This window comes from Sycon ciliatum, chromosome 12 (genome assembly GCF_964019385.1).
Source record: "Sycon ciliatum chromosome 12, ocSycCili1.1, whole genome shotgun sequence".
Lineage (NCBI taxonomy): Eukaryota > Metazoa > Porifera > Calcarea > Leucosolenida > Sycettidae > Sycon > Sycon ciliatum.
Window position 1 is genome coordinate 4409197 of NC_088654.1, and position 144179 is coordinate 4553375.

The 144179-nt window shown below is 45.9% G+C and overlaps 12 protein-coding genes and 1 long non-coding RNA gene across 13 annotated transcripts; 10 read left to right on the forward strand and 3 right to left on the reverse strand.

The window, feature by feature from the left end:
- Nucleotides 1-1156: 1156 nt before the first annotated feature.
- Nucleotides 1157-2480, forward strand: LOC135827866 (involucrin-like). Its single transcript, XM_065340300.1, has 2 exons — nucleotides 1157-1870; nucleotides 2412-2480. The coding sequence occupies exons 1-2, from the start codon at nucleotides 1157-1159 to the stop codon at nucleotides 2478-2480; spliced, it is 783 nt and encodes a 260-aa protein (XP_065196372.1).
- A 25197-nt stretch (nucleotides 2481-27677) lies between these two features.
- Nucleotides 27678-30114, forward strand: LOC135827867 (sarcoplasmic reticulum histidine-rich calcium-binding protein-like). The gene has a single exon (XM_065340302.1). The coding sequence runs from the start codon at nucleotides 27748-27750 to the stop codon at nucleotides 30112-30114; it is 2367 nt and encodes a 788-aa protein (XP_065196374.1). The 5' UTR covers nucleotides 27678-27747.
- A 1796-nt stretch (nucleotides 30115-31910) lies between these two features.
- LOC135828478 (uncharacterized) lies at nucleotides 31911-46263 on the reverse strand. Its single transcript, XM_065340925.1, has 4 exons — nucleotides 45053-46263; nucleotides 43666-43858; nucleotides 33965-34005; nucleotides 31911-32909 (listed from the first exon to the last, which is right to left on the reverse strand). Exons 1-4 carry the CDS (start codon nucleotides 46098-46100, stop codon nucleotides 32584-32586), a joined length of 1608 nt encoding a protein of 535 aa, XP_065196997.1. The 5' UTR covers nucleotides 46101-46263; the 3' UTR covers nucleotides 31911-32583.
- On the forward strand, nucleotides 35597-37925 carry LOC135828356 (uncharacterized). Its single transcript, XM_065340808.1, has 2 exons — nucleotides 35597-37292; nucleotides 37437-37925. The coding sequence occupies exons 1-2, from the start codon at nucleotides 35704-35706 to the stop codon at nucleotides 37678-37680; spliced, it is 1833 nt and encodes a 610-aa protein (XP_065196880.1). The 5' UTR covers nucleotides 35597-35703; the 3' UTR covers nucleotides 37681-37925.
- LOC135828357 (uncharacterized) lies at nucleotides 38016-40350 on the reverse strand. Its single transcript, XM_065340809.1, has 2 exons — nucleotides 40131-40350; nucleotides 38016-40039 (listed from the first exon to the last, which is right to left on the reverse strand). Exons 1-2 carry the CDS (start codon nucleotides 40235-40237, stop codon nucleotides 38362-38364), a joined length of 1785 nt encoding a protein of 594 aa, XP_065196881.1. The 5' UTR covers nucleotides 40238-40350; the 3' UTR covers nucleotides 38016-38361.
- Nucleotides 46264-50890: 4627 nt separating the features above from the next.
- On the forward strand, nucleotides 50891-52343 carry LOC135827868 (involucrin-like). Its single transcript, XM_065340303.1, has one exon. It carries the CDS (start codon nucleotides 50985-50987, stop codon nucleotides 52341-52343), a length of 1359 nt encoding a protein of 452 aa, XP_065196375.1. The 5' UTR covers nucleotides 50891-50984.
- An 11070-nt stretch (nucleotides 52344-63413) lies between these two features.
- LOC135827869 (involucrin-like) lies at nucleotides 63414-64208 on the forward strand. Its single transcript, XM_065340304.1, has one exon. The coding sequence runs from the start codon at nucleotides 63414-63416 to the stop codon at nucleotides 64206-64208; it is 795 nt and encodes a 264-aa protein (XP_065196376.1).
- A 2100-nt stretch (nucleotides 64209-66308) lies between these two features.
- LOC135828385 (uncharacterized) lies at nucleotides 66309-67614 on the forward strand. The gene is made up of 2 exons (XR_010555652.1): nucleotides 66309-66945; nucleotides 67342-67614. It is a non-coding gene; the product is annotated as an uncharacterized LOC135828385 (long non-coding RNA).
- Nucleotides 67615-77523: 9909 nt separating this feature from the next.
- Nucleotides 77524-79552, forward strand: LOC135828316 (involucrin-like). Its single transcript, XM_065340763.1, has one exon. It carries the CDS (start codon nucleotides 77545-77547, stop codon nucleotides 79030-79032), a length of 1488 nt encoding a protein of 495 aa, XP_065196835.1. The 5' UTR covers nucleotides 77524-77544; the 3' UTR covers nucleotides 79033-79552.
- Nucleotides 79553-88230: 8678 nt separating this feature from the next.
- LOC135827870 (uncharacterized) lies at nucleotides 88231-88794 on the reverse strand. Its single transcript, XM_065340305.1, has one exon. The coding sequence runs from the start codon at nucleotides 88792-88794 to the stop codon at nucleotides 88231-88233; it is 564 nt and encodes a 187-aa protein (XP_065196377.1).
- A 3848-nt stretch (nucleotides 88795-92642) lies between these two features.
- Nucleotides 92643-93518, forward strand: LOC135827871 (involucrin-like). Its single transcript, XM_065340306.1, has one exon. It carries the CDS (start codon nucleotides 92643-92645, stop codon nucleotides 93516-93518), a length of 876 nt encoding a protein of 291 aa, XP_065196378.1.
- An 18072-nt stretch (nucleotides 93519-111590) lies between these two features.
- On the forward strand, nucleotides 111591-112370 carry LOC135827872 (trichohyalin-like). Its single transcript, XM_065340307.1, has one exon. The coding sequence runs from the start codon at nucleotides 111591-111593 to the stop codon at nucleotides 112368-112370; it is 780 nt and encodes a 259-aa protein (XP_065196379.1).
- Nucleotides 112371-129295: 16925 nt separating this feature from the next.
- Nucleotides 129296-131478, forward strand: LOC135828387 (neurofilament medium polypeptide-like). The gene has a single exon (XM_065340835.1). The coding sequence runs from the start codon at nucleotides 129304-129306 to the stop codon at nucleotides 130897-130899; it is 1596 nt and encodes a 531-aa protein (XP_065196907.1). The 5' UTR covers nucleotides 129296-129303; the 3' UTR covers nucleotides 130900-131478.
- The last annotated feature ends 12701 nt before the right edge of the window (nucleotides 131479-144179 follow it).

Sequence of the window (144179 nt, forward strand, 5' to 3'; positions counted from 1 at the left end):
CCCGAAAGGCAGCTGTCGCCAGTTGCTTCCTCCTCAGCACATCCTCGTCATCACCAATCAGGCTTGCAAGTTTTTGTGTTAATCTCCATTCTTCTTTGTTGTGATCATTGAGTCTAGTGATTGCTGTGTACTCCGTTTTGTCATGATTCATGTTGAGCGACCATTGCACCAGGGTAGAACTCGTCGTAGCTTCTAACTGAGAGAGCCACGGCCGACTGGTGCTCACACAATCTGTGTCGTCAGCATAGATTAGCTCAAGCGGCAGGTGAAGATCAGCATGGGGTCTGTGAGCTGCTTCCATTCTCAGTTGCCGTAACGCTGCTTCCAGATATACCGTAAACAGGACCGGTGACAAGGAGTCACCCTGCGGTGTGCCAATAGTTGTCGGAAATGTTGGTGATGACGTTTTACCTAGGCGGACATGGAGCATTGTTCCCGAGAGTAGGTATTGTATCAGACGCAGCCCATCCTCGTTCACGACTTCCTTTAGTACACTCATCAGTTGGTCACGTCTGATAGTGTCAAATGCCTTTGATAGGTCAATCACGAGGATGTGAATGTCCCAGTGAAAGCGTTGGGCTTTGGCAAGAGAAGTGGAGATGACAATGTCTTTGCGATGCATTGCGAAGCATTGCGAACAGGCAATTGTGTGATAGGGAGTTGTATATGGGGGGAGTGTGACCCTAAAAATAGCACTGGGGTTTCAAGTCTAGATAGTTGACAAATTACACTTGGTTTCAAGGCAACGTTTTCGTACCAACTGCGGCTTGGTGGTTAGCAATGGCCAAATTGTCAACACCGGCCACACCACGATACCTAACAAGTAATCCATCATCAAGACGCACCACAACAACAAGATCTTCAGCAGCGACCATACTCTGTGGTCTACACCGCAAGCTGCTTAAATCACATTCAGTATGGCCATTAAATAACCTCCTCCCCCCCCCTCCAAGGTGCAACTCCTCGCTTAAAAATTGCCTGTTTGCTCCGCGATGACACTGTCACCCGTGCTTCGCATGGTGGCATCCGTCTCACAGTAGGCTGAATCAAGGCCCTTTATTAGTTGACGCAGTCAGACTGTCAGAACATTGTCTACCTGTGATTGAAGCATTCCCAACTCCTGTTTCGACGGACAGATAGATTTCAGTGTATAAAGATGTCGTGCATTGGAGAGCGGGATTCCAAAGAGCGGGATGCCGAAGACCGCGATGTCCAAGAGCGAGATGCCAAAGAGTGGGATGCGGAAGAGCGGAATGCCAAGGAGCCGAACTGCCAAGGGCAAGAGGACCAAGAGCTGGTCTCAAAAGCTAAAACCCGTCCCATCTGTGAGTCACAGCATTGCAAAGTGCATCACATCAAGGAGCGGGACACTGTAGAACGGGACTGTTACCAAACGCTAAAGCGGGACCTCTTAGTCCGTTTGTTGGATCGTGAGCTGCATATACTGCATCAGGAGCGGGAACTAGAAGCCCAACTGCGGGATTGGGAGCTGCAGGTCCACCAGCATGACCAGGAGGTGGACATGTTTAATCGGGAAGTTGACGCCAATGTGCGGTGGTATGGAGCCCTAGAGAGGGAGGAGTATGTCGAAGAGAGGGAGAAGGATACCCTGAAGTGGGAGCGGGAGCTGGAGAAGGAAATGCGAATGCTAAGGCTGGCAGACCAGCAGCTGGAGCTGCAGTTCCAACAACGCGTGCGAGAGCTGGCAAACGAAGAGTATGAGGTTGATATGGGTTTAGAAGGGTGGCTGCAGTGGCAGGAACTCCAGCAAGAGCGGTGGCTGCAGGTTCCAGCGCGGAGCTCTGGATTAGATTGCTTTTTCTCACCATCCAACGCTCCACTATTGCTCATCCTGCCTTTTGCTGCTTTAGTATTATGGCAAGTTTGGCAACCACCTCTATAGGGGGAAAGCCCTTGGGGAATCCCTAAACGAGAAAATTACAAAATAGAACAGCGAGATCGGGAGGTTCAACAGCGGGAGCAGAATGTCCAATAGCCAGAGGTCCAAAAGCGGGAGCCAAAGGCCCAACAGTGATACGTGGAAGAACGTGGCGCTGTAAACTTCCACAACCACAGCCACTACTGATTCTACTTCAGATGGCCAACAGCGGGACTAAGAGTGGTACGGTAGAGTGCAGGACGCTGAAATACACGACGCAGAAAGACGGCAATGCTTAGATTCGAATTCTCAATCACAAACATTGTACATGTTCTGTGCACCAGCCATTGCTACATGATGGTCAGTGACATAAAATATACTAGCGCGGGAATATATCACGTACTCACGTATGAATTTCCTGCATTGTTGCATAGCTTTTTTCTCATATCCATCACACATCTCGATTGTATGTTGTCTAGAAACAGACGCTGTGTACTACCTGTGTGATGTCTTGCTATATAAACCTCGTTAGGAGTTCTCTGCCAGGTCCAAGAGGAACAGTGGCGCAACAGATCTTCTCGAGGCTGTTGGTAATCTGTAAGAGTCGTCTGACTTTCTATGCAATAATTATAAGTTACTTGAAGCAATTGTGTGTCATTCCATTCTGATGTACTATTCTGCACAAGACCCAGACTTAAACACTCGACACGATATGCGTTCACAGCTACAAGTACATTGTACGACAATTCCTCATGCTGAACATGAGTAATGGGTGCATTTGTGCTCATGTGCGCACGCCTTCGAGCACGCATGTGTGTGGGGGGGAGGAGAGAGATTTTTTTGTTCCTTCTTTAGCATGGATAGATGCACCTGTGTCCTGTGGTTTTCAAAGGCCAACTCATCATATTTATGTTCTGGCACCACTTGACTGCGGGAACATGCGATTACATGCAATTACATGTGCGGGGTAACCAATGTCGAGAGAGGATCTTGTACACCATTTTAAAATGTTTTCTACATGTTATGCCCTACAGCATCGCTTTTTATGAAGAATTTGGTTGCTATCATATTGGAGAAGAATCTTGATTTACAGTATTCTGTTCTTATGGGCCAGGTACTGTTTATTTTGTGATTGTGTCTGCTTGGTCCGTCAATCATATGTATCAGAGATTCCCGGGCATCATACAGGCGTAGAAATAGGCCTTTGTAGATACTTTGCATATGTAGTTAAGACTGTTGAGCCCACACGCTCTCTTCCGTTAACACTGCAATAGTTTAACTCATTTCACAATAATTATTCCAACGTTTCGGTGAATTGCCTTCGTCAGGTTCACAATGATGTGCAAGCTCCCAAACCAGACATAATAACGGCCAACTTCCCTGTCAACGGAACAGAGTGTGTGGGCTCCACAATCTTTTAACTGTTTATGAAATTGCAGAAGGCCTCCCCATTTTTACTTAATTGTATAATTTGTATATGTAGTTGCCGTTCTAACCCAGTACGGTAATGCTGTTGTTGGCTCTTTTACCTTCCTCTTATGTTTTTTCTCTGTTGTTTCCTTTTTATTAATTTGTCTTCCAATAGAGATTAACTCGAATAATGAGCCAGTAACGAGAGAGCTTGGAAGCTTAGGGCCCTACGCTATGCTTTTTTGCCTAGCTCATAATACTATCGGCCTACATGCACTGTCCCTTCTAACAATTCGCACTACATTACATAACATAAAAATACTTGCCGCTCGCCTTGTGCAACGCTCACTGCTCTTGGAGCATTTCGAGCACTATTGGCGGGGTTTGCAGCTCTTTATAAAAATGCTTTGCTTTACGGAAACGTATATCATTGCGAAGAGCTGCGCTTCGGTCCTCTGAGCTGTGCTGATGAGCTCTAACAGAGCGAAACAGTTGCTGTCCACAGACTTGAGTACAATGTAATATAAAAATATATAAATTCGACGGGGTTCGCGTACCGGGCAGGTCAAGAACAAAGAGTCGTACAACTCCCTGGTCAAGAACCGCCTTTCCGCTTCCGTGGGACGCCACCACCCCATGATCAGGCGTCAGATGCGGCTCCTAAACGGTGGGGCAGGATAGATCAGATCCACTAACCAGAGGCCAAAGGCCTCGATCCCATTTGCCACATCCATGTATTACTCATGCCAGGCCACGAGTTTCCAATTAACTGTGGCTCGCAGCAGGTTGGAAAAATCCTTTTACATTACATGACACAAATATACGGAATGCGTCACGTAAACTAGCGCCAGACATATTTTTCTCTGTACCTTTTCTTTCCCGTCTTTCCGCTTTCTACGCTTCGCTCACTCTTTCTTTTCGCTTCCAATCTTTTCCGTTTGCCATTCCTCGGCGATAGTGTTTTACATCGACCATCGACATCGACCATGACGGCCACAATGCCCAACCATACCACAACGAACTGATCGGCTACATCATGGTATTGCAAAAAAAATCCATCTGTTTGAATAACATGCATGATGAGCTAGGCAAAAAAGCATAGCGTAGGGCTCTGAGCAGAAGAAAGAAACTTTCTCTTTGCATTCGAGAGTAATACGACACCCATCTACGACCGTGATAAACTAGGCAAAAAAGCATAGGGATGTTATAATTTTTTCATTTCTCCTATTTTTTTAAGAGAGCATGTCTGAGAAAACCAGAAACGTTGTGCAAGTCGATCTCTCAGATTTCGCGTAAATTTTGCAGGTAGGTTTGCTTTGGGGTGTAGATCGACATTCCAAAGCCCGAGCAAAACCTTTTAGAGGGAACCATGAAATTGGCATACTCCTCTATTATTGGCCCAATATTGACACGATTTATGGGTCTACAAACGAGCCACGGCCCAGCGTACAGGAATACGCTACGAAGAAAACTCCATCCAGCAAACACTTCCTCACCTTAGAAGCATTCTTGGCCCAGCACCACTTAACCACGCCAGCCTCCCAGAAGACGAGGGCAATCATCCCTTGACGCCACAAATGATTGTCTTGAAAATAGCCAAATTAAGACCGCTGATAAAACAGCGAGCTACGTTCTCAATTAGCAAACACTATACAACTCTTCCGCCAAGAAGAACTTGAGGAGGCAACAGTAACCTGCTTATCGTCCCTGCAGCTGCTTCTGCACATTCTACCAAATTGGTGACACATGCTGGCGCAGTTCTCTGGAATTCACTCCATGCGGATATTCGAGGCGTCACCAAACTGGCCGCCTTCACGTCAAGCGCTTTGCAACACATTCTCGCCTGCTTTTAGCTTTACGCCCATGTTTCTGTAGCTGTGCTGGAACTGCTCTATTTCGCCGCCACTATTTACTATTAGCCATGTCTCCTCCTTGGTGCATCTGCGCCTTTGATCCTAGAGGGTGGTGGCGATCCCAGGGCGGATGCGGAAAACTCGGCGAACCGTGAAATTTTTTATTTTTTATTTTATGTCCCCTGCGATCTCCTTGTTTTGGTTTCTCCACTATAAATCAAAGAACACTACTACTACTACTACACCGGCAGATATTAGAACATCTCTTCTAGCACTGAGGACATGTCCACCATCCTCCTTTTAGGGTTTTCTTGAAATAAACAATTTTGAATTTTTCCACTCCACCATTCTGAAATCCGTCCAAACTCAAACCTGCGCAGGAAAGCTCGCCCCTCCGCGACGTCTAGTCAGCAAATTCTACTCGAACACCACACTCCCAACGCTGCAGAACAAGGTGTATTTTTGACCCTGACAAGGAAAAGCAGCGGCGACCACTTGTCACTCCAAACGACAAGCTTCTCCTTGTGCCACCAACATTTTTCGGTGCAACAGTGGATGCAAAAGTGACTGAATTTTTGCGTGTAGTTTTTGGATTTTACTGCAAGAGGAATGATGAAATCACGTCGGGAGCAGTAACCCCTGCTTGATGTCGGCGAAACTGTCAAAGTCCTCCATACAGACGGATCCTGCCAGCTTGGTGTTGATCACAGCCGCTCGCAGTCGCAGCGGCCAGGTTTTTTCGGCCACTCGGTCTTGAATCATGACAACCTCGAACAGATCGAGATACGAGGCCATCCTGCCTGCTCCGCCGGGCCTGTCGCCGTCGTCGTCGTCGAACCGAGACTCGCCGCCCCGCTCGCCTTTAAACGTGCGACCGTCACACTCTTGCCCACTCCGCTCCTGTTCGGCGCTCTTCAATTCTAGCTCCCGCTGCACCTGGTGGCGTTGTTCCTGAACGCGAGCTTCGCGCTCTGGGCCTCCTGACGTTCCCATTGCTCCAGACGCCCTTCCACAAACGCAGCAAATCGTCGGCCGATTTACCATAGACTTTGCCCATGGCGATAAAATCCGGCTCGCGGATCGCAACAGCAGACTGGACAACTTCCAATTCTGCTGCGACTGGCTCCAATTTGGAGTTCCCTCCGGATCCCCCATCCCAGGCTGTACGCTGGCGTGGTCGCCAAATGTTTGGGAACGGCTACAGCAACTTCACAACGCCATCGACCATTATCTTTCCCAAACCAAAAGTTTATTTATTTATTTCCGAAACACAAATTTATGTAAATGGTAAAACATGGAAAAACCTCCAGTCAAGTACGCGCTGGTACACCAGTACATGTACAGAACTGCCTTGCGTACCGCGTACATTATTATGCATGACAAAATGCAATGCATGACATTTAGAAAAGCGATCCTGTCAGCTTTTCTATGGGGCTGTAAAGTGATGACGTCATAGTTCCTTCGATATGCATAGCAACGATCCCACTGGGGACAAACAAAAGTAGCGTCGTCTCCACCGAACCAGTTGTCAGTGGCAACGTATAGGAATCGTGTACATTTCTTCGTTTCTTCTTTGCTGTTTTCAGTGAGTGTTTTGTTTTCTCTTTGTCCTTGATCTCGACGGCGGTGTCGTGCTCATTACCTTACTGAGACGTCTCTTGTGACTGTAGCCAGTGTCACGGAGGATTTTATTGGCGTGACGAGGTAGATCGCCGAGATCGAGCGTCAAAAACGCTCTGCATTAGTAGCTCCTGTAGAATGTCTTCTGGGATGGCGTATCCATGGTCAACAAAGCCAAGGTGCAAGACAGCATAAGAGATCGTGTAAACGATGTGAACTCCAAAAGGTAAGCTCCTGAACAAGTGGAAAGATTTGTGCATTTACAAACTCTCTCTTCATCCATCGATTACCGCAATGCATTGCATTTTGTCTTCACAGATAATCTGGACAAATGCAATCAATCGTGCTTGGGACCCATCCCAATGTCATCGCATGGTTGTGGTGACTAGTGTATACCTGGGAGAGTTTTTCCTCAACTGAGACGGAGTGTAGGTGGATGGATTATGAGAAATGCGAAGATGTGGAGTAAGTTGTGTCGAAGAAATGTGTAATATAATAAAAGTTACTTTACACTCAAACATACACTGTACATGTAACATCATGATAATGATTCCATCTTCATATCTCCGCAACAGGTACGCCATACGCACGGAATACATGATGTGTGTGCACGCGCGCGCTTTTGCGCGCGCGTACATGCACACACTCTCATGCGTGGCCGAGTTGGCCGGATGAACAGACCACGCATTTGCACGAAGTGTCCGTCATATCATTGGAGTGCTGTACTTTATGACTTTATTCCAAAATAGTATGTCTTGCCCCTGTCAAATGGAGTTTGTGTCTATGCTCAGCGGGTATCGGGCCATGACGCCACACTGCAGTCAGCGCTGGAATTAAAATAGCATTTCATGGATTATTTTAACTAATTTCCTTCGCGTTTACTTTGTTGAGCTCGTGGTTTCATTTGTTGAGCTCGTGGTTTCATTTCTGTGTTCTGTTATGATTGGCCTCTGGAAATAATCGAAGTGGATGTCATTTTTGTCATATGTGTGTGCCTTGTGCAACCGGTTCAAGGCTAGATGCACTTCACAATCAGCATGCAATCTCGGCGTCTGGGACATGATAGCGTCTTGGTTGGATGGGTAATCAAGGATGATACTACTCAGCACACCAATGTACATGTCAATGTAATTTTTACTTTTTCAGAGCTGCACTATTTACGTCTTGATGCTTACTTCGGTGCTAGTGTGTTTCCCCCGGAATATTTCTATCATCATGCGTGTTCTTGGGCTGAGCGAGCACATGAACGATTGTGCAGCTAAAACCCTGTGTATCTTTGGTGACACTTTGTTCTGCAATGCATGTACCTTGTAACAGTATGCGCTTGCACTGCTTTGTGTGGCCTGCGTATTTCAGGACTATTCAGTGCATTAGACCCAGTTTGGTTTGGTTGACGGATGATCTCTTGTTGCGTCGCTCTGTGTTTTGTATTCATCAATTTTTGGGCTTGAGAATTGAGCTGGTGTATGGCTCCCAATAAGAAAACATCATTCTGGTGCTCTGTGTTTCGATTATCGACTGTCCGAGCAGTCACGATTCATCACCAGAACGTTCAATACTTTAGTCTCTTCACGTGTTTGTCTTTTTGTGTTTTCGCCGGGGGAATTAGCGGTGATGTTGCACATAGAATGGCAGTGTTGCATCACTGGACGACCCTGCCTCTGCATCTGACTTCATTTCCCCAGGATCTGGTGCAGATACACCAGACAGTCACTTCCTGTAAACACGCAAACAGGAAAAGAAGAGATCCCGCAAATCAGGAAAAACCATTGTGGAAAATATCGAGTAGATCATACACCATTCAATAATCTGGAGTAATTACAGTGAGACAAACACTTCAAATAGTGCTCTCTCTTTCTCCCTCTCTCTCTCTCTCTCCATCCTTCCAAAATACCCTGTAACAATTCCCTAAAATTATTGTATTTTAGATTCTCAGGACATCATTCTGAACAACTTCTTCCATGGGTCTTCAATCACCACGGAGGGCGAGAATATATCTAAGTCATACAGTCTACGGGAGGTGCGAGCTGTCATGGATATATAGGCTGATATTGTGCCAGTGTGAGTGCAGAGACAGAAAGAAGACACTGATTTCTTGAACAACTCACCTACATATAATCGAATCCACAGGGAGTGCTCGTACTTTGATCCACCAGGATGCGAAGAATCTTCAAAGCACTCTCAAACACGGAGTTGTACAGGGGGCAGCCAATTTCACAGCCATTATGAAGGCCCTCGACGACTACAGGAGATTTGTAGAGGAAAGAACAAGGAGTAAAGAGCGACAACAATCGCTTGAAGAAAAAGCAAAGAAAAACTGCTCTCTCTCCTGTCATTTAGATGCTGTTGCCCTTGACAACTGGTTCCATCCAGAGGACGCGACTTTTGTTTGTCTTCAGTGCTCTCCGTTGCTAAGCGTATCGAAGGGGCCTTGACGTCACACTTAACAGCCCCATTATTGTGTTCACATGGCAAGAAAAATGACACCGCTATGCTACGTAAGCTTCTACGTAATGTGCTCGGTATTTCACTTAGGCTACGCAAGTCTCTACGCAAGGTGCTCGGTATTAGATCTACCAACGTGTGGTAGCCGGGTGCTGTGCACGTGCATGGCAGACATTGTGTTGCAGTGCAGTCCGTTTTCCGATATGCATGCGCGAGGAACTTCCTTCTCTAACTGCTTCTTGCATGAGCTGTTTCGGATATTTCGTCTCCTGGCCTGGCTTATTTCGTTTCGGTGCTTCTGAGACCTCCTTTCGCGGAATATTACCAATGACAGGTGAGTTGACCAGTTCCCTTTGATTCATTTGCTTGTGTTGACTCTTTCAGTTACGAAAAGTGTGCTGATTTTGGGTGGAATGCAATAAATATGGAAAACCTGACAGGATCTCTTTTCTAAATTTAGCTTTTCCGCTGCCGAGGCCTCCTTTTATAGAATACTTGATGACAGGTGATCTCTGAGTTGACCGGTTTCCTTTGATTCACTTGCTTATGCTCACCCTTTCATTTACGGAAACGTGTGCCGATTTTATTAGGATTTAGATCCAGTCATTTCTCTTTGCCCTTGCCCACAGTGTGCGAAGAAGGTGAGTTCACCTTCTTGACGGTAAGGGCGTTTTCACACTAGGTAAAAGAACATGATTGCACGCGACATCATGTACCAGGTTTGTTTGGGCTGATTTTCAAACTGCTTGACTTTGAGAACGTCATGAAACATTTTCATGGGATTCCCCATGGTGACAGCCTACGTCACTGACGGCGGGAAAAGTTTGAAGTTACACCCGCACAACAATTTCAAGAAATTTTGGATTCATGATCGCTCGAGAAGGCGAAGGAGAAACAAAAAAATCCCTTTTCACTTCTTTGTTGAAGAATGCCTCGTGTTCGTGATGATAGGCGGCGAAGAAGACTTTTGGCGTTGATCTCACGGACGAACACTGGAACAGGTGATGCAGGAACAGACAGCACCTGCGTTGAGCTCAATGAGCTAATGGGCCCATAGCCTGGTACTTCCGAAAACGTTTTGTGCCACAGCTTGAAGTTGCCCCACTTGGCACCTGCAGCTGCGAGATCTAAATTCCCTGCATTGCCACCACAACCATCACCTACAGCTGCTCCGGTTTGGGTTGAAGCTGTGTACTTCTTGTAGAAATCTCTCGCCTTCGACTTGAGGTTGTCGAGTTTATTGCTGGCAACCATGAGCGAGAACTCATGCTTGTTCTTCTCCCCAAATAGTTGCACAGCATACTTGTTGAGAGCCTGCACCACCTCCATCTCCCTCACTTTTCTTTTGATCATCTGACCGCCTTTCCTCCGCTGCTGCTCGCCCCACAGCTCGATCATTTTTGTTCTAACTCATCGTTGAAGTGAACCAAAGGCATTGTCCAGGAAAGTTGAGGAAACGCTCGACCAACACGACAGCCACAACAAAAAAACCCTTCACGAATGTGAAAACGGAAAAATGGCACTTTCTACAGGGTCCTCGCTTGTCGTAAAAGGCACGTGCGCCGTTTTCATTTTAGCGCCATTTTCCACCCATTGTCATGACGATTTTCATGAAAATGTCACTTATACGGCGTTTTTTACCTAGTGTGAAAAGGCCCTTATGGCTTATATTTCTGCTGAGGCTTACCGTATTTTTCGGAGTATAGTGCGCACTTTAGACGTGCTATTTTAGGCCCTAAATCGCAGGTGAGCACTATGCTCCGAATATGAAATGCATGTACTTCAATGAAGATTGAAGTGCGCACTCTCAATGAAGATTGGGGGTGCGCGTTATACAAAGGTGCGCACTATACTCCGAAAAATACGGTAGATGTGTTGTCGAAATTCTCATGTTCATTGTACATTGGCACGTTACAAGTAAGGCACTGGTATTGCTTCCGGCACTCCGTGCCCCGATCATAGGGTAGAATCTGAATTTTGCAGTGGCATAATATTATCGTTGGCAGTTCCCAATCTGGAGGGAAAGGTTCAAGGACGCATTGACCGAGTAAGCAGAATATATTCGCAAACATGTATCAGGAGAAATCTCCATTATAGAGAGGTTCAGTGACTTGTTTGCTTCATACGAAACAAGCCAATGGGTGCAGTCTCGTCTCGTGAAAATCTCAAATTTTGGTTGCCTGACGAAAAAAGAACAGCGTCCAGAATTTGAATCGCGATCACACTACACATGTGGGGAGAATGAAAATTCAAACTTCATTTCGAGCGTCAAGTGGTAATCTCCATGAACGACGTCAAATTCCTTCACCTTGGGGATCGCCAACACCTTCAGTGCAATCCTTGCAACCATCCTTATGAGTTTTGTTGTTGATCGTGGCCAATTAGCTCCTCGATATCGAGACGAAAAGATCAGTGATTATCAGCGTCAATGGCGTATCAGCGTCAAATTCTGTTTGGAGCGGAAAAGCGTGGTCCGTTCTTGCTTTTTTTGGAGCGTCAACTCTCGCTTTTGCCGCTCTGGCGGCAAGTTACTATGGAGATTCGCATTATAATCCCAGGATTATTTCGATTTTGCCGCAGTCTGACCAGGCCTTTACTCGAGTCTGGGCTGTTTGATTTGTGAGTAGCGCCGAGATTGCACTGCCCCAAATAAGGCTGGGTTTACATGAGACGTTTCAACCCGGGTTGAGTTCGAGGGTCAAATTTCAACCCGCCGTGTACACAAATTGAATTGCGCGTTTACGTGACGCATTGCGCTTGACCCGGGTTGAAAATCGTACAAACGTACTTCTGTGCGTATGTCGCGCCAGGTTTGAACAGCACTGCACATGCAAATTTCGTGCGAACAGATTTACAGGACTATACGGCCTACTGTAGATTCGTGAGAAATTTCAACCCGGGTCGAGTTCAGCCCGGGTTGAAAGTCTGTACGATAGACAAAAGAGGTGAGCGTTTACATGAAGACAGTTGACCCGGGTCCAATACTGATATGCCGCCAAAAGTCCACTTCTACAGTCCTGTATGGTCACGTGAATCCGTTCGCGCGAAATTTGCATCTGCAGTGCTGTTCAAACCTGGCGCGAGATACGCACAGAAGTACGTTTGTACGATTTTCTTGACCCGGGTTGATTTCAACCCTCCCCTTGGGGGGAGGGTTGAAATCAACCCGGGGCGAAATTTCAACCCGGGTCAAGCGCAATGCGTCATGTAAACGCGCCATTCACTTTGTGCACATGGCGGGTTGAAATCTGACCCGGGTCGAACTCAACCCGGGTTGAAACGCTTCATGTAAACACAGCCTGATAAAGCTAATAGAGAGGTTCTGCAAAACGAAAATGCGAAGGAAGGCTGTGTTTACATGAGAAATTTCAACCCGGGTCGAGTTCAGCCCGGGTTGAAAGTCTGTACGATAGACAAAAGAGGTGAGCGTTTACATGAAGACAGTTGACCCGGGTCAAATACTGATATGCCGCCAAAAGTCCACTTCTACAGTCCTGTATGGTCATGTGAATCCGTTTGCGCGAAATTTGCACCTGCAGTGCCGTTCAAACCTGGCGCGAGATACGCACAGAGGTACATTTGTACGATTTTCTTGACCCGGGTTGATTTCAACCCTCCCATTGAGGGTGGGTTGAAATCAACCCGAGGCGAAATTTCAACCCGGGTCAAGCGCAATGCGTCATGTAAACGCGCCATTCACTTTGTGCACATGGCGGGTTGAAATCTGACCCAGGTCGAACTCAACCCGGGTTGAAACGCTTCATGTAAACACAGCCGAAGTTTCGCGACAGTCCTTACTCCACGGACCGTCAACATCTAGCGTGCGCACTAACAGAGGCAGAGGTAGTGTTCAAAGAGTGGAACATCAACATCAACCCTACCAAGACCGAGTGGACCCATCTATACCAAGAAGAGGATGTTGCAAGAAGAGGTGAGGAACGATGGAGGTCCACCCGGTTGCTTGGTTCACTGTACGGAGTCACAGAAGACCTCAAGCGCCGGCGCCAGCAAGCCGCAGCTGCCTTCAACACACTTGTCAACCTGTGGATGCGGAGACAAGTTATCTCTGAAGCAACCCGCCTGAGGTTGTTTGATGCATTTGTGCTATCTATTTTGACCTACAACTGTGGCGTGTGGGTGCTTTCATCCCGGGATGCTACAGCAATGGATGCGTTCCACAGAAAGCAGCTCCGCCGTCTATTAGGGATATCTTACCCGGAAATTATCTCCAACACAGACCTATATACCCGCTGCCATGCCGAGCCAATATCCGTACTAAGCAGAAGAGCATGGTGGAAACTGTTTGGTCATATTCTACGCCTCCCTGAAGCAACTCCTGCGCAGGTGAGCATGACAGCGTATTTCCAGCGACAGAATCGGGGCTGGCTCGGACGCCCGCGCATCACCCTACCAGTGGTGATAGACAACGAATTAGCCAAGGCAACGTCCATGCGTCTCCGGAGTCTGAAAGACCTGGAGACACTGCGTTTGGTGGCTCGGAACAGGCAATCATTCAACGATAAAATCGCACAGGTCACATTGTAGAGTGCAGATCACCTAGTGCTTTCAACAATAATAATAACGTACTTCCACATTATGGGAATTTGGTATAACCCCACACCCGTCATTGTTGAATATTCGATAATAGCGTGGATTTCCCCAACAATATATTTTCATTTTTTGTTATCTTCTCCCATGCCGTTGTACATGTATATTATAGAAATAAAAACTGCTTTATGGCAGTTTTCTAAAAAAAGTTATTGTGTTCTAGTCCATGGACCCCGTCTAAAAAGTAAGAAATTAACGAAATGTGATAGCGGAAAATTAAAATTTCACACAAAACCTCACAATAATCACAACAGTTGAAATGCGGCTTTCAACACTTAACTTGTAGTGCACCAACAATTGGCAACATGCATGTCATGCATGCATAGGAAAAAGGATCACGAGGGGGAAAGGTCTTCTACATGTAGCCTTTCATTCTGTGTGTGATTATTGTGAGGTTTGGTGTGAAATTTTAATTTTCGGCTATCACATTTCGTTAATTTCTTACTTTTTAGACGGGGTCCATGGACCAGAACACAATAACTTTTTTTAGAAAACTACCATAAAGCAGTTTTTATTGCTATCATTTCTTTTGTTTTTTCTGTCACCAATCAATGGAATGCCCTATATTTTGATTGATTTTTTTGATTGATTTTTATTTCACGGATCCTCCAGAGGCAAATAGATGCCTATCGAAGGGAGTCTCCTAAGTAAGTATGGAAAATGAGAAAGTATGTTCGTAAGGGAGAAGAGTTAGAAGAAACATTAGAATATAGAGTACAGAAGAAGTAAATTCAGTACTTCGGGTAGTACATTGCATGCTAATCATAATGAGAATTAGAAAAGCCGCATTGCGGACTACTATAACTGACATATACACAAACTATTGAAACTATCATAGATGTGGTTAGCCTAGACACAAAAGTCAGGAATACCTTTCAAAGAAAACATAGATTGCGAATGACACCGACGAACAGCAATACTAAATTGCGCCGTTGTAGAGAGTTGTAGTTGTAGAGTTTATTCCAGGCAACACTCAAAGAAAAAGGGTTGATTTACGAAAGAAGGTGCCAGCTTTAGGAAGAATTATGGATGAAGGGTGACATCAATATGTAAATGATGGCCTTCACATCATACCGTATTATACGCATTGAGGTGCAAGCCTTTTCTTGCAGAAAATGTCACTAGGCTAGCATGTTCTTCTGCGGGGAAACATGTGAGTAGTGATGGACCGTGGTGATACTTTTTTCTATACGGAGGTCATTCTGTGCATGTTGCTGTAGCAGAATTTCATGACATAAAATTGTCTTGCCTTTCAGATGTTTCAGATTTCCCCACCCTGGATCAGATATTTTGAGAAATGTAACCAGGTGCGTGTCGCAGATGTTTTTGTTGATGCTGTGTTTATAATGGTTTATAATCATGGGTTATCGTGGTAAGGTCATCCTGCATTATATTGCACTGAAATCGTAATCCTGTTGATGTCGATACAACTTTTGGAAGTAGTTCAATGACTTCAAACTGTTAGTCCAAGATTTTCTAAAACAACACAGCAAAGGAGGAACAATAAACATGTATTAAAATGTAAACAAATACATTGCTGAGTCCGACACCTCGTTCCAACAACTACACTGATCCTGAGGATAAAAGGGGCAAGGCTATGCTTGGAGGTACTGAGAGATAAACAAGGCACTCCATAAAATTTATTAAAATCTTACACCTCTTCTGGTGAGTAGGAATGATATCCAGTCGAACCTCTTTAGGACGAACACCAAGGGACCGATGGTATTTATTCTGTGAGTTTGTCTTAACCTATTTTATATATATAACCAGTGAATACAATTATTTCTCCAATAGACAGACGAATAGATTTCTTCTACAGCGAAAGATTCTAACCCACACCAACTCATTGACTCGTCTCGTATGAAACAAATGAGTCACTAGAGAGGTTCTGCAAAAACGAAAATGCGTACAAAATTTCGTTCTACGTCATGAAGTGCGAAACTTCGCACGAACTTTCGCAACTTTGGACGTGAAACTTGCAGGGAACACGAAATGAACTGTCGTAGGAAATTTCGTGAGATCGGGTCATGGCGTACGTGTACTTGGCCCGCGCAAACTACGAAAATGTGCAGAACGCAAAGATCGTGCAAAAATTCGTACACACTTTCGCAAGGACTGTCGCGAAACTTCTTTAGAATTTTCGTTTTGCAGAACCTCTCTACTGAACGTTTCTTTAGCAACATGACGGCAACTGAAACAGCAATAGAGAAAGTACGATACATGTACAGCACAATCTTGCAGGTACTACAAACAGATTGCAGATTGTAATTCTTGCTTTGGCGGCACGAAACTTTATTTGGGGCAGTGCAATCAAACAGCCCAGACTCGAGTAAACAAATCCAATCACACAAGTACGAGATCTTCACGAGACGAGACTGCACCCATTGGCTTGTTTCGTATGATGCAAACAAGTTTACTGAACCTCTCCACAATGGAGATTTTCCCTGATACCGTATGCGAATTTATTTTGCAAACTCGTTCAATGGGTCCTTGAACCTTTCCCTCCAGATTGGGAACTGCCAACAATAGTATGCCACTGACCAGTGCCTTACTTGTAACGTACCAATGTACAATGAATTATGAGTATTTCGACAACACATCTAACATGAGCCTTACCGTCAAGAAGGTGAACTCGCGTTTTTCGCACACTGTAGACAAGGGCACAGAGATAAAAATGGATCTAAATCCGAATAAAATCAGCACACGTTTCCGTAAATAAAAGGGTGAGCATAAGCAAATGAATCGAAGGAAACAGGTCAACTCAGAGATCACCTGTCATCGAGTATTCCGTAAAAGGAGGCCTCGGCAGCGGAAAAGCTAAATTTAGAAAAGAGATCCTGTCAGCTTTTCCATTATATATTGCATTCCGCCCAAAATCAGCACACTTTTCGTAAATGAAAGAGTCAACACAAGCAAATGAATCAAGGGGAACTGGTCAACTCACCTGTCATTGAGTAATATTCCGCGAAAGGAGGTCTCAGCAGCGCCGAAACGAAATAAGCCAGGCCAGGAGACGAAATATCCGAAACAGCTCATACAAGAAGCAGTTCCAAAGAAGGAAGTTCCTCGCGCATGCACATCCGAACGGACTGCACTGCAACACAATGATTATGTCTCCCGGTTGCCGTGCACGTGCACAGCACGCGGCTACCACCCGTTGGTAGATCTAATACCGAGCACCTTACGTAGAGACTTACGTAGCCTAAGTGAAATACCGAGCACCTTACGTAGAAACTTACGTAGCATAGCGATGTCATTTTTCTTGCCATGTGAACACAATAGGGAGGTTCTGCTCTACGTTTTGGGAACGCGACGCAAAGAATCACGCGAACTTTCTTCGCGTTCCCGTAACGTAAAGAAACGCTGTTCTGCTCCACGTTTCACCTAGAGAAGTCACGTGGAATGTGTACTGGGAATTTCCCCTTCCATATTTGGCAGTTTTCTGCATGCAGTTGATCGATACCCAGCAAATCCGTACGCATTTTCTCTGCGTGTGCCACAACGTAGAGAACCCCATCTCGGCGTAGAAATCTGGAGCCAAAACACGCGAAGCCGTAGACTCTAACCCAGGCACCTGCTCTCTACGTGATTTCTCTACGTTTCACGTATATCAGAACCTCCCTTATAATAGAAAAGCTGACAGGATCGCTTTTCTAAATAAGCGGCTTGCCGCGGATATGTCAATACTACTACTACTACCTTGCGAAAGTGTGTACGAATTTTCGCACGAACTTTGCGTTCTGCACATTTTCGTGGTTTGCACTGGCCAAGTGCACGTGCGCCATGACCCCCGATCTCACGAAATTTCCTACGAAAGTTCATTTCGCGTTCCCTGCAAGTTTCGCGTCCAAAGTTGAGAAAGTTCATGCGAAGTTTCGCACGTCATTACGTAGAGGAAAGTTTGTACGCATTTTCGTTTTGCAAAACCTCTCTATTATTATTATTATTATTTAAAAATTCGACGAGGAGACAATAATTTTAATATGGCAATAAGTAGGACGAGCTGAAGCGACATGTGGACTACTTTATTAACAATGTAAGCGATGGAGACGATGCAAGAAACAACCTAAAGGGTAAGGAAAAATACATATAAGAAGAAAAAGGTCAATGGAAAAAAAAGATGATTCGAACAAGTTTTCGTACAACACTCTACAGGAATCACCGTTGTACTAAAGAACAAAATGAGAACAAAGACAGCACTGGAATATCGAGGTGCGATTTCTCACAAAAGTATGCAGAAACAAGGGTATACAAGTAAGAACTAAGCGTGACAAGTGTGTATCAGCAACAAAAACAAAAAAGTGAGAACGAATGATAATAATAACAATAATAATCAAGAAGGTGACAAAACACATTTAGGCACAAGTGGCAACAACGTTGCCACACTACACAACAGGACATTATTTGAACAATTTTAGGGTAATAACACTATCTTTCTGGACACACAAATTCGGCTTATGAATGCGCTGACAAACAGCTTCCAAAACTTGTAACTACAAAAGATAACCATGACGAGCACGGCACAAAACAGAAAAACAGGAATCAGAATAAGTACCACAACAGTCAGTACTAGAAACCAAATGATTGTATACTGAAGACTTGTTATTACGAGACGGACGCACACAATCTCGACTCACGCGCACACCCTCACACTCACTCTCACCCTCACTCAGCTCACCTTCTCCCTCACTGTCCGAATCAGAACCTGCTCCGTCATCCACCGCGGTTTGACTCTCCTCCTCGCTTGCATCGTCCTGCGTCTCACCTTCACCACCCACGCCAACCGTGAATGCCGTTGCCTTCACGTCAGTCGTCGTCCTTTCCGATTGTTTCCTTTGTATTTTTACCGTGAATTCATAGGTCCGGTTGTAATCTACTGTAGATCTCCGTGGTCTGTCATTTGCTGCTTTGTTTTGTGGATTAGTTGTTGTTGTTGTTGTTGGATGTGAACCTGGTGTTGTTGTTGGATGTGAAGCTGGTGTTGTTGCAGCCATGGTTGTTGGTCTTTCTGTTGAATCCAGCTCTGGTTCCGGTGGGACAAATCGACCGCCGTGGGTGCTCCCCACCAACACAGACCTCGAAGGAAGAGGGTCAGGGGGAGGCAGAGGTGCTGTCACCTCTCGAGGCAGTGCTGAACATTTTGTTCTTTAGTACAACGGTGATTCCTGAAGAGTGTTGTACGAAAACTTGTTCGAATCATCTTTTTTTTTCATTGCCCTTTTTCTTCTTATATGTATTTTTCCTTTCCCTTTGGGTTGTTTCTTGCATCTTCTCCATCGCTTTCATTGTTAATAAAGTAGTCCACATGTCGCTTCAGCTCGTCCTACTTATTGCCATATTATAATTATTATTATTAACTGGTTTGAGGGAAAGAGACAAACGGGAAAAGTCTGAAGAAAAAATTGACTGTCTGCACCAGGACGCGAACCACGGACCTTCGCTTGTAGCCAGCGATGCTCTAACCACTGAGCTATGGTGTAGTCGTCATCCCAGCAGAGGCCGTTCAACATTTTCTTCAGACTTCGTAACTCACACTTCCTGTGAATCCACACAGGCGGGTGGGACGCAGCCCTCACTGTAACCCACACACTTCACGTACAAACTAGCACGCGGGGAGCCCCAAGTCATAAAATATTAACTGGTTTGAGGGAAAGAGACTAACGGGAAAAGTCTGAAGAAAAAATTGACTGTCACCACCAGGACTCGAACCAGGGACCTTCGCTTGTAGCCAGCGATGCTCTAACCACTGAGCTATGGTGTAGTCGTCATCCCAGCAGAGGCCGTTCAACATTTTCTTCAGACTTCGTAACTCACACTTCCTGTGAATCCACACAGGCGGGTGGGACGCAGCCCTCACTGTTACCCACACACTTCAAGTACAAACTTTATTATTATTATTATTATTATTATTATTATTAAAAAATTGGTTGTGAGCAACACTGGCTCACACTCAAATAACTGCTTTTCACCAGAAAAAATATTATATTTCAACGTTTCGGTCATGAAATAACCATCATCAGGAATGAAGTGGGCACACCGGTTAGGATGGGTTAATATACGAGGAGCGCTGCAAACTGATAACAAATCACACCTGCATACACTATGACGAGAGAGAGAACAAAAGGACAAAACATCACCAAAAAAACCCAGGTATGGAAATAACGCAATACGCGACAACTCTAAAAATGGCACAGGTACAAGCAACAAACAGAATGTACATGTGCACTAGGTGCGTGCAGACATGTAATTGCAGGCGCTAGCAACAACAGTAGTAGTAACAGTGCACTAGTTCAAGGGGTGCTAAACCACCACCATCCAGGAAGAGCGAGTAGCGAGTAGCGAGTAGCGAGTCGGCATTCACAGAGGTTCGCGTCCTTGCCACTGAGTCGGATCGGGCCAGGAGGAGAATACGCGAAGCAATACAAATTCGCGACACGAGCCCCAGCATAAACAATAACGCAGGGTGGGACCTCCTGTGATTTCTCTGGTGAAGCCTTGTACATATTTCTGGCCCTGATACTCGCTCTTCCTGGATGGTGGTGGTTTAGCACCCCTTGAACTAGTGCACTGTTACTACTACTGTTGTTGCTAGCGCCTGCAATTACATGTCTGCACGCACCTAGTGCACATGTACATTCTGTTTGTTGCTTGTACCTGTGCCATTTTTAGAGTTGTCGCGTATTGCGTTATTTCCATACCTGGGTTTTTTTGGTGATGTTTTGTCCTTTTGTTCTCTCTCTCGTCATAGTGTATGCAGGTGTGATTTGTTATCAGTTTGCAGCGCTCCTCGTATATTAACCCATCCTAACCGGTGTGCCCACTTCATTCCTGATGATGGTTATTTCATGACCGAAACGTTGAAATATAATATTTTTTCTGGTGAAAAGCAGTTATTTGAGTGTGAGCCAGTGTTGCTCACAACCAATTTTTTACTTATGAAGCTGCGTGATGCGTCCTACAAGATTTTATATTATTATTATTATTATTATTATTATTCAAACAGTAGTTTGGAGGCGGTGGGAAAAACAGTTTCGTAATACGTATTCGCATGCAACGACGCAAATCCACACAATTCAGTAGACACTTTTTCTATCAAACGTTTTCTTTCCCTTCTCTTCAGGATAGTACAGGGAATGTTGGAAATTAGAAAAACACATAACTATATAGAGAATGAAAGAAAGAAAAAAAAAAGTCAACACTTCAACATAGGTGTTAAAAATGATTAAAGTGTTAAAAACTCAAAAACAAACAGCTGCAAGTTGTAGACAAACACGTTGAACACATCAGGGAACACTTGTCACACTTTCACGAGGTGTGACACCAAACAACTGCAACGATAACACATTCTCCTTCTGTACACATACATGTAGTTCTGGATCTAGTTTACGAATATACAGAGCTTCTAACACAGCAAGATGTAACTTAGACCTTCCACGAGTCAAAATCGAAAAGATATCATCACTATACAACTTACGACAACTAGCACTGCCCGACAAATGACGCTTGATGGACGATGTCCGATCACTTAGCTCTGTCACCTTCGACGCCTGCCGTTGTTCTCTTCCGTTAGGCTTGTTTGGTTGGTTGCTCCGGTCCACACCTCCAACGTCCGTTGATTTCATGTCCGTTTTTGTTGATTTCATGGCCGTTTTCGTGTCACTTCTTGGTCTTCCTCGTTTCCTCTTGTTGATCGTTGTTGTCACTTCCATTATCGACGTATTCAGATCCCCAGTACTCCGTCTCTTCACCTTGCTTCTGGTAACTCTTCCGGTGTCTATGAGCTCCAGTGTCACATTGGGTGGTTTTCGAGACGGTCTCCCTCGCTTCCTCACGCTTGTCTGAGATCAACATGATCAACGATCAACAAGAGGAAACGAGGAAGACCAAGAAGTGACACGAAAACGGCCATGAAATCAACAAAAACGGACATGAAATCAACGGACGTTGGAGGTGTGGACCGGAGCAACCAACCAAACAAGCCTAACGGAAGAGAACAACGGCAGGCGTCGAAGGTGACAGAGCTAAGTGATCGGACATCGTCCATCAAGCGTCATTTGTCGGGCAGTGCTAGTTGTCGTAAGTTGTATAGTGATGATATCTTTTCGATTTTGACTCGTGGAAGGTCTAAGTTACATCTTGCTGTGTTAGAAGCTCTGTATATTCGTAAACTAGATCCAGAACTATGTGTACAGAAGGAGAATGTGTTATCGTTGCAGTTGTTTGGTGTCACACCTCGTGAAAGTGTGACAAGTGTTCCCTGATGTGTTCAACGTGTTTGTCTACAACTTGCAGCTGTTTGTTTTTGAGTTTTTAACACTTTAATCATTTTTAACACCTATGTTGAAGTGTTGACTTTTTTTTTTCTTTCTTTCATTCTCTATATGAGCCCCGGCCAGCGAAAACCAGCACTTGTGTACTTGATATCAATCATCAAAATGTGACGTCAAAGTTTGGGACGCGCAGTGAGCTGGCTTTTGAAGATTCTTTTCGATCGAGTGGGTGTCTTTGTTGTCAAAGGAGTTTCAAGTGTCTTCAAATGTCTCTGGTCAATTGATTTTAGCGCTAGGTGAGAGCTCGTCACACGGAGGTTGAGTTTAGACACAGCGATGGCGACAGGTGTCGCGACAAAGACTTAGGTCCAGAGTTGTCAGCGTGAGACTCCCTGTACGAAGCGGCGCTGAAAGTTAGTTCGCGATCGGAATTATTTCTTTGTTGGCGATCTCGCTGAGTTTGTCCAGCAGTGGCGAGTGTCATATGCATAGCAACGAAGAGCCCTCATAAAATCGACACTGGATACTGGTGGCGACGATAGTCAGTGCTGAAGAAATAGCGACTGCGAGGAGAAGCTGAATGTCGACCCGCTGAGCGATCCGTATTTCTACATCGACAACAATGATGTTGCAGACACTGATGGAGGGCTTCTCACGGCGCAAAACAGAGCGTAGTATTCTCAGTACTCTACCTTGCCAGACGACACCAAGCTGGCTGCTGCCTGTGTTGAGAAAGGGGATCCCTAAAAACTCAAACCGGCTGAACGCTTTGGGGCAACATGTTCACGTGCTACAAAACGCGAGCATTCGCTCATATCATTGAAATACATGTACAATTATGCTGAAATCATGGTCTGAGTGAAAGTGTGCAAGGGAGTGGATGTCAGTAGTATTGATCAGTACATCTATCAGTATGGCAAGCTTTGGGACAACGCCCAAACTGCCAGCGCAGAGGTCCCTGAACACAATTTGGAAGGCCAGCCACCAATCATCGTTTTGCACTCTGGTGTTGTAAAGAAGGTAGTGATGTATACGGAATATCGTCACTGTGACTTCTGAACTACTCATGCCTGCACAGGCTGCAGCACCAAGAGGGCAAGCCTGACTTGCATTCTATTTACTTACATGTACCTGTTCCACATCACAATCAGAAACTGTAGGATCAACTTGCATGGAGTCACTAGGCATGGATGCTGCGCCAACTGTACGGAATCTTGACCTCTCTGACTTCAAACTCTATTTTCCATGCTTTCGCTTATCAGATTGTCACCAAACTTGATAACTTGAATGATTAATAGTGTAGAAACAATTTCGAGGGAAAAAATAATTTTTGAAAAAATTACACATGTTCAGGTTTCTGCTGGCTGGGGCTCATATAGTTATGTGTTTTTCTAATTTCCAACATTCCCTGTACTATCCTGAAGAGAAGGGAAAGAAAACGTTTGATAGAAAAAGTGTCTACTGAATTGTGTGGATTTGCGTCGTTGCATGCGAATACGTATTACGAAATTATTATTATTATTATTAACACAATGTATTAAAATGCAATACAACATACACTAGAGAAGAAATCAGGAAAATAAAATATGAGCTCAAAAATGGAACGAAAAATAGAATCAAAACTCACGATGGAATCAAACTCACGATGGAATCAAACTCATGATGGAAACTACAACCCAATGAGTTGGAAACTTTATTATTATTATTATTATTATTATTTTATTATTATTATTATTATTATTAAGCTTACGTTGAGATAAAAATGTAATCAACGCAATAAATAGAGTAAGCTGCGCACTCAGTACAAACACCATTAGCAAAACTTGTTTTCATGTAAATAACTAAGCTTGTTCCTAACCGTTTTCGTCGCCATCTCATCAGAGGATTACTGGCAAATCAAAACTAGCTCTAAACTCAATAATACGCAAAATGCAAGTAATAATTTAGACCCTAACTAGCGCGATAAATTGAGAGCTGAAAGAAACATTACATCAATCAACGATATCAGGTGACAATAGATGCGATAAATTCACCACTAGAAAGTAACCACAAACGAGAACTACTGATCTAAATTCACAAACAATTTCAACGTAAACAAATTATTTTTCTGCATACACAAAATCGGCTTGGTGGTAAAAATGTAGATAGACTCCAATACACGCAGATACCTTTGACTACGTGAACGAGACCAAACAGAAAAGCAATCATCAGTATAACTAGAACGAAAATCACTATTCTGAACAAGATGGTTTGCAACAGAAGATTCAATTTGTTTCAATTTGTTTGATGTAATGTTTCTTTCAGCTCTCATTTTCTCGCGCTAGTTAGGGTCTAAATTATTACTTGCATTGTGCGTATATATATTGAGTTTAGGGCTAGTTTTGATTTGCCAGTAATCCTCTGATGAGATGGCGACGAAAACGTTTAGGAACAAGCTTAGTTATTTACATGAAAACAAGTTTTGCTAATGGTGTTTGTACTGAGTGCGCAGCTTACTCTATTTATTGCGTTGATTATTATATTTTTATTATGTGGCTAAAGAAAGGTTCAGCGACTCACTTGTTTCATACGAGATGAATCAATGAGTCGGTGGTGCTTAGAATCTTTCGCTGTAGAAGAAATCTATTCGTATATCCATTGGAGAAATATTTGTATGTAATGGATATAATATAGGGTTAAGACAAACTCACAGAACAAATACCATCACTGCATCAGTCCCTTGGTGTTCGTCCTCAAGAGGTTTGACTGGATATCATTCATACTCACCAAAAGATGTGTAACATTTTATTATTATGGAGTGCCTTGTTTATCTCTCAGTACCTCCAACCATAGCCTGGCCCCTTATACTCTCAGGATCAGTGTAGTTGTTGGAACGAGGTGTCGGACTCAACAATGTATTTGTTTACATTTTAATACATGTTTATTGTTCCTCCTTTGCTGTGTTGTTTTAGACATTCGTGGACTAACACTTTGAAGTCATTAAACTACATGTACTTCCAAAAGTTGTATCGACATCAACAGGATTACGGTTTCCGTGCAATATGATGCAAGATGACCATATCACGACAACCCATGACTACAATTATAAACACAGAATCAACAAAATCATCTGCGACACGCACCTGGTTACATTTCTCAAGTAAATGTGATTGAGGGTGTGGAAATCTGAAATATCGGAAAGGCAAGACAATTTTATGACAGTCATGAAATTCTGCAACATCCACAGAATGACCTGCGTATAAAAAACGTATCGCCACCACTACTCACATGGTTCCCCCTCAGCTCAGAAGAACATGATCATGCAAGTGCCATTTTCTGCAAGAAAAGGCTTGCATATCAATGCGTATACCGGTAGTACGGTATTGATATGATGGAGACTCGAGAGGCGCTGGGCCTGTAGGCTAGGCCATCATTTAGGGCATTCCATTGCATGATTTGTGACATAAAAAAACAAAATAAATTATAGCAATAAAAACTGCTTTATGGCAGTTTTCTAAAAAATGTTATTGGGTTCTATTCCATGGAACCCGTCTAAAAAGTAAGAAATTAACGAATTGTGAAACTGTAAAAGCCCTTATATAACGATTTCCCAAAATCGACTGGCTTACGTGTACCAAAAAGGTAACGGTTCCCACTTATTTTCAACGCTCAATGGCCTATTGAACGGTTTATGTGTTGATTTATGTATAACGATTTCTATTTTAACGACAGATTTCTCCTCGTTAACTCGTTAGAGTTAGCACTTTGTTATAAATATGGCTTTTACAGTAGCCAAAAATTAAAATTTCACGCAAAACCTCATAATAATCACAACACTTCGTGTTTTGTATAATAGAGAGGTTAAGTTTCACAACACTTGTCTTGAAATGCTGCTTTCAACACTAAACATACATGCATGAGAAAGAGTATCACGAGGGGAAAAGGTCTTCTGGCTTTTCATTCTGTTTGTGATTATTGTGAGGTTTGTGTGAAATTTTAATTTTCGGCTTTCATATTTCGTTAATTTCTTACTTTTTAGACGGGGTCCAACACAATAACGTTTTTTAGAAAACTGCCATAAAGCAGTTTGTATTGCTATAATATGCATGGCTCGATCCAAACGTGACAACTGAACACCATGCACACATCGAATAAATGCACAACATAGAAACAGAAATCTTCGAACAGAACAAATAGGGAGGTTTCGCTCTACGGAATGACGTATGAAAATAACGAGGAACTGCACGGAATTTTCATACGTAAATATCAGAGCTGTTGGGTTTCGCTCTACGTGATTTCTCCACGACTGCTAAACATGCCTTGTTGCTTTGGAGACGCGTTGGCTTCATGCGACCGCCGCATGCACCATGAACCGAAACCGCGTTTCCCTTTGTACATGTTTTTTGCACGTGGTGTACGGTGTGTGTACCTTGTGTTTCGCGCGGCTCGAACGTTGCCATGGACAAATTCGGAAAATGCGAAAAAAGTATTTCAAAAAGACCTACGGAGGACCCAACGTAGGAAGCAGCTTTCCTACGGAAACCCGTAGAGAGACTTACGTATGAAAGTTGCCATCGCTCCCCGGCGAGTACGACATACGGATTTTCATACGTAATTACGTAGAGCGAAACCTCCCTATTAACAAAGTAAGGGGCCGGTCACATTGAGGGAACAATCCTCAGATTATAAACCGGGAACAATTTTTTCTGCTTTTCATCACGGCCACACTGCATACGCACAATGAAAAAATCTCACTCACACGAGCAATTTTGTTGTCACCATTCGCTTCTGGCAGTCTGTCAGCCCCGCTCCTGGGCCAGAGCTGCATCAGCACAGTCTCTATAGTATCGCTCCACTTCATATCGCAATAAAAAAACAAGGAAACTCAAAGAAATCCCGTAGAATCCGCGGATGATTATAATCTTCGGCGGAAAAGCGAGGCCTCGAGCTGATTTTCATCGAGTGGATTAAATCTCTCAAATCTCCCGCTCAGCGGCAAATGTCCATGGTAACCACGGAATTTTTTCAATTTTTCCCTCAGTGTGACCGGCACCTAACAGGAATGTAAGATTGTTCATAACTATACAGGTATTCAACGACTTTCACACTCAATAGTGGTTGCGCGACAGCGAGCAAACAGACGATCGTGGGATAGGAAGTCGTACGTGGGGAGTAGTATGACCATAATTCTAGTGATGGGGTCACAGGTCAAGCTCAGTGAAAAGTAACACTTGGTTACATGGTCACGTTTTGTCACCAGGTGCGACCTCTTGTTTAGAGACGTCAGTCAAAAATGTCAAAACCAGCTTGCAGTCACGCCACACTGCTAACGTGCAATCCATCACCACGGCTAACGTGTCATCCATCACCACGGCTAATATGTCATCCATCATCACTGCGCGCCAAAACAAATGACATCAGCAGTGTACAGACCCTGTGTCCTACACCTCTAGCTACATGCGTCACGATTACGGCCATGTTATGCCCCCCCCCCCCCCCGTACCTGACAAAATATCTGTTTGCCCCGCGATGACACTGCCACCTGCACTTCCCTTTGTGCTATCAATCTCACACCACGATGAATCTAGGCCCTTTATCAGTTGAACGGGTCACATTGTAACAGCATTGTTTTTTATGATTGCTGCCCATTTGGAGACTCTTCGTCTAAAGTCATTGTACAGAGATGCCGTCCAGCCGGGAGCGGGATGCCAAAAAGCGGGATGCCAAAAAGCAGGAGGCCAAAAAGCGGGATGCTGAAGAGAGAGATGACCAAGAGCCGAGCTGCCAAGAGCAGGGCGACCAAGAGCTTGTCTCAAAAGCCCAAACCAGTCCATGGTCTGATTCCCAGCATTGTAAAGTTCATCACGTCAAAGAACTGGACGCCCAAGAGCGGGATACTCAAGAACTGGACGCCCAGGATCGGGATACTCAAGAAATGGACGCCCAAGAGCGGAATACTCAAGATGCCCAAGAGGGGAATACTCGACATCCCCAAAACCCAAAACGGCCATGCTTGGATCCGAGAGAGGAACGCGATCAAATAAGTGACACTGAAGAGAGTGATTCCAAAGAGAGTGACGTCCGAATAAGTGATGCCCACAAGAGCGACGCCCAAGAGAGTGACGCCCCCGGGAGTGACGCGCCGACCACTGCCCCAGAGAGTGACGCCCAGGAGAGTGATTTTCAAGATGCCCAAGAGGGGAATACTCAACATCGCCAAACCCCGAAACGGCCATGCTTGGATCCGAGAGAGGAACGCGATCAAATAAGTGACACCGAAGACAGTGACTCCAAAGAGAGTGACGGCCAAAAGAGTGATGCCCACGAGAGCGACGCCCAAGAGAGTGACGCCACAGAGAGTGACGCCCCGGCCAGTGCACCAGAGAGTGACGCCCAGGAGAGTGATTCTCAAGATGCCCAAGAGGGGAATACTCAACATCGCCAAACCCCAAAACGGCCATGCTTGGATCCGAGAGAGGAACGCGATCAAATAAGTGACACTGAAGAGAGTGATTCCAAAGAGAGTGACGTCCAAAGGAGTGATGCCCATGAAAGCTACGCCCAAGAGAGTGACGCCACAGGGAGTGACGCGCCGGCCAGTGCACCAGAGAATGACGCCCAGGAGAGTGATTCTCAAGATGCCCAAGAGGGGAATACTCAACATCGCCAAACCCCAAAACGGCCATGCTTGGATCCGAGAGAGGAACGCGATCAAATAAGTGACACCGAAGACAGTGACTCCAAAGAGAGTGACGGCCAAAGGAGTGATGCCCACGAGAGCGACGCCCAAGAGAGTGACGCCACAGAGAGTGACGCCCCGGCCAGTGCACCAGAGAGTGACGCCCAGGAGAGTGATTCTCAAGATGCCCAAAAGGGGAATACTCAACATCGCCAAACCCCAAAACGGCCACGCTTGGATCCGAGAGAGGAACGCGATCAAATAAGTGACACTGAAGAGAGTGATTCCAAAGAGAGTGACGTCCAAAGGAGTGATGCCCATGAAAGCTACGCCCAAGAGAGTGACGCCACAGGGAGTGACGCGCCGGCCAGTACACCAGAGAGTGACGCCCAGGAGAGTGATTCTCAAGATGCCCAAGAGGGGAATACTCAACATCGCCAAACCCCAAAACGGCCATGCTTGGATCCGAGAGAGGAACGCGATCAAATAAGTGACACCGAAGACAGTGATTCCAAAGAGAGTGACGTCCAAAGGAGTGATGCCCACGAAAGCTACGCCCAAGAGAGTGACGCCACATGGAGTGACGCCCCGGCCAGTGCCCCAGAGAGTGACGCCCAGGAGACTGATTCTCAAGACAAGAATGACTGGTACCAACTTTTCCTGAGATTTCCCCCGGAGCCGCGCTGTGATCTTGAAGACCAGTGCTCACAACAGCAGGAGTTGAACATCCCACGCCAGGAGCAGGACGTCGCACAGGGGGAGGTCGAACATTGGGAGCGGGAAGAGCTGCCGTATGAGCTGTTGCAACAGATGAAGCAGCATGACGAACAGCAAAAGCGGGATGTACAACAGCGAGACGACCAACAGTGGAAAATGGCGGACGAACAGTGGAAGGGGAATTCCCAACAGCAGGAGGTGGATATATCAAAGTGGAAGCGGGCGGTCCAAAAATGGGAGCGGCACGCCCTAAGGCGGAGGCGGGATTGTGACCAACCTCTGGAGAGTGATGTCCAACAGCGAGAGCGGGAGCTGCAGTATCAACAGCGAGAGGGGGAGCTGCAGGTCCAACAGCGAGAATGGGAGCGCCATGTCCAACAGTGGGAGTGGGAGCTCCATGTCCAACAGCGGAAATGGGAGCTGCAGGTCGAACAGCGGGAGTGGGAGCTGCACATCCAGCAGCAGGAGTGGGAGCTGCACATGCAACAGTGGGAAAGGGAGCTGCACGTCCAACAGCAGGAGTGGGAGATGCACGTTGAACACCAGGAGTGGGAGCGGAAGGTCCAACAGCAGGATTGGGAGGTTCAAGGCCATGAGTTCAACAGCGTGAGTGGGACGTCCAACCGGAGCCTTAGTTCCAAAAGCGGAGCGTAGAGACTAAGAAGAACGGGGTGATGTAGAACTGCCACAACCACAGCTATCCTGGGACACTGATTCTGATTCTGATGTGGCGCAGGACAACCGCCACAATCACACTCATTCTGGGATACTGATTCTGTTTCTAACGGCCAACAGCGAGAGCAGGACTAAGGGTGGCACGCCAACGTGCAGGACGCGGAAAATGCAGGGCACAGAATGACAGCAATACTTAGATACTATTTCTGAATCATTGCATTGAATATGTTCTATCCACCAACCATTGCTAGATGATGGTCTTTGACATAAAATACAAAAGTGGCAGTATGTCATGTACTCATGTATGAATTTCCAGCAATGTTGCATGGCTTGTTCAGATATCCATCTCACATCATGATTTGCTCGTCTTTTCTTGTCTAAATACGTACGCTGTGTACTTTGTATGTTATGTCTTGCCATCTGATCCTCGTTCGGAATTCTCTGCCAAGTCCGAGACGAATAATGGCACACCAGATGTTTCCGAGGCTGTTGTTAATTCATCTGTAATGTTCGTCCGACTTTCTATGTATTATACAGGAAGCACTCGTGTGCCATACCATTTCAGTACACCATTCTGCACAAGACCGAACACTCGACAAAATAAGCTATCACAACTGAATGTACGACAATGTGTCATGCTGAACATGTGTACTGGTGTGTTTATGTGCATGTGTGCGCGTGCGTGCGTGTGTTCGTGTGGTGGGGGGATTGTTCTTTTATTCCCGTTCTTTAGTAGTAGTAGTAGTAGTAGTAGTACCCCCCCCCCCCCACCCCGCCACACAGCATCAGGATGACGGTTATTTTATGACCAAAACGGCGAATTGAATGTTTTCGGAAATGAGTTTGTAAAAAGCAGTGATTGAGTGTGAGCCAGTGTTGCTCACAAACCAATTTTTACTAACGAAGCTGCGTAATGCGTCCTACAAGATTTTATCTTGCAATTGTATTCTAAAATTGATTTCACTTCGTAACTTCGTCTTGCTATCTACTACGCCCACCAAAGTACAACAGCATGTCCTCTCCATTGCTGGGCTATTGCAAAGAATGGCGTCTAGCGATATCAGTGGGCATTTTACGGCAGCCTTGTGCGGCAGAGCGTTTCGTGTGATTCATGGCTTTGGTCGTTTAAAATACCCCACCAACGAATTCAACAAAAGCAAAACATTCTTTACGCACTTGGAAGTAGCGACTTCGGCGATACTAGCGGTGACGTTGTGGTCAGGTGGGTTGCTGTATTACATTTTCGGCGAATTAAGGGTGAAATTGGTAAATTCGGTGCAAAAAATACTAGCGGTGACATTAGTGCTGTCTGTCTCGTACGGCTTGTAAGTTCAAGCATGGCCCCAACTTTGGCTGCTGGATGCTAGCCCAGTGGGCGCCCATCTCTGGCCTTCGGCCGAGTGCTGGTGGATAATTATTTCTGACGTGACGCGAAAGTTCAGCTCATGTTATTTGGCTCGCGCGTCAAAATAATGGGAGTGACAAGCAGCCCACGTCGAAATTTGTAGTTTTACGCAAATTTGACGTAAAATTGCGCGTCACGTCGGAAATAACGCGCATCTTAACCTGTCCATTTACGCCGAGAAACTTGTGTTCGTGTCAGACAAACATGTTTTAGCAGGCCTTTCCTAGGTGCACTATAGCAGCGTATGGGGGAGGGGCGGGGGTGAGAATAAAGATTCACACAAACATGCATTGCTTCTCCGCAGTAAAAATAACAAGATTATGCAGGGAGAAATGTTCCTGCAGAGTACCAACTGACAACAAACTATAACCTAGAATGTATGTGACGTTTAACTGAAAAGCCTTGAAGCCAGAACAATAGTAATAATTATGGACGACTATAGAAGATTGCATATTCCATAGTGCATCAGGAAAAATAAAGGCAGTTCCCAGATTCCTGGAATGCTAAGCACCACAAGTATAGAGCAATAGCACAAAGGCAGAAGACAACAGTAACAAGCGATCAATTACAGTTCTAACACTGTGTTTCATGCACAAGCACATACAGCAAAGCTAAGGTACACCTCAGACAACTGTTCATCATCTGGCTATAGGCATATTTTTATTTATTTTTATTACCCAATGCTGTAGACTGCAAGCTGTTTCGGTCATAAAGGCCTGAATACTGAATAGTGAATACCGAATAACACAGAACCATCAGATGCTGCACAGCAGCGGCGTTGGCATTACACGTCTAGCCAGAGCAGAGGCAAGACGTGAAGTGCATTATGTAGCAAAGTGCTGGCACATAAATTAATAATCCTATTACACTGTATGTGGATATTCGGTTAAGACAACACACAAAGAATAATGTGCTCATGTAATCAAGTAGCGTGCTCCACTTTCTGTGGACATGCAATGTAAGTTATATCCATGGCGGTGCAACAAAATTTTGATTGATGTTTTTTGGATTCAGAGCAACAATGGACACGGCGAGAAATCTTGTCATGCCCTTTGCTCAGGTGGCAAGAGGGTGTTCATCTGTGCAAGACGCTGAGAGTACTTACCCATATCCTTGATCATTAGGCAGAGCTTGCGATACCCATCTTGTTCTTGGGACATGATGTACTCCAGTACTCTGTTGTTGTGCTCGTGTGGGCCCTCGTTCTTTTCGACGCGAAGCAAAGTGCTGACTTGCGCTGCTGTCAGAATGTGCTTTCTCATGGCCTCCTTGCGGAACGCCCCTGCTGGAAGTTTGCACAGCCACTCATGTAACTCTGTCTCGTATAGCGCATGCTCGAACGGGTTGCTCCATGCGCCAGCACTTGCTTCTGCATGATCGGGAAAGAGAGATTTACCAGTAGGATAAGAAGAAGAAGTCAACATTGGCAATTAGGCCAAGGCCGTTTGAGTTCTCAGATGGCACGTGTTCATCATTCCTCTTACAGTATTATGCAAAAACTACACGCAAAAATCAGTCACTTTTGCATCAACTGTTGCACCGAAACATGTTGGTGGTGCAAGGAGAAGCTTGTCGTTTGGAGCGACAAGTGATCGCGGCTGCTTTTCCTTGTCAGAGTCAACAATACACTACTCCTTGTTTTGCAGCGTTGGGAGTGGTGTTGGAGTAGAAATTGCTGACTAGACGTCGCGGAGGGGCGAGCTTTCCTACGCAGGTATGAGTTCGGGCGTATTTCAGCAGGGTCGAGTGGAAAAATTCAAAATTATTTATTTCAAGAAAACCCAAAAAGGATGATGGGGGACATGTACTCAGTGCTAGAAGAGGTGTTGTACTATCTGCCGGTGTATAGTGTTTGCTGATTGAGGACGTAGCTCGCTGTTTTATCAGCGCTTGCAATTTGGCTATTTTCAAGACGATCATTTGTGGCGTCAAGGGATGATGACCCTCGTCTTCTGGGATGCTGGCGTGGCTAAGGGGTGCTACCTCAAGAACTCCTCTGACGTGAGGTAATGTTGTCTTGATGGAGTTTTTTTCGTAGCTTCTTCTTGTATGCTGTACCGTGGCTCGTTGTAGACCCATAAATCGTGCCAACATTCGGCCCATATTGAGGGTATGCCAATTTCATGGTTCCCTTCAAACGATTTTGCGTGTTTCTTTGGAATGTCGATCTACATCCCACAGCAAACCTACCTGCAAAATTTGAGCGAAATCTGAGATCAACTTGCACAAAATTTTTTGCCCTGTCGACGTGTTCGCGAAAATGCATAAAAGTCTATCCGTACTATCATTTCAATATTCTACCTGCACTAGTATTGTGGTCTCGGACCATTGATTTCTTCCAATGAGAGTGAACGCCGCAAGACCAGAGAATGTTACAAACAACAATAACTGAAACTTACGAAGATAACAGTAAGATAAACTAACCTCCAATGTCCAACGGTAATGCGGTAGCAGCTCCACTTGACCTGCACAGGACCAAAAGTGAAAAATAGACGGCTCTCAATAAAATATCTGCGACCTCACACACACTTCCCTATGCATAAAATAGAAGACCCAAAACAACAATCTAAAATTTCTGGCGATTTGTTTTCTTTTCAGGTAGTTCACTTCACAGAGTGATCCTTTGCCGGAATTTGAAGTTCTCCCTATCCTTTCAAAAATGATGATGATTATTATGTCCCCTTTCTTCACATCTTTCGAAGGCGATAAGCCAGACCCAGCGGGAAGATATTTCCATGGGTGGGACTGCAAAAAGAAAGTGAACAAATATAAAGCTAAAAACCAAAGGGACAAGAAATAGGGGAAGGAAGAGGAAGAACGGAAAGAACCTCAATCCGAACTCCAATAGCAAAACAATAACTTTTGCAGCGACAGGTATTCTACAAGTGATAAAATAATAAGGACGTCCAGATCGGTGGTCAAAACTTGAAACTTGGTGAGCCGAATGATGTTGTTATGGGGATTATTAAGACATTGGAATTCGGAATTGGTACCAGGCTATTACTGACGCACCTAGAGTCCGCTCTGAAATAGCACAAGGGACAAAAGGGACAAAAGCTGACACCAGGACTCAAGTATGGCCTATGCAAATTGTAGCCAAGTGCAACTGGCAAGCGTTAGAGTGCTAAACTTGCCAGCGTCAGAGTGCTAAATCAAAGTTTACATCAACCAATGAAGGGAGTAACAAAGGAAATATCTTTATCAGTCGTTATTCAAGTCTCTTGGCTATTGAACGAGGAAACGAAGCAGATGTGCATCCACATGTTAACACTTTGTAGCCTGCAAAGTCAAATATCGACGGTATACCGTCGGGGGACTAAAACGTTCGAAACTCACTCGAAACTTGACGTAATTCCACAACATATCTAAGAAGAAGCCGAAGAGCTCAGCTTTCTAATGCAACAATCGCCTCAGAGCTACAATGTCGCGTTGCAGAGTTATCGCGCTGATAATTTCAGCAAAGTCGAACATTTTCTCAGTGACTGGCCTTGAGACTTGCGTGAGGGATTTCCCCTTTGGATGAGATGCTGATTCACTCAGGCAGGCTTCCTGCACTTGGCCAGCTTAAAACAAAACTCACCGCAAAACAATTGAGTGTACCGCGATAAATGAGAGTGAAATGGCTGGCGTCGAGGGAATTTGCTCCTTTATCCAGCTCTGTGGACTGTTCGAGGCGCCGTGGCGTTGGATATGTGACTGCCGTGGTGTTGAATTTGAGCTCTAGTTACCCTGCTGGCGGAGTGCTTTCCAGTAAGCCCAATATTATGGAAATCCAAAAACGAACACCAAAGTTATGGCCAAAATAAGGTGAAGAATATGTCGCAATTGCAGTTGCATACAATGGCACCTATGCATAATTTTCCCGCGGTTTTTTGTGCGGGGCAACTTCACGACCTCGACACTGTACTTGCACCACGCAGCGCAGCATGCAGTCTCATGCATGCACGCGTGGAAACTCTGATGATCGTAGAGCCCTACGTACGTACCTGCTTCGCGTTTGCTGAGGCTGAAGTACAATGTACAATTTTTTTTCCATTGTGTTGGTGAAGAATCAAACTCAAAGCAAGACATTTATTTCCTTCTTGGAAGGCAAGGGTTGTCACAGTTTGCTGTTGTGTATAAGTAGCAAGTTAGTTAGAGATCAGTAAGCAGCTGACACAATCATGCCAAGCAACGCTCATTGTATCGTCCCTGGCTGCTCAAATCGTAAAAGCAGCTGCAAGTTTGGTTTGTTTGAAACTGATGATGCGAACTCGCAAGGACGAAAAGTGTTTGTGAAGCGTCGTCTATGTGGATCAGACCTGGCTCGTGTTGGCTGCGGAGGAACAGCAGAGGTCTGTAAAGCTGTATCTTTTCATCGTTTGCCTAAAGATTCGGATCGACGCCGGCATATCAGGGCCGAGTGGCTTGCCAAAATACCAAGAGTCAACACTCCTCTTTCTGGAAACTCGTATGTCTGTGGGGTGCACTTTCCTGGTGGTCGACCTGTGACGGAGGACGAGCCACCTTCCCGTTTCTTGGACAAAGCCGTCGTAGTGAAGAGGAAGAGCCGTGTTTCGACAGGCGAAGTCAGTCGACCCGTTGAAGCGATTGATATTGATGACGATGTTGATTTACCAGTCACAGATGAATCGGTGCCTGAGGCTGCAACACTTTTAGCTGACCATGATTATGGTGAAGTTCCCGTTCTCCAAGAGAACAAAATAAAGACTTTGGAAGCACAAGTGGCTAAGTTGCGGTCCCAGTTGGAGCAGGCCTTGTACAATTTGGATGAATCGGAAGAAGCTTTGCGGAAATGCCAACTCCATTACTCGAACATCCGACATGACAACAAGATTGTACTGTTTTACACGGGCCTGAGTTCTCTGGCGTTTGACTTGTTGCTGGATCAGTTGCGGTGTGGATGTCAAGACATGTGCTTTGCTACTAAAGTGCCAGCTGATTTCCTTGGCCAGGACAGCCGTGGCAGACGAAGAGCATTGGTGTATGAAGACGAGTTGCTATTGACCCTTGTCAAACTTCGGCATACTTTCCCTGAGTCAGATTTAGCACTGCGATTCGGAATAGATCAATCCACGGTGTCCCGAATATTTTCAACGTACATTCGTTGCATGTACTTCTCTATGAAAGAAGTGGACATTTGGCCGAGCGGGGCTCTGATTGATCGCTACATGCCCGACGTCTTCAAAGACAAGTACCCACGCACCCGGGTAATTATTGACGCAACAGAGTTTCCCATTGAGAAGCCAGCCAACCCAACTGTACAAGCAGCCACCTGGTCGAATTACAAAAACAGGAACACTTTCAAACTGTTAGTTGGTGTGACACCTACCGGTGCAATATCGTTTCTGTCTCCTCTTTATGGCGGGCGCATTTCTGATAAGAAACTGACAAAGCGAAGTGGGCTAATGAAGTTGATGGAGAAGGGTGATGCCATCATGGCCGACCGTGGTTTCGACATTGCCGATCTGCTACCGGAGGGTGTCGATCTCAACATACCCCCGTTTCTTGGTTCTCGAGATCAGCTTGATGAAGAAGAGGTGATCGAAACTCGGCGTATTGCTAGCGTGCGTATTCATGTGGAGAGAGCAATGGAAAGGATCAAGAACTTCAGGATAACTCACTTCTTATCTTCCGTGTTGTGCCCTTTGGCTGAGCAGATCATATTTGTGTGTGCATTCCTCACTAACTACATGGAGCCCCTGGTACCTCCGCCTGTTAGTAAGCCATCGACACAGTCTGCACACTTTTCCTCTGCTGCAGAAGTTGCCCAGATATCACCAGATGCAAACATTTCTGCAGCGGCTGTTTCAGCTGGCACATTTCTTTCACCTGCCATTACTGCTTCTGCTGCTGCTTCCGCTGCTACCAAGTTGTCATCTGCTGTAGCTGCTACTTCTGCTGCTACGAACGTGCCATCTCCTGTAGCTGCTACTGCTGCTGCTATCAGCGTGCCATCTTCTTCTGTAGCCGCTGCTGCCTATGTGACCACTCCCGTATGTTTGTTTTGCAAGCGCTCAGATGGCCCACTTCTTAGAGTTTGTAGGTCTTGTAACTCACGCTACCACCATATGTGTCAGAATGATGATGAAGATGGGCGTCTATGTAATTCTTGCTTTATGACCAGGCCGCTCTGTTGAAAGCTTTTTGCGCATGCCGATATTCCTACGTGGCCTCGGTATTTTCTTCCCCTCTTTTCTTTGTGTTATGTTGTGAGTAATGGTGCCCCTACACAATGATGCTTATTTCACTCAGGACTTCGTACTTCGAAGTAGAAGTAGTGATGCTCCTATTTGTCTGTTTGTGCTGTTCACCAGGTAGGAAATGTGGCCTGTGACTGCTGCAAGTGCCGCTTACTTTGAAGTAAATACGAATACTCATGTAACGTTCATGCCTTTTTGAACTCCGTTGTAACACGGAATGGCGAGCTATTGTAAACCAGTTGTACGTGCCGTTTTTTGTAGTGGTTACCAGTAATGGCAGTATAATTTACTATAACGCACTGTTTACAGCAGAGTTCCACCGTCTTGGGTACATGTATACAACACTACCTAATCATGTACAAATGCAGGAAGCCGGTAGCTGATGGAACTATCCACCATCTAATCACGGCGTTTATATCAAGAAGGAGCTACAGAACAGAAAAAGCTATAATAAAGAACATAGAGTGCAGCGTATAGAACAGTTCAGACACACTTACAGAAGAAAAGATTGCCACAAATCAGGTAAGAATGTAAACAGTCAAGACTACAGGAACTGGAGCAAAGTGAGCAATGGTCATCTCAGATGACGAGGAATATATCTATTACCAAGAAACTTGATCACAGAGCCAGTTTCGGGAGAACATGATCAAAATAAAATGTTCGGCAAGCTGCGAGAGTTTTCTTGACATGCACTTCACAAAATGAAATGCGCTCAACAAAAAGATCATTGCAGGGAGACCACACTACAAAGTCACAAAATTGAAGGCCTGCAGCAAAGAGCTGCATTTGCACTTGTGTATAGTAGGCATGTGTTGTTTTGAGAGAAAGCACACCATCCTTGTTGGACAAACAAAATGATGCAGTAGACCCAGCTACCTCTGCTAGACTTTGGTCTCTAGCAACAAACGGGCATTTAATCTCGAGCAAAAGTGATGTATCACCATCCCTAACAATGCCATCGGGACTGGCACCAAACCAGCATTCATCAGCATGCACAAATAAGCCACATGCAACAACATCTATCAGCTTGCCAGACTTGGCTTGGTGGGCTACGTAGGCACATCGTGCCTCTTCTTCATGATCAATCCCCCATCTGGTTGCAGGAGTGGTGAACGCCGGCCGATCAATGATAGTTTTTATGAGGGATGACGGGTCAGTCTGAGGTCGTCGATGAGCTACAGTATGGGCAATGGAAGCTGTAATACGCTTCTTTCGTTCATTCCTCCAGAGTTCACTTGTTGTTTGGGATGCAGTGGCTTCTTGCAGGGCATTGGCTTCTTCACAAGTAAGAATGACATTGGACTCGTACCACAGCATCTGCTTGTCCTCAGTTAGCCACTCGCAGTCAGATGGCACAGGTGTCACATCACCTGATCTGCTGTGCTCAACCTGCCACTTTTCCTTCTGTTCCCCTGCCCTAGCCAGTCTCTCCTTTTTCTGCGCTTGGGCTCTGTGCAACCTGTCCTCCTTCTGCTTAGCAGCAAATCCTGAGCTACCAGCAACAAGAGGCAATGCTAGGTGGATGGAGTTGGAGTGAATGGTTGAGTTGGCGTATTCCTCCACACGCCGGGCAAAGTCCATCCGCTTTGCAACAGCACGAGGGTCAAGTACTTCTGCAGCAGAATGCTTACGTTTCTTTGGCGCAGATTTGTCAGTGGTACTGCCACCTCTACGCCACTCCATGTCTTGAACCAGCATGGGCTCACTCTTTTTACCTGCACCTGCAGGAGGCTGGTTCCACTTTTGCAGCATGTCCGTGCACGTCGGAGCGTCACTAAACCCAAGCAGAGTGAACTCGGACAAGCCATACATCAGTGCAGCTATATGCTTGCAACTGGCAGTAACACCCTTGCCAGCAGGACAAGTGCACTGAGCACCAACAACACTGGTGGCAGATCCTGAGTCACACTGAGCAACGAGCCGAAGTTTGTAGTCAGCTTTGGTCTTCATTTCAGGCTGACAGCGGGCACGGTAGTACACACGGCTGTTGGCCTTCATCAGTTCGATTTTCTGGACATAACCTGCTCGATACAGACGAATTGACTTGCTATCAGTGGCAGCAAGCGCTTTGAAATTCTTGGCAGGTCCATCGCTGGTCATAGTGTCCACGAAATAAGAAACCATAGTTTGCATGGAGAACGACAGGGAGAGTAGCCTTCCACTCGCAGATTTAATCGGCTGCCACCCAGTAACAGGAAAATCCAGAGGGTCGTGGGGAATAACAGCAAGCGCTGCAGCTGGCGGAGGTGGCCCTTCCTTGCCATCACCGTCGCCTTCAGAGAAATGCTGAGCAAGTCTGTAAACGACACGAGCAGATAAATAACAAACTCAGATTCACAAATAATTTCAAAAAAATAAGATTTTGTTGTGGGAAGAAAACAACTCACCTCGCAACTAGATCGGCTTTCTTTCCCGACTTCTTGAGACCATACTCTCCACACTTCACCTTCAGAAGGTTCAAGGTGAGCTGGGAAAAATCCTGACTGACTGCCATCTTCCTGTCAACTAATATCGAAACTGTCTTCCACTGCAACGACTGAAAACAAAGGAGAGCCTCGCGTCGAGCAAGTTGCCCCGCACAAAGGTGCGAAGTCGCGATGGCGACCTGGCCGCCATGTTTTATGCATAGGTGCCATTATGAGAAGATACGAAACCGCTTAGCACTAGGGAAGCAACAGATCATTGAGCTTCAATTCATTTGGAAATCGCCATCACTTTCTTTGCCTACTAAATTTCGTTTTGTTAGGTCTATTGTGCTAGCGACTGTTTTATACGGATGCCAATCTTGGACATTATCTGCCTCATCAATGAGAAGAATTTCATCCTTCGAGATGAAATGCTTCCGCCGACTCTTAGGAGTAACATACCACGACCGGCGTACCAACCAATCTATCCTGGAAGAAATCAATGACATCATCGGAGCAAGCATGCGGCTAGCGAGCGAAGTCAAGAAATTTAAGTTGATGTGGTTTGGCCATGTTACGGGACGTGACGTTTTCTCCAAGCCCTTCCTGGAAGGATCAACTCCTGGATCTCGACCGAGAGGAAGGCCCGCGACATCATGGATTTCTAACATTAAAAGTTGGACGGATCTTCCCTTGCATGCTCACTCTAATGCAGCACACGATAGAGTTGGATTCAGAGACATCATTCACAATTCTCTCGCTGATTAATGCCTCTACGATCACCTTGTGATTATGAGTTATACATACATACATACATACATACATACATACATACAATTATCAGGATTATTTGGGGCTCCAAAGGGACACATGTTAAGGACAGTGCTTGGAATTTTCACCGAACTTTGGATAGCCTCCTGTTGCACAATAGCCAGGTTTCCTCCCTTGTTATTGTTATTATTATTATTATTATTATTATCCAAGTCGTAGTTTGGAGGCGGTGAAACAGGGTTTCGCAATCTGTACCTTCGCATGCAAAGACGCAAATCCACGCAATCACGTAGAAACTTCTATCAAACGTTTTCTTTCTCTTATCTTCAGGATAGTACAGGGAAGAAAAGGGAAAGAAAACGTTTGATAGAAGGAAGTGTCTACTTGTTTGTTTGGATTTGCGTCTTTGAATGCGAAGGTACAGATTGCGAAATTATTATTATCAAGAGCACATGAGATGATATACATGTGTAGTATCCCTGCCCGACCAATACGGAAGCAGTACGGAACTAATACGGAGCTTTGCCTGATGTATATTTAGTGTATCTCCGTATGTAAGCGTACGGCAGCTGCTGCATAAAAGCGGCTGCGCATTTCTGTTTTGATGAATATTAGATTAGATTAGATAGCAATGAAAGCTAACTCGAAGAAGAAGGATTCAACCTCTAGGTGAGCACCGGAGAGAAAGTCAGTTATTTTGCCGCTTCTTCTTTCACGAACGATTATATCTCAGGTGTGTACCTGAAAGTAGAATAAAAGTAATTCTTGTTGATTTCACCGCGCCTACCACTCGGCTACCCATTACATTGGTGGCAGCGGTGTAGTTTTAAATAAAACAACGTGATTCGACCCCAGACCCCCATGGCTCAACCCGCTGCAGCTCCGTGCGACGAATCAAGATGAGAATCATGGTTCTTGCTTTCCTGGGCCTGGCCATGCTTATTAGCCTGCAGCACAGTCAGGGTGCTAACGTGGATCACCATTCTTTCCGCACGGCACACACTGGAGACTCCGATGGCGATTCCAAGCGACCCGCCACCTACATGTTAACTACTGGTGGTGATGGCGAAGCTGATGAGGACGACAACAGGCAGGCTGCTGCCCAAGACAAGGAGGGTATTCCCCAAGACCAGCAGCGTTTGATTTTCGCCGGCACGCAGTCGGAAGCAGGAGCCCACTCTTCACTTGGTACTTCGCCTCCGTGGTGGGATGCAGATTTTCGTCAACACTCTTCCTTCCTGGCTAGACCATCACTCTTTACGTCGTGCAAAGCGATGCTATCGACAATGTGAAGACCACGATTCAAGACGAGGAGGGAGGTCATTTGTCTGACGCCGAGCTAGCCGCTCTGAGTGACCAGCTCAACCAAGATGAAGATAAAACCTGGCTTGCCCTCGGCCGTAGCTTCAGCCTCCGCCGTGGTTACTAACGCTGATTCTAGGTATGGCATTTTCTTTCCTCTCTTCCTTCAGTCTCCCTGTTCTTTTCAGTCTTCCTTTATGCGAGTGTGTGAATCCAGTTTAGTTTGGTAGGCGTCTGATCATGGTGAGCCACGGCTTACCCAGCTAACGTGGGACAATGTGTGTGACAACGCCCCTTATAGTTATAGTGTATTCAGTTCGGTTTTTGAACTGCGATGTTCCTGGCGGGTTGTGCCAGCGTTGTGCAGCAAGAGTGCTGTGGCTTCAGGTCCTATTTTGAGGACAGTTCTTTCCCCTTTTGACCCCGTGAGACCGTGTGAACCTGGTGTGCTTCTACTTTATGATTTGTTATTAGTTCATTTCTTCTGTCTACTCTAAACGTTATCATTTCCGATATAAATTGCCATCTTCCGGTTGACGCTGTGTTCGTAACTCCTCACTAATTTTTTGAAAATCACGAGGGCGTGATTATCTGTAGGAAGGGAGGGTGTAGTATCCCTGCCCGACCAATACGGAAGCAGTACGGAACTAATACGGAGCTTTGCCTGATGTATATTTAGTGTATCTCCGTATGTAAGCGTACGGCAGCTGCTGCATAAAAGCGGCTGCGCATTTCTGTTTTGATGAATATTAGATTAGATTAGATAGCAATGAAAGCTAACTCGAAGAAGAAGGATTCAACCTCTATGTGAGCACCGGAGAGAAAGTCAGTTATTTTGCCGCTTCTTCTTTCACGAACGATTATATCTCAGGTGTGTACCTGAAAGTAGAATAAAAGTAATTCTTGTTGATTTCACCGCGCCTACCACTCGGCTACCCATTACACATGTACTCTTGTTAGTACTAGTAGTGGGAACAGCTGACACAAACAACACACCTGTGGCTGCAGAAGTGCAAATTTGTATTTGTTCGAATACTGCAGTTCGCGCTGTGCAATTCTCTTGCAAGAAGAAAACCAAAGGTCCAGCTCAGAACATCCAACTTTGGCCAAATTAAGGTTCTAAAAATTAATTAAATTTGCACTGCGTAACATGCTGCCCTACTAGTACCTTGCTTCACCGCTAACATTGGCAACGGTTAATTCCGGCCTCTTCAACTTTCGATAAACACCTTCTAACGTTATAATAAGATTATAAAGAACTTTACTTTATTATTGTTTGCAAGCAACCTGCCTACACTCAAGAGAGCACTGCATTTCCCACAAATCCATTCGAGTTATCGTTTCAACGTTTCGGTCTTCATGACCATCATCATGAATGAAGTGGACATGGAAAAAACAGCAGTATAACTTCACTTTAATTTAGGTTATGATTAAGCTGACCAACCCATATCCTGTTTGAACAGGCTGCACAGGCATAGGATATGCGCTGCCTGCTCCACTGTCTGCATCAGAGGCCACAGCATGAGCTCCATGACTTGCTAGCGTGCTACTTGTAAGCGTTGGAGGCGCTGGCGGCAGGACGACGCTCTCAATCCCTGTTCCAAAGAGATACGACGCTGATGATTTCTCCCTGAACGCTGTAGGCAAGTGACGGATATAGAGTGACAATGGTTTGACTTAATGCAAAATAAGTATCAGGAAGCAAAAAATTCAACCCGGCAATGACTGTGAACCATTCAGCATTTATCAATATGATTACTGGAGTCACCAAGTATTACTTCAGTAGTTGCTTTACACGTGTCAACCCAGTGGTCTGCGAGCGGATGCGGAGGATTTTTATGACAGCCGCTAAAGGATTTTCTAGATCTCTATCAAAATAATATATTACACTACAATGTAGGCTAGAAGAAGGAAGACTAGCTAGAGCTGGGACACCCTTGTGAAGTACGCTGGTGAAAACATGGCCTTCCCACTATACACGCTCCAGGCAACACCACCCAGAATTTGGCTGCTGATTCGGCGTTCATGCTTTCATAACAACATGAATGTATTGAAACAAGTACAGTGTAGCTCGTGGTGGATCTGATCTATCCTCCCTCACCGTTTAGGAGCCGCATCTGACGCCTGATCGTGGGGTGGTGGCGTCCCACGGAAGCGGAAAGGTGGTTCGTGACCAGGGAGTTGTACAACTCCTTGTTCTTGACCTGCCCGGTAAGCGAACCCGTCGATTTTTTTTCTTTTTTTACAGTGTAGTTTTTGCCTCAGGCACTGAGCACTCTTTTGGACAATCTGAAAATTCTATGTCTTTATCGCATAGTATTGCATGTTTGTTGCGCTCAATTTGTTTTGCATTTTGTTGCCCTCTACTTGGACAGTCACAATAATTGTACTACAAAGGTGTTCCATACCTACCAACCTATCCAAACCTGAGCCTCGGGATGAGGCCGGGACAATGACATACGAGTACCTAGGTATGAAATGTATTCACGTAAGCTGTGAGGCATGCGACAAAATACACTTTTCGTGCCTATTCCCACCATCGAAATCCGGGAAACTCGGGATGATTGCAGGGACATGTATGGTGTTCGCACGGGGATAGAATCGGAGAACTGGTAATAAACATAGTGAGTGCACTCGATTATGTCCGCGAATCGATGTTGAATCCATTCATGAATCGCCCTGGCTATTCACATCACCCATGTGAAAAGGGTGAATGAATTCCGAACCAATTCCAGGGCTCATGACATGAAATCGAACTACGGGATTCCAGACATGAATCGATTCATGGCAGTAATCGAACGCACCCAGTGCATTCTCCATGGCTTCCTTACATTCAACGCTCAACTGGCCCAACTCGCTTGCAGCCTTCTGAGAGTTCTCCTGTATCCATGAGCGCATCTCACGGAACGTTTCCGAAATGCGCACTGCCACATTGCACCACAGTGACTCACGAACACCACTAAACTGCCAGAAGCCCACGTGAATAGCAACGGCCACGAACTCGTCATCATCTGTGATTGTATAGATTGGCGAACCGCTCTGGCCACCGCTTGCGTCGATGTAGTGTCGATACAGGTTCTTCACCGCCAATGCAGCATTGCTATCCCACTTCTTGACGCCATCAGGTGCCGTGTTGCTATGGTGACGCTGAGGCATCGAGAAAAGAGAGGAGGTGGATCTTTCCTTGCCACTTCGGACAGAACGCTCCAACGGCTGGTCTTGGAGATCTTCTCCTTTCTTGCTCTCGCTTTCACCCACCCAGTAAAGGTTACCTCGCACATTCTTGCCCTTTACTTCCCCTGCGTATCCACACAGATATGCCTTGTCAATAAATTCATGGCGTGTGTTGGGCTTTCGAAACATAGCGCCGTTTTGGATTAGTTTGTCGAGCTGTGCACAGACGTCATCATTGATAAATTCCTTTCGCAGAGCGATCACTCCAAAGTCGTACGGGTAGCGATCGTAGACTTGATGTTTCTCACTGCAGTGTTCGCTATAACCTGGAGAAACGGCTAGCCACCCAGCCTCGCTGTCACGCCAAATGAACGTCTTCTTACCCGACGGGTAGGCTTCCACGGGCGATTCATCCTCGGGCTTCCAGTTCCACGCGATCTTGATATAGCTGTACTCGGCATGAGTTGCACAATAGATCACGTGCGCTGCCGTTGTGAAATAATAAGCAGTGTCTGCGTTACGCACCCGGTTCAACTCCTCCAGCAGAAAGCATGTGCCCGGTGCGATCATGTTGCATCCGCGACATGCGGAGAAGACTTGGAAAATGGACGAGTGAGCGACATGCTTGCTTTGTGTGCGGTCAGAAATCGCTGTTCGACGGTCGAGTGAACTGAAGACTTTCTCTTCACCGCGCACTTGGTCCATCGCTTTGCTCTAGACGACGGACTGCTTTGTGACAGCAGCACACTAGATCACAATCACTGCATGAACTAGCGTTCCTGAAATGCTGAGAGTCGATCAAAGGCACAGCAAGAACATGAGCAGTTTACCAGGTAGAGGCTTCGCACACCCCCACCAGGCTTTGAAATCAGAATTTGGAGCAACACGGTCAACAAAAATGATCAGCCTTTTGTTTCTTGTCAGGGATTTTCTCCTTCCGACCTGCACATGGGGTTTTCAAAATTATTAGAATTTCCTGACCAGCCTGCAGACGGCCATGATGTCGCCGAGAATGGATTTCTAGTCGTGCCGGATGTGTGACAAACACAGAAACTGAACAGTGTTTGTTTCACGGCGTGGCGGATGTGTTGGAACTAACTTGGTCTAAAGTCTTTAAAAAAGACTTGAGATCATGTTAGTGCGAGTCATGTCATCGGCAGGCCTCGAGCGATTTCAGTTCCTCTTCTCGAGTTTTGGAGCATATTCTCCACGTTCTGCTTTGCCATTGTCGAAGTCTGGCAGCGTTTCATCTCTAAAGAGATAAGCGCACATTTCAGTGGCGCGGAGGAAGCAAAAACAAATATTAAATTTGTATCACCGTGTCGCCAGGGCGACGGACATCTCGTAACCCCACTTTTCAAGTAGCTGAGCCTTGCTTTTATTGACGAAAATTACAAGATGAAGGGGTTGGTGCGACTTTGGCGATAGTTTCGGAAGTATGTGTTGCTTTCTACATGGGAGCTCGCTCAAGTTTCCTGCCGACTTTAATTCTCCCTTAACTGATTCACGACAGCCAACAAGAGCACACCAGAAGTCCATCGAACCGTCGATTCGGCAAACCTGCAAGAAAGCACCACTCCCTGCTCAATACACAGTGTTTCGGGGAATTCACCCTTCATCAGTTGTTCCTGGCTCGTCAAACGACTGCCAATGACAAAATGAATGTGAAATGAAGCGTGATAATCAACCACGGCGAATATCCGAAATTTTGCAAATACAACGACATGTTCAGCGCTTCTCCATCATTAGCAAATCGTGTTCTCAGCTTACGTTTTTGAAAGGTTTTAACCTGACAAAAAGGCGTCAAAACAACTGAATGTCCTCACAAGGACAAGGGATCGCCCTGCGTTTTTCCTCAAGGGATACAACGCTGCTAGCTACAGACCAAGTTTCAGGACATCGGTACCTGTTGGACGTTCTCTCATCTATTGGAGAGCACACTCTGTTTACCTCTATGTACTAACTTTTCTGGCTGTTATTTTCTAGACGAAGAAGGCTGGTCCAAAATGTACGTCGAACATGGACGCTACACAGAAGCGCTAAGTTCATTTTGTGTTGATTCCAAAGAGATGAGCGCGAGAATAAATAATTTTTGCGTGTGTTTGTGTATGTTCATTGTGTGTGTGAGTGTGTGTGTGCGTGTGTTTGCTGTTTGTGTGTATATGTGTATATGTGTATGTACGTCTGTTTGTGTTTTCTGTTTGTGTTTGTGGGTGCTTGCGTGCACGTATGCACGCTTGTGTTTATGTTCTGCCTGGAAGCTACTCAAGGTCAACTGGGAACTCATGGCCACGTACAAGGGGTACATGGATGCGGCGGATTATGCTCGCGACATCAAGGAATTGTGCTTTCATGGATTCTCGCATTATGCTCGCACAGTCTTCATATTACATGTATGCTTTGGCATGCTGGGATACATATTCACTTTGTTGTACTTATAGGGAGCCTCAAAGTTCTGAAGATTGTGCCTTTTTCGTACTTGCCAGTGGCCATAACTACACCAAAAGGTTACATGAGTACCCCCATACCAAGATGTCCATGTATGCTAGAGATCAACATGGAAAAGAGAAAACCTTACTTCTTCTATCGATTAGTTTACTTCTTTTGTACTTGTAAAAAGACTTTTTCATTGCCAAATCAGTTTGAGGTACCTTAGAAAATTATCATGTCCAACTGTCTTGATAATCGTCACACTCGTCCAATCGATGTCACCTTCATCCTGCGATTTATCAGCTCATCTCTCCCGTAACTCAACCTCTCCTTCCATGATGACCGAACATCAACTATACCTCGATATTTTTTACAAAACAAAAACAACAAGGACAATTAAGGCTTGTTTACTGCTACTTCAAGTTTCATGCTCTCGCAATCATCAGACAACATGAGGATGGGGTGATCGAGCATGAAACTTCTTGCTGTTTTGTGTTACGCTCTGCCTCCGCGGTGTTGAGCACTGTCGGCATACTGTGTACATCCTCCGGTCAATTTTTTTAGATAAATATATGAGCATTATCCATAGCCTGCGCAGTCATGGCTGCTAAAACCACGACTTCGTATCATGCATAATGTACATGAACGCGGAGTTTTGCGGACTACCCATCACTATCTCGTCCACCCCAGGATACCTGATAAAGGCTGATTTACTCACATCTACTACATGTACTGTATCAGCGTGAGATAGGACTTTGAAGAAGACCAGTTCGAGCATACAATAATGTACTGCCATGATTTTTTCCCTGCTTTTCATTGACAACACTATCTGCATGACCTCTGAACCCTTTACCATGCTGACCACCAGCACAGACCCGGTGCATTGTACACAATAGTGTAGCCTACAAACTAGAGCTGTGGCACAATCATGCTCTCTCTCTCTCTCTCCCTCCCTCTCTCTCTCTCTCCCTCTCCCTCTCCCCTCTCTCTTTCTCTCTCTCTCGCTCTCTCTCTCTCTTTCTCACTTCATCTCCCTCCCTCCCTAGCTGCATTCCTATCGATGCCTGGTCGTAGGGTATGATTCCGAGACCTCCGGTCGGATGAGCCTCGCCAACCACATCGGCACATCACCCATACTTCCCTTTGTCTTGTTGTCCAGTGTCATTTCAGTTGTCCTCTTCCCCTGACTATTAGTTGGGCTGTGTTTTTAGTAAAAAAAATGTAGTTATGCTCCTACTTCCGAAAGGATGCCAAATTATGCTTCAAATTTTCAACCACCAAATTAAGCCAAAAGTTATGCCGGCATTATCCGCCGGTGCCTAACGGCTAATGGGGTTTCTCGACAATTGTGCCAGTGGCTGTGAGACCTAACGACTAATCCCCACCGTTAGGCGCTGCATCTGCCGCTAGGATTTGTCGGGTGTTAGCGGCCGTTGTGAGTTACCTTCGGGAACGGACACGATAATTTACAAAATTTACTTTCACAGAACAGTTGTTATGTACAAGTACATGAAAAATGTCCTCTTGAAAATATTTTCCAAAAAAGAACTTAAAAGACAACATGTCACAGTGCTCAATAGCGCAATACGCCGATCACAAGATCACGTGATAACAAGACGGAGAGTGAATTGTAACGTTAACTCTCGGCTCCAGGTTCGTACCGAGTACATGTATATGCACATGCATAGCATTGGTCAGTAGATTATTTTCATACAATGTACACTACCGCACATCCGTGACGCCGAGACCTCAGGTCGGCAGAGTCATCAATGCCCCACCATCACTGCTGCGTCTCGGTGCAGCGCCTGCTCATTAGTTGTCACGTTTGTCCTAGTCTCTGTACCATTGTCTTTCCTCATTCATTTCGAACTGGTTATGTGAACATAGTAAAACGTCCATTGTATTGTGTTGCACTGATCTCAGTCTCACTAAGGCGGACACGCTGACTGGGGTGCCGGGGTACCTGCACTCTGCGCAATGTATTATGTAATAATGATACATGGTACATTGTCCACGTACTTGTACACATGTACTCCATGTGGCAACGTGAATATACATGTACATTGGAGAAGGGTAGGTGTATAAATGTAGCATTCATTTCAACTAAGAGACTGACATGCTAACTGGTTTGAGGGAAAGAGACAAACGGGAAAAGTCTGAAGAAAAAATTCACTGCCACCACCAGGACTCGAACCAGGGACCCTCGCTTGTAGCCAGCGATGCTCTAACCACTGAGCTATGGTGTAGTCGTCATCCCAGCAGAGCCCGTTCAACATTTTCTTCAGACTTCGTAACTCACACTTCCTGTGAATCCACACAGGCGGGTGGGACGCAGCCCTCACTGTAACCCACACACTTCATGTACAAACTAGCACGCGGGGAGCCCCAAGTCATAAAATATTAACTGGTTTGAGGGAAAGAGACAAACGGACATGCATGTACATTTTGTATAGTGGTGGTGCATCTGAGAATAGAGGACACCTGTTAATCAAGGACATTTGCGCTCAGTCTCATGAGTGTCCGTTATTGTCAGGTTTGACTGTAGTAACGATTCATGGTAGTGTGAGATGTACATTGTACAGTTCCAACAGAAGTGCAGGTGATCATGCTATCGCCAAGCAAACAGACGATCGTGGGATAGGAAGTTGTACGTTGGGAGTAGTATGGTCCTAAGTCTAGTGATGGAGTTTCTAGGTTATTGAAAAGTAACACTTGGTTTCATGGTGACGTTTTGACACCAGGTGCGACCTCTTGTTTAGAGACGTCAAAAATGTCAAAACCAACTAGCAGTTACACCACAATGCTAACATGTTATCCATCATCACGGCGCGCCAAAACAAACATCATCAGCAGAGAATAGACACTGCGGCCGACACCTCAAGCTACACGCATCCCAATGATGGCCATACCCCTCCCCCCCCCCCTCGCCCCTCTACCCCTGGTGTAAATCCAAACCTGACAAATGTATGTTTGCTCCGCGATGACACTATCACCTGCACTTTTCTTTGTGCTATCAATATCACACCACCATGAATCTAGGCCCATTATTAGTTGAACGGGTCACATTGTAAGAACATTGTCTATTGATGCTTGCTGTATTCACAAGGCCTGTTTGGAGACTCATCGTCAAAAGTCATCGTCAAAAGTCATTGTACAGAGATGTCGTGCATTGGGGAGCGGGATGCCAATGAGCTGGATGCCAAAGAGCTGGATGCCAAAGAGCAGAACGACCAAGAGCCGAACTGGCAAAAGCACGACGACCAAGAGCTAGTGTCAAAAGCTGAAAACCTGCCATGCTGCGATTCCCATCATGCTAAAGTTCATCACATCAAAGAGCCCGACGCCCAAGATCGGGATACTGAAGAGCTGGACGCCCAAGAGCGGGATACACAAGAAATGGACGCCCAAGAGCGGAGTACTCAACACGACCAAACCCAAAAGCGGCCATGCTTGGATCCTAGAGACCGAAGGAGTGAGGCCGAAGAGATTGAGGCCGAAGAAATTGAGGCCGAAGACAGTGAGGCCAAAGGGAGTGACGCGCAGATGAGTGACGTCCAAAAGAGTGATGCCCCAGAGAGTGATGACGGGGAGCATCTTCCCCAAGTCCTGCGATTTGTCAAATCGTATGAGCTGTTCCAACAGATGAAGCAGCATGACGAGCAGGAACAAGAGAGTGACGCGCGAAAGAGTGACGTCCAAAAGAGTGACGTCCCAGAGAGGGATGCCCAAGAGAGTGACGCACCAGGGAGTGACGCCGAAGAGAGTGACGTCGAAGAGAATGACACCGAAGAGAGTGATGTCGAAGTAAGTGACGCGCAAAAGAGTGACGCGCAAAAGAGTGACGCTCAAAAGAGTGACGTCCAAGAGAGTGACATGGAAGAGAGTGACGCCCCAGACAGTGATGACCGGGAGCATCTTGCCCAAGTCCAACAGTATGAGCTGTTCCAACAGATGAACCAGCATGACGAACCGGAAAAGCGGGATTACCAACAGGGAGACGTTCAAGAGTGGGAGAAATTGAAAGAAAGGTGGGAGAGATTGAAAAACCAATGCGAGCGGGAGGTCCAACAGGTGGAACAGGGGAAGCTACGTTTCCAACAGCAAGAGGCGAACATATCGAAGTGGAAGCGGGCGGCCCAAAAATGTGAGCGGGACGCTCAACCGCGGAAGCGGGATTGTGACCCACAGTTGGAGAGGGATGTCCAACTGCCGGAGCGGGAGCTCCAGGCCCAACAGCGGGAGTGGGAGCTGCAGATCCAAAAGCGGGAGTGGGAGCTGCAGGTCCAAAAGCGGGAGTGGGAGCTGGAGGTCCAACAGCGGGATCGGGATCTCCGTGTCCAAAAGCGGGAACTGCACGTCCAACGTCGGGAATGGGAGCTGAAAGTCCAACAGCTGGAGTCGCAGATGAAGGCCCAACAGCGGGATTGGGAGCTGAAGGTCGTACAGCGGGAGCAGGCGGTTCACCAGCGTGAGCGGGCGGTTCAGCAGCGTGAGTTCAGCAGCCATAAGCAGCGTTAGTCGGACGTCCAAAAACCGGAGTTCCAAAAATGGAGCGGAAGGTCCGACAAATGGACGTCCCAAAAGGAGATTAGGAAGTAGCGTGCGCAGTGAGACTGCCACAAGCACAGCCATTCTGGGATACTGATTCTGATTCTGATGGCCAACAGCGGGAGCGGGACTGAGAGGCCGTACACCAAAGTGAAGGACGCGGAAATGCTGGACACAGAAAAGACGGCAATGCTTAGATACCGTACCAATTTTCAAGCATGACATTGTACATGTCCCTGTCCACCAACCATCGCTGGATGATGGTCAGTGACATAGAATACTATCGTGTACTCATGTATGAATTTCCAGCAATGTTGCATAGCTTGTTCACATACTGTATCCATCACACATCTTGATTACTAGCATTTTCTTTTCTTGTCTAGATACGTACGCCGTATACTTCCTGTGTCATGTCTTGTCAGCTGAACTTCGTTCTCAATTCTCTGCCAAGTGCAAGACGAACATGTATTATGCTGGAACCACTCGTGTGCCATACTTTTTTAGTACACTTTTCCGCACAAGAACTAACACTCGCCAAAATAAGTTATAAAAACTGAATATACGGCAATGTGTCATGTTTAAAGGGGAAGTTAAGGCAAAAATATGAATTTCACCAGTTGTAGTCTTCGGGGTGCTGAGTCGAATGGTCTTGGCCCGAGAAAGCTGAGACGCTCCGTTCCTACTTGAATCCCAATCGAACTCGCGCACTTCCACCGAAACTGGGTGACTGCGCCCTACTAGATGGGGATTTGTATGCAAAATGTCACTTAAAGCGCCATTTCGTTACTATAAAAGCACGGATGACCGCGATTGGCCCATATGTTGCAGTCTTTTGGACGCTGAGTCGATTGGTTTTGGTCCGAAAAGGCTGCGATGCAGCGTTCCTCCTTTATTCCCAATCGCACATGGTTGAAGAAGCGGTCACGTGCTCCTGGGTGCCCAAATCACCTGGTCACCACGCCAGCAGGCGACAATTTTCACACCAAGGTTCAACTCGAGTTCAACTCGAGTGACAGGACTGCACCCAAAAAAGGTCAAACAGGCTAGTAAGTTGTACGCTGCAGGCACGGTGACCAGGTGACTGGTGTACGCAGGAGCACGTGACCGCTTGTTCAACCACACGCTGCCTCCACCCTATTCACTAGATCCCCGATCTTTGCTGGCTATGTGTTTTGGGCAACATTACCAACGCAGGCCAAGACCAGCACGTCCATGGATAATTTTGTTGCTAAAATCTCTCCTCAATTATAGGTTTCATGTATATCCTGCTGGTTTGTCTCCTCCTTTGCCTTCTTTGCCTCTTATTTGTATTCTTTCATCTGTTTTACTGCTGTGGTTGGCTTTCACCCTTGTCTCAGTTTTACTGGCCGTCATCATGATGTGCCATGAGATAATGATGATAAATACAAATACAAATAACCATGTTCGATTGGGAATAAACGAGGAACGCTGCATCGCAGCCTTTTCCGACCAAAACCAATCGACTCAGCGTCGAAAACACAACAACATAGGGGCCAATCGCGGTCATCCGTGCTTTTATAAGAACGAAATGGCACTTTTAGTGACATTTTGCATACAAATCCCCATCTCGTAGGGCGCAGTCACCCAGTTTCGGTGGAAGTGCGCGAGTTCGATTGGGATTCAAGTAGGAAGGGAGCGTCTCAGCTTTCTCGGACCAAGACCATTCGACTCAGCACCCCGACGACTACAACTGGTGAAATTTTAATTTTTGTCTTAACTTCCCCTTTAAACATGTGTACTGGTGTGTTTATGTGCATGTGTGTGTGTGTGTGGACGAGAGGGGGGGGGGGTGTCCTGTTTTTTCTTCTTTAGTACGCATATTTGTACGTACATGTATGTCCTGTGTTTTACTAGGCAAATTCACCTTCATGTAACATATTCACACCGATATGTTAACTTTCTCAGTGTCATTAGTTAACTGTTTTCATACACTAAGGTGAAAAGGCATAGTGGTGGCCTGCGGGAGCGAAGGCTATACCTTGTGCGTTTCTGAACATTCAAGTGATGCTAACGCTTCAATAAAATAAATACCGGTATGCAGTGGATATTTTGTCGTTCATAACCCTGATGATAGGCCAGGCTCGAAATGTTGGTGTAATGAAAATTTCAATTTGAATCGCTGTGAAGAGACAGGTTTTGGAGTTGAGAAGTGAAGTTTCCTATAATTCATGTATAAAACTAATAGTATCTCCTGAAAATGATGCGACGGACTGTGAGGCTGAGATCTTAGTAGGGGGTAAATGAGTTTAATATCATTCGGGCAATTGGTTTCTTTACTGCATAAGGAATTGTGATGCAGTTTACTTCAGGCGGCAGACAGTTCCAGCGCACACTACTCAAAGTTCTGAAGATTGTGCCTTTTTCGTAATTGCCCGTGGCCATAAGTACACCAAAAGGTTACACGAGTACCCCCATACCAAGATGTCCATGCATGCTAGAGATCAACATGGAAAAGAGAAAACATTACTTCTTCTATTCATTAGTTTACTACTTTTGTACTTGTAAAAAAACTTTCATTGCCAAATTAGTTTGAGTTACCTTAGAAAATTATAATGTTCAACTGTCTTCGTAATCGTCACACTCGTCCAATCGATGTCACCTTTATCCTGAGATTAATCAGCTCATCTCTCCCGTAGCTCAACCTCTCCTTTCATGATGACCGAACATCAACTATACCTCGATATTTTTTACAAAACAAAAACAACAAGGACAATCAATGCTTGTTTACTGCTACTTCCAGTTTCATGCTCTCGCAATCACCAGACAACATGAGGATGGGGTGATCGAGCATGAAACTTGAAGTAACCGCAAACACGCCATGATTGTCCTTGCTGTTTTGTAATACGCTCTGCCTCCGCGGTGTTGAGCACTGTCAGCACAATGTGTACATCCTCGGTCAATTTTTTTAGATAAATATATGGGCATTATCCATAGCCTGCCCAGTCATGGCTGCTAAAACCACGACTTCGTATCATGCATAATGTACATGAACGCGGAGTATTGCGGACTACCCATCACTATCTCGTCCACCCCAGAATACCTGATAAAGGCTGATTCACTCACATCTTCTACTACATGTACTGTATCAGTGTGAGAAAGGACTTTGAAGAAGACCAGTTCGAGCATACAATAATGTACTGCCATGATTTCTTCCCAGCTTTTCCTTGACAACACTATCTGCATGACCTCTGAACCCTTTACCATGCTGACCACCAGCACAGACCCGGTGCATTGTACACAATAGTGTAGCCTACAAACTAGAGCTGTGGCACAATCATGCTCTCTCTCTCTTTCCCTCCCTCTCTCTATCTCTCTCTCTCCCTCTCCCTCTCCCCTCTCTCTCTCTCTTTCTCACTTGATCTCCCTCCCTCCCTAGCTGCATTCCTATCGATGCCTGGTCGTAGGGTATGATTCCGAGACCTCCGGTCGGATGAGCCTCGCCAACCACATCGGCACATCGCCCCTACTCCCCTTTGTCTTGTTGTCCAGTGTCATTTCAGTTGTCCTCTTCCCCTGACTATTAGTAGGGCTGTGGTTTTAGTAAAAAAAAGAATGTAGTTATGCTCCTACTTCCGAAAGGATGCAAAATTATGCTTCAAATTTTCAACCACCAAATTAAGCCAAACGTTATGCCGGCATAATCCGCCGGTGCCTAACGGCTAATGGAGTTTCTCGACAATTTTGCCAGTGGCTGTGAGACCTAACCACAAATCCCCACCGTTAGGCGCTGCATCTGCCGCTAGGATTTGTCAGGTGTTAGCGGCCGTTGTGAGTTACCTTCGGGAACGGTCACGATAATTTACAAAATTTACTTTCACAGAACAGTTGTTATGTACAAGTACATGAAAAATGTCCTCTTGAAAATATTTTCCAAAAAAGAACTTAAAAGACAACATGTCATAGTACTCAATAGCGCAATACGCCGATCGTGATAACAAGACAGTCAGTGAATTGTAACGTTAACTCTCGGCTCCAGGTTTATACCATATACATGCACATGCATATCATTGGTCAGTAGATTATTATCGTACAATGTACACTACCGCACATCCACTGTACTGTGTTGCACTGACCTTAGTCTGACTAAGGCGGACACGCTGACTGGGGTACCGGGGTACCTGCACTCTGTACAATGTAATAATGATACATGGTACATTGTCCACGTACTTGTACACATGTACTCCATGTGGCAACGTGAATGGAATCATGTACATCAACATGTACCAAATATACGTTCGAGAAGGGTAGGTGTATGAATGTAGCATTCATTTCAAATAACAGAATGACATGCATGTACATTTTGTATAGTGGTGGTGCATCTGAGAATGGAGGACACCTGTTAATCAAGGACATTTGCCCTCAGTCTCATGAGTGTCCGTTATTGTCAGGTTTGACTGTAGTAACGATTCATGGTAGTGTGAGATGTACATTGTATAGTTCCAAGAGAAGTGCAGGTGATCATGCTATCGCCGAGCAAACAGACGATCGTGGGATAGGAAGTTGTACGTTGGGAGTAGTATGGTCCTAAGTCTAGTGATGGGGTCACAGGTCTAGGTTATTGAAACGTAACACTTGGTTTCATGGTCACGATTTGACACCAGGTGCGGCCTCTTGTTTAGAGACGTCAAAAATGTCAAAACCACCTAGCAGCTACACCACAATGCTAACATGTTATCCATCATCACGGCGCTCCAAAACAAACATCATCAGCAGAGAACAGACACTGCGGCCTACACCTCAAGCTACACGCCTCCCAATGATGGCCATACCCCTCCCCCCCCCCCCCCCTGGCCCTCTACCCTATGTGCAAATCCAAATCTGACAAATGTATGTTTGCTCCGCGATGACACTATCACCTGCACTTTTCTTTGTGCTATCAATATCGCACCACCATGAATCTAGGCCCTCTATTAGTTAAACGGGTCGCATTGTAAGAACATTGTCTATTGATGCTTGCTGCATTCACAAGGCCTGTTTGGATACTCATCGTCAAAAGTCATTGTACAGAGATGTCGTGCATTGGGGAGCGGGAGCTCCAGGTCCAACAGCGAGAGTGGGAGCTGCAGGTTCAAAAGCGGGAGTGGAAACTGCAGGTCCAAAAGCAGGAGTGGGAGCTGCAGGTCCAACAGCGGGATCGGGAGCTCCGTCTCCAACAGCGGGAACTGCACGTCCAACGTCGGGAATGGGAGCTGCAAGTCCAACAGCGGGAGTGGCAGATGAAGGCCCAACAGCAGGATTGGCAGGTCGTACAGCGTGAGCGGGCGGTCCACCAGCGTGAGCGGGCGGTTCAGCAGCGTGAGTTCAGCAGCCATAAGCAGCGTTAGTCGGACGTCCAAAAACCGGAGTTTCAAAAGTGGAGCGAAGGTCCGACAAATGGACGCCCCAAAAGGAGACTAGGAAGTAGCGGGCGCAGTGAGACTGCCACAAGCACAGCCATTCTGGGATACTGATTCTGATTCTGATGGCCAACAGCGGGAGCGGGACTGAGAGGCCGTACACCAAAGTGAAGGACGCGGAAATTCAGGACACAGAAAGGCAGCAATGCTAAATACCAATTTTCAAGCATGACATTGTACATGTCCCTGTCCACCAACCATCGCTGGATGATGGTCAGTGACATAGAATACTATCGTGTACTCATGTATGAATTTCCAGCAATGTTGCATAGCTTGTTCACATATCCATCGCACGTCTGATTTTTTTCTTTTCTTGTCTAGATAAGTATGCTGTGTACTTCCTATGTCATGTCTTGCCACGCCAACCTCGTTCGGAATTCTCTGCCAAGTCCGAGACGAACATGTATTATGCTGGAAGCACTCGTGTGCTATACCATTTTCGTACACTATTCTGGGCAAGAACTAATACTCGACAAAATAAGCTGTCGCAACTGAGTGTACGGCAATGTGTCATGTTTAACATGTGTACTGGTGTGTTTATGTGTGTGTATGTGTGTGTGTGTGTGTGTGTGTGGACGAGAGGGGGGGGGAGTGTCCTGTTTTTTCTTCTTTAGTACGCATATTTGTACGTACATGTATGTCCTGTGTTTTCCTAGGCAAATTCACCTTCATGTAACATATTCACACCGATATGTTAACTTTCTCAGTGTCATTAGTTAACTGTCTTCATACACTAAGGTGAAAAGGTATAGTGGTGGCCTGCGGAAGCGAAGGCTATACCTTGTGTGTTTCTGAACATTCACGTGATGCTAACGCGGATCCCGCGAATATTACATGTAGTTCAAGAAATACCTATGCAATGGATATTTTGTCGTTCATTGCCTTTACAACTTACAAAACTTCACATATTAAAAGGGCAAAAAGGCAAAACTACCATTACTTGAAGTACAACTTCTGGTTATAGTAAATAATCTCCCAGGAGCTGGTAAACTCTTGCTTATAATAATAATAAATAATAATAATAATGCATCGCGCGTAATAAGACATATCAATGAAAATTGTATATCTGTTCTGCTTCTGTCACACATTGAGTACCTCGGAAAATAGGGTGGGTGTTACTCAAATTGTCAAGTCCATTTGATCTTATCCATTGCGAGACATCTGGACTGACGTAGGCTATTGGCGGATTTCATCATGACGCCTGCTTGGGCAGTGTCCTTGATGGATACTGTTGGCAGTATTGTCTTTGGCCTTCCACGATGCGCGATGGCGTCCGCAGGAAAGTACCAGGACATGGCTTTGCTTGCGGGGTTGTCTTCTGGCATGCGCAACACATGACGCAGCATCCTTCTGCATCTGCGCTGGATCGTCTCTGACATTGGCTCAGCTTGGCACCTTGCATACAAGTTCTCATTCTATTTCTGGTGTGAAGAAATAGAACCAGGTGATAGAGGAAGCAAGACAATGGATGGTGGTAGCTTCACAAACAAGATAGTAGCAGAGTGCTGCCAATTTTCTGTTGGTAGAAACCACAAGAACTGTCCGAGGTGTTCAAAGGCAGGACGAAGCGGAGCCCCTCAAATGGGGGAGGGTAAGGGGCAGCGACCCCTTTAGAAGCCGTAGCTTTTTTAGGATTTCAAGGGTCCGAAACAACAGATTGCAGAAGTCCACTTTTGTTAACAGTCTTTTTCTGTCGGTCTGTTGGAACTACTGATCGGAGTGTTCCTAAAAATCGGAATGGAACAAGTCGAGGCCCTGACAATACTGATAACTCTCTGTCCTGGCACATGAAAGGACAATGTACATGCAACACGGTGAACTACATGTACATGTATGATCAACTAGTGACAGCGAGTCGAAAGCAAAAAATCAGTTAGAAACATCTGATAATTTTGAAACCAAAATCGCGTTTCAAAGTCATGTTTATGGACATCGCCATTTCTTCCTTCAGAGTTGTGGCCCAATAGTTTCTAAATACCAAATTCAAATTCGATTATTCTCGCCAAATCATGGAAATGTGCTTTCTTGGATTCTCGCATTATGCTCGAAAAGTCTTCATATTTTGCTTTGGCATGCTGGGATACATATTCACTTTGTTGTACTTATCGGGAGCCTCAAAGTTCTGAAGATTGTGCCTTTTTCGTACTTGCCAGTGGCCATAACTACACCAAAAGATCACATGAGTACCCCCATGCTAGAGATCAACATGGAAAAGAGAAAACATTACTTCTTTTATTCATTAGTTGACTTCTTTTGTACTTGGAAAAAAAACTTTTTCATTGCCAAATTAGTTTGAGTTACCTTAGAAAATTATCATGTCTTGGTAATCGTCTCACTCGTCCGATCGATGTCACCTTCATCCTGCGATTAATCAGCTCATCTCTCCCGTACCTCAACCTCTACTTCCATGACGACCGAACATCAACTATACTTCGTTTTTTTACAACAAAAAACAGCAAGGACAATCAAGGCTTGTTTACTGCTACTTCAAGTTTCATGCTCTCGCAATCATCAGACAACATGAGGATGGGGTGATCGAGCATGAAACTTGAAGTAGCAGCAAACACGCCTTGATTGTCCTTGCTGTTTTGTATTACGCTCTGCCTCCGCGGTGTTGAGCACTGTCAGCACACTGTGTACATCCCCCGGTCAATTTTGTTAGAGCATATCAGAGCATTATCCATAGCCTGCACAGTCATGGCTGCTAAAACCATGACTTCGTAACATGCATAATGTACATGAACGCGGAGTTTTGCGGACTATCCATCACTATCTCGTCCACCCCAGGATACCTGATAAAGGCTGATTTACTCACATCTTCTACTACATGTACTGTATCAGCGTGAGATAGGACTTTGAACAAGACCAGTTCGAGCATACAATAATGTACTGCCATGATTTCTTCCCTACTTTTCATTGACAACACTATCGGCATGACCTCCGAACCCTTTACCATGCTGACCGCCAGCACAGACCCAGTGCATTGTACACAATAGTGTAGCCTACAAACTAGAGCTGTAGCACAATCATGCTCTCTCTCTCTCTCTTTCCCTCCCTCTTTCTCTCTCGCTCTCTCTCCCTCTCCCTCTCCCCTCTCTCTCTCTCTCTTTCTCACTTGATCTCCCTCCCTCCCTAGCTGCATTCCTATCGATGCCTGGTCGTAGGCTTTGATTCCGAGACCTCCGGTCGGATGAGCCTCGCCAACCACATCGGCACATCGCCCCTACTCCCCTCTGTCTTGTTATCCAGTGTCATTTCAGCTGTCCTCTTCCCCTGACTATTAGTAGGGCTGTGTTTTTAGTAAAAAAAATAATGTAGTTATGTCAACTTCCTACTTCCGAAAGGATGCCAAATTACGCTTCAAATTTTCAACCACCAAATTAAGCCAAAAGTTATGCCGGCATAATCCGCCGGTGCCTAACGGCTAATGGGGTTTCTCGACAATTGTGCCAGTGGCTGTGAGACCTAACCACTAATCCCCACCGTTAGGCGCTGCATCTGCCGCTAGGATTTGTCGGGTGTTAGGGCCGTTGTGAGTTTCCTTCGGGAACGGTCACGATAATTTACAAAAATTACTTTCACAGAACAGTTGTTATGTACAAGTACATGCAATTGTCCTCTTTAAAATATTTTTCAAAAAAGAACTTAAAAGACGACATGTGTCAGTTCTCAATAGCGCAATACACCGATCGTGATAACAAGACGGTCAGTGAATTGTAACGTTAACTCTCGGCTCCAGGTTTGTATCATACACATGTTAGCATTGGTCAGTAGATTATTATCGTGCAATGGACACTCCCGCACATCCACTGTACTGTGTTGTACTGGTCTCAGCCTGACAAAGGCGGACACAATGACTGGGGAGTAGGGTACCGGTGTTCCTGCACTCTGTACAATGTATTATGTATTATCACTCTCTTATTATTGACCCCCACAGAAACTTGTGATCTCTAAGCGGTCAAATATCAGCATATATTGACCGCTTATATCAAGAGTACATAACCCCCCAGAGTGTGCAACGCCTGGATCCAGCTCTGCATAGGGTCTTGGTCGAGCGGAATCGGATCTTTGCGTCATAATACCGTACACATCTGAGGGGAACCCGGGGAGTCGCGGGTACTCTTGGATCAAAAACAATGGTGCCCTGCCTCGAGACCGGCCTTGCGCTGGTGTGAAGTGTACGCATGACATCAGAAGATCCGATTCCGCTCGACCAAGACCCTACACAGAGCTGGATCGGCGTTGCACACTCTGGGGGGTTATGTACTCTTGCTTATATTGACCACTTATTATTGACCACTTAGCCTGAGGACTTAGAACTTTTTCCTCAACTTAGAAAAAAATAAGAACTGAAAGAAGAAAAATCTGAAGCCAAATGCTGGGATTCGAACCCAAACTGTCAGATTCTCAGTCAAAGGACTTGGGGAACATACTACAAGAGACAACTGAAAACTTTGGTTTACACAGAAGTAATGTCCAATGTAAACGGCATATGTACATACTATTATACTATTACAATAGTATTCCTTTCTTCCTATAGCAAAGCACAAACAGTTTTAGGTATGCTATGTCGTGATAAATCTATTATTGCCCTCATAATCGGTCTTTTACTCGTTCTATATTTCATATATTGACCTCTTTAATCGTGCAATAATAGATACATAATGATACATGGTACATTGTCCACGTACTTGTACACATGTACTCCATGTGGCAACGTGAAAGGAATCATGTGCATCAACATGTACCAAATATACGTTCGAGAAGGGTAGGTGTATGAATGTAGCATTCATTTCAAATAACAGAATGACATGCATGTACATTTTGTATAGTGGTGGTGCATCTGAGAATAGAGGACACCTGTTAATCAAGGACATTTGCGCTCAGTCTCATGAGTGTCCGTTATTGTCAGGTTTGACTGTAGTAACGATTCATGGTAGTGTGAGATGTACATTTAAAAAAAAGGAAATTATCGTGTCCGTTCCCGAAGGGAACTCACGACGGCCGCTGACACCCGATAAACCCTACATTGTATAGTTCCAAGAAAAGTGCAGGTGATAATGCTATCACCGAGCAAACAGACGATCGTGGGATAGGAAGTTGTACGTTGGGAGTAGTATGGCCATAAGTCTAGTGATGGAGTTTCAAGTCTAGGTTATTGAATGGTACCAATTGGTTTATTGGGCACGATTTGACACCAGGTGCGACCTCTTGTTTAGAGACGTCAAAAATGTCAAAACCACCTAGCAGTTACACCACAATGCTAACATGTTATCCATCATCACAGCGCGCCAAAACAAACATCATCGGCAGAGAACAGACACTGCGGCCTACACCTCAAACTACACGCGTCCCAGTGATGGCCATACCCCTCCCCCCCCCCCCGCCCTCTTCCTCTACCACAGGTGCAAATCCAAATCTGACATATGTATGTTTCCTCCGCGATGACACTATCACCTGCACTTTTCTTTGTGCTATCAATATCGCACCACCATGAATCTAGCCCCAATATTAGTTGAACGGGTCACATTGTAAGAACATTGTCTATTGATGCTTGCGGCATTCACTAGGCCTGTTTGGAGACTCATCGTCAAAAGTCATCGTCAAAAGCCATTGAACGGAGATGTCGTGCATTGGGGAGCGGGATGCCAAAGAGCTGGATGCCAAAGAGCTGGATGCCAAAGAGCAGAACGACCAAGAGCCGAACTGGCAAAAGCAGGACGACCAAGAGCTAGTGTCAAAAGCTGAAAACCTGCCATGCTGCGATTCCCATCATGCTAAAGTTCATCACATCAAAGAGCCCGACGCCCAAGATCGGTATACTGAAGAGCTGGACGCCCAAGAGCGGGATACACAAGAAATGGACGCCCAAGAGCGGAGTACTCAACACGACCAAACCCAAAAGCGGCCATGCTTGGATCCTAGATACCGAAGGAGTGAGGCCGAAGAGCGGGAGGTCCAACAGGTGAAACTGGGGAAGCTACGTTGCCAACTTCGAGAGGCGAAAATATCAGAGTGGAAGCGGGCGGCCCGAAAATGTGAGCGGGACGCCCAACCGTGGAAGCGGAAGCGGGATTGTGACCAACAGTTGGAGAGGGATGTCCAACCGCCGGAGCGGGAGCTCCAGGTCCAACAGCGCGAGTGGGAGCTGAAGGTCCAAAAGCGGGAGTGGGAGCTGCAGGTCCAAAAGCGGGATTTGGAGCTGCAGGTCCAACAGCTGGATCGGGAGCTCCGTGTCCAACAGCGGGAACTGCACGTCCAACGTCGGGAATGGGAGCTGCAAGTCCAACAGCTGAAGTCGCAGATGAAGGCCCAACAGCGGGATTGGGAGCTGCAGGTCGTACAGCGTGAGCAGGCGGTTCACCGGCGTGAGCGGTCGGTTCAGCAGCGTGAGTTCAGCAGCCATAAGCAGCTTTAGTCGGACGTCCAAAAACCGGAGTTCCAAAAGTGGAGCGGAAGGTCCGACAAATGGACGTCCCAAAAGGAGACTAGGAAGTAGCGGGCGCAGTGAGACTGCTACAAGCACAGCCATTCTGGGATATTGATTCTGATTCTGATGGCCAACAGCGGGAGCGGGACTGAGAGGCCGTACACCAAAGTGAAGGACGCGGAAATGCTGGACACAGATATAGACGGCAATCCTTAGATACCGTACCAATTTGCAAGCATGACATTGTACATGTCCCTGTCCACCAACCAGCGCTGGATGATGGCCCGTGACGTGACATAGAATACTACGATGTACTCATGTATGATTTTCAAGCAATGTTGCATAGGTTGTTCACATACTGTATCCATCGCACATCTTGATTACTAGTATTTTCTTTTCTTGTCTAGATACGTACGCCTTATACTTCCTGTGTCATGTCTTGCCATCTGAACCTCGTTCGGAATTCTCTGCCAAGTGCGAGACGAACATATATTATGCTGGAACCACTCGTGTGCCATACCATTATAGTACACTTTTCTGCACAAGAACTAAACACTCGACAAAATAAGCCATAACAACTGAATATACGGCAATGTGTCATGCTAAACACGTGCAATGGTGTGTTTATGTGCATGTGTGTGTGTGTGTAGAGGAAGGGGGGAGTGTCCTGTTTTTCTTCTTTAGTACGCATATTTGTACGTACATGTATGTCCTGTGTTTTCCTAGACAAATTCACCTTCATGTAACATATTCACACCGATAATATGTTAAAGGGGAAGTTAAGGTAAAAATTTAAATTTCACCAGTTCTAGTCTTCGGGGTGCTGAGTCGAATGGTCTTGGTCCGAGAAAGCTGAGACGCTCCCTTCCTACTTGAATCCCTATCGAACTCGCGCACTTCCACCGAAACTGGGTGACTGCGCCCTTCTAGATGGGGATTTGTATGCAAAATGTCACTAAAAGCGCCATTTCGTTCTTATAAAATGACGGATGAACGCGATTGGCCCATATGTTGTAGTCTTTTGAACGCTGAGTCGATTGGTTTTGGTCCGAAAAGGCTGCGATGCAGCGTTCCTCCTTTATTCCCAATCGAACATGGTTGAACAAGTGGTCACGTGCTCCTGGGTGCCCAAATCACCTGGTCACCACGCCAGCAGGTGACAACTTTCACACCAAGGTTCAACTCGAGTGGCAGGACTGCACCCAAAAAAGGTCAAACAGGCTAGCAAGTTGTACCCTGCAGGCACGGTGACCAGGTGTCTGGTGTACGCAGGAGCACGTGACTTCTTGTTCAACCATGTTCGATTGGAAATAAAGGAGGAACGCTGCATCGCAGCCTTTTCGGACCAACACCAATCGACTCAGCGTCCAAAAGACTACAACATATGTGCCAATCGTGGTTATCCGTGCTTTTATAAGAACGAAATGGCGCTTTTAGTGACATTTCGCATACAAATCCCCATCTAGTAGGGCGCAGTCACCCAGTTTCGGTGGAAGTGCGCGAGTTCGATTGGGATTCAAGTAGGAAGGGAGCGTCTCACTCTCAGCTTTCTCGGACCAAGACCATTCTTCTCAGCACCCCGAAGACTACAACTGGTGAAACTCTATTTTTTGCCTTAAAGGGGCACTCCGGCTTCATTTTCGACGCCGAGTTTTTGATGCCAAGACGAAGGTAGGTGAAAGAGAAGACACCTCGAACAAGAACGAGTCTTCAGAAGCGATCGAGTCGAGCTGGAAGATGACTTTTGAATTTCGCCGGGCGAGCGCTGATGACGTAATGAGGGATTAGCTTGCCAGTGGAAATACACCTGCGCACATACATTTCACACACTTTTTGGCCAATTTTCAATCGAAGAAGAGGTTGTTTGCTATGTTCTCTCAACGTCGTGAGCGATCCCGTCTTCTATACCCTGAAGGTCCTCCAGAGGGAAATTTATCTCCAGCAGAGCGTTGTTGATCCGCTAAATTCGTCTCGAGACATATTCACCCAGTGCAGTGCTGATATTAAAGGGGAACTCCAGTGCAAAATCACCCCCATTTTTTATTGCGGAATCCATTAGAGTATGTCGTAAGTGGTAGAATGGCGAAAACCGGAAGCTTCTACGACAAGGATAACATACCTAAATTACCAATTGCAATTTTCCATATTTGGCACGAGGGGGCCCCCGCCCACCCTGTGACGTAAAACGTTCTCAGTGACCTCCAAATTTTTTTATTCAAATGGTAGACCTGCAGAAATTTTGAAAAAGGTATTCACTGTTTTTTCTTCAATCAATAACCCTTGTACTAGTATTCATTCGATCATCATGTTGGAGGAAGAGGAGACCACGGGAGGTGTGGAGGTGGACGCCACTTCGGATTCAACAACACCGAGGCCTTTTAGGTTCGAGCCGAAGCGCGCATCAGCGTCTGCGAAACTGTCTACAAGTAATATTTCTGAGACTACAAAACAGATGAACGTGAAGAGAACGCTTTGGTTGCAAGTGCTCGCGTGAGAAGCACTGCTTGATGCCGTTGCGGACAAGCAGCATGATGTGGAGCGAGGTCGAGTCGACTTGTTGCTGGGAGGTTCCTGCAGCTTTCAGTAAACGCGGCGAGCAGGAAGGGCTGCAGTGCGTCACGCAGCACTCAGAGTTTGCTGTTGTTTGCCTGCAAAAATCAGTGCTCGAGGTGGCATTGCTTTCCTTCGAAGAATTTCGGGCAAGGTGTGGACCGTGGTCAAACAGGTGAGGATTCACTGAATCGGTTTCATTATTTCCTTTCTTTCCATGTTTCATGTACCGGTACAAAGTAGATGGGAAGTGTTGTGCAATGATTTTGTGTACAGTATTCAAATTCACCAACTTCCATCACACAATCATGAAGTTCTATTGCACCCATGCCAATATAATTATACTGGTACAACGATGTCTTTCATTCATACTATTCCTAGCACTGTAAGTGTTTCAACTGTGTGTAAAAGTGATGTAAATTTGAAAAAAGGCCAAAGTGTCTTTAGTATAGTAGCCCATAGAAATATTAACTCGAATCCGAAACTATTTACACTGAAGCTATTTACTTTTACACAATCATGAAGACACTCGTGGTATGTGTATCTACATCTCTCCAACTGTTTTGTGCAGGATTTGGAGACATGTGGCGTATAGACAATACACATGGTTCACCCATGGATAATTTGGACGCAAGCAGCGGCGTGTGATACCGTCTTGCGTGGTATCGAAGATAAAGCAGCTGTACCAGAAGCCAATGCAGATGCGCACTGGGGCTTTGAGGAAGCAGTTGGACATGATGATGATGATGATAATGCTTCTTGGCCTGGTTGACGTTCACATAATCATTGGTACATGTGCATGCAGAATGTAGAAAACAGTTGACAGACACGATTTATAACTATTCTTGACTCGGGCAATATTTGTGTTTTCGGGTGGGCGCATGCTTTGCACCAATGCAGCTGCACGAACAATCTGGTAAAGTTGACAGATACAATGGCACAAGACTGTACTGTGTTCGGGAGCATGGGGTTGTGCCGGTGCCGTTGCGAATGCCGAGAATGGTTGTATGCACATCGTTCAACAGGTCCTTCAAGAAGTTGCAGGACATTGTCGTGCAGCTTCTTGGCCACTTTGTTCTTTTGGTGTATTCCAGCCTGTACCTGAGCACACCCTCCTTGGTTTTGGCGTGCGCTCTCCCAATATTGGCATTGTGGGACAGACATGCCGACTGTACCCGTGCTCTCATGCCATTGTACGAAAAGTGGACACGTTTTGGTGCCCACTTCAGTATGACAGCATGGAAAATTTCCAGACTACAAATCATACTGTACCTTGTATTTGTGGCAGTGTAGCTGCAACCGGAAAGTAACGCAATGGAAACTTACAGATAAAGAGAACCGAGATAATACACATGATAACGTTCCATGTACATTACATCAATTCTCGACTTCACTGACTAGGATTTTGAGTAGAGGACTTTGAGTAGGACTGTAGTCGTTTAGAGCTACGTTCTGGACGGCACAAAATCATGCCGTTCACTTACCTCATCGTGCTCACGTTCCTGGAAGTAAATCGAAGATGGTCTGCTTTTGCTGGCAGCAGAGGTAGAGGAGCTACTAACTATTAGTATGACATGCACCGCCAAGTTTCAGGATGGCAGAGACCCTGGCTTCAAGCGTCGCTGCTGCTTCTGCTTATAGCCACCAATGCTTTGTGCAAACTCTTGTTGGAAATCTCTTTCATAGCACATCTCAGTGAAATGCTCAGTGCAGACACGATTACTTTTCGTCGGAGAAAAATCCTTCCAACATACTCTCCATAGCCAAGCTGTCGTCAGGTTCGCGTCAGCCAGAGGAAAGCCATGCTACGACAGCCCGCAGGCGCCTCTTTCTTCGTGACATTGTTGCATCCAGAGACGCAGCAGCGAGTCGTGACAATAAATCGGGCATGGCACAGAACAACAAGCACTTCAACAATCGCCAAGGACTTTTCATTCTTGCTTCAATTATTTGAAAATTTCATCTGAGTGGACCGGGCTGAGAACGTTTTACGTCACAGGGTGGGAGGGGGCCCCCTCGTGCCAAATATGGAAAATTGCAATTGGTAATTTAGGTATGTTATCCTTGTCGTAGAAGCTCCCGGTTTTCGCCATTCTACCACTTACGACATACTCTAATGGATTCCGCAATAAAAAATGGGGGTGATTTTGGACCGGAGTTCCCCTTTAATGTAGAATATTGAATCTGTGATAATTGTCGACAATGGAGAGAGAGGATGACAGTCGCTGTCGCAGGGAGAGTGAAGCTGCTGGAAGTAACAACGGGGAGCCCGTTTGTACCACCTGAACAACCAGACTTCAAAGCCGCTTGACCAAATCGGAGGGTGCGTCGGCGCTTATCGTGAATATTACACCGACATGAATTACTACAATTACAAGTATACTGGTGAGTTTTTATCTTGTTTTGTTCGTATGCTAGTACCCTGGCCTGGAGTTATCGTTAACAAATTCCTATTCCCTGGCGTTTTCTAAACATTCCGTGTAGTACTGAATACGTGTTCAAGTATTCCCATGTGGTTACTACCGTAGATGTGGAATTTGGATATGCATTTTATACAAAAATTCTATTTTCCAAATAGAGCGTTTGTAGAGAAATGGTTACCCAAAATACAACAATATTGATTCTGCAGTTCTACAACTTGTACTGAAATCCAGTCAAAGTAAAAATGATTCTTCCTGACAGTTGGGGTCAATGAAATCTGATCGTGCATAACGAATGGTGACGCCTGTCACCCCGGGAACGAATGCCCATTTGGTGGGCGATACCAAAGTACTCGAAAGTGGTGCGTGTTTCAATGTGGCATTTGGAAGTTTTATATTATCTGTGGTCAATGCAACATACGATAGCCATCATGAATTGGAGGCCTCGAACGCAACTCAGACCAGAATTGGCAGTTCCCTAAGTTAGATGCTTTATAATTCCATGGCCCCAGCTGTAGTTATAGAGTTTTTTGGCACATTATTCTTATAGTCGATAGGTTTATACTGACGGCCAAAAACAACGGCAGTTCAAACTTCACTGATGTGTTCATGAGCTGAGAGATTTCTGTCCACTATTTCTGTTGTGCACACAGGTCTGTCCAATATGCATTGACCGTATTGGGTATGGTATCTGCTCTGAGAAGGGAATCGCTGGAGCCACAGTCCAACTAGACAGGCTTTCAAGAAACAGAGAGGAGCCATCTTTGCAAGCTGATACCTGATGTGTACCGACAGAATTCTCACGAGATACCTTACGGACTACGTCTGGTGTATACTTCATAGTACTCCTTCGATAACTGTCTAGAATCAAGTCGACTGAACTAAGTTCAAACAACTCTGGCTTCAAACGAGCCGTCGATTAGACAAACAAAACATTCTCCCATAATACTAGAGCACTCTGACAACTCCCGACCTATTCCTAACGATTGCTACCGCTTATAAATATGTAGAGTGCTGATTGGAATGTGCTCATATTAAATCTCAACAATTCAGTGCTATAATTTTGAACAATGTGTCAGAAATTATTCCACTTTCCTTCCATAAATGTTGTATCCACATATAATCCACAGTGCTGCAAAGTTTCAGAGTTCTCAGGGTATCAAACAAAATTATTTCAAATACAGTGAAATTGTTCGTGGACATTATAGCGCAACTTGTAGTTCCCTGGTCCTTTTCTTTGCTATAAATTAATCCTTTGCTCTCTAGCCGCTGGCGAGTCCAACAGTGAAATTGTTAGTTCATATTAGTTAATAAATGTGGGAATGTAGGAGGGGGGGGGGTGAAAATATTTCTATATAAGGGACCTGCAACTGTAATACCACAGTACAGTAGCCGGCGAATATGTAGAAAACAGAAATGCATGTTACCATCATTGTACATGGACGGGCGCAGCAGGCCGAAGCTATCAGCCAGAACAGGATTTACAATCACCTAGAGATACTTGAGCTATTCCAGTATTCTCCGTGAGCTGTCCCATTCCACAATGGTTCATGCCACCATTATTTGTGGTAGTATCCATGTGGATAATTCCGAGACCATCTCGGATTCTTCAGCAATTTGTGCCACGGCAAAAAACTACGCTTGACTCGGTCACTGGGGCTGTCAAACTTCCCATCACAAATAAACTTCAATTTACCATCTGCTTCAAGTATATGTACTGCCATGACTTGACCATGCTTCATCCACAGCTGGGCGAAGATTGTGGCGTTGAATTCCATAGCGCACCTTCTTGCTGCCATGCAGGAGTATGTTGAGAGAAGTGAACATACTTTTTACTAAAAAAACAACAGCCACTGAAGAGGATAGCAATAGCTGTTGGTAGGTCTACCGGTCCGTCTCCATATCGTCAAGTTCAGAAATCACCTGTACTACACTTTATACCTCACTCCATATACACCCACACTCATATACCAAATCTCCCATGAAGTTTATAAATTTCCATATACAGTTGAACATCGATTATCCGACCACCTCTGGGCAGACAACTGTCAGGCGGTGTTCAGATAAGGCAAATGTTCTGGATAAGAAAAAAACTGCCACTCACACACTTTCAGTGGTTATTACTAGCCGCACGACCTTTTTACTTTTTACTTTTCAAAATTTTCGTATTTTTTGAACGGCTCACTAGTGCGTACTCTGCGGCACGTGCGCCCAAAAAACTGTTACGGATAATCGAATGGTCGGATAGTCGATGTGCGGATAATGGATGTTCAACTGTACACTGTTCAATATACACCACTAAGGAGGTATACACACCACTAAGGAGGTATATACACCACTGAGGAAAACCATCGGAAAAAAAACTCACTGAAATATCGACCAGTTATAAAAACCTCGGCTTCGCCTCGGTTTTTATACTGGTCTATATTTCTCGATAAACACTCGGTCCCTTGTTATAATATATACATACATCTTGTAGAGGGGATCCTGATCGAATAATTTCTGGTCATAAAATTCACTAAACTGAGAGCGAGACAAATAGTCAGTACTCCCCGATTCCGTCAAGCTGCTTTGAAGTCTGGATGCTCATGTGATGCTAACAAGCTCCCCATCGTTACTTCCAGCAGCTTCACTTTCCCTGCGACAGCGGCTATCAACCTCTCTCTCCATCGTCGACATTTATCACAGATTCAATATTCTACATTTAGCAGCACTGCACTGGTTGAATATGTCTCGAGACGAATTTTGTGGATCAACAACGCTTTGCTGGAGATAAATTCTCCTCTGGAGGACCTTCAGGGTACCTGGAAGGGTATAGAAGACGGGATCGGTCACGACGTTGAGAGAACATAGAAAACAACCTCCTCTTCGATTGAAAATTGGCCAAAAAGTATGTGAAATGTATGAGCGCAGATGCATTTCCACTGGCAAGCTAATCCCTCATTACGTCATCAGCGCTCGCTCGGCGAAATTCAAAAAGTCGTCTTCCTGCTCGACTGGATCACTTCTGGAGACTCGTTCTTGTTCGAGGGGTCTTCTCTTTCACCAACCTTCGTCTTGGCATCGAAAACTCGGCGTCGAAAATGAAGCCGGAGTGCCCCTTTAACTTCCCCTTTGATTTTCTCAGTGTCATTAGTTAACTGTCTTCATACACTAAGGTGAAAAGGCATAGTGGTGGCCTGCGGGAGCGAAGGCTATACCTTGTGCGTTTCTGAACATTAAAGTGATGCTAACGCTTCAATAAAATATATACCGGTATGCAATGGATATTTTGTCGTTCATGACCCTGATGATAGGCCCGGCTCGAAATATTGGTGTAATGAAAATTTCAATTTGAATCGCTGTGAAGAGACAGGTTTGGGAGTTGAGAAGTGAAGTTTCCCATAATTCATGTATAAAACTAAAGGTATTTCCTGAAAATGATGCGACGGACTGTGAGGCTGAGATCTTAGTAAAGGGGTAAATGAGTTTAATATCATTCGGGCAATTGCTTTCTTTACTGCAGAAGGAATTATCATGCAGTGTGCATCAGACGGCAGACAGTTCCAGTGCACACTACTCAAAGTTCTGAAGATTGTGCCTTTTTCGTACTTGCCAGTGGCCATAAGTACACCAAAAGGTTACATTTATTTATTTATTTATTTCACCTTCCCGTGGCCAGAGAATACAGGCCAATATGGAGGGAGGGGGTGGTAGCCAGCCATGGCTGTAAACAAAAACATAGCAAAAATAAATAAATATTACACATTACTGGAGGCGAAGAGAAACAAATGTGGATGAAGAACTAGCAGTTATTAGAACACGAGCTTCATGTTGGCCTTGAAATCCTTTAGCGTACAAGACGATTTTACTGATAGAGGCAGGGCCAGCCAGAGAGAATAGGCAGCGAAAAACGGAGATCTGGTATAAGCTGAGGTTCGGGCTTTAGGTAAAGTGCAGGGATTGCGCGTAGGACGAGTGGGAAGAAACCAGTTATATTTACGCAAGTGTGGCGGGGCTTTGTCAAGACGAATAGAATGAACAACGATACACAGTTTTCGATCCGCTTGACTAGAGATAGGGAAGGTGTTAAACATTATCGTACAGCTCGGCAGAAGGAAAGTATGATGGTTTTCGGAAAAGGACTTTCAGTATCCTCTTATTGTGGACTTCCAGGGTACTCATTAACGATTTACTTAGTAGGGATAACCAGGCGGTTGAGCAATAGAGAAAAATGGGGAGAATATAGCAATGGTAAAAAAGGCGAATGAATTCAAGCGGTAGGTGGGAGCAGTGAGACACGAGGTAGCCAACAGCTTTACTGACTTTGCTACAGATATAATCGACATGTCTACTAAACGATAAGTTTGGGTCAATGACCAAACCAAGATGTTTGTGTTGTTTTACCACTGTGAGGTCTGTGAGGGATCCGGGAAGAGTGAATGCATAGGTTGGCTCTGAGTTCGGCAGGAATAATATCTCAGTCTTGGCGATATTAGGTCTTAGTCTCCAGGTAGTCATCCACTGATGGACTTCGTTGATACCGCGCTGGAGACTGTCTCGCAGCCTGTCTAGACACTCATTGAACCGGAGCAGTGCAGTATCGTCAGCAAATAAGGACAAACCTTCAACATGACTGGGAAGATCATTTATATACGCTAGGAAAAGGAGGGGCCCTAGGATGGATCCCTGGGGCACTCCGGACAGAACAGGTGAAGCATCTGAGAGAAGTCCACCTACAAAGACAACTTGCGTTCTGTCGGATAGGTAGTCTGTAATCCACTCCAGCGCTGAGTCACACACACCGAAAACTTTGGAGAGTTTAGCAAGTAATGCACGGTGCCACACGGTGTCGAAAGCTTTCTCGAGGTCGAAAAAGCACATGGCAACTTTCCGCCCCATATGACGATGGTCGGCAATGTTTTGGATCAGCTTGGTGAGCTGTAGAGCGGTCGAGTCACCACGACGAAACCCAGATTGCGCGGGATGCAGAGCAGGAGAAATATGATTGTATAATTGATTGAAGAAGAGCCGTTCGCAAAGTTTTGAAATACAGGACAGTAGGGAAATTGGTCGATAGTTACTAGCTTGAGATTTGCTGCCTTTGCACTTGTAAATAGGCACAATTTTAGCCAGTTTCCAGTCAGTAGGGAACTTGCCTGTGGTAAAGGAGAAGTTAAATAGGCGGCTAAGTGGAAAAGAAATCGCAGGAGCTAGCTTCTATCATATTGTTCGTGATACCGTCTAGCCATGGCGCTTTCCCAGATTTCAGGTTTGAGATGGCTTTACGAACATCTGCTGTAGTGATATGAACGCGAGTGAATTGGCGAGTAAGACGAGTGTCATATTGGAGAGGGGGTATTACTAAACGTGGGTCATCAGGCACTGCGACAGAGGCAAACTGCTTGTTGAGGATGGTTGCTTTTTGGAAGCTGTCAGACACCAGCAGCCCATTAGGGCTTGCAATGTCAGGGATGCCAGGTTTTACTTTGTGCGATCGCTGACTGAGGACAAACTACGTACCCCCATACCAAGATGTCCATGCATGCTAGACTGATCAACATGGAAAAGAGAAAACATTACTTCTTCTATCCATTATTTTACTACTTTTGTACTTGTAAAAAGACTTTTTATTGCCAAATTAGTTTGAGTTACCTTAGACAATTATCATGTTCAACTGTCTTCGTAATCGTCACACTCGTCCAATCGATGTCACTTTCATCCTGCGATTAATCGGCTCATCTCTCCCGTAGCTCAACCTCTTCTTCCATGATGACCGAACATCAACTATACCTCGATATTTTTTACAAAACAAAAACAGCAAGGACAATCAATGCTTGTTTACTGCTACTTCAAGTTTCATGCTCTCGCAATCATCAGGCAACATGAGGATGGGGTGATCAAGCATGAAACTTGAAATAGCCGCAAACACGCCTTGATTGTCCTTGCTGTTTTGTATTACGCTCTGCCTCCGCGGTGTTGAGCACTGTCAGCACACTGGCTACATCCTCCGGTCAATTTTTTTAGATACATATAAGAGCATTATCCATAGCCTGCACAGTCATGGCTGCTAAAGCCATGACTTCGTATCATGCATAATGTACATGAACGCGGAGTTTTGCGGACTACCCATCACTATCTCGTCCACCCCAGAATACCTGATAAAGGCTGATTCACTCACATCATTTACTACATGTACTGTATCAGTGTGAGAAAGGACTTTGAAGAAGACCAGTTCGAGCATACAATAATGTACTGCCATGATTTCTTCCCAGCTTTTCATTGACAACACTATCTACATGACCTCTGAACCCTTTACCATGCTGACCATTAGCAAAGACCCGGTGCATTGTACACAATAGTGTAGCCTACAAACTAGAGCTGTGACACAATCATGCTCTCTCTCTCTCTCTCCCACCCTCTCTCTCTCTCGCTCTCTCTCTCTCTCTCTCTCTCTCTCTCTCCCTCTCCCTCTCCCCCCTCTCTCTCTCTCTCTTTCTCACTTGATCTCCCTCCCTCCCTAGCTGCATTCCTATCGATGCCTGGTCGTAGGCTATGATTCCGAGACCTCCGGTCGGATGAGCCTCGCCAACCACATCGGCACATCGCCCCTACTCCCCTTTGTCCTGTTGTCCAGTGTCATTTCAGTTGTCCTCTTCCCCTGACTATTAGTAGGGCTGTGTTTTTAGTAAAAAAATAGTTATGCTCCTAGCTCCGAAAGGATGCCAAATTATGCTTCAAATCTTCAACCACCAAATTAAGCCAAAAGTTATGCCGGCATAATCCGCCGGTGCCTAACGGCTAATGGAGTTTCTCGACAATTGTGCCAGTGGCTGTGAGACTTAACCACTAATCCCCACCGTTAGGCGCTGCATCTGCCGCTAGGATTTGTCGGGTGTTAGCGGCCGTTGTGAGTTCCCTTCGGGAACGGTCACGATAATTTACAAAATTTACTTTCACAGAAAAGTTGTTATCTACATGAAAAATGTCCTCTTGAAAATATTTTCCAAAAAAGAACTTAAAAGACAACATGTCATAGTACTCAATAGCGCAATACGCTGATCGTGATAACAAGACGGTCAGTGAGTTGTAACGTTAACTCTCGGCTCCAGGTTCGTATCATATACATGTTAGCATTGGTCAGTAGATTATTATCGTGCAATGGACACTCCCGCACATCCACTGTACTGTGTTGTACTGGTCTCAGCCTGACAAAGGCGGACACAATGACTGGGGAGTGGGGTACCGGTGTTCCTGCACTCTGTACAAGGTTATAATGATACATGGTACATTGTCCACGTACTTGTACACATGTACTCCATGTGGCAACGTGAATATACATTGGAGAAGGGTAGGTGTATGAATGTTGCATTCATTTCAACTAAGAGAATGACATGCTAACTGGTTTGAGGGAAAGAGACAAACGGGAAAGGTCTGAAGAAAATATTCACTGCCACCACCAGGACTCGAACCAGGGACCCTCGCTTGTAGCCAGCGATGCTCTAACCACTGAGCTATGGTGTAGTCGTCATCCCAGCAGAGGCCGTTCAACATTTTCTTCAGACTTCGTAACTCACACTTCCTGTGAATCCACACAGGCGGGTGGGACGCAGCCCTCACTGTAACCCACACACTTCACGTACAAACTAGCACGCGGGGAGCCCCAAGTCATAAAATATTAACTGGTTTGAGGGAAAGAGACAAACGGACATGCATGTACATTTTGTATAGTGGTGGTGCATCTGAGAATGGAGGACACCTGTTAATCAAGGACATTATATTGCCCTCATTCTCATGAATGTCCGTTATTGTCAGGCTTGACTGTAGTAACGATTCATGGTAGTTTGAGATGTACATTGTACAGTTCCAACAGAAGTGCAGGTGATCATGCTATCGCCGAGCAAACAGACGATCGTGGGTTAGGAAGTTGTACGTTGGGAGTAGTATGGTCCTAAGTCTAGTGATGGAGTTTCAAGTCTAGGTTATTGAAAGGTAACACTTGGTTTATTGGTCAAGTTTTGACACCAGGTGCGACGTCTTGTTTAGAGACGTCAAAAATGTCAAAACCACCTTGCAGTTACACCACAATGTTAACATGTTATCCATCATCACGGCGCACCAAAACAAACATCATCAGCAGAGAACAGACACTGCGGCCTACACCTCAAGCTACACGCATCCCAATGATGGCCATACCCCTCCCCCCCCCCCCCCTGGCCCTCTACCCTAGGTGCAAATCCAAACCTGACAAATGTATGTTTGCTCCGCGATGACACTATCACCTGCACTTTTCTTTGTGCTATCAATATCACACCACCATGAATCTAGGCCCATTATTAGTTGAACGGGTCACATTGTAAGAACATTGTCTTTTGATGCTTGATGCATTCACAAGGCCTGTTTGGAGACTCATCGTCAAAAGTCATTGTACAGAGATGTCGTGCATTGAGGAGCGGGATGCCAAAGAGCTGGATGCCAAAGAGCTGGATGCCAAAGAGCTGGATGCCAAAGAGCAGAACGACCAAGAGCCGAACTGGCAAAAGCAGGACGACCAAGAGCTAGTGTCAAAAGCTGAAAACCTGCCATGCTGCGATTCCCATCATGCTAAAGTTCATCACATCAAAGAGCCCGACGCCCAAGATCGGGATACTGAAGAGCTGGACGCCCAAGAGCGGGATACACAAGAAATGGACGCCCAAGAGCGGAGTACTCAACACGACCAAACCCAAAAGCGGCCATGCTTGGATTCTAGAGACGGAAGGAGTGAGGCCGAAGAGAGTGAGGCCGAAGAAAGTGAGGCCAAAGGGAGTGACGCGCAGATGAGTGACGCCCAAAAGAGTGATGCCCCAGAGAGTGATGACGGGGAGCATCTTGCCCGAGTCCTGCGATTTGTCAAAGTGTATGAGCTGCTCCAACAGATGAAGCAGCATGACGAGCAGGAACAAGAGAGTGACGCGCGAAAGAGTGGCGTCCAAAAGAGTGACGTCCCAGAGAGGGATGCCCAAGAGAGTGACGCAGCAGGGAGTGACGCCGAAAAGAGTGACGTCGAAGAGAATGACACCGAAGAGAGTGATGTCGAAGTAAGTGACGCGCAAAAGAGTGACGCGCAAAAGAGTGACGTCCAAGAGAGTGACACTGAAGAGAGTGACGCTCCAGAGAGTGATGACCGGGAGCATCTTGCGCAAGTCCTGGGATTTGTCCAACAGTATGAGCTGTTCCAACAGAGGAACCAGCATGACGAACGGGAAAAGCGGGATTACCAACAGGGAGACGTTCAAGAGTGGGAGAAATTGAAAGAAAGGTGGGAGAGATTGAAAAACCAATGCGAGCGGGAGGTCCAACAGGTGGAACAGGGGAAGCTACGTTTCCAACAGCAAGAGGCGAACATATCGAAGTGGAAGCGGGCGGCCCATAAATGTGAGCGGGACGCCCAACTGCGGAAGCGGAATTGTGACCAACAGTTGGAGAGGAAGCGGGCGGCCCAAAAATGTGAGCGGGACGCCCAACCGCGGAAGCGGAATTGTGAACAACAGTTGGAGAGGGATGTCCAACTCCCGGAGGGTGAGCTCCAGGTCCAACAGCGAGAGCGGGAGCTGCAGGTCCAAAAGCGAGAGTGGGAGCTGCAGTTCGAGAAGCGGGAGTTGGAGCAACAGGTCCAACAGCGGGATCGGGAGCTCCGTGTCCAAGAGCGGGAACTGCACGTCCAACGTCGGGAATGGGAGCTGCAAGTCCAGCAGCGGGAGTCGCAGCTGAAGGCCCAACAGCGGGATTGGGAGCTGCAGGTCGTACAGCGTGAGCAGGCGGTTCACCAGCGTGAGCGGGCGGTTCAGCAGCGTGAGTTCAGCAGCCATAAGCAGTGTTAGTCGGACGTCCAAAAACCGGAGTTCCAAAAGTGGAGCGGAAGGTCCGACAAATGGACGTCCCAAAAGGAGACTAGCAAGTAGCGGGCGCAGTGAGACTGCCAAAAGCACAGCCATTCTGGGATACTGATTCTGATTCTGATGGCCAACAGCGGAAGCGGGACTGACAGTGAGAGGCCGTACACCAAAGTGAAGGACGCGGAAATGCTGGACACAGAAAAGACGGCAATGCTTAGATACCGTACCAATTTTCAAGCATGACATTGTACATGTCCCTGTCCACCAACCATCGCTGGATGATGGTCAGTGACGTGACATAGAATACTATCGTGTACTCATGTATGAATTTCCAGCAATGTTGCATAGCTTGTTCACATACTGTATACATCGCACATCGTGATTACTAGCATTTTCTTTTCTTGTCTAGATACGTACGCCGTATACTTCCTGTGTCATGTCTTGTCAGCTGAACTTCGTTCTCAATTCTCTGCCAAGTGCAAGACGAACATGTATTATGCTGGAACCACTCGTGTGCCATACTTTTTTAGTACACTTTTCCGCACAAGAACTAACACTCTCCAAAATAAGTTATAAAAACTGAATATACGGCAATGTGTCATGTTTAAAGGGGAAGTTAAGGCAAAAATATAAATTTCACCAGTTGTAGTCTTCGGGGTGCTGAGTCGAATGGTCTTGGCCCGAGAAAGCTGAGACGCTCCCTTCCTACTTGAATCCCAATCGAACTCGCGCACTTCCACCGAAACTGGGTGACTGCGCCCTACTAGATGGGGATTTGTATGCAAAATGTCACTTAAAGCGCCATTTCGTTACTATAAAAGCACGGATGACCGCGATTGGCCCATATGTTGTAGTCTTTTGGACGCTGAGTCGATTGGTTTTGGTCCGAAAAGGCTGCGATGCAGCGTTCCTCCTTTATTCCCAATCGCACATGGTTGAAGAAGCGGTCACGTGCTCCTGGGTGCCCAAATCACCTGGTCACCACGCCAGCAGGCGACAATTTTCACACCAAGGTTCAACTCGAGTTCAACTCGAGTGACAGGACTGCACCCAAAAAAGGTCAAACAGGCTAGTAAGTTGTACCCTGCAGGCACGGTGACCAGGTGACTGGTGTACGCAGGAGCACGTGACCGCTTGTTCAACCACACGCTGCCTCCACCCTATTCACTAGATCCCCGATCTTTGCTGGCTATGTGTTTTGGGCAACATTACCAACGCAGGCCAAGACCAGCACGTCCATGGATAATTTTGTTGCTAAAATCTCTCCTCAATTATAGGTTTCATGTATATCCTGCTGGTTTGTCTCCTCCTTTGCCTTCTTTGCCTCTTATTTGTATTCTTTCATCTGTTTTACTGCTGTGGTTGGCTTTCACCCTTGTCTCAGTTTTACTGGCCGTCATCATGATGTGCCATGAGATAATGATGATAAATACAAATACAAATAACCATGTTCGATTGGGAATAAACGAGGAACGCTGCATCGCAGCCTTTTCCGACCAAAACCAATCGACTCAGCGTCGAAAAGACTACAACATAGGGGCCAATCGCGGTCATCCGTGCTTTTATAAGAACGAAATGGCGCTTTTAGTGACATTTTGCATACAAATCCCCATCTCGTAGGGCGCAGTCACCCAGTTTCGGTGGAAGTGCGCGAGTTCGATTGGGATTCAAGTAGGAAGGGAGCGTCTCAGCTTTCTCGGACCAAGACCATTCGACTCAGCACCCCGACGACTACAACTGGTGAAATTTTAATTTTTGTCTAAACTTCCCCTTTAAACATGTGTACTGGTGTGTTTATGTGCATGTGTGTGTGTGTGTGTGGACGAGAGGGGGGGGGGGGGAGTGTCCTGTTTTTTCTTCTTTAGTACGCATATTTGTACCTATGTCCTGTGTTTTACTAGGCAAATTCACCTTCATGTAACATATTCACACCGATATGTTAACTTTCTCAGTGTCATTAGTTAACTGTCTTCATACACTAAGGTGAAAAGGCATAGTGGTGGCCTGCGGGAGCGAAGGCTATACCTTGTGCGTTTCTGAACATTCAAGTGATGCTAACGCTTCAATAAAATAAATACCGGTATGCAGTGGATATTTTGTCGTTCATAACCCTGATGATAGGCCAGGCTCGAAATGTTGGTGTAATGAAAATTTCAATTTGAATCGCTGTGAAGAGACAGGTTTTGGAGTTGAGAAGTGAAGTTTCCTATAATTCATGTATAAAACTAATAGTATCTCCTGAACATGATGCGACGGACTGTGAGGCTGAGATCTTAGTAGGGGGTAAATGAGTTTAATATCATTCGGGCAATTGGTTTCTTTACTGCCTAAGGAATTGTGATGCAGTTTACTTCAGGCGGCAGACAGTTCCAGTGCACACTACTCAAAGTTCTGAAGATTGTGCCTTTTTCGTAATTGCCAATGGCCTTAAGTACACCAAAAGGTTACACGAGTACCCCCATACCAAGATGTCCATGCATGCTAGAGATCAACATGGAAAAGAGAAAACATTACTTCTTCTATTCATTAGTTTACTACTTTTGTACTTGTAAAAAGACTTTCATTGCCAAATTAGTTTGAGTTACCTTAGAAAATTATCATGTTCAACTGTCTTCGTAATCGTCACACTCGTCCAATCGATGTCACCTTTATCCTGAGATTAATCAGCTCATCTCTCCCGTAGCTCAACCTCTCCTTTCATGATGACCGAACATCAACTATACCTCGATATTTTTTACAAAACAAAAACAGCAAGGACAATCAATGCTTGTTTACTGCTACTTCAAGTTTCATGCTCTCGCAATCACCAGACAACATGAGGATGGGGTGATCGAGCATGAAACTTGAAGTAACCGCAAACACGCCATGATTGTCCTTGCTGTTTTGTAATACGCTCTGCCTCCGCGGTGTTGAGCACTGTCAGCACAATGTGTACATCCTCGGTCAATTTTTTTAGATAAAATATGAGCATTATCCATAGCCTGCCCAGTCATGGCTGCTAAAACCACGACTTCGTATCATGCATAATGTACATGAACGCGGAGTATTGCGGACTACCCATCACTATCTCGTCCACCCCAGAATACCTGATAAAGGCTGATTCACTCACATCTTCTACTACATGTACTGTATCAGTGTGAGAAAGGACTTTGAAGAAGACCAGTTCGAGCATACAATAATGTACTGCCATGATTTCTTCCCAGCTTTTCCTTGACAACACTATCTGCATGACCTCTGAACCCTTTACCATGCTGACCACCAGCACAGACCCGGTGCATTGTACACAATAGTGTAGCCTACAAACTAGAGCTGTGGCACAATCATGCTCTCTCTCTCTTTCCGTCCCTCTCTCTATCTCTCTCTCTCTCCCTCTCCCTCTCCCCTCTCTCTCTCTCTCTCTTTCTCACTTGATCTCCCTCCCTCCCTAGCTGCATTCCTATCGATGCCTGGTCGTAGGGTATGATTCCGAGACCTCCGGTCGGATGAGCCTCGCCAACCACATCGGCACATCGCCCCTACTCCCCTTTGTCTTGTTGTCCAGTGTCATTTCAGTTGTCCTCTTCCCCTGACTATTAGTAGGGCTGTGGTTTTAGTAAAAAAAAGAATGTAGTTATGCTCCTACTTCCGAAAGGATGCAAAATTATGCTTCAAATTTTCAACCACCAAATTAAGCCAAACGTTATGCCGGCATAATCCGCCGGTGCCTAACGGCTAATGGAGTTTCTCGACAATTTTGCCAGTGGCTGTGAGACCTAACCACAAATCCCCACCGTTAGGTGCTGCATCTGCCGCTAGGATTTGTCAGGTGTTAGCGGCCGTTGTGAGTTACCTTCGGGAACGGTCACGATAATTTACAAAATTTACTTTCACAGAACAGTTGTTATGTACAAGTACATGAAAAATGTCCTCTTGAAAATATTTTCCAAAAAAGAACTTAAAAGACAACATGTCATAGTACTCAATAGCGTAATACGCCGATCGTGATAACAAGACAGTCAGTGAATTGTAACGTTAACTCTCGGCTCCAGGTTCATACCATATACATGCACATGCATATCATTGGTCAGTAGATTATTATCGTACAATGTACACTACCGCACATCCACTGTACTGTGTTGCACTGACCTTAGTCTGACTAAGGCGGACACGCTGGCTGGGGCACCGGGGTACCTGCACTCTGTACAATGTAATAATGATACATGGTACATTGTCCACGTACTTGTACACATGTACTCCATGTGGCAACGTGAATGGAATCATGTGCATCAACATGTACCAAATATACGTTCGAGAAGGGTAGGTGTATGAATGTAGCATTCATTTCAACTGGCAGAATGACATGCATGTTCATTTTGTATAGTGGTGGTGCATCTGAGAATGGAGGACACCTGTTAATCAAGGACATTTGCCCTCAGTCTCACGAGTGTCCGTTATTGTCAGGCTTGACTGTAGTAACGATTCACGGTAGTGTGAGATGTACAATGTAAAGTTCCAAGAGAAGCGCAGGTGATAATGCTATCGCCGAGCAAACAGACGATCGTGGGATAGGAAGTTGTACGTTGGGAGTAGTATGGTCCTAAGTCTAGTGATGGGGTCACAGGTCTAGGTTATTGAAACGTAACACTTGGTTTCATGGTCACGATTTGACACCAGGTGCGACCTCTTGTTTAGAGACGTCAAAAATGTCAAAACCAGCTAGCAGCTACACCACAATGCTAACATGTTATCCATCATCACGGCGCTCCAAAACAAACATCATCAGCAGAGAACAGACACTGCGGCCTACACCTCAAGCTACACGCCTCCCAATGATGGCAATACCCCTCCCCCCCCCCCTCGCCCTCTACCCAAGGTGCAAATCCAAATCTGACAAATGTATGTTTGCTCCGCGTTGACACTATCACCTGCACTTTTCTTTGCGCTATCAATATCGCACCACCATGAATCTAGGCCCATTATTAGTTGAACGGGTCGCATTGTAAGAACATTGTCTATTGATGCTTGCTGCATTCACAAGGCCTGTTTGGATACTCATCGTCAAAAGTCATTGTACAGAGATGTCGTGCATTGGGGAGCGGGAGCTCCAGGTCCAACAGCGAGAGTGGGAGCTGCAGGTTAAGAAGCGGGAGTGGAAACTGCAGGTCCAAAAGCAGGAGTGGGAGCTGCAGGTCCAACAGCGGGATCGTGAGCTCCGTCTCCAACAGCGGGAACTGCACGTCCAGCGTCGGGAATGGGAGCTGCAAGCCCAACAGCGGCAGTGGCAGATGAAGGCCCAACAGCAGGATTGGCAGGTCGTACAGCGTGAGCGGGCGGTTCACCAGCGTGAGCGGGCGGTTCAGCAGCGTGAGTTCAGCAGCCATAAGCAGCGTTAGTCGGACGTCCAACAACCGGAGTTTCAAAAGTGGAGCGAAGGTCCGACAAATGGACGCCCCAAAAGGAGACTAGGAAGTAGCGGGCGCAGTGAGACTGCCACAAGCACAGCCATTCTGGGATACTGATTCTGATTCTGATGGCCAACAGCGGGAGCGGGACTGAGAGGCCGTACACCAAAGTGAAGGACCCGGAAATTCAGGACACAGAAAGGCAGCAATGCTAAATACCAATTTTCAAGCATGACATTGTACATGTCCCTGTCCACCAACCATCGCTGGATGATGGTCAGTGACGTGACATAGAATACTATCGTGTACTCATGTATGAATTTCCAGCAATGTTGCATAGCTTGTTCACATATCCATCGCACGTCTGATTTTTTCTTTTCTTGTCTAGATAAGTATGCTGTGTACTTCCTATGTCATGTCTTGCCACGCCAACCTCGTTCGGAATTCTCTGCCAAGTCCGAGACGAACATGTATTATGCTGGAAGCACTCGTGTGCTATACCATTTTCGTACACTATTCTGGGCAAGAACTAATACTCGACAAAATAAGCTGTCGCAACTGAGTGTACGGCAATGTGTCATGTTTAACATGTGTACTGGTGTGTTTATGTGTGTGTATGTGTGTGTGTGTGTGTGTGTGTGTGGACGAGAGGGGGGGGGAGTGTCCTGCTTTTTCTTCTTTAGTACGCATATTTGTACCTACATGTATGTCCTGTGTTTTCCTAGACAAATTCACCTTCATGTAACATATTCACACCGATATGTTAACTTTCTCAGTGTCATTTGTTAACTGTCTTCATACACTAAGTTGAAAAGGTATAGTGGTGGCCTGCGGAAGCGAAGGCTATACCTTGTGTGTTTCTGAACATTCACGTGATGCTAACGCGGATCCCGCGAATATTATATACATGTAGTACAAGAAATACAGTCAAACCTCGTTAGGACGAACTTCAAGGGACTGAACACATTTGTTTGTCTTATCGGGAGTTCTTCTTATCCAGATCTGACAAAAAATCGATATGCATATCATATGGATTGTATTTACATGTACGTGAAGGTGCATGCTGGTGTACATGGGAAGCATGTTATTCTTAGCATAAGCCAGAAACAGGTAAGTACAATGACAAAGTGCAATGAATCACGACTGTGTCGAAAGTTCGTACAACGCACTGATTATTTTGTTAGAAACACGCTTGAAAACAATTTGCACTGTACGTACAATATGACCTCCACTATTGAAAACAAAGAAGAAAAAAGGCAGCCAGCGCACGCGCACGCTCGTGGACCGAAAGTTTGTACTACATGTACATGACCACACGGATTTTGTTCAAATCACACTTGAAAATAGTTCGTCTTCGCGAAAGTTCGCTGTACAGAAGTTCGTCGTAAACGAATAATTTTGACTTGAATTGATGCCTGGCCAACCATAGGATTGGCCTTAGTTCGTACTAATGGAAAGTTCGCCTTATCAGTGTTCGTCCTAACGAGGTTTGACTGTACCTATGCAATGGATATTTTGTCGTTCATTGCCCTTACAACTTACAAAACTTCACATATTAAAAGGGAAAAAAAGGCAAAACTACCATTACTAGAAGTACAATTTCTGGTTATAGTAAATAATCTCCCAGGAGCTGGTAAACTCTTGCTTATAATAATAATAAATAATAATAATGCATCGCGCGTAATAAGACAATGAAAATTGTATTCTGTTCTGCTTCTGTCACACATTGAGTACCGCGGAAAATAGGGTGGGTGTTACTCAAATTGTCAAGTCCATTTGATCTTATCCATTGCGAGACATCTGGACTGACGTAGGCTATTGGCGGATTTCATCATGACGCCTGCTTGGGCAGTGTCCTTGATGGATACTGTTGGCAGTATTGTCTTTGGCCTTCCACGTTGCGCGATGGCGTCCGCAGGAAAGTACCAGGACATGGCTTTGCTTGCGGGGTTGTCTTCTAGCATGCGCAACACATGACGCAGCATCCTTCTGCATCTGCGCTGGATCGTCTCTGACATTGGCTCAGCTTGGCACCTTGCATACAAGTTCTCATTCTATTTCTGGTGTGAAGAAATAGAACCAGGTGATAGAGGAAGCAAGACAATGGATGGTGGTAGCTTCACAAACAAGATAGTAGCAGAGTGCTGCCAATTTTCTGTTGGTATAAACCACAAGAACTGTCCGAGGTGTTCAAAGGCAGGACGAAGCGGAGCCCCTCAAATGGGGGAGGGTAAGGGGCAGCGACCCCTTTAGAAGCCGTAGCATTTTTAGGATTTCAAGGGTCCGAAACAACAGATTGCAGAAGTACACTTTTGTTAACAGTCGTTTTCTGTCGGTTTGTTGGAACTACTGATCGGAGTGTTCCTAAAAATCGGAATGGAACAAGTCGAGGCCCTGACAATACCGATAACTCTCTGTCCTGGCACATGAAAGGACAATGTACATGCAACAAGGTGAACTACATGTACATGTATGATCAACTAGTGACAGCGAGTCGAAAGCAAAAAATCATTGAGCATCGCCATTTCTTCTTTCAGAGTTGTGGCCCAATAGTTTCTAAATACCAAATTCAAATTTGATTATTCTCGCCAAATCATGGAAATGTGCTTTCTTGGATTCTCGCATTATGCTCGCCAAGTCTTCATATTTTGCTTTGGCATGCTGGGATACATATTCACTTTGTTGTACTTATCGGGAGCCTCAAAGTTCTGAAGATTGTGCCTTTTTCGTACTTGCCAGTGGCCATAAGTACACCAAAAGGTTACATGAGTACCCCATGCTAGAGATCAACATGGAAAAGAGAAAACATTACTTCTTCTATTCATTAGTTTACTTCTTTAAAGGGGAAGTTAAGGCAAAAATTAAAATTTCACCAGTTGTAGTCTTCGGGCTGCTGAGTCGAATGGTCCTGGCCCGAAAAAGCTGAGACGCTCCCTTCCTACTTGAATCCCAATCGAACTCGCGCACTTCCACGGAAACTGGGTGACTGCGCCCTACTAGATGGGGATTTGTATGCAAAATGTCACTAAAAGCGCCATTTCGTTCTTATAAAAGCACGGATGAACGCGATTGGCCCATATGTTGTAGTCTTTTGGACGCTGAGTCGACTGGTTTTGGTCCGAAAAGGCTGCGATGCAGCGTTCCTCCTTTAGTCCCAATCAAACATGGTTGAACAAGTGGTCACGTGCTCCTGGGTGCCCAAATCACCTGGTCACCACGCCAGCAGGCGACAACTTTCACACCAAGGTTCAACTCGAGTGACAGGACTGCACCCAAAAAAGGTCAAACAGGCTAGTAAGTTGTACCCTGCAGGCACGGTGACCAGCTGACTGGTGTACGTAGGAGCACGTGACCGCTTGTTCAACCATGTTCGATTGGGAATAAAGGAGGAACGCTGCATCGCAGCCTTTTCGGACCAAAACCAGTCGACTCAGCGTCCAAAAGACTCCAACATATGGGCCAATCGCGATCATCCGAGCCTTTATAAGAACGAAATGGCGCTTTTAGTGACATTTTGCATACAAATCCCCATCTAGTAGGGCGCAGTCACCCAGTTTCGGTGGAAGTGCGCGAGTTCGATTGGGATTCAAGTAGGAAGGGAGCGTCTCAGCTTCCTCGGACCACGACCATTCGACTCAGCAGCCCGAAGACTACAACTGGTGAAATTTATATTTTTGCCTTAACTTCCCCTCTAATAATAATAATAATAATACCACAGCACGCGTACAAAGGCCAAAGAACAATGCATGAGAATACACTGAAATTAAGCCAAGTCCGCTTCTGTCTCCAGTCAACAAAAAACTCATCCATAAACAATGTCTGATCTCCATTTCGACTTGTCTGCAGCAAATGCTCGTGCTCCTTCTAGGTCGCTGGCATTCTTCAAAGGAATGTCGTGCCCTGCCAGGTCCTTCATGATGGTGGTAGGGAGAGTAGCCGCGGGACGGCCCCTTCGTCCACGTGACCTGGCTTGAAAATAGCAGGACATCGCAAGGCAAGGGGGTGACTGCTCACTCATCCTCAGCACATGGCCAGTGAGGCTACGGCGTCGCTTGGCAACAAGCTCCGACAGTGACTGCGAGTCACATCTGGAATACAGATCATCATTCGTAATTCTGTCTGGATATCGCACTCCCACCAGGTTTCTGAGCTGTCGGCGGTGAAAACAGTCCAGTCGCTGAAAGACTGCCTGGGTTACTCCCCAAGTCTCACAGTTGTAAAGGAGGACAGGCAGCACAAGCGAGCTGTACAGCTTGAGCCTGGACCTTTCTGACACATGCTTGCGCCGCAGCCAGAGGCTGAACATACTACCGTTTGCCTGGGATGCCAGCGAAATCCGCCTGTCGATATCCTCAGCGCCCCCCATAAGAGAGCCAAGCTGCCTGATGCTCCGCCAGGATGAATCGCCTGACGTAAAGTGCACCCATTCCGTTTTTTGCTCATTTACTTTTAGGTTCCAAGACTGCAGTGTAGAGGATATGATGGGTAGTGATTCCTCGAGCCAAGGTTTACTGGTAGAGTAGAACGTTATGTCATCAGCGTACCCGGTTTCTGGAGGGATGCCTCCATCAGTAATAGGTCGCTGTGGGAGTCTTGGGCGACATTCTTGCAGGGCGGCTTCAAGGTAACAGACGAAAAGCACGGGACTAAGACTGTCCCCCTGGGGCGTGCCGATGGTGGTGTGGAATGCCTTGGAAGTGGAGCTGCACATACGAACAGTTTACTTCTTTTGTACTTGTAAAAAGACTTTTTCATTGCCAAATCATTTGAGGTACCTTAGAAAATTATCATGTCCAACTGTCTTGATAATCGTCACACTCGTCCAATCGATCTCACCTTCATCCTGCGATTTATCAGCTCATCTCTCCCGTAGCTCAACCTCTCCTTCCATGATGACCGAACATCAACTATACCTCGATATTTTTTACAAAACAAAAACAACAAGGACAATCAAGGCTTGTTTACTGCTACTTCAAGTTTCATGCTCTCGCAATCATCAGACAACATGAGGATGGGGTGATCGAGCATGAAACTTCTTGCTGTTTTGTGTTACGCTCTGCCTCCGCGGTGTTGAGCACTGTCGGCACACTGTGTACATCCTCCGGTCAATTTTTTTAGATAAATATATGAGCATTATCCATAGCCTGCACAGTCATGGCTGCTAAAACCACGACTTCGTATCATGCATAATGTACATGAACGCGGAGTTTTGCGGACTACCCATCACTATCTCGTCCACCCCAGGATACCTGATAAAGGCTGATTTACTCACATATTCTACTACATGTACTGTGTCAGTGTGAGAAAGGACTTTGAAGAAGACCAGCTCGAGCATACAATAATGTACTGCCATGATTTTTTCCCTGCTTTTCATTGACAACACTATCTGCATGACCTCTGAACCCTTTACCATGCTGACCACCAGCACAGACCCGGTGCATTGTACACAATAGTGTAGCCTACAAACTAGAGCTGTGGCACAATCATGCTCTCTCTCTCTCTCCCTCCCTCTCTCTCTCTCTCCCTCTCCCTCTCCCCTCTCTCTTTCTCTCTCTCTCGCTCTCTCTCTCTCTCTCTTTCTCACTTCATCTCCCTCCCTCCCTAGCTGCATTCCTATCGATGCCTGGTCGTAGGGTATGATTTTTTTTTTTTTTTTTTTTTACTAAGGCCACAGCTTCCAATCATGACATGCAAAGCAGCGGTGCAGCATCGCAGGCATGAATCGTGGACGTGGTGACGGGGTCTGATGTGCTCCACCGACCTAGGGTCTCGGCTTCACTGCACAGCAAACGCGTCGAAAGAAAACGGGGGCTAATAATTATCGGGAGATGGGGGAAGAAGAAGAGGAGAAAGAAAGAGAGAGAGAGAGAGAGAGAGAGAGAGAGAGAGAGAGAGAGAGAGAGGAGAGAGAGGAGAGAGAGAGAGAGAGAGAGCGAGAGAGAGCGAGAGAGAGCGAGAGAGAGAGAGAGAGAGAGAGAGAGAGAGAGAGAGAGAGAGAGAGAGAGAGAGAGAGAGAGAGAGAGAGAGCGAGAGAGCGAGAGAGAGCGAGAGAGCGAGAGAGCGAGAGAGCGAGAGAGAGAGAGAGAGAGAGAGAGAGAGAGCTGGGAGCGAGAGAGAGAGAGAGAGAGATGATTCCGAGACCTCCGGTCGGATGAGCCTCGCCAACCACATCGGCACATCACCCCTACTTCCCTTTGTCTTGTTGTCCAGTGTCATTTCAGTTGTCCTCTTCCCCTGACTATTAGTTGGGCTGTGTTTTTAGTAAAAAAAATGTAGTTATGCTCCTACTTCCGAAAGGATGCCAAATTATGCTTCAAATTTTCAACCACCAAATTAAGCCAAAAGTTATGCCGGCATTATCCGCCGGTGCCTAACGGCTAATGGGGTTTCTCGACAATTGTGCCAGTGGCTGTGAGACCTAATGACTAATCCCCACCGTTAGGCGCTGCATCTGCCGCTAGGATTTGTCGGGTGTTAGCGGCCGTTGTGAGTTACCTTCGGGAACGGTCACGATAATTTACAAAATTTACTTTCACAGTACAGTTGTTATGCAGAAGTACATGAAAAAGGCCCTCTTTAAAATATTTTCCAAAAAGAACATAAAGGACAACATGTCACGGTGCTCAATAGCGCAATACGCCGATCACGTGATAACAAGACGGTCAGTGAATTGTAACGTTAACTCTCGGCTCCAGGTTCGTACCGAGTACATGTATATGCACATGCATAGCATTGGTCAGTAGATTATTTTCATACAATGTACACTACCGCACATCCGTGACGCCGAGACCTCAGGTCGGCAGAGTCATCAATGCCCCACCATCACTGCTGCGTCTCGGTGCAGCGCCTGCTCATTAGTTGTCACGTTTGTCCTAGTCTCTGTACCATTGTCTTTCCTCATTCTTTTCGAGCTGGTTATGTGAACATAGTAAAACGTCCATTGTATTGTGTTGCACTGATCTCAGTCTCACTAAGGCGGACACGCTGACTGGGGTACCGGGGTACCTGCACTCTGCGCAATGTATTATGTACTTCGAAGTAATAATGATACATGGTACATTGTCCACGTACTTGTACACATGTACTCCATGTGGCAACGTGAATATACATTGGAGAAGGGTAGGTGTATAAATGTAGCATTCATTTCAACTAAGAGAATGACATGCTAACTGGTTTGAGGGAAAGAGACAAACGGGAAAAGTCTGAAGACAAATTCACTGCCACCACCAGGACTCGAACAAGGGACCCTCGCTTGTAGCCAGCGATGCTCTAACCACTGAGCTATGGTGTAGTCGTCATCCCAGCAGAGCCCGTTCAACATTTTCTTCAGACTTCGTAACTCACACTTCCTGTGAACCCACACAGGCGGGTGGGACGCAGCCCTCACTGTAACCCACACACTTCATGTACAAACTAGCACGCGGGGAGCCCCAAGTCATAAAATATTAACTGGTTTGAGGGAAAGAGACAAATGGACATGCATGTACATTTTGTATAGTGGTGGTACATCTGAGAATAGAGGACACCTGTTAATCAAGGACATTTGCGCTCAGTCTCATGAGTGTCCGTTATTGTCAGGTTTGACTGTAGTAACGATTCATGGTAGTGTGAGATGTACATTGTACAGTTCCAACAGAAGTGCAGGTGATAATGCTATCGCCGAGCAAACAGACGATCGTGGGATAGGAAGTTGTACGTTGGGAGTAGTATGGTCCTAAGTCTAGTGATGGGGTCACAGGTCTAGGTTATTGAAACGTAACACTTGGTTTCATGGTCACGATTTGACACCAGGTGCGACCTCTTGTTTAGAGACGTCAAAAATGTCAAAACCAGCTAGCAGCTACACCACAATACTAACATGTTATCCATCATCACGGCGCGCCAAAACAAACATCATCAGCAGAGAACAGACACTGCGGCCTACACCTCAAGTTACACGCATCCCAATGATGGCCATACCCCTCCCCCCCCCCCCCGCCCTCTTCCTCTACCACAGGTGCAAATCCAAATCTGACAAATGTATGTTTCCTCCGCTATGACACTATCACCTGCACCTTTCTTTGTGCTATCAATATCGCACCACCATGAATCTAGGCCCATTATTAGTTGAACGGGTCACATTGTAAGAACATTGTCTATTGATGCTTGCGGCATTCACTAGGTCTGTTTGGAGACTCATCGTCAAAAGTCATCGTCAAAAGCCATTGTACAGAGATGTCGTGCATTGGGGAGCGGGATGCAAAAGAGCTGGATGCCAAAGAGCTGGATGCCAAAGAGCAGAACGACCAAGAGCCGAACTGGCAAAAGCAGGACGACCAAGAGCTAGTGTCAAAAGCTGAAAACTTGCCATACTGCGATTCCCATCATGCTAAAGTTCATCACATCAAAGAGCCCGACGCCCAAGATCGGGATACTGAAGAGCTGGACGCCCAAGACCGGGATACGCAAGAAATGGACGCCCAAGAGCGGAGTACTCAACACGACCAAACCCAAAAGCGGCCATGCTTGGATCCTAGAGACCGAAGGAGTGACGCCGAAGAGCGGGAGGTCCAACAGGTGGAACACGGGAAGCCACGTTTCCAACAGCGAGAGGCGATAATATCGAAGAGGAAGCGGGCGGTCCGAAAATGTGAGCGGGACGCCCAACCGGGGAAGCGGAAGCGGGATTGTGACCAACAGTTGGAGAGGGATGTCCAACCGCCGGAGCGGGAGCTCCAGGTCCAACAGCGCGAGTGGGAGCTGAAGGTCCAAAAGCGGGAGTGGGAGCTGAAGGTCCAAAAGCGGGAGTTGGAGCTGCAGGTCCAACAGCGGGATCGGGAGCTCCGTGTCCAACAGCGGGAACTGCACGTCCAACGTCGGGAATGGGAGCTGCAAGTCCAACAGCTGGAGTCGCAGATGAAGGCCCAACAGCGGGATTGGGAGCTGCAGGTCGTTCAGCATGAGCAGGCGGTTCACCAGCGTGAGCGGGCGGTCAGCAGCGTGAGTTCAGCAGCCATAAGCAGCGTTAGTCGGACGTCCAAAAACCGGAGTTCCAAAAGTGGAGCGGAAGGTCCGACAAATGGACGTCCCAAAAAGGAGACTAGGAAGTAGCGGGCGCAGTGAGACTGCCACAAGCACAGCCATTCTGGGATACTGATTCTGATTCTGATGGCCAACAGCGGGAGCGGGACTGAGAGGCCGTACACCAAAGTGAAGGACGCGGAAATGCTGGACACAGAAAAGACGGCAATGCTTAGATACCGTACCAATTTTCAAGCATGACATTGTACATGTCCCTGTCCACCAACCATCGCTGGATGATGGTCAGTGACATAGAATACTATCGTGTACTCATGTATGAATTTCAAGCAATGTTGCATAGCTTGTTCACATACTGTATCCATCGCACATCTTGATTACTAGTATTTTCTTTTCTTGTCTAGATACGTACGCCGTATACTTCCTGTGTCATGTCTTGCCATCTGAACCTCGTTCGGAATTCTCTGCCAAGTGCGAGACGAACATGTATTATGCTGCAACCACTCGTGTGCTATACCCTTATAGTACACTTTTCTGCACAAGAACTAAACACTCGACAAAATAAGCCATAACAACTGAATATACGGCAATGTGTCATGCTAAACACGTGTAATGGTGTGTTTATGTGCATGTGTGTGTGTGTGTGTGTAGAGGAGGGGGGAGAGTGTCCTCCTTTTTTCTTCTTTAGTACGCATATTTGTACGTACATGTATGTCCTGTGTTTTACTAGGCAAATTCACCTTCATGTAACATATTCACACCGATAATATGTTAAAGGGGAAGTTAAGGTAAAAATTTAAATTTCACCAGTTGTAGTCTTCGGGGTGCTGAGTCGAATGGTCTTGGTCCGAGAAAGCTGAGACGCTCCCTTCCTACTTGAATCCCTATCGAACTCGCGCACTTCCACGGAAACTGGGTGACTGCGCCCTACTAGATGGGGATTTGTATGCAAAATGTCACTAAAAGCGCCATTTCGTTCTTATAAAAGGACGGATGAACGCGATTGGCCCATATGTTGTAGTCTTTTGAACGCTGAGTCGATTGGACATGCCGACTGTACCCGTGCTCTCATGCCATTGTACGAAAAGTGGACACGTTTTGGTGCCCACTTCAGTATGACAGCATGGAAAATTTCCAGACTACAAATCATACTGTACCTTGTATTTGTGGCAGTGTAGCTGCAACCGGAAAGTAACGCAATGGAAACTTACAGATAAAGAGAACTGAAATAACACACATGATAACGTTCCATGTACATTACATCAATTCTCGACTTCACTGACTAGGATTTTGAGTAGAGGACTTTGAGTAGGACTGTAGTCGTTTAGAGCTACGTTCTGGACGGCACAAAATCATGCCGTTCACTTACCTCATCGTGCTCACGTTCCTGGAAGTAAATCGAAGATGGTCTGCTTTTGCTGGCAGCAGAGGTAGAGGAGCTACTAACTATTAGTATGACATGCACCGCCAAGTTTCAGGATGGCAGAGACCCTGGCTTCAAGCGTCGCTGCTGCTTCTGCTTATAGCCACCAATGCTTTGTGCAAACTCTTGTTGGAAATCTCTTTCATAGCACATCTCAGTGAAATGCTCAGTGCAGACACGATTACTTTTCGTCGGAGAAAAATCCTTCCAACATACTCTCCATAGCCAAGCTGTCGTCAGGTTCGCGTCAGCCAGAGGAAAGCCATGCTACGACAGCCCGCAGGCGCCTCTTTCTTCGTGACATTGTTGCATCCAGAGACGCAGCAGCGAGTCGTGACAATAAATCGGGCATGGCACAGAACAACAAGCACTTCAACAATCGCCAAGGACTTTTCATTCTTGCTTCAATTATTTGAAAATTTCATCTGAGTGGACCGGGCTGAGAACGTTTTACGTCACAGGGTGGGAGGGGGCCCCCTCGTGCCAAATATGGAAAATTGCAATTGGTAATTTAGGTATGTTATCCTTGTCGTAGAAGCTCCCGGTTTTCGCCATTCTACCACTTACGACATACTCTAATGGATTCCGCAATAAAAAATGGGGGTGATTTTGGACCGGAGTTCCCCTTTAATGTAGAATATTGAATCTGTGATAATTGTCGACAATGGAGAGAGAGGATGACAGCCGCTGTCGCAGGGAGAGTGAAGCTGCTGGAAGTAACAACGGGGAGCCCGTTTGTACCACCTGAACAACCAGACTTCAAAGCCGCTTGACCAAATCGGAGGGTGCGTCGGCGCTTATCGTGAATATTACACCGACATGAATTACTACAATTACAAGTATACTGGTGAGTTTTTATCTTGTTTTGTTCGTATGCTAGTACCCTGGCCTGGAGTTCTCGTTAACAAATTCCTATTCCCTGGCGTTTTCTAAACATTCCGTGTAGTACTGAACACGTGATCAAGTATTCCGATGAGGGTACTACCCTAGATGTGGAATTTGGATATGCATTTTATACAAAAATTCTATTTTCCAAATAGAGCGTTTGTAGACAAATGGTTACCCAAAATACAACAATATTGATTCTGCAGTTCTACAACTTGTACTGAAATCCAGTCAAAGTAAAAATGATTCTTCCTGACAGTTGGGGTCAATGAAATCTGATCGTGCATAACGAATGGTGACGCCTGTCACCCCGGGAACGAATGCCCATTTGGTGGGCGATACCAAAGTACTCGAAAGTGGTGCGTGTTTCAATGTGGCATTTGGAAGTTTTATATTATCTGTGGTCAATGCAACATACGATAGCCATCATGAATTGGAGGCCTCGAACGCAACTCAGACCAGAATTGGCAGTTCCCTAAGTTAGATGCTTTATAATTCCATGGCCCCAGCTGTAGTTATAGAGTTTTTTTGCACATTATTCTTATAGTTAAACAGTTTCCTCTGAGACTAAAATGCGATAATACTCATAAAAAGGACACACTTCAGGCTCATTACAAACATCTTGAAAGTTTTTGTCTTCACAAGTATACTTTCAAGCCTTCTCATCAGGTGAAATACAGGCTAGGGAAAAGGAACAGGAACAGTGGATTAAATACAGTAAGAAGGTGGTAAAACAGCGCAAAAAGAAAGAAAGAAAGAAGGTAGCTAAAGTAAACAGCGAAAATTGCAATAATGACACAAAGGTGCAAATGCGAGAAAACTCAATAAGCGCGACATGTAGTGCGACAACAAGAGACAACCACTGGACATACATGTAACTAACGAGGTTTTGACGACCTACCTAACAGCCTAAGTGTGAATTTGATTTGTTTCTGCTTGCAAAGGTTGGGTTTCCTTGTGTGGATGTATACAGCTTCCAAAACATTCAGCAATCTAGCACTGCGTACACGTGACACAATCGAAAAACAATCATCCGAATACACAGCACGACAATCAGGATGCTCAAACAAATGACTAGCAATGGACGACTCATACTTATCAGAACTAACATCAGAACAATCAGCATGTGCGGTGGACACATCCGATTTCACATGGCTAGTCGAGTGGACCCTAGCCGTTGCCTCTGTCTGTACTTTAGTCGCTGCCATCGCCGCCGTTGCCGATCTTGTCATTCTTCTGGTTGATGCGGTTCCTGTCACTGCCACGCCAGTAGGTGTCTTGTCCGGTTGTTTTTCTGGTGGTCTAGTTAATTGTGAGGTGACGTTGCTTGGTGTTGATGCCGCTGCGTTGGACCATCTTGTACCAGGATGATTCTTTGCTGGACGTCCCCTCCGTGGTCGAGTGGATCGTGCGTGTTGTGGAATAAGGTGTAGCGGTGCGTGTTGTCGGATGCGTGCGCCCAGATGTTGAAGAGTCCTACCTACATATCGGCTCTCACATTGCCGACACTCGAAGTGATAAATCAACTTGGATAATTGGCCTGTAGGTAGGACGTCCTTCCTCACCGTGAACGCACGCACCGTCGAGTAGATGAAGCGATTATGAACATTATGGTAATTGGACTCACGTGTACGCAGTGCTAGATTGCTGAATGTTTTGAAAGCTGTATACATCCACACAAGGAAACCCAACCTTTGCAAGCAGAAACAAATCAAATTCACACTTAGGCTGTTAGGTAGGTCGTCAAAACCTCGTTAGTTACATGTATGTCCAGTGGTTGTCTCTTGTTGTCGCACTACATGTCGCGCTTATTGAGTTTTCTCGCATTTGCACCTTTGTGTCATTATTGCAATTTTCGCTGTTTACTTTAGCTACCTTCTTTCTTTCTTTCTTTTTGCGCTGTTTTACCACCTTCTTACTGTATTTAATCCACTGTTCCTGTTCCTTTTCCCTTGCCTGTATTTCACCTGATGAGAAGGCTTGAAAGTATACTTGTGAAGACAAAAACTTTCAAGATGTTTGTAATGAGCCTGAAGTGTGTCCTTTTTATGAGCATTATTCTTATAGTCGATAGGTTTATACTGACGGCCAAAAACAACGGCAGTTCAAACTTCACTGATGTGTTCATGAGCTGAGAGATTTCTGTCCACTATTTCTGTTGTGCACACAGGTCTGTCCAATATGCATTGACCGTATTGGGTATGGTATCTGCTCTGAGAAGGGAATCGCTGGAGCCACAGTCCAACTAGACAGGCTTTCAAGAAACAGATAGGAGCCATCTTTGCAAGCTGATACCTGATGTGTACCGACAGAATTCTCACGAGATACCTTACGGACTACGTCTGGTGTATACTTCATAGTACTCCTTCGACTACTGTCTAGAATCAAGTCGACTGAACTAAGTTCAAACAACTCTGGCTTCAAACGAGCCGTCGATTAGACAAACAAAACATTCTCTCATAATACTAGAGCACTCTGACAACTCCCGACCTATTCCTAACGATTGCCACCGCTTATAAATATGTAGAGTGCTGATTGGAATGTGCTCATATTAAATCTCAACAATTCAGTGCTATAATTATTAAAACAATGTGTTAGAAATTATTCCACTTTCCTTCCATAAATGTTGTATCCACATATAATCCACAGTGCTGCAAAGTTTCAGAGTTCTCAGGGTATCAAACAAAATTATTTCAAATACAGTGAAATTGTTCGTGGACATTATAGCGTAACTTGTAGTTCCCTGGTCCTTTTCTTTGCTATAAATTAATCCTTTCCTCTCTAGCCGCTGGCGAGTCCAACAGTGAAATTGTTAGTTCATATTAAATAATAAATTTGGGTATGTAGGAGGGGGGGGGGTGAACATATTTCTATATAAGGGACCTGCAACTGTAATACCACAGTACAGTAGCCGGCGAATATGTAGAAAACAGAAATGCATGCTGCCATCATTGTACATGGACGGGCGCAGCAGGCCGAAGCTATCAGCCAGAACAGGATTTACAATCACCTAGAGATACTTGAGCTATTCCAGTATTCTCCGTGAGCTGTCCCATTCCACAATGCTTCATGCCACCATTATTTATGGTAGTATCCATGGGCATAATTCCAGGACCACCTCGGATTCTTCAGCAATTTGTGCCACGGCAAAAGACTACGCTTGACTTGGTCACTGGGGCTGTCAAACTTCCCATCACAAATGAACTTCAATTTCTCATCTGCTTCAAGTATATGTACTGCCATGACTTGACCATGCTTCATCCACAGCTGGGCGAAGATTGTGGCGTTGAATTCCATAGCGCATCTTCTTGCTGCCATGCAGGAGTATGTTGAGAGAAGTGAACATACTTTTTACTAAAAAAACAACCGCCACCGAAGAGGATAGCAATAGCTGTTGGTAGGTCTACCGGTCCGTCTCCATATCGTCAAGTTCAGAAATCACCTGTACTACACTTTATAACTCACTCCATATACACCCACACTCATATACCAAATCTCCCATGAAGTTTATAAATTGCCATATACACTGTTCAATATACACCACTAAGGAGGTATATACACCACTAAGGAGGTATATACACCACTAAGGAGGTATATACACCACTGAGGGAAACCATCGGAAAAAAAACTCACTGAAATATCGACCAGTTATAAAAACCTCGGCTTCGCCTCGGTTTTTATTCTGGTCTATATTTCTCGATATACGCTCGGTCCCTTGTTATAATATATACATACATCTTGTAGAGGGGATCCTGATCGAATAATTTCTGGTCATAAAATTCACTAAACTGAGAGCGAGACAAATAGTCAGTACTCCCCGATTCCGTCAAGCTGCTTTGAAGTCTGGATGCTCATGTGATGCTAACAAGCTTCCCATCGTTACTTCCAGCAGCTTCACTTTCCCTGCGACAGCGGCTATCAACCTTTCTCTCCATCGTCGACAATTATCACAGATTCAATATTCTACATTTAGCAGCACTGCACTGGTTGAATATGTCTCGAGACGAATTAAGCGGATCAACAACGCTTTGCTGGAGATAAATACTCCTCTGGAGGACCTTCAGGGTACCTGGAAGGGTATTGTATTGTATTGTATTGTATTTTATTATTTTACTTGGGCATTCCCAACAGACCCTAAGGTCTTCTTACAGGGTGCCCAAGATGAATGAAATTGTTAAGTTCCTGGCGAAATGAATTGGGGATATGATTTGTGCGAAGGGATTCGGGAAGCGCATTAAAGCGGTCAGCACCAAGGAATGAATAGAAGACGGGATCGCTCACGACGTTGAGAGAACATAGAAAACAACCTCCTCTTCGATTGAAAATTGGCCAAAAAGTATGTGAAATGTATGAGCGCAGATGCATTTCCACTGGCAAGCTAATCCCTCATTACGTCATCAGCGCTCGCTCGGCGAAATTCAAAAGTCGTCTTCCTGCTCGACTCAATCGCTTCTGGAGACTCATTCTTGTTCGAGGGGTCTTCTCTTTCACCAACCTTCGTCTTGGCATCGAAAACTCGGCGTCGAAAATGAAGCCGGAGTGCCCCTTTAACTTCCCCTTTGACTTTCTCAGTGTCATTAGTTAACTGTCTTCATACACTAAGGTGAAAAGGCATAGTGGTGGCCTGCGTGAGCGAAGGCTATACCTTGTGCGTTTCTGAACATTAAAGTGATGCTAACGCTTCAATATGACCAGTCGCCAAGTAGTGCGCGCTCACACATCGTCCTGGCGTAAAAGACACCATCCGTGGTCGATCTGCCAGGGCGGAAACCAGCTTGGCTCTCTGCCACGTATGACTGCACATGGAGTGTGTGTCGTCGAGTGAGTATTGACGTCATATTCATCGGCACTATTGGACTTCAGCGGTGCGTTTGACACTGTCATTCGTCAGGTTGCTCTGGAGAGGTTAGCCACTGCTGGCGCACCAACGTCCACCACTGCAGTCCTAGTATCAAACACAACAGCCCGCACGAAGCTTGGTAAACAACTAAGCAAACCATTTCCAACAAACATCGGCGTCGTCCAGGGTGACCCAATGTCACCAATAATGTTTATAACTTACGCCGAAGGTTCCATGCGTAGGATCCGAGAGCAAGCTCTACCCGCGTCAGACCTACCAGCAACTTTCACACAATACGCAGACGACACCACTGCCCATCAGAACGAGCGATCATCTGTGGAAGAAACCGTCCGTGTGTGTGAACCCGTTTTCTCGGATGACAATCTGAAGCTGAACGTGGCAAAAACTCAATATTTCACTGTGACCAAGGAAGATGATTCCTGGAAATCGGTGAAGCTGCTGGGGAGTATGCTAGGCACAGCAGAAGACATAGCAGCTAGAGTGTCTGCTGCAAATCGGGCATTTGCAGGCATTCCATGGAAACGCCACAACCTGAATTCCAGGCTGTGTATGTTTTCCTGCCTGATATTGCCTGTCTTGCTGTATAATTGTGCGCTTTGGACCTTATCGCAAACATTAACCGACGTCGTCAATGTATGGCACCGGAAGAAACTACGTACCATCATTGGTATCACGTACCCACAACGAATCTCGAACACAGCGCTGTATGCCAGAACCGAGCAGACCCCACTATCCCAAGTCTGCAGGCAACGGAGACTGCTGTGGTTCGGCCATGTAGTGAGGGAAGGCGAAGAATCGTCCTCTTTCCAAGCCCTCCTAATGTCGATCAACACAACAGACATACGACGACCCCGAGGACGGCCACGTCTGAGATGGATCGACGTTGTCAAGAAAGACTTACAATGCATTAATCTGTCGCTTCTGGATGCTGTGCAATCTGCTTCTGATAGAGCTGCTTGGCTCGAAATTGTTAACAGATGCGTTGACCTCATGCAATGAGTGAAATGCGAACTGTCATTATTATTATTATTAACGCTTCAATAAAATTAATACCGGTATGCAATGGATATTTTGTCGTTCATGACCCTGATGATAGGCCAGGCTCGAAATGTTGGTGTAATGAAAATTTCAATTTGAATCGCTGTGAAGAGACAGGTTCGGGTGTTTGGAGTTGAGAAGTGAAGTTTCCTATAATTCATGTATAAAACTAAAGGTATTTCCTGAAAATGATGCGACGGACTGTGAGGCTGAGATCTTAGTAAAGGGGTAAATGAGTTTAATATCATTCGGGCAATTGCTTTCTTTACTGCAGAAGGAATTGTGATGCAGTGTGCATCAGACGGCAGACAGTTCCAGTGCACACTACTCAAAGTTCTGAAGATTGTGCCTTTTTCGTACTTGCAAGTGGCCATAAATACACCAAAAGGTTACATGAGCACCCCCATACCAAGATGTCCATGCATGCTAGAGATCAACATGGAAAAGAGAAAACATTACTTCTTCTATCCATTAGTTTACTACTTTTGTACTTGTAAAAAGACTTTTCATTGCCAAATTAGTTTGAGTTACCTTAGAAAATTATCATGTTCAACTGTCTTCGTAATCGTCACACTCGTCCAATCGATGTCATCTTTATCCTGCAATTAATCGGCTCATCTCTCCCGTAGCTCAACATCTCCTTCCATGATGACCGAACATCAACCATACCTCGATATTTTTTACAAAACAAAAACAACAAGGACAATTAATGCTTGTTTACTGCTACTTCAAGTTTCATGCTCTCGCAATCATCAGACAACATGAGGATGGGGTGATCGAGCATGAAACTTGAAATAGCCGCAAACACGCCTTGATTGTCCTTGCTGTTTTGTATTACGCTCTGCCTCCGCGGTGTTGAGCACTGTCAGCACACTGGCTATATCCTCCGGTCAATTTTTTTAGATACATATAAGAGCATTATCCATAGCCTGCACAGTCATGGCTGCTAAAACCATGACTTCGTATCATGCAAAATGTACATGAACGCGGAGTATTGCGGACTACCCATCACTATCTCGTCCACCCCAGGATACCTGATAAAGGCTGATTCACTCACATCATTTAATACATGTACTGTATCAGTGTGAGATAGGACTTTGAAGAAGACGAGTTCGAGCATACAATAATGTACTGCCATGATTTCTTCCCAGCTTTTCATTGACAACACTATCTGTATGACCTCTGAATCCTTTACCATGCTGACCACCAGCACAGACCCGGTGCATTGTACACAATAGTGTAGCCTACAAACTAGAGCTGCGGCACAATCATGCTCTCTCTCTCTCTCCCTCCCTCTCTCTCTCTCGCTCTCTCTCTCTCTCTCTCTGTCTCTCTCTCCCTCTCCCTCTCCCCCCTCTCTCTCTCTCTCTTTCTCACTTGATCTCCCTCCCTCCCTAGCTGCATTCCTATCGATGCCTGGTCGTAGGCTATGATTCCGAGACCTTCGGTCGGATGAGCCTCGCCAACCACATCGGCATATCGCCCCTACTCCCCATTGTCCTGCTGTCCAGTGTCATTTCAGTTGTCCTCTTCCCCTGACTATTAGTAGGGCTGTGTTTTTAGTAAAAAAATTATGCTCCTAGTTCCGAAAGGATGCCAAATTATGCTTCAAATTTTCAACCACCAAATTATGCCAAAAGTTATGGCGGCATAATCCGCCGGTGCCTAACGGCTAATGGAGTTTCTCGACAATTGTGCCAGTGGCTGTGAGACTTAACCACTAATATTACCCCACCGTTAGGCGCTGCATCTGCCGCTAGGATTTGTCGGGTGTTAGCGGCCGTTGTGAGTTCCCTTCGGGAACGGTCACGATAATTTACAAAATTTACTTTCACAGAAAAGTTTTTATGTACATGAAAAATGTCCTCTTGAAAATATTTTCCAAAAAAGAACTTAAAAGACAACATGTCATAGTACTCAATAGAGAGGTTTTGCATTCCGAATTTCGGAATTATTTTCGACTGTGCTTTTCCGAAAAAAGCGCGTTCCGAAAAACGGTATTTTCAGTGTTTTGCATTCCGAAAATCTGATTCGACTTCGTTTCCAAGGGTTGCCATGCAAAACAAAACGGAGTACGTCGAAGGGGTTGAGCAGGTTAAGGGAGTAGTGCAGGCCAAACTGTTTTTGGGTGCGGTTCGAAGATGAGGACGTACTGATGGTGGACCAAGTGATCCAACAGCTGAAGACGAGGTTGGCGAACTACTGTCTTGTACTGTCAGTAGGCTCCATGGCAAAGGAAGATAGAGTGTGATGGAGTGTGAGAAGATTAGTCAACATGGCGAGATCAGCGAGAGCAGCAAAACCAGCAAAAATCAAACTGACTACATACGTGGAAATTTTTCAAATAATCGAGAGCAGCAAAAAGCAAAAATACAAACATGAAAAATACACTTTTTTGTATTCAAATATGTACTCCCAAACATGAAAGAGCCGAAAATCCATTTTCGGAAAACCATGCACTTTCGCCACCACACTTCCGAAAGTTCGACTACTTTTTCGACTGCTGCCGCCACATTCCGAAAATAATTCCGAAATTCGGAATGCAAAACCTCTCTAATAGCGCAATACGCCGATCGTGATAACAAGACGGTCAGTGAATTGTAACGTTAACTCTTGGCTCCAGGTTCGTATCATATACATGTTAGCATTGGTCAGTAGATTATTATCGTGCAATGGACACTCCCGCACATCCACTGTACTGTGTTGTACTGGTCTCAGCCTGACAAAGGCGGACACAATGACTGGGGAGTGGGGTACCGGTGTTCCTGCACTCTGTACAATGTAATAATGATTATAGCAATAAAAACTGCTTTATGGCAGTTTTCTAAAAAAAGTTATTGTGTTCTAGTCCATGGACCCCGTCTAAAAAGTAAGAAATTACCGAAATGTGATAGCTGAAAATTAAAATTTCACACAAAACCTCACAATAATCACAACACTTGAAAATCTGCTTTCAACTTGAACTTGTACTGCACCAACAATTTGCAACATGCATGCATAGGAAAGAGGATCACGAGGGGAAAATGTCTTCTACATGTAGCTTTTAATTCTGTGTGTGATTATTGTGAGGTTTTGTGTGAAATTTTAATTTTCAGCTATCACATTTCGGTAATTTCTTACTTTTTAGACGGGGTCCATGGACTAGAACACAATAACTTTTTTTAGAAAACTGCCATAAAGCAGTTTTTATTGTTATAATTTCTTTTGTTTTTTCTGTCACCAATCAATGGAATGTATATCAATATGTAAATTATTTATTATTATATATTTGAGGATTTCCCAAAGACGTAGTCTAAATTGAAGGGAGTTCCATTATAATGGGAGGCTGTAGGGTTGAGATAGCAGACAGTGGAGGGCTAATAATTCGTAATGAACAGCCTAGCAAGAGAAATACAATTATGCTGAATGTTCCAGAATGGTCCTTTAATCAATGATACCTATAGCCTCGGGATATGCCTTGAAATACGAAATGTACCGAAACAGAAACACAAAAATTAATAAGAATAAGCGCAACGCACAAAGAAGGAGGACAGAGGCATGTCAGTGAGGAGTGGCATTGTGTTTGGTGTCAGAGAAGTGCGTGCAAATGTGACTGTGAAACAGGGACTGCGAGGCTGTGGCTCTCAGGTCTGCGGGCAAGGCATTCCAGACAGTAGCGGTGCGGAAGAGAAATGACCTCCCGGCGTGTTTCCCAACCCGTGGCAGAGTGAATGCGAGTTGGCGGCGGCGACTACGCGTGGGGCAGTATCCCGCTGCTTCAAAAAGTTCTGGTTGGGTGGTGACCAAATGGAAGAATTCCATAAGGCAGGCGATCTTCCTGCGCCAGGATAGACTTGGCCACCCCAGCTGTTTAAACAATGATGACTTGGGCTCGTCTGATGGGCAAGGGCATCTCTCAAGCCGCATGACTGTGCGACTTACTCTGGCTTGCAGCCGTTCAAGGGTGAGCCGCTGTGCAGCAGAGAGGGAGGACTCCCATACTGGGGCGGCGTATTCTGCTGTGGGGCGGACATACGTAAGGTACAGCTTCCTGACGATGTCTCCTGTTAAACGGTCAGCCATATGGCACAGAAGAACGCAGCGTTGTCTAAACTTGCTTATTGTCTGTTCAATATGCTCCTGGAAGCTAAGTGTTTCACTCAACAACACTCCCAGGTGACGGTGACTGGTTGACGGCTGGATACCGCGGATGGTCTCTGCAGCTCCTTCCTCAGCGAATGAGATAACAACGGTTTTCGATGGGTTGAAGGTTCCGCCTACTCGGTCGGCCCAGGCAAATGTGTCCTGCAGGGCAGTCTCCATTGGGCTGGTACCTTTGGTTCGTGCTTGGCCGACGGCGGTGTCATCCGCGAACAGGTAAACATCAGCGTGCTGGTTGCGTTTCGAGGCACTGGGTAGGCTGTTGATATGTACCAGGAAAAGCAATGGCCCGAGGTGGGAACCCTGGGGTACTCCAGACTTGACGGGACGTGGGGAGGACAGATGGTGTTGGACTCGGACGCTGAATGTACGCGTATCGAGGTAGTTCTTAAACCAACTCGTAGCCGGAGCATCGCAGATAGTCCCGAGTTGCTGGAGAAGCACGTCATGCGGCACTTTATCGAAGGCCTTCGCAAAATCGAGAAATGCAGCATCGTAAGGGATGCGTTTATCCATGGTCGAGGCGATCTTAGTAGTGAGCTGTATCAGCTGGTCAACTGTGGAGCGATCACGGACAAAGCCGAACTGTTCCGGGACAATGATGTTGTTGACCTCGAGATAGTGACCGAATTTGGTGGCGACAATCTTGTCTAGTGCTTTCGCAATAGCTGGGAGTAGGGTTATAGGGCGGTAGTTGGAGGGATCACACGGGTTACCTTTATTTTTAAATATGGGGATTACTGTTCCCAGCTTCCAGGCACTAGGAAACTCACCTAAGGTGAGGCTAGCGTTAAACAGGTCGGTAACAGAGGACGTTATACATGGTGCGATCTCTCGGAGGATCCTGTTCGAGATGTTCCCGCCTGTTGCCTTATGCTGCGGGAGCCTTCGGAGCACCCGGTACACTGAGGATTCGGCCAAGACTGGCAGAGAGAATAATTCATTCGGACAGTCGTCGGCTGGTGCTGGTATTGTACCTGTACCGTGAGCAGGAGTGCACTGGCGCTCAAATACCTTCGCGAGCATTTCTGCTTTCTCTGGTTCGCTCTGTGCCGTGTAGCCCTCACACGTTAGGTCAGGAACTTTATCTTTCTTACAGGAGATGTTGTGAAGATGTTGTGAGGGTGTGTTGGAAATGATGGCCTTCACATCATATCAAGAGGATTATGTACTCTTGATCATATCAATACCATATTATACGCATTGATGTGCAAGCCTTTTCTTGTAGAAAATGGCACTAGCATAATGCATGTTCTTCTGCGGTTAACCTTTCTATGGGCTCCCGTAAGAAGACCATAGGTCTGTGGGAAACACCCAAGTAAAATAAATGTTAATAATAATAAAATGTGAGTAGTGGTGGTTATACTTTTTTTATACACAGGTCATTCTGTGCATGTTGCTGTTACAGAATTTCATGACTCTGTCATAAATTTGTCTTGCCTTTCAGATATTTCAGATTTCCCCACCCTCTATCAGATGTATTTGAGAAATGTAGCCATGCGCAAGGTGCGTGTCGCAGATGTTTTTGTTGATTCTGTGTTTATAATGGTTTATAATCATGGGTTATCGTGATAAGGTCATCCAGCATCATATTGCACTGAAATCGTAATCCTGTTGATGTCGACACAAGTTTTGGAAGTAGTTCAATGACTTCAAACTGTTAGTCCACGATTTTCTAAAACAACACAGCAAAGGAGGAACAATAAACATGTATTAAAATGTAAACAAATACATTGCTGAGTCTGACACCTCGTTCCAACAACTACACTGATCCTGAGGATGAAAGAGTCAAGGCTATGGTTGGAGGTACTGATACTGAGAGATAAACAAGGCACTCCGTGATAATAAAATCTTACACATCTTTTGGTGAGTATGAATGATATCCAGTCGAACCTCTTTAGGACGAACACCAAGGGACAGATGGTATTATTCTGTGAGTTTGTCTTAACCTATTTTATAACCAGTGAATACAATTATTTCTCCAATAGACATACGAATAGATTTCTTCTAAGATTCTAAGCCACACCGACTCATTGACTCGTCTCGTATGAAACAAAAGAGTCACTATAGAGGTTCTGGAAAACGAAAATGCGTACAAACTTTCGCTCTACATCATGAAGTGCTAAACTTCGCACGAACTTTCACAACTTTGGACGCGAAACTTGCAGGGAACGCGTCGTAGGAAATTTCGTGAGATCGGGTCATGGCGTACGTGCACTTGGCCCGCGCAAACCACGAAAATGTGCAGAACGCAAAGTTCGTGCAAAAATTCGTGCACACTTTCGCAAGGACTGTAGCGAAACTTCGTTCGAATTTTCGTTTTTCAGAACCTCTCTATTGAACCTTTCTTTAGCAACATGACGGTAAGGCTGTGTTGACATGAGGCGTTTCAACCCGGGTTGAGTTCGACCCGGGTCAGATTTCAACCCGCTATGTGCACAAAATGAATGGCGCGTTTACATGACGCATTGCGCTTGACCCGGGTTGAAATTTCGCCCCGGGTTGATTTCAACACTCCCCCCAAGGGGAGGGTTGAAATCAACCCGGGTCAAGAAAATCGTACAAACGTACTTCTGTGCGTATCTCGCGCCAGGTTTGAACGGCACTGCAGATGCAAATTTCGCGCGAACGGATTCACGTGACCATACAGGACTGTAGAAGTGGACTTTTGGCGGCATATCAGTATTTGACCCGGGTCAACTGTCTTCATGTAAACGCTCACCTCTTTTGTCTATCGTACGGACTTTCAACCCGGGCTGAACTCGACCCGGGTTGAAATTTCTCATGTAAACACAGCCTAAGGCTGTGTTTACATGAAGCGTTTCAACCTGGGTTGAGTTCGACCCGGGTTAGATTTCAACCCGCCATGTGCACAAAATGAATGGCGCGTTTACATGACGCATTGCGCTTGACCCGGGTTGAAATTTCGCCCCGGGTTGAAACCAACCCGGGTCAAGAAAATCGTACAAACGTACTTCTCTGCGTATCTCGCGCCAGGTTTGAACGGCACTGCAGATGCAAATTTCGCGCGAACGGATTCACGTGACCATACAGGACTGTAGAAGTGGACTTTTGGCGGCATATCAGTATTTGACCCGGGTCAACTGTCTTCATGTAAACGCTCACCTCTTTTGTCTATCGTACAGACTTTCAACCCGGGCTGAACTCGTCCCGGGTTGAAATTTCTCATGTAAACACAGCCTAACAGAAACAGTAACAGAGAAAGTACGATACATGTACTGCACATTCTTGCAGGTACTACAGGTACTACAAACAGATTGAAGATCGTAATTCTTGCTTTGGCGGCACGAAACTTTATTTGGGGCAGTGCAATCTCGGCGGTACCCACAAATCAAACAGCCCAGACTCGAGTAAACAAATCCAATCATACGAGTACGAGATTTTCACGAGACGAGACTGCACCCATTTGCTTGTTTCGTATGAAGCAAACAAGTTACTGAACCTCTCCACAATGGAGATTTTCCCTGATATGCGAATTTATTTGGCAAACTCGGTCAATGAGTCCTTGAACCTTTCTCTCCAGATTGGGAACTGCCAACGATAGTATGCCACTGACCAGTGCCTTACTTGTAACGTACTAATGTGCAATGAATATGAGTATTTCGACAACACATCTAACATAAGCCTTACCGTCAAGAAGATGAACTCGCGTTCTTCGCACACTGTAGGCCGGGGCAAAGAGATAAAAATGGATCTAAATCCGAATAAAATCAGCACACGTTTCCGTTAATGAAAGGGTGAGCATAAGCAAATGAATCGAAGGAAACTGGTCAACTCAGAGATCACCTGTCATTGAGTATTCCGTAAAAGGAGGCCTCAGCAGCGGAAAAGCTAAATTTAGAAAGGAGATCCTGTCAGCTTTTCCATTATTTATTGCATTCCGCCCAAAATCAGCACACTTTTCGTAAATGGAAGAGTCAACACAAGCAAATGAATCAAAGGGAACTGGTCAACTCACCTGTCATTGAGTAATATTCCGCGAAAGGAGGTCTCAGCAGCGCCGAAACGAAATAAGCCAGGCCAGGAGACGAAATATCCGAAACAGCTCATGCAAGAAGCAGTTCCAAAGAAGGAAGTTCCTCGTGCATGCACATCCGAAAAGCCAACAACAAAAATTCTGCAATGCACACGCATGCGGCCAGCCGGCCGCGCGATGGTAGGAGCCATGGAGAAGCTCCCTGGTCCAGGACCAGGCACCGAGCATCTTACGTAGAAACTTACGTAGCTACGTAGACAACGTGTCTGAATAGCGGTGTCGTTAGGTAGCGCCATGTGAACACAATAATAGAAAAGCTGACAGGATCGCTTTTCTAAATACATGGTACATTGTCCACGTACTTGTACACATGTACTCCATGTGGCAACGTGAATGGAATCATGTGCATCAACCTGTACCAAATATACGTTCGAGAAGGGTAGGTGTATGAATGTTACAAAAGAAATCATACATAATCCTTCTTGATGAATGCATGATGAAAAAAAGAGAAAAATAATAAGGCACCCATTTCGAATGTAGCATTCATTTCAACTGGCAGCCTGACAAAGGTGGACACGCTGACTGGGGTACCGGTGTACCTGCACTCTGCACAATGTATTATGTAATAATGATACATGGCACATTGTCCACGTACTTGTACACATGTACTCCATGTGGCAACGTGAATATACATTGGAGAAGGGTAGGTGTATGAATGTAGCATTCATTTCAACTAAGAGAATGACATGCTAACTGGTTTGAGGGAAAGAGACAAACGGGAAAAGTCTGAAGAAAAAATTCACTGCCACCACCAGGACTCGAACCAGGGACCCTCGCTTGTAGCCAGCGATGCTCTAACCACTGAGGTATGGTGTAGTCGTCATCCCAGCAGAGGCCGTTCAACATTTTCTTCAGACTTCGTAACTCACACTTCCTGTGAACCCACACAGGCGGGTGGGACGCAGCCCTCACTGTAACCCACACACTTCATGTACAAACTAGCACGCGGGGAGCCCCAAGTCATAAAATATTAACTGGTTTGAGGGAAAGAGACAAATGGACATGCATATACATTCTGTATAGTGGTGGTGCATCTGAGAATGGAGGACACCTGTTAATCAAGGACATTTGCGCTCAGTCTCATGAGTGTCCGGTATTGTCAGGTTTGACTGTAGTGAGGATTCATGGTAGTGTGAGATGTACATTGTATAGTTCCAAGAAAAGTGCAGGTGATAATGCTATCGCCGAGCAAACAGACGATCGTGGGATAGGAAGTTGTACGTTGGGAGTAGTATGGTCCTAAGTCTAGTGATGGAGTTTCAAGTCTAGGTTATTGAAAGGTAACACTTGGTTTATTGGTCACGATTTGACACCAGGTGCGACCTCTTGTTTAGAGACGTCAAAAATGTCAAAACCAACTAGCAGTTACACCAAAATACTAACATGTTATCCATCATCACGGCGCGCCAAAACAAACATCATCAGCAGAGAACAGACACTGCGGCCTACACCTCAAGCTACACGCATCCCAATGATGGCCATACCCCTCCCCCCCCCCCCCCGCCCTCTTCCTCTACCCCAGGTGCAAATCCAAATCTGACAAATGTATGTTTCCTCCGCGATGACACTATCACCTGCACTTTTCTTTGTGCTATCAATATCGCACCACCATGAATCTAGGCCCATTATTAGTTGAACGGGTCAAATTGTAAGAACATTGTCTATTGATGCTTGCGGCATTCACTAGGCCTGTTTGAAGACTCATCGTCAAAAGTCATCGTCAAAAGCCATTGTACAGAGATGTCGTGCATTGGGGAGCGGGATGCCAAAGAGCTGGATGCCAAAGAGCAGAACGACCAAGAGCCGAACTGGCAAAAGCAGGACGACCAAGAGCTAGTGTCAAAAGCTGAAAACCTGCCATCCTGCGATTCCCATCATGCTAAAGTTCATCACATCAAAGAGCCCGACGCCCAAGATCGGGATACTGAAGAGCTGGACGCCCAAGAGCGGGATACACAAGAAATGGACGCCCAAGAGCGGAGTACTCAACACGACCAAACCCCAAAGCGGCCATGCTTGGATCCTAGAGACCGAAGGAGTGAAGCCAAAGAGCGGGAGGTCCAACAGGTGGAACAGAGGAAGCTACGTTTCCAACAGCGAGAGGCGAACATATCGAAGTGGCAGCGGGCGGCCCGAAAATGTGAGCGGGACGCCCAACCGCGGAAGCGGAAGCAGGATTGTGACCAACAGTTGGAGAGGGATGTCCAACCGCCGGAGCGGGAGCTCCAGGTCCAACAGCGCGAGTGGGAGCTGAAGGTCCAAAAGCTGGAGCGGGAGCTGCAGGTCCAAAAGCGGGAGTTGGAGCTGCAGGTCCAACAGCGGGATCGGGAGCTCCGTGTCCAAGAGCGGGAACTGCACGTCCAAAGTCGGGAATGGGAGCTGCAAGTCCAACAGCTGGAGTCGCAAATGAAGGCCCAACAGCGGGATTGGGAGCTGCAGGTCGTACAGCGTGAGCAGGCGGTTCACCAGCGTGAGCGGGCGGTTCAGCAGCGTGACTTCAGCAGCCATAAGCAGGGTTAGTCGGACGTCCAAAAACCGGAGTTCCAAAAGTGGAGCGGAAGGTCCGACAAATGGACGTCCCAAAAGGAGACTAGGACGTAGCGGGCGCAGTGAGACTGCCACAAGCACAGCCATTCTGGGATACTGATTCTGATTCTGATGGCCAACAGCGGGAGCGGGACTGAGAGGCCGTACACCAAAGTGAAGGACCCGGAAATTCAGGACACAGAAAGGCAGCAATGCTAAATACCAATTTTCAAGCATGACATTGTACATGTCCCTGTCCACCAACCATCGCTGGATGATGGTCAGTGACATAGAATACTATCGTGTACTCATGTATGAATTTCAAGCAATGTTGCATAGCTTGTTCACATACTGTATCCATCGCACATCTTGATTACTAGTATTTTCTTTTCTTGTCTAGATACGTACGCCGTATACTTCCTGTGTCATGTCTTGCCATCTGAACCTCGTTCGGAATTCTCTGCCAAGTGCGAGACGAACATGTATTATGCTGGAACCACTCGTGTGCTATACCCTTATAGTACACTTTTCTGCACAAGAACTAAACACTCGACAAAATAAGCCATAACAACTGAATATACGGCAATGTGTCATGCTAAACACGTGTAATGGTGTGTTTATGTGCATGTGTGTGTGTGTGTGGACGAGAGGGGGGGGGGGAGTGTCCTGTTTTTTCTTCTTTAGTACGCATATTTGTACGTACATGTATGTCCTGTGTTTTCCTAGACAAATTCACCTTCATGTAACATATTCACACCGATAATATGTTAAAGGGGAAGTTAAGGTAAAAATTTAAATTTCACCAGTTGTAGTCTTCGGGGTGCTGAGTCGAATGGTCTTGGTCCGAGAAAGCTGAGACGCTCCCTTCCTACTTGAATCCCTATCGAACTCGCGCACTTCCACGGAAACTGGGTGACTGCGCCCTACTAGATGGGGATTTGTATGCAAAATGTCACTAAAAGCGCCATTTCGTTCTTATAAAAGGACGGATGAACGCGATTGGCCCATATGTTGTAGTCTTTTGAACGCTGAGTCGATTGGTTTTGGTCCAAAAAGGCTGCGATGCAGCGTTCCTCCTTTATTCCCAATCGAACATGGTTGAACAAGTTGTTGTGAACCCTGCAAGATTCTCTAATTGTCAGGATCGTACGACCACACGGCACGAGGACAACTCTTTTCCTTTACACAGTATATTTCACTTCATCTGATAATTAACAATGAACACTAATAACATCAGCTATTTATAGCATGCAAAAACAGCGTACATGCAAAACATAAGCAGATAAAACTGGACATAACAGCGTATACAGCAAAACGCACACAACGCATATAGCGTATGCCATGCAGCAACATCAGCGGTACGGCGGAGTCGAAATACAACATTTCAACGAATACAATGCCATAAGCGCGAAGGCCTTTCCCAATTGAGAACTGGTGGTTTACAACATTCTCCCCACCAAAGGGCTTCTCACCGCCGTACAACAATGCACACAAGTCAAAAACGATCCGGGGCTCTGACTACGCGCCCAGAACGCGTTATCTCCTGCTGCCGTGGTGGTGGTAACGGTGCTGACGGTTCATACGCTGGCTGCTGAGGGACAATAACAGGTTGAGCGGTATCTGCAAGCCCAGGAGCCACGTCCTGTGACGATACTTCTAACGGCACTAACCTTTGGATCGGCCTCAACAGGGTACTGGTACTCAACTTAACCTTGGCAACACGACGCTTACCATCTCGACCAGGGAATAACTCGATGATCCGTCCCAAACGCCAGAACTGTTTGCGCTTGGTATCATCGAGAACAAAGACAACATCACCCACAGCTAAAGGGCGCGACATGGTCTGTTGGTGTTTGTTCAGCTGACTTAGGTACTCCACCTCCCAACGATTCTTGACATGCTCCAGTGTCCGACTGAGGTAACGCAATCTCGATGACATCTGCGCAGCGTCCAGGGTACCTGCTGGCTTCTCTGACGACATCCAGATGTCACCCATCATCATTGCAGGGGTTACTGGTGGCTCATCCAGGCTATCAGACACATAAGTTAGCGGACGACTATTCACCACTGCTTCAACCTCATACAAGAGGGTCTCAAGCTCCTGGACCTTCAGAAACGCTGTTCCCATTACCTTTTTCAAGGCACTCTTCACTGTACCAACCATTCGCTCATAGAAGCCTCCATGCCATGGTGCAGCTGGAGGATTGAACATCCATGGCACACCCAGTTTGTCAGATGCCGCCTTGAACGTTGTAGCGTTGTCAGACCTGATCCGAGACGGCAAACTACGTCTCGCGACAAACTTCCGAAATGCCATCAAGACTGACTCGGTACTTAAACTATCGACCACCTCCAAGTGAACTGCTCTGGTGGTGGCACACACAAACAATGCTATCCATACCTTCGGAGATGACTCACCACGGCGCACGTACAACGGACCAGCATAGTCGATGCCGGTAGTTGCGAACGGCCTCTCGTGAACAACTCGGTCTTCCGGCAGCGGCGGGCAGACTTCTGAGGCAGCCTTAGCCTTGTAGCGGCGGCATGTAACACATCGCTTAGTAATGTTGCGTAGCGCCCGTCGACCACCGATAATCCAGAATTTCTGACGGATGAACGACAAGACTCCTTCTACACCTTGGTGCATCCTTTCAACATGCATTTTCTCCAACAGCAACTCGGTCACATGATGTTTGCCTAACAGGACTGGGTGCTTGGCTCCATACGCCAACTCGCTGTGCTGAAGTCGTCCCCCGGCTCTGAGCACTCCATGCTCATCCAGAAACGGTGCAAGCTGATACACCTTCGACCCAGGCTTCACTGGTTGACCTTGCTTGATCAGCTCAAGATCCTCAGCGAAACATGCGGCTTGAACGATGCGGTACAATACGTTGTCTGCTGCAAAATAGAGTTCAGCACGAGGCTCAGTGTGCTTCCACTGCAACATCCGAGTCACCATGCCCTGTGCCCTCGACCATTTACTGAATCGGAGCCACCATTCCTTATCAGATTCTCGACTACAGGTGGTGGCTGACACTCGTACTTCTACACTGGACTCATCTGTAGCTGCGGTTGAGGATGCGGTGGGCCAGTCATTGGGCTCCGTGATCCAGGTTGGTCCGCCCATCCAGAACGGACTACGGATCTGCTGTGCACTACTCCCACGCGACGGTAAATCTGCTGGGTTGTGAAGGCCTGGGCAATGGTTCCACACAATGCCGACCTTCTTCGATATCTCTTGGACTTGACTGACGCGGTTAGCCACAAATGTTTTCCATTTGTACGATGGATTACTGATCCAATGAACGGTAGTGAGACTGTCAGCCCAGCCATAGACTTGCGTTACGGTCACACGCAGCTCCTTCACCACAAACTCAGCGTAGCGAGCCGCTAGACATACTGCTTGTAACTCAAGGCGGGCTAACGTGGGTGGAGACACGGGTACCACTTTGGCCTTGGCAAATACCAAGTGCGACTGTCCATTGACGACTGCATACAAACAACATCCAAACGCTTTCTCACTGGCATCGGCGAAGGCATGAAGCGCAATCGGCGTGTCAAGATTGCAGCAAATCCAACGTGGTATGTCAATGCTCACCACTTCGGCCAACTCTCCCCACCATTGCGCGCATGCGGCTGCGATGCCATCAGGCAACTTATCATCCCAGTCGCCTCCGACTTTCCAGGCTTGCTGTAGCAGTATCTTTCCGGGCACAACTGCCGGTGCTGCTAGACCTAGCGGATCAAACACTGACGCAACACACTTGAGGAGGGATCGCCGGGTCCAAACAGACGGCCTATCGGACTCGCCTAGCGCTGCTATGCTGAGCAAGTCATCACTGGTTTTCCATTTCAGACCGAGAACTTTATCTCCGGCCTCTGGATCGCACGGGATTTCGTTGCCTCGCCACTTGCGTAACTCCATGCCAGCATCCGTAAGCACACGCACGCTGAACTCTTGCATCTCCTTAGCTTCCGAGGCATTTGCGACACTAGAGACCAAATCGTCAACGTAGAAACTCGTGAGCAAGAGATCAATACGATCTCGCTCTTTGGGTGCAGACAACGCCCGTAGCTCCTTCAAGTGATGCTGAATCACCGCAGTAAGCATGTATGGCGAGCAGTTTACGCCAAATGGCAGTTTCGTTAGCCTCCAGGTTAACAGTTCATCGCTGTCGCTTCGACCGGGCCACAAGAAACGCAGGTACGGACGGTCTTCGGGATTAACCGCGACCATGAAGAAAGCCTTGCGGATGTCCGCTTGCAGCGCGCTCTTATATTCACGGAACCGTAAAAGCATACCTGCGAGACTCGGCAATAGCGACGGTCCAGGGTCAACCATGTCGTTCAACGACTTGCCATCTGGCGCCGTCGCCGAGGCATTGAACACCACTCTTAACTTCGTGGTTGCAGCGTGCTCGCGGAACACACCATGATGCGGTACATAGTACCCGGCATCGCTCTCACATGGCTCCAGCTCAATCGCTCCAAGCTCGCGGTACTCCCTGATCAGCACATCATCATAGAGCGCACGCTTCCCATTCCTCTTCAGCTTTTCAAGAAGCCGCGTTGCGATGACTCTAGCTTGAGCCAAGTTATCCGTTGGCCGACGCTCATTTCGCCACAAGAGACCCACTTGGTACCCGCTGCCCTGGCGACATAGCGGGAACGATGGCAGGTGCTGATGTTGTTCTGGAGGTTCATCCAACTGCCATAGTTTGTCGATGTGGGCTGTGACACATGACACGGTCACCGGCTGACTGTTTCGACTTGGTGCAGACGCTGGACCAGATAATACATTACCTATCTCTGTGTTCCACACCGTCTCACCATTAACTTCCTTCTTGCTGTGCAGTACCGCGTTGATATAGTCTGCACCAATAAGCATATGTATTTCGTCTGATGTCCCTTGTTGAGGCTTGTCACTCAGCTCTACTCCCCAACTGTGCCACTGCGCAATGGTCTGCGGACTTGCGCACTTCAGGTCCAGCTCAAGCGTTGGTTTCACGAACGCGCGTACCCGAATGCTAGCGGAGCTACCCTGGATCGTGATGGCGTACTTATCCATGCGCTGTTGGGTTGGTCCCGCGCCGAACGGCTTCACCTCTACATTTTCAACCCCAACGTGTTCTGCATCGATTGCTGACACCAACGCTGCAGTCACAAATGACGCCTCAGCACCCGAGTCCAGGAACACGCGAACCTTCGCGTTTCGAGTTCTTCCCTCAACTCGTGCCACTCCGGTCATCAGCCGCACACTTGGCGAGTGTAGACAGCACGACCCAACATTCTTCTCCGTAACTATCTCAGTCGGTTTCTCCCGGCTGTAACCTGCTCTATCCAACACATCATGTATTAGCAGGTGGTGTTTCCTCTGGCATTTCGTGCATCTCGAGCCTGACCGACATTCTCTGGCCATATGGCCATACTTAAGGCAGTTCCAGCAGAGTCTCTCTCGCTGCAGAAAACCCTTTCTCCCTTCCTGTGGCAGCGACTTTAGCTGCTTCTCTGCATCTGCCATGCTCGCTCCTATCCTGGCGTGGTCGCCAAATGTTGTGAACCCTGCAAGATTCTCTAATTGTCAGGATCGTACGACCACACGGCACGAGGACAACTCTTTTCCTTTACACAGTATATTTCACTTCATCTGCGACCGATATCGCCATGCACTGTGCCGACGCCGTGGGCCTTGGCACGGATCGTTCTACTGGCTTCCTGGCAGTATCACCCTGTCGTCCGTGCGCGACCTGGTAAGACGCGCCGTGCTCCTGTACCTGGCGCAGTGACATTCCGTAGCACTGCCGTTCGACCAGGTACGTCTTCATCTCAGGTCCGCATTGCTCCAAGATTACCTGCTTTGCCATTGCTTGCAGCACCGGGGACATTTTTCCTATATCGGCGCTATACTTGGTGTCCACCTCGCCATCTTCTGTCATAGCGAGTGTGGCCCACACCTCTACCTCTCGGCAAACACGGACAACGTATTGATGAAACGACTCATCTGACCGCTGCTTGCCTGTCAGCAATGTCTTCCACGCTTTATCCGGAGTCTTTCCGAGCGAGGCAAGCAACTCTCGTTTTGCTTCCTCGTAATTATTGCATCCAATACATATCCTCTCCGCTTTGCTACCCGCTAGCGCAATGCGCAGTCGCAGCAGCCATTCGCTTTCTTCGAACTCGTTCTTGGAACAGATGTCCTCGAACAGGTCAAGATAACGCTCCAATGGCTGCGTTCCATCATATGAGGGGATTTTCATCACCGGTTGACGCCCACCGCTGTGACTGGGAGATTCCTCTGTACCTCCCATCGTGGCTTTACCCTCACCCTCCTGCGCATTGGCGATGCGCTCGTTAATCTCCTTTAGTGTTTTGGCAAACTCGGTGCGGAGCGCCTCCTCTCGCCGTCTGGCACTGCGCTCCTCACGCTCCGCGTACTGTTGGAGCCTCTGCTCCACATGTACCTTCAACAACTCGCCTTCTAATCCTAACCGCTCTCCATTGTCGATAAAGCTGGCTTCCAAATTGTTTCATAGTTCCTCTGCCATGCTCGCTCCTATCCTGGCGTGGTCGCCAAATGTTGTGAACCCTGCAAGATTCTCTAATTGTCAGGATCGTACGACCACACGGCACGAGGACAACTCTTTTCCTTTACACAGTATATTTCACTTCATCTGATAATTAACAATGAACACTAATAACATCAGCTATTTATAGCATGCAAAAACAGCGTACATGCAAAACATAAGCAGATAAAACTGGACATAACAGCGTATACAGCAAAACGCACACAACGCATATAGCGTATGCCATGCAGCAACATCAGCGGTACGGCGGAGTCGAAATACAACATTTCAACGAATACAATGCCATAAGCGCGAAGGCCTTTCCCAATTGAGAACTGGTGGTTTACAACACAAGTGGTCACGTGCTCCTGGGTGCCCAAATCACCTGGTCACCACGCCAGCAGGTGACAACTTTCACACCAAGGTTCAACTCGAGTGGCAGGACTGCACCCAAAAAAGGTCAAACAGGCTAGCAAGTTGTACCCTGCAGGCACGGTGACCAGGTGTCTGGTGTACGCAGGAGCACGTGACTTCTTGTTCAACCATGTTCGATTGGAAATAAAGGAGGAACGCTGCATCGCAGCCTTTTCGGACCAACACCAATCGACTCAGCGTCCAAAAGACTACAACATATGTGCCAATCGTGGTTATCCGTGCTTTTATAAGAACGAAATGGCGCTTTTAGTGACATTTTGCATACAAATCCCCATCTAGTAGGGCGCAGTCACCCAGTTTCGGTGGAAGTGCGCGAGTTCGATTGGGATTCAAGTAGGAAGGGAGCGTCTCACTCTCAGCTTTCTCGGACCAAGACCATTCTTCTCAGCACCCCGAAGACTACAACTGGTGAAACTCTATTTTTTGCCTTAAAGGGGCACTCCGGCTTCATTTTCGACGCCGAGTTTTTGATGCCAAGACGAAGGTAGGTGAAAGAGAAGACACCTCGAACAAGAACGAGTCTTCAGAAGCGATCGAGTCGAGCTGGAAGATGACTTTTGAATTTCGCCGGGCGAGCGCTGATGACGTAATGAGGGATTAGCTTGCCAGTGGAAATACACCTGCGCACATACATTTCACACACTTTTTGGCCAATTTTCAATCGAAGAAGAGGTTGTTTGCTATGTTCTCTCAACGTCGTGAGCGATCCCGTCTTCTATACCCTGAAGGTCCTCCAGAGGGAAATTTATCTCCAGCAGAGCGTTGTTGATCCGCTAAATTCGTCTCGAGACATATTCACCCAGTGCAGTGCTGATATTAATGTAGAATATTGAATCTGTGATAATTGTCGACAATGGAGAGAGAGGATGACAGCCGCTGTCGCAGGGAGAGTGAAGCTGCTGGAAGTAACAACGGGGAGCCCGTTTGTACCACCTGAACAACCAGACTTCAAAGCCGCTTGACCAAATCGGAGGGTGCCTCGGTGCTCATCGTGAATATTACACCGACATGAATTACTACAATTACAAGTATACTGGTGAGTTTTTATCTTGTTTTGTGCGTATGCTAGCACCCTGGCCTGGAGTTCTCGTTAACAAATTCCTATTCCCTGGCGTTTTCTAAACATTCCGTGTAGTACTGAATACGTGATCAAGTATTCCCATGTGGGTACTACCCTAGATGTGGAATTTGGATATGCATTTTATACAAAAATTCTATTTTCCAAATAGAGCGTTTGTAGAGAAATGGTTACCCAAAATACAACAATATTGATTCTGCAGTTCTACAACTTGTACTGAAATCCAGTCAAAGTAAAAATGATTCTTCCTGACAGTTGGGGTCAATGAAATCTGATCGTGCATAACGAATGGTGACGGCTGTCACCCCGGGAACGAATGCCCATTTGGTGGGCGATACCAAAGTACTCGAAAGTGGTGCGTGTTTCAATGTGGCATTTGGAAGTTTTATATTATCTGTGGTCAATGCAACATACGATAGCCATCATGAATTGGAGGTCTCGAACGCAACTCAGACCAGAATTGGCAGTTCCCTAAGTTAGATGCTTTATAATTCCATGGCCCCAGCTGTAGTTATAGAGTTTTTTGGCACATTATTCTTATAGTCGATAGGTTTATACTGACGGCCAAAAACAACGGCAGTTCAAACTTCACTGATGTGTTCATGAGCTGAGAGATTTCTGTCCACTATTTCTGTTGTGCACACAGGTCTGTCAAATATGCATTGACCGTATTGGGTATGGTATCTGCTCTGAGAAGGGAATCGCTGGAGCCACAGTCCAACTAGACAGGCTTTCAAGAAACAGAGAGGAGCCATCTTTGCAAGCTGATACCTGATGTGTACCGACAGAATTCTCACGAGATACCTTACGGACTACGTCTGGTGTATACTTCATAGTACTCCTTCGATAACTGTCTAGAATCAAGTCGACTGAACTAAGTTCAAACAACTCTGGCTTCAAACGAGCCGTCGATTAGACAAACAAAACATTCTCCCATAATACTAGAGCACTCTGACAACTCCCAACCTATTCCTAACGATTGCTACCGCTTATAAATATGTAGAGTGCTGATTGGAATGTGCTCATATTAAATCTCAACAATTCAGTGCTATAATTATTTGAACAATGTGTCAGAAATTATTCCACTTTCCTTCCATAAATGTTGTATCCACATATAATCCACAGTGCTGCAAAGTTTCAGAGTTCTCAGGGTATCAAACAAAATTATTTCAAATACAGTGAAATTGTTCGTGGACATTATAGCGCAACTTGTAGTTCCCTGGTCTTTTTCTTTGCTATAAATTAATCCTTTGCTCTCTAGCCGCTGGCGAGTCCAACAGTGAAATTGTTAGTTCATATTAGTTAATAAATGTGGGTATGTAGGAGGGGGGGGGGGGTGAAAATATTTCTATATAAGGGACCTGCAACTGTAATACCACAGTACAGTAGCCGGCGAATATGTAGAAAACAGAAATGCATGTTACCATCATTGTACATGGACGGGCGCAGCAGGCCGAAGCTATCAGCCAGAACAGGATTTACAATCACCTAGAGATACTTGAGCTATTCCAGTATTCTCCGTGAGCTGTCCCATTCCACAATGGTTCATGCCACCATTATTTGTGGTAGTATCCATGTGGATAATTCCGAGACCATCTCGGATTCTTCAGCAATTTGTGCCACGGCAAAAAACTACGCTTGACTCGGTCACTGGGGCTGTCAAACTTCCCATCACAAATGAACTTCAATTTACCATCTGCTTCAAGTATATGTACTGCCATGACTTGACCATGCTTCATCCACAGCTGGGCGAAGATTGTGGCGTTGAATTCCATAGCGCACCTTCTTGCTGCCATGCAGGAGTATGTTGAGAGAAGTGAACATACTTTTTACTAAAAAAACAACAGCCACTGAAGAGGATAGCAATAGCTGTTGGTAGGTCTACCGGTCCGTCTCCATATCGTCAAGTTCAGAAATCACCTGTACTACACTTTATACCTCACTCCATATACACCCACACTCATATACCAAATCTCCCATGAAGTTTATAAATTTCCATATACAGTTGAACATCGATTATCCGACCACCTCTGGGCAGACAACTGTCAGGCGGTGTTCAGATAAGGCAAATGTTCTGGATAAGAAAAAAACTGCCACTCACACACTTTCAGTGGTTATTACTAGCCGCACGACCTTTTTACTTTTTACTTTTCAAAATTTTCGTATTTTTTGAACGGCTCACTAGTGCGTACTCTGCGGCACGTGCGCCCAAAAAACTGTTACGGATAATCGAATGGTCGGATAGTCGATGTGCGGATAATGGATGTTCAACTGTACACTGTTCAATATACACCACTAAGGAGGTATATACACCACTGAGGAAAACCATCGGAAAAAAAAACTCACTGAAATATCGACCAGTTATAAAAACCTCGGCTTCGCCTCGGTTTTTATACTGGTCTATATTTCTCGATATACACTCGGTCCCTTGTTATAATATATACATACATCTTGTAGAGGGGATCCTGATCGAATAATTTCTGGTCATAAAATTCACTAAACTGAGAGCGAGACAAATAGTCAGTACTCCCCGATTCCGTCAAGCTGCTTTGAAGTCTGGATGCTCATGTGATGCTAACAAGCTCCCCATCGTTACTTCCAGCAGCTTCACTTTCCCTGCCACAGCGGCTATCAACCTCTCTCTCCATCGTCGACAATTATCACAGATTCAATATTCTACATTTAGCAGCACTGCACTGGTTGAATATGTCTCGAGACGAATTTAGCGGATCAACAACGCTTTGCTGGAGATAAATTCTCCTCTGGAGGACCTTCAGGGTACCTGGAAGGGTATAGAAGACGGGATCGCTCACGACGTTGAGAGAACATAGAAAACAACCTCCTCTTCGATTGAAAATTGGCCAAAAAGTATGTGAAATGTATGAGCGCAGATGCATTTCCACTGGCAAGCTAATCCCTCATTACGTCATCAGCGCTCGCTCGGCGAAATTTAAAAAGTCGTCTTCCTGCTCGACTGGATCACTTCTGGAGACTCATTCTTGTTCGAGGGGTCTTCTCTTTCACCAACCTTCGTCTTGGCATCGAAAACTCGGCGTCGAAAATGAAGCCGGAGTGCCCCTTTAACTTCCCCTTTGATTTTCTCAGTGTCATTAGTTAACTGTCTTCATACACTAAGGTGAAAAGGCATAGTGGTGGCCTGCGGGAGCGAAGGCTATACCTTGTGCGTTTCTGAACATTAAAGTGATGCTAACGCTTCAATAAAATAAATACCGGTATGCAATGGATATTTTGTCGTTCATGACCCGGATGATAGGCCCGGCTCGAAATATTGGTGTAATGAAAATTTCAATTTGAATCGCTGTGAAGAGACAGGTTTGGGAGTTGAGAAGTGAAGTTTCCCATAATTCATGTATAAAACTAAAGGTATTTCCTGAAAATGATGCGACGGACTGTGAGGCTGAGATCTTAGTAAAGGGGTAAATGAGTTTAATATCATTCGGGCAATTGCTTTCTTTACTGCAGAAGGAATTATCATGCAGTTTGCATCAGACGGCAGACAGTTCCAGTGCACACTACTCAAAGTTCTGAAGATTGTGCCTTTTTCGTACTTGCCAGTGGCCATAAGTACACCAAAAGGTTACATTTATTTATTTATTTATTTCACCTTCCCGTGGCCAGAGAATACAGGCCAATATGGAGGGAGGGGGTGGTAGCCAGCCATGGCTGTAAACAAAAACATAGCAAAAATAAATAAATATTACACATTACTGGAGGCAAAGAGAAACAAATCTGGATGAAGAATTAGCAGTTATTAGAACACGAGCTTCATGTTGGCTTTGAAATCCTTTAGCGTACAAGACGATTTTACTGATAGAGGCAGGGCCAGCCAGAGAGAATAGGCAGCGAAAAACGGAGATCTGGTATAAGCTGAGGTTCGGGCTTTAGGTAAAGTGCAGGGATTGCGCGTAGGACGAGTGGGAAGAAACCAGTTATATTTACGCAAGTGTGGCGGGGCTTTGTCAAGACGAATAGAATGAACAACGATACACAGTTTTCGATCCGCTTGACTAGAGATAGGGAAGGTGTTAAACATTATCGTACAGCTCGGCAGAAGGAAAGTATGATGGTTTTCGGAAAAGGACTTTCAGTATCCTCTTATTGTGGACTTCCAGGGTACTCATTAACGATTTACTTAGTAGGGATAACCAGGCGGTTGAGCAATAGAGAAAAATGGGGAGAATATAGCAATGGTAAAAAAGGCGAATGAATTCAAGCGGTAGGTGGGAGCAGTGAGACACGAGGTAGCCAACAGCTTTACTGACTTTGCTACAGATATAATCGACATGTCTACTAAACGATAAGTTTGGGTCAATGACCAAACCAAGATGTTTGTGTTGTTTACCACTGTGAGGTCTGTGAGGGATCCGGGAAGAGTGAATGCATAGGATGGCTCTGAGTTCGGCAGGAATAATATCTCAGTCTTGGCGATATTAGGTCTTAGTCTCCAGGTAGTCATCCACTGATGGACTTCGTTGATACCGCGCTGGAGACTGTCTCGCAGCCTGTCTAGACACTCATTGAACCGGAGCAGTGCAGTATCGTCAGCAAATAAGGACAAACCTTCAACATGACTGGGAAGATCATTTATATACGCTAGGAAAAGGAGGGGCCCTAGGATGGATCCCTGGGGCACTCCGGACAGAACAGGTGAAGCATCTGAGAGAAGTCCACCTACAAAGACAACTTGCGTTCTGTCGGATAGGTAGTCTGTAATCCACTCCAGCGCTGAGTCACACACACCGAAAACTTTGGAGAGTTTAGCAAGTAATGCACGGTGCCACACGGTGTCGAAAGCTTTCTCGAGGTCGAAAAAGCACATGGCAACTTTCCGCCCCATATGACGATGGTCGGCAATGTTTTGGATCAGCTTGGTGAGCTGTAGAGCGGTCGAGTCACCACGACGAAACCCAGATTGCGCGGGATGCAGAGCAGGAGAAATATGATTGTATAATTGATTGAAGAAGAGCCGTTCGCAAAGTTTGGAAATACAGGACAGTAGGGAAATTGGGCGATAGTTACTAGCTTGAGATTTGCTGCCTTTGCACTTGTAAATAGGCACAATTTTAGCCAGTTTCCAGTCAGTAGGGAACTTGCCTGTGGTAAAGGAGAAGTTAAATAGGCGGCTAAGTGGAAAAGAAATCGCAGGAGCTAGCTTCTTTATCATATTGTTCGTGATACCGTCTAGCAATGGCGCTTTCCCAGATTTCAGGTTTGAGATGGCTTTACGAACATCTGCTGTAGTGATATGAACGCGGGTGAATTGGCGAGTAAGACGAGTGTCATATTGGAGAGGGGGTATTACTAAACGTGGGTCATCAGGCACTGCGACAGAGGTAAACTGCTTGTTGAGGATGGTTGCTTTTTGGAAGCTGTCAGACACCAGCAGCCCATCAGGGCTTGCAATGTCAGGGATGCCAGGTTTTACTTTGTGCGATCGCTGACTGCGGACAAACTACGTACCCCCATACCAAGATGTCCATGCATGCTAGACTGATCAACATGGAAAAGAGAAAACATTACTTCTTCTATCCATTATTTTACTACTTTTGTACTTGTAAAATTACTTTTATTGCCAAATTAGTTTGAGTTACCTTAGACAATTATCATGTTCAACTGTCTTCGTAATCGTCACACTCGTCCAATTGATGTCACTTTCATCCTGTGATTAATCGGCTCATCTCTCCCGTAGCTCAACCTCTCCTTCCATGATGACCGAACATCAACTATACCTCGATATTTTTTACAAAACAAAAACAACAAGGACAATCAATGCTTGTTTACTGCTACTTCAAGTTTCATGCTCTCGCAATCATCAGACAACATGAGGATGGGGTGATCGAGCATGAAACTTGAAGTAGCCGCAAACACGCCTTGATTGTCCTTGCTGTTTTGTATTACGCTCTGCCTCCGCGGTGTTGAGCACTGTCAGCACACTGGCTACATCCTCCGGTCAATTTTTTTAGATACATATAAGAGCATTATCCATAGCCTGCACAGTCATGGCTGCTAAAACCATGACTTCGTATCATGCATAATGTACATGAACGCGGAGTTTTGCGGACTACCCATCACTATCTCGTCCACCCCAGAATACCTGATAAAGGCTGATTCACTCACATTGTCTACTACATGTACTGTATCAGTGTGAGAAAGGACTTTGAAGAAGACCAGTTCAAGCATACAATAATGTACTGCCATGATTTCTTCCCAGCTTTTCATTGACAACACTATCTACATGACCTCTGAACCCTTTACCATGCTGACCACCAGCACAGACCCGGTGCATTGTACACAATAGTGTAGCCTACAAACTAGAGCTGTGGCACAATCATGCTCTCTCTCTCTCTCTCTCCCACCCTCTCTCTCTCGCTCTCTCTCTCTCTCTCTCTCTCTCCCTCTCCCTCTCCCCCCTCTCTCTCTCTCTTTCTCACTTGATCTCCCTCCCTCCCTAGCTGCATTCCTATCGATGCCTGGTCGTAGGCTATGATTCCGAGACCTCCGGTCGGATGAGCCTCGCCAACCACATCGGCACATCGCCCCTACTCCCCTTTGTCCTGTTGTCCAGTGTCATTTCAGTTGTCCTCTTCCCCTGACTATTAGTAGGGCTGTGTTTTTAGTAAAAAAATAGTTATGCTCCTAGCTCCGAAAGGATGCCAAATTATGCTTCAAATCTTCAACCACCAAATTAAGCCAAAAGTTATGCCGGCATAATCCGCCGGTGCCTAACGGCTAATGGAGTTTCTCGACAATTGTGCCAGTGGCTGTGAGACTTAACCACTAATCCCCACCGTTAGGCGCTGCATCTGCCGCTAGGATTTGTCGGGTGTTAGCGGCCGTTGTGAGTTCCCTTCGGGAACGGTCACGATAATTTACAAAATTTACTTTCAGAGAAAAGTTGTTATGTACATGAAAAATGTCCTCTTGAAAATATTTTCCAAAAAAGAACTTAAAAGACAACATGTCATAGTACTCAATAGCGCAATACACCGATCGTGATAACAAGACGGTCAGTGAATTGTAACGTTAACTCTCGGCTCCAGGTTCGTATCATATACATGTTAGCATTGGTCAGTAGATATGTCCATATGTCCGGTGTCGACTGGCGTTTGCATTGTTGTGGTCGGCGATCATGTGCATCCGCGGTGCTCGATCGTCATATCACCGTCCTGTGAATGCATTGCGAGAGTTGGCAATCTCGGAGGGCCGGCTGTGAGGTTTTGGAGACGATGGTGGGCAGGACAGTGCCCTTGTATTTTCCCTTTTTTTTTTTTTTTTTTTTTTTGTTTGTTTTTGTTTTTGGTGTTTGTTTTTTTGTTTTTTGTTTTTTTGTTTTTTTTTGTTTTTGGTGTTTGTTTTTTTTTTTGTTTTTTTTGTTTGTTTTTTGTTTGTTTTTTTTTTGTTTTTTTTGTTTTTTTGTTTTTTTGTTTTTTTGTTTTGTTTTTTTTTGTTTGTTTTTTTGTTTTTTGTTTTTTTGTTTTTTTTTTGTTTTTGCGTTTTTCACACATACAATTGTTTTCATTTTTTGGTGTTGTGTTCTAATCATTCGCCATGCCACTGTCAATTGTATTCTGTTTGCCCGTAAAAGAGGCCTTTTAGCATTGGTCAGTAGATTATTATCGTGCAATGGACACTCCCGCACATCCACTGTACTGTGTTGTACTGGTCTCAGCCTGACAAAGGCGGACACAATGACTGGGGAGTGGGGTACTGGTGTTCTTGCACTCTGTACAAGGTAATAATGATACATGGTACATTGTCCACGTACTTGTACACATGTACTCCATGGGGCAACGTGAATATACATTGGAGAAGGGTAGGTGTATGAATGTTGCATTCATTTCAACTAAGAGAATGACATGCTAACTGGTTTGAGGGAAAGAGACAAACGGGAAAGGTCTGAAGAAAAAATTCACTGCCACCACCAGGACTCGAACCAGGGACCCTCGCTTGTAGCCAGCGATGCTCTAACCACTGAGCTATGGTGTAGTCGTCATCCCAGCAGAGGCCGTTCAACATTTTCTTCAGACTTCGTAACTCACACTTCCTGTGAATCCACACAGGCGGGTGGGACGCAACCCTCACTGTAACCCACACACTTCATGTACAAACTAGCACGCGGGGAGCCCCAAGTCATAAAATATTAACTGGTTTGAGGGAAAGAGACAAACGGACATGCATGTACATTTTGTATAGTGGTGGTGCATCTGAGAATGGAGGACACCTGTTAATCAAGGACATTTGCGCTCAGTCTCATGAGTGTCCGTTATTGTCAGGTTTGACTGTAGTGAGGATTCATGGTAGTGTGAGATGTACATGGTATAGTTCCAACAGAAGTGCAAGTGATCATGCTATCGCCGAGCAAACAGACGATCGTGGGATAGGAAGTTGTACGTTGGGAGTAGTATGGTCCTAAGTCTAGTGATGGAGTTTCAAGTCTAGGTTAGTGAAAGGTAACACTTGGTTTATTGGTCACGATTTGACACCAGGTGCGACCTCTTGTTTAGAGACGTCAAAAATGTCAAAACCACCTAGCAGCTACACCACAATGCTAACATGTTATCCATCATCACGGCGCGCCAAAACAAACATCATGAGCAGAGAACAGACACCGCGGCCTACACATCAAGCTACACGCATCCCAATGATGGCCATACCCCTCCCCCCCCCCCTCGCCCTCTACCCCAGGTGCAAATCCAAATCTGACAAATGTATGTTTGCTCCGCGATGACACTATCACCTGCACTTTTCTTTGTGCTATCAATATCACACCACCATGAATCTAGGTACATTATTAGTTGAACGGGTCACATTGTAAGAACATTGTCTATTGATGCTTGCTGCATTCACCAGGCCTGTTTGGAGACTCTTCGTCACAAGTCATTGTACAGAGATGTCGTGCATTGAGGAGCGGGATGCCAATGAGCTGGATGCCAAAGAGCTGGATGCCAAAGAGCTGGATGCCAAAGAGCAGAACGACCAAGGGCCGAACTGCCAAAAGCAGGACGACCAAGAGCTAGTGTCAAAAGCTGAAAACCTGCCATGCTGCGATTCCCAGCATGCTAAAGTTCATCAAATCAAAGAGCCGGACGCCCAAGATCGGGATACTCAAAAAGGGAATGCCCAAGAGCGGAATACTGAAGATGCCCAAACCCAAAAGCCGCCATGCTTGGATCCTAGAGACCGAAGGAGTGAGGCCGAAGAGAGTGAGGCCGAAGAAAGTGAGGCCAAAGGGAGTGACGCGCAAATGAGTGACGTCCAAAAGAGTGACGCCCCAGAGAGTGATGAAGGGGAGCATCTTGCCCAAGATCTGCGATTTGTCAAACCGTATGAGCTGCTCCAAGAGATGAAGCAGCATGACGAACAGGAACAAGAGAGTGACGCGCGAAAGGTTGACGTCCAAAAGAGTGACGTCCTAGAGAGGGACGCACCAGGGAGTGACGCCGAAGAGAATGACGCCGAAGAGAGTGATGCTGAAGCAAGTGACGCGCAAAAGAGTGACGCGCAAAAGAGTGACGTCCTAGAGAGGGATGCCCAAGTTAGTGACGCACCAGGGAGTGACGCCGAAGAGAATGACGCCGAAGAGAGTGATGCTGAAGCAAGTGACGCGCAAAAGAGTGACGCGCAAAAGAGTGACGTCCTAGAGAGGGATGCCCAAGAGAGTGACGCACCAGGGAGTGACGCCGAAGAGAATGACGCCGAAGAGAGTGATGCTGAAGCAAGTGACGCGCAAAAGAGTGACGCGCAAGAGAGTGACGTCCAAGAGAGTGACACAGAAGTGAGTGACGCCCCAGAGAGTGATGACCGGGAGTATCTTGCCCAAGTCCTGGGATTTGTCCAACAGTATGAGCTGTTCCAACAGATGAACCAGCATGACGAACCGGAAAAGCGGGATTACCAACAGGAAGATGTTCAAGAGTGGAAGAAATTGAAAGAAAGGTGGGAGAGATTGAAAGACCAATGCGAGCTGGAGGTCAAACAGGTGGAACAGGGGAAGCTACGTTTCCAACAGCAAGAGGCGAACATATCGAAATGGAAGCGGGCGGCCCAAAAATGTGAGCGGGACGCCCAACCGCGGAAGCGGGATTGTGACCAACAGTTGGAGAGGGATGTCCAACTGCCGGAACGGGAGCTCCAGGTCCAACAGCGAGAGCGGGAGCTGCAGGTCCAAAAGCGGGAGTGGGAGCTGCAGTTCCATAAGCGGGAATGGGAGCTGCAGGTCCAACAGCGGGATCGGGAGCTCCGTGTCCAAGAGCGGGAACTGCACGTCCAACGTCGGGAATGGGAGCGGCAAGTCCATCAGCGGGAGTCGCAGATGAAGGCCCAACAACGGGATTGGGAGCTGCAGGTCGTACAGCGTGAGCAGGCGGTTCACCAGCGTGAGCGGGCGGTTCAGCAGCGTGAGTTCAGCAGCCATAAGCAGCGTTAGTCGGACGTCCAAAAACCGGAGTTCCAAAAGTGGAGCGGAAGGTCCGACAAATGGACGTCCCAAAAGGAGACTAGGAAGTAGCGGGCGCAGTGAGACTGCCACAAGCACAGCCATTCTGGGATACTGATTCTGATGGCCAACAGCGGGAGCGGGACTGAGAGGCCGTACACCAAAGTGAAGGACGCGGAAATGCTGGACACAGAAAAGACGGCAATGCTTAGATACCGTACCAATTTTCAAGCATGACATTGTACATGTCCCTGTCCACCAACCATCGCTGGATGATGGTCCGTGACGTAGAATACTACGGTGTACTCATGTATGAATTTCAAGCAATGTTGCATAGCTTGTTCACATACTGTATCCATCGCACATCTTGATTTCTTCCTTTTCTTGCCTAGATACGTACGCTATGTACTTCCTGTGTCATGTCTTGCCACGCCAACCTCGTTCGGAATTCTCTGCCAAGTCCGACTTTCTATGTATTATGCTGGAAGCACTCGTGTGCCTAACCATTCTAGTACACTTTTCTGCACAAGACCGAACACTCGACGAAATAAGCTATCACAACTGAATGTACGACAATGTGTCATGCTGAACATGTGTACACGTGTGTGTTTATGTGCATGTGTGCGCGTGTGTGTGTGTGGAGGAAAAGGGGGGGGGCCCGATATGTTAACATTCTCAGTGTCATTAGGCACTAAGGTGAAAAGGCATAGTGGTGGCCTGCGGAAGCGAAGGCTATACCTTGTGTGTTTCTGAACATTTAAGTGATGCTAACGCGTATCACGCGAATATTATACTGGACATGTAGTTCAATAAATAAATACCGGTATGCAGTGGATATTATACTTGACATGTAGTTCAATAAATACCTATGCAATGGATATTTTGTCGTTCATTGCCCTGATGATAGGCCAGGCTCGAAATGTTGGTGTAGTGAAAATTTAAATTTGAATCGCTGTGAAGAGACAGGTTCTGGAGTTGAGAAGTGAAGTTTCCTATAATTCATGTATAAAACTAAAGGTATTTCCTGAAAATGATGCGACGGACTGTGAGGCTGAGATCTTAGTAGGGGGTAAATGAGTTTAATATCATTCGGGCAATTGCTTTCTTTACTGCAGAAGGAATTGTGATGCAGTGTACATCAGGCGGCAGACAGTTCCAGTGCACACTACCAATGAACTGAGCCGTGAATCGAATCAAGCGGCATTATGCAGTACCTCACGGTGGAAATGAGGCCTTATAAATCTCCCAACCCCTGGCTCATTCCTCCGGCATGCATGGTGCGTAGATTCGGCAATGTTAGTGCACTACTCAAACTCTTCATATCTTATTGGTGTGACTGTGACATGATTCCGTGAGAGTACCTCACACGATTATACATCAATCAACAAAACCGTCTTGTAAGACAGACCTGGCACGAGAAGTTTGATAGTTTGCAACTGCAACGAGATGTTCAGCGTTTCTCCATCATTAGCAAATCGTGTCCTCACCTTACGTTTTTGAAAGATTTTTAAAACCTGACAAAAAGGCGTCAAAACAACTGCATGTCTGCACAAGGACAAGGGATCGCCCTGCGTTTTTCCTCAAGAGTTACAACGCTGCTAGCTACAGACTAAGTTTCAGGACACTGGTACCTGATGGACATTCTCTCAGCTACTGGAGAGCACACTCTGTTTACCTCTATGTACTAACTTTCCTGGCTGTTATTTTCTAGACGAAGAAGGCTGGTCCGAAATGTACGTCGAACATTGACAGTACACAGTAGCGCTGAACAGTGACGATCTCATTGTAGTTGCGAAGTTGTTTCGCTACTTGCCTGAAGAGCACTTCAGGCACAATCTTCCTCAGCCTACTCAAGCTCAACTGCTGAGGGGTGAATTCCCCGAAACACTGTGTATTGAGCAGGGAGTGGTGCTTTCTTGCAGGTTTGCTGAGTGGACGGTTCGATGGACTTCTCGTGTGCTCTGGATGGCAGACGTGAGTCAGTCAAGTTAGAATTCATGTCAGCAGGAAAAGCGCGAGCTCCTATGTAGGGAGCAACACACACTTCCCCAACTATCGCCGAAGTCGCACCAAGCTCTTCTTCATAATTATTGTAATTTCGCCAATGAAAGCAAGGCTCAGCAACTAGAAAAGTGGGGTTACGAGATTGTGACACGGTAATAATAAATTAACAACCGTTTTTCCATGCAAGGGCAGTGCTTTTGTTTGCACCGTGGGGTGGTCGCTTGAACCAGGTTTTACTGTATGCCCAGCGGTGATTTATAAATTGAAGTCATGTGGTGCGCATTAGCGCTCTTCACAAGAACATCTTCAAATTTTCGCCTGTTCGGCTTTTCGCTAAGCTCAAAAATAAATCAGATTCGGCTGCAAAATCAGCTAATTGTTTGAAAATCGGATGCAAGATTGGAATACATGTACATGTATATTGGAAAATCGGCTCAACAAATTGTTGGCATATTGGCTTCAAAATTGGTGGGATATTGGAAATACAGCTCTGCTAGATGGAACTGGCCACAACTGTACGTTGTAGTGTGAAATTGCACTAGTAACGTTCTTCCAAATGCCTAGTTTTTGTTTGAGAGGAGGTGAAAGGACCTCGATAGCGCTAACCAACGGCCTTCCAACTTGGAAGTTTATTTTGTGTTGATTCCAAAAAGGGGAGCGCGAGAATAAATAATTTTTGCGTGTGTTTGTGTATGTACATTGTGTGTGTGTGTGTGTATGTGCGTGTGTTTGCTGTTTGTGTGTATATGTGTATATGTGTGTATGTTCGTGTGTTTGTGTTTCTTTTTGTGTTTGTGGGTGCTTGCGTGCACGTATGCACGCTTGTGTGTATGTTCTGCCTGTAAGCTACTCAAGGTCAACTGGGAACTTGTGGCCACGTACATGGATGCGGCGGATTACGCTCGCCAAATCAAGGAATTGTGCTTTCATGGATTCTCGCATTATGCTCGCAAAGTCTTCATATTACATGGATGCTTTGGCATGCGGGGATACATATTCACTTTGTTGTACTAATCGGGAGCCTCAAAGTTCTGAAGATTGTGCCTTTTTCGTACTTGCCAGTGGCCATAAGTACACCAAAAGGTTACATGAGTACCCCCATACCAAGATGTCCATGCATGCTAGAGATCAACATGGAAAAGAGAAAACATTACTTCTTCTATTCATTAGATTACTACTTTTGTACTTGTAAAAAGACTTTTCATTGCCAAATTAGTTTGAGTTACCTTAGAAAATTGTCATGTTCAACTGTCTTCGTAATCGTCACACTCGTCCAATTGATGTCACCTTCATCCTACAATTAATCAGCTCATCTCTCCCGTACCTCAACCTCTCTTTCCATGATCACCGAACATCAACTATACCTCGATATTTTTTTACAAAAACAAAAAAAAAACAAGGACAATCAAGGCTTGTTTACTGCTACTTCAAGTTTCATGCTCTCGCAATCATCAGACAACATGAGGATGGGGTGATCGAGCATGAAACTTGAAGTAGCAGCAAACACGCCTTGATTGTCCTTGCTGTTTTGTATTCATGTGTACTGGTGTGTTTATTAGGCTCCGGCGGATTATGCTCGCGAAATCAAGGAATTATGCTTTCGTGGATTCTCGCATTATGCTCGTAAAATCCTCATATTATGCTTTAGCACCCGGGGATATACATTCACTTTGGTGTACCTATCGAGCCTCAAAGTTCGGGAAATGGTGTTTGATAGTTTGCAACTGCAACGAGATGTTCAGCGTTTCTCCATCATTAGCAAATCGTGTCCTCACCTTACGTTTTTGAAAGATTTTTAAAACCTGACAAAAAGGCGTCAAAACAACTGCATGTCTGCACAAGGACAAGGGATCGCCCTGCGTTTTTCCTCAAGAGTTACAACGCTGCTAGTTACAGACTAAGTTTCAGGACACTGGTACCTGATGGACATTCTCTCAGCTACTGGAGAGCACACTCTGTTTACCTCTATGTACTAACTTTCCTGGCTGTTATTTTCTAGACGAAGAAGGCTGGTCCGAAATGTACGTCGAACATTGACAGTACACAGTAGCGCTGAACAGTGACGATCTCATTGTAGTTGCGAAGTTGTTTCGCTACTTGCCTGAAGAGCACTTCAGGCACAATCTTCCTCAGCCTACTCAAGCTCAACTGCTGAGGGGGTGAATTCCCCGAAACACTGTGTATTGAGCAGGGAGTGGTGCTTTCTTGCAGGTTTGCTGAGTGGACAGTTCGATGGACTTCTCGTGTGCTCTGGATGGCAGACGTGAGTCAGCCAAGTTAGAATTTATGTCAGCAGGAAAAGCGCGAGCTCCTATATAGGGAGCAACACACACTTCCCCAACTATCGCCGAAGTCGCACCAAGCTCTTCTTCATAATTATTGTAATTTCGCCAATGAAAGCAAGGCTCAGCAACTAGAAAAGTGGGGTTACGAGATTGTGACACGGTAATAATAAATTAACAACCGTTTTTTTCATGCAAGGGCAGTGCTTTTGTTTGCACCGTGGGGTGGTCGCTTGAACCAGGTTTTACTGTATGCCCAGCGGTGATTTATAAATTGAAGTCATGTGGTGCGCATCAGCGCTCTTCACAAGAACATCTTCAAATTTTCGCCTGTTCGGCTTTTCGCTAAGCTCAAAAATAAATCAGATTCGGCTGCAAAATCAGCTGATTGTTTGAAAATCGGATGCAAGATTGGAATACATGTACATGTATATTGGAAAATCGGCTCAACAAATTGTTGGCATATTGGCTTCAAAATTGGTGGGATATTGGAAATACAGCTCTGCTAGATGGAACTGGCCACAACTGTACGTTGTAGTGTGAAATTGCACTAGTAACGTTCTTCCAAATGCCTAGTTTTTGTTTGAGAGGAGGTCAAAGGACCTCGATAGCGCTAACCAACGGCCTTCCAACTTGGAAGTTCATTTTGTGTTGATTCCAAAGAGGGGAGCGCGAGAATAAATAATTTTTGCGTGTGTTTGTGTATGTACATTGTGTGTGTGAGTGTGTATGTGCGTGTGTTTGCTGTTTGTGTGTATATGTGTATATGTGTGTATGTTCGTGTGTTTGTGTTTCTTTTTGTGTTTGTGGGTGCTTGCGTGCACGTATGCACGCTTGTGTGTATGTTCTGCCTGTAAGCTACTCACGGTCAACTGGGAACTTGTGGCCACGTACATGGATGCGGCGGATTACGCTCGCCAAATCAAGGAATTGTGCTTTCATGGATTCTCGCATTATGCTCGCAAAGTCTTCATATTACATGGATGCTTTGGCATGCGGGGATACATATTCACTTTGTTGTACTTATCGGGAGCCTCAAAGTCATGAAGATTTTGCCTTTTTCGTACTTGCCAGTGGCCATAAGTACACCCAAAAGGTTACATGAGTACCCCCATACCAATATGTCCATGCATGCTAGAGATCAACATGGAAAAGAGAAAACATTACTTCTTCTATTCATTAGATTACTACTTTTGTACTTGTAAAAAGACTTTTCATTGCCAAATTAGTTTGAGTTACCTTAGAAAATTGTCATGTTCAACTGTCTTCGTAATCGTCACACTCGTCCAATCGATGTCACCTTCATCCTGCGATTAATCAGCTCATCTCTCCCGTACCTCAACCTCTCCTTCCATGATGACCGAACATCAACTATACCTCGATATTTTTTTACAAAACAAAAACAACAAGGACAATCAAGGCTTGTTTACTGCTACTTCAAGTTTCATGCTCTCGCAATCATCAGGCAACATGAGGATGGGGTGATCGAGCATGAAACTTGAAGTAGCAGCAAACACGCCATGATTGTCCTTGCTGTTTTGTATTACGCTCTGCCTCCGCGGTGTTGAGCACTGTCAGCACACTGGCTACATCCTCCGGTCAATTTTTTTAGATACATATAAGAGCATTATCCATAGCCTGCACAGTCATGGCTGCTAAAACCATGACTTCGTATCATGCATAATGTACATGAACGCGGAGTTTTGCGGACTACCCATCACTATCTCGTCCACCCCAGGATACCTGATAAAGGCTGATTCACTCACATTGTCTACTACATGTACTGTATCAGCGTGAGATAGGACTTTGAAGAAGACGAGTTCGAGCATACAATAATGTACTGCCATGATTTCTTCCCAGCTTTTCATTGACAACACTATCTACATGACCTCTGAACCCTTTACCATGCTGACCATTAGCAAAGACCCGGTGCATTGTACACAATAGTGTAGCCTACAAACTAGAGCTGTGGCACAATCATGCTCTCTCTCTCTCTCTCTCTCCCACCCTCTCTCTCTTGCTCTCTCTCTCTCTCTCTCTCTCTCTCTCCCTCCCTCTCCCCCCTCTCTCTCTCTCTCTTTCTCACTTGATCTCCCTCCCTCCCTAGCTGCATTCCTATCGATGCCTGGTCGTAGGCTATGATTCCGAGACCTCCGGTCGGATGAGCCTCGCCAACCACATCGGCACATCGCCCCTACTCCCCTTTGTCCTGTTGTCCAGTGTCATTTCAGTTGTCCTCTTCCCCTGACTATTAGTAGGGCTGTGTTTTTAGTAAAAAAATAGTTATGCTCCTAGCTCCGAAAGGATGCCAAATTATGCTTCAAATCTTCAACCACCAAATTAAGCCAAAAGTTATGCCGGCATAATCCGCCGGTGCCTAACGGCTAATGGAGTTTCTCGACAATTGTGCCAGTGGCTGTGAGACTTAACCACTAATCCCCACCGTTAGGCGCTGCATCTGCCGCTAGGATTTGTCGGGTGTTAGCGGCCGTTGTGAGGTCCCTTCGGGAACGGTCACGATAATTTACAAAATTTACTTTCAGAGAATAGTTGTTATGTACATGAAAAATGTCCTCTTGAAAATATTTTCCAAAAAAGAACTTAAAAGACAACATGCCATAGTACTCAATAGCGCAATACGCCGATCGTTATAACAAGACGGTCAGTGAATTGTAACGTTAACTCTCGGCTCCAGGTTCGTATCATACATGTTAGCATTTGTCAGTAGATTATTATCGTGCAATGGACACTCCCGCACATCCACTGTACTGTGTTGTACTGGTCTCAGCCTGACAAAGGCGGACACAATGACTGGGGAGTGGGGTACCGGTGTTCCTGCACTCTGTACAATGTAATAGTGATACATGGTACATTGTCCACGTACTTGTACACATGTACTCCATGTGGCAACGTGAATGGAATCATGTGCATCAACATGTACCAAATATACGTTGGAGAAGGGTAGGTGTATGAATGTAGCATTCATTTCATCTGGCAGAATGACATGCATGTACATTTTGTATAGTGGTGGTGCATCTGAGAATAGAGGAAACCTGTTAATCAAGGACATTATATTGCCCTCATTCTCATGAATGTCCGTTATTGTCAGGCTTGACTGTAGGAACGATTCATGGTAGTGTGAGATGTACATTTTTAAGTTCCAAGAGAAGCGCAGGTGATAATGCTATCGCCGAGCAAACAGACGATCGTGGGATAGGAAGTTGTACGTTGGGAGTAGTATGGTCCTAAGTCTAGTGATGGGGTCACAGGTCTAGGTTATTGAAACGTAACACTTGGTTTCATGGTCACGATTTGACACCAGGTGCGACCTCTTGTTTAGAGACGTCAAAAATGTCAAAACCACCTAGCAGCTACACCACAATGCTAACATGTTATCCATCATCACGGCGCTCCAAAACAAACATCATCAGCAGAGAACAGACACTGCGGCCTACACCTCAAGCTACACGCCTCCCAATGATGGCAATACCCCTCCCCCCCCCCCTCGCCCTCTACCCAAGGTGCAAATCCAAATCTGACAAATGTATGTTTGCTCCGCGATGACACTATCACCTGCACTTTTCTTTGTGCTATCAATATCGCACCACCATGAATCTACGCCCATTATTAGTTGAACGGGTCGCATTGTAAGAACATTGTCTATTGATGCTTGCTGCATTCACAAGGCCTGTTTGGATACTCATCGTCAAAAGTCATTGTACAGAGATGTCGTGTATTGGGGAGCGGGAGCTCCAGGTCCAACAGCGAGAGTGGGAGCTGCAGGTTCAAAAGCGGGAGTGGAAACTGCAGGTCCAAAAGCAGGAGTGGGAGCAGCAGGTCCAACAGCGGGATCGGGAGCTCCGTCTCCAACAGCGGGAACTGCACGTCCAACGTCGGGAATGGGAGCTGCAAGTCCAACAGCGGGAGTGGCAGATGAAGGCCCAACAGCAGGATTGGCAGGTCGTACAGCGTGAGCGGGCGGTTCACCAGCGTGAGCGGGCGGTTCAGCAGCGTGAGTTCAGCAGCCATAAGCAGCGTTAGTCGGACGTCCAAAAACCGGAGTTTCAAAAGTGGAACAGCTGGAGTCGCAGATGAAGGCCCAACAGCGGGATTGGGAGCTGCAGGTCGTACAGCATGAGCAGGCGGTTCACCAGCGTGAGCGGGCGGTCAGCAGCGTGAGTTCAGCAGCCATAAGCAGCGTTAGTCGGACGTCCAAAAACCGGATCTCCAAAAGTGGAGCGGAAGGTCCGACAAATGGACGCCCCAAAAGGAGACTAGGAAGTAGCGGGCGCAGTGAGACTACCACAAGCACAGCCATTCTGGGATACTGATTCTGATTCTGATGGCCAACAGCGGGAGTTGGACTGAGAGGCCGTACACCAAAGTGAAGGACCCGGAAATTCAGGACACAGAAAGACAGCAATCCTTAGATACCAATTTTCAAGCATGACATTGTACATGTCCCTGTCCACCAACCATCGCTGGATGATGGTCCAGGACATAGAATACTATCTTGTACTCATGTATGAATTTCCAGCATTGTTGCATAGCTTGTTCACATACTGTATCCATCGCACATCTTGATTTTTTTCTTTTCTTGTCTAGATAAGTATGCTGTGTACTTCCTATGTCATGTCTTGCCACGCCAACCTCGTTCGGAATTCTCTGCCAAGTCCGAGACGAACATGTATTATGCTGGAAGCACTCGTGTGCTATACCATTTTCGTACACTATTCTGGGCAAGAACTAATACTCGACAAAATAAGCTGTCGCAACTGAGTGTACGGCAATGTGTCATGTTTAACATGTGTACTGGTGTGTTTATGTGTGTGTATGTGTGTGTGTGTGTGTGTGTGTGTGTGTGTGTGGACGAGAGGGGGGGGGGAGTGTCCTGTTTTTTCTTCTTTAGTACGCATATTTGTACGTACATGTATGTCCTGTGTTTTCCTAGACAACTTCACCTTCATGTAACATATTCACACCGATATGTTAACTTTCTCAGTGTCATTAGTTAACTGTCTTCATACACTAAGTTGAAAAGGTATAGTGGTGGCCTGCGGAAGCGAAGGCTATACCTTGTGTGTTTCTGAACATTCACGTGATGCTAACGCGGATCCCGCGAATATTATATACATGTAGTTCAAGAAATACAGTCAAACCTCGTTAGGACGAACTTCAAGGGACTGAACACATTTGTTTGTCTTATCGGGAGTTCTTCTTATCCAGATCTGACAAAAAATCGATATGCATATCATATGGATTGTATTTACATGTACGTGAAGGTGCATGCTGGTGTACATGGGAAGCATGTTATTCTTAGCATAAGCCAGAAACAGGTAAGTACAATGACAAAGTGCAATGAATCACGACTGTGTCGAAAGTTCGTACAACGCACTGATTATTTTGTTAAAAACACGCTTGAAAACAATTTGCACTGTACGTACAATATGACCTCGACTATTGAAAACAAAGAAGAAAAAAGGCAGCCAGCGCACGCGCACGCTCGTGGACCGAAAGTTTGTACTACATGTACATGACCACACTGATTTTGTTCAAATCACACTTGAAAATAGTTCGTCTTCGCGAAAGTTCGCTGTACAGAAGTTCGTCGTAAACGAATAATTTTGACTTGAATTGATGCCTGGCCAACCATAGGATTGGCCTTAGTTCGTACTAATGGAAAGTTCGCCTTATCAGTGTTCGTCCTAACGAGGTTTGACTGTACCTATGCAATGGATATTTTGTCGTTCATTGCCCTAACAACTTACAAAACTTCACATATTAAAAGGGAAAAAGGCAAAACTACCATTACTTGAAGTACAACTTCTGGTTATAGTAAATAATCTCCCAGGAGCTGGTAAACTCTTGCTTATAATAATAATAAATAATAATAATAATGCATCGCGCGTAATAAGACAATGAAAATTGTATTCTGTTCTGCTTCTGTCACACATTGAGTACCGCGGAAAATAGGGTGGGTGTTACTCAAATTGTCAAGTCCATTTGATCTTATCCATTGCGAGACATCTGGACTGACGTAGGCTATTGGCGGATTTCATCATGACGCCTGCTTGGGCAGTGTCCTTGATGGATACTGTTGGCAGTATTGTCTTTGGCCTTCCACGTTGCGCGATGGCGTCCGCAGGAAAGTACCAGGACATGGCTTTGCTTGCGGGGTTGTCTTCTGGCATGCGCAACACATGACGCAGCATCCTTCTGCATCTGCGCTGGATCGTCTCTGACATTGGCTCAGCTTGGCACCTTGCATACAAGTTCTCATTCTATTTCTGGTGTGAAGAAATAGAACCAGGTGATAGAGGAAGCAAGACAATGGATGGTGGTAGCTTCACAAACAAGATAGTAGCAGAGTGCTGCCAATTTTCTGTTGGTAGAAACCACAAGAACTGTCCGAGATGTTCAAAGGCAGGACGAAGCGGAGCCCCTCAAATGGGGGAGGGTAAGGGGCAGCGACCCCTTTAGAAGCCGTAGCATTTTTAGGATTTCAAGGGTCCGAAACAACAGATTGCAGAAGTACACTTTTGTTAACAGTCGTTTTCTGTCGGTTTGTTGGAACTACTGATCGGAGTGTTCCTAAAAATCGGAATGGAACAAGTCGAGGCCCTGACAATACCGATAACTCTCTGTCCTGGCACATGAAAGGACAATGTACATGCAACAAGGTGAACTACATGTACATGTGTGATCAACTAGTGACAGCGAGTCGAAAGCAAAAAATCATTTAGAAAAATCTGATAATTTTGAAACCAAAATCGCGTTTCAAAGTCATGTTATGGAGCATCGCCATTTCTTCTTTCAGAGTTGTGGCCCAATAGTTTCTAAATACCAAATTCAAATTTGATTATTCTCGCCAAATCATGGAAATGTGCTTTCTTGGATTCTCGCATTATGCTCGCAAAGTCTTCATATTTTGCTTTGGCATGCTGGGATACATATTCACTTTGTTGTACTTATCGGGAGCCTCAAAGTTCTGAAGATTGTGCCTTTTTCGTACTTGCCAGTGGCCATAAGTACACCAAAAGGTTACATGAGTACCCCATGCTAGAGATCAACATGGAAAAGAGAAAACATTACTTCTTCTATTCATTAGTTTACTTCTTTAAAGGGGAAGTTAAGGCAAAAATTAAAATTTCACCAGTTGTAGTCTTCGGGCTGCTGAGTCGAATGGTCCTGGCCCGAAAAAGCTGAGACGCTCCCTTCCTACTTGAATCCCAATCGAACTCGCGCACTTCCACGGAAACTGGGTGACTGCGCCCTACTAGATGGGGATTTGTATGCAAAATGTCACTAAAAGCGCCATTTCGTTCTTATAAAAGCACGGATGAACGCGATTGGCCCATATGTTGTAGTCTTTTGGACGCTGAGTCGACTGGTTTTGGTCCGAAAAGGCTGCGATGCAGCGTTCCTCCTTTATTCCCAATCAAACATGGTTGAACAAGTGGTCACGTGCTCCTGGGTGCCCAAATCACCTGGTCACCACGCCAGCAGGCGACAACTTTCACACCAAGGTTCAACTCGAGTGACAGGACTGCACCCAAAAAAGGTCAAACAGGCTAGTAAGTTGTACCCTGCAGGCACGGTGACCAGCTGACTGGTGTACGTAGGAGCACGTGACCGCTTGTTCAACCATGTTCGATTGGGAATAAAGGAGGAACGCTGCATCGCAGCCTTTTCGGATCAAAACCAGTCGACTCAGCGTCCAAAAGACTCCAACATATGGGCCAATCGCGGTCATCCGAGCCTTTATAAGAACGAAATGGCGCTTTTAGTGACATTTTGCCCTTCTAGTAGGGCGCAGTCACCCAGTTTCGTTGGAAGGGCGCGAGTTCGATTGGGATTCAAGTAGGAAGGGAGCGTCTCAGCTTCCTCGGACCACGACCATTCGACTCAGCACCCCGAAGACTACAACTGGTGAAATTTATATTTTTGCCTTAACTTCCCCTTTAATAATAATAATAATAATAATAATACCACAGCACGCGTACAAAGGCCAAAGAACAATGCATGAGAATACACTGAAATTAAGCCAAGTCCGCTTCTGTCTCCAGTCAACAAAAAACTCATCCATAAACAATGTCTGATCTCCATTTCGACTTGTCTGCAGCAAATGCTCGTGCTCCTTCTAGGTCGCTGGCATTCTTCAAAGGAATGTCGTGCCCTGCCAGGTCCTTCATGATGGTGGTAGGGAGAGTAGCCGCGGGACGGCCCCTTCGTCCACGTGACCTGGCTTGAAAATAGCAGGACATCGCAAGGCAAGGGGGTGACTGCTCACTCATCCTCAGCACATGGCCAGTGAGGCTACGGCGTCGCTTGGCAACAAGCTCCGACAGTGGCTGCGAGTCACATCTGGAATACAGATCATCATTCGTAATTCTGTCTGGATATCGCACTCCCACCAGGTTTCTGAGCTGTCGGCGGTGAAAACAGTCCAGTCGCTGAAAGACTGCCTGGGTTACTCCCCAAGTCTCACAGTTGTAAAGGAGGACAGGCAGCACAAGCGAGCTGTACAGCTTGAGCCTGGACCTTTCTGACACATGCTTGCGCCGCAGCCAGAGGCTGAACATACTACCGTATGCCTGGGATGCCAGCGAAATCCGCCTGTCGATATCCTCAGCGCCCCCCATAAGAGAGCCAAGCTGCCTGATGCTCCGCCAGGATGAATCGCCTGACGTAAAGTGCACCCATTCCGTTTTTTGCTCATTTACTTTTAGGTTCCAAGACTGCAGTGTAGAGGATATGATGGGTAGTGATTCCTCGAGCCAAGGTTTACTGGTAGAGTAGAACGTTATGTCATCAGCGTACCCGGTTTCTGGAGGGATGCCTCCATCAGTAATAGGTCGCTGTGGGAGTCTTGGGCGACATTCTTGCAGGGCGGCTTCAAGGTAACAGACGAAAAGCACGGGACTAAGACTGTCCCCCTGGGGCGTGCCGATGGTGGTATGGAATGCCTTGGAAGTGGAGCTGCAC

Bases quoted from the DNA above. Each gene is read 5' to 3' on its own strand.
- LOC135827866 (XM_065340300.1), top strand. From the start codon at position 1,157: ATGTCGTGCATTGGAGAGCGGGATTCCAAAGAGCGGGATGCCGAAGAC. The intron at 1,871-2,411 runs GTATTATGGCAA...AAACCTCGTTAG, and splicing joins TCCTGCCTTTTGCTGCTTTA to GAGTTCTCTGCCAGGTCCAA.
- LOC135827867 (XM_065340302.1), top strand. From the start codon at position 27,748: ATGCCGTCCAGCCGGGAGCGGGATGCCAAAAAGCGGGATGCCAAAAAG.
- LOC135828356 (XM_065340808.1), top strand. From the start codon at position 35,704: ATGCCAAGCAACGCTCATTGTATCGTCCCTGGCTGCTCAAATCGTAAA. The intron at 37,293-37,436 runs CTCTGCTGCAGA...TGTAGCTGCTAC, and splicing joins ACACAGTCTGCACACTTTTC to TTCTGCTGCTACGAACGTGC.
- LOC135828357 (XM_065340809.1), bottom strand. From the start codon at position 40,237: ATGGCAGTCAGTCAGGATTTTTCCCAGCTCACCTTGAACCTTCTGAAG. The intron at 40,040-40,130 runs GTGAGTTGTTTT...TGTCGTTTACAG, and splicing joins AAAGCCGATCTAGTTGCGAG to ACTTGCTCAGCATTTCTCTG.
- LOC135828478 (XM_065340925.1), bottom strand. From the start codon at position 46,100: ATGGACCAAGTGCGCGGTGAAGAGAAAGTCTTCAGTTCACTCGACCGT. The intron at 43,859-45,052 runs GTAAGGAAGCCA...ACTTGCCTACAG, and splicing joins GGGCCAGTTGAGCGTTGAAT to CGTTCAGGGAGAAATCATCA. The intron at 32,910-33,964 runs GTTAGTTTATCT...CCGATCATGCAG, and splicing joins ATTACCGTTGGACATTGGAG to AAGCAAGTGCTGGCGCATGG.
- LOC135827868 (XM_065340303.1), top strand. From the start codon at position 50,985: ATGTCGTGCATTGGGGAGCGGGATGCCAATGAGCTGGATGCCAAAGAG.
- LOC135827869 (XM_065340304.1), top strand. From the start codon at position 63,414: ATGTCGTGCATTGGGGAGCGGGATGCCAAAGAGCTGGATGCCAAAGAG.
- LOC135828316 (XM_065340763.1), top strand. From the start codon at position 77,545: ATGCTTGATGCATTCACAAGGCCTGTTTGGAGACTCATCGTCAAAAGT.
- LOC135827870 (XM_065340305.1), bottom strand. From the start codon at position 88,794: ATGGGGGGCGCTGAGGATATCGACAGGCGGATTTCGCTGGCATCCCAG.
- LOC135827871 (XM_065340306.1), top strand. From the start codon at position 92,643: ATGTCGTGCATTGGGGAGCGGGATGCAAAAGAGCTGGATGCCAAAGAG.
- LOC135827872 (XM_065340307.1), top strand. From the start codon at position 111,591: ATGTCGTGCATTGGGGAGCGGGATGCCAAAGAGCTGGATGCCAAAGAG.
- LOC135828387 (XM_065340835.1), top strand. From the start codon at position 129,304: ATGCTTGCTGCATTCACCAGGCCTGTTTGGAGACTCTTCGTCACAAGT.